The following is a 144,179-nucleotide window of genomic DNA, read 5'->3' as shown; positions in this document are numbered from 1 at the left end:
CAAGACACCTCAGATGTGTTACGAAAACTAACGGATCAGAATGGAGGATGACTGGATCCTTGTTTCTTTGGATGTCGAATCCCTATACACCAGTATCCACCATGACAACGGACTCAAAGCGGTGAAGTACTTTCTGAGCATGAGGGAAGACAGTCTATTTAATGTCTTTCTTCTGGAACTTTTGAAATTTGTACTAGGGAAGAATTATTTTACATTCAATGATGGCTATTACCTACAGACCAGAGGGACAGCGATGGGCGCGGCGTGTGCGCCCACGTATGCCAATATGTACCTGGGCTGGTGGGAGCAGGTGTATGTCTTTAATGACATGAATGATAGATTCACTGCCAATATCATCATCTGGCTCAGGTACATAGATGACATCCTCCTGATCTGGAAGGGTACAGAGGAAGAATTTTTGGAGTTTCTAACTGTATTGAATACCAATACCCTCAATTTACATCTGACATCAGAAATGAGCCGTACGGGAGTTACATTTCTTGATCTTGAAATCACAAAACAGGACAATGGAGAAATTATTACGGATCTATATCGGAAAAGCACGGCGACCAATAGCTTGTTACACAACACAAGCTCTCACTTTCCGCCCACACTTTTGAATATTCCGAAAGGAGAATTTCTCTGGTTAAGGAGAAATTGCTCAGATGAGAAGATTTTTAGAGAAAAAAGTGAAGAACTTACTAAGAGATTAAGAGATAGAGGATACAGCCACTGCTCTATTAAAAGGGCTATCAAGTATACATCACAGATTAAACGAAAGAATCTGATTTTTCCATCTAACAAAAACAGAAAGAAAGATAAGGAAGATATACGTTTTGTTGGTAACTTTAGCCAAGAGTGGCTAAATATCAAGGATATAGCTACTAAACATTGGCCGATCCTCCTCATGGATAAAGATCTTAAAGAAAAATTACCTCATAAACCACTAATAAGTTGGAGGAGATCCAAAAATATCAGAGATTCCATTGTCCGCAGTCACTTCGAGAGAAAACCAAAAAGAGTTTGGAAACAGAAAGGTTCTCATGCATGTGGCAATTGTAAGGCCTGCACATACATGAAAAGCAGAGATACAGTAAGTGACAGGTATAACAATAATAAAGAGATCAAGACATTCATTAATTGTAACACCTGTGGAGTGATATACTGCTTGGAGTGCATTTGTGGTATACGATATGTGGGGATGACTTCCAGAAAACTTAAACTAAGGATTTTGGAACACATTGGGAACATCAGGAATGTAGAGAATGATAGAAAGAAGATGAAACAGATAACGACGGTAGCCAAACATGTCTTTAAAACACAATGGACAATCGAAAGTGATTAGTGCCTTTGGCTTGGAAAAAGTCAATCTGGGCATACGTGGGGGTGACATAATGAAGGCATTGCTACGTAAAGAGAGTGAATGGATCTTTTCTTTCCAGACACTCACACCGGATGGCCTACATGAAAATATCAACTTTGGAGCTTTGCTCTGAGTACAACCTCGGCCCCGTTTTGGTAATAAACAGATATGTATGTCAAATCACTTTAGCTTATCATCTTCTTACCTCAAATTTATCCCCATAGTACAAAACCTTTGCACACGCATAAGTATGTATATATATATATATATATGCGTGTATATGTATGTATATGGAGTGTGTGTATATATTAATATGCATGTATGCTTCTAATTCTTACCATCTACACCACCTACAAGGATGATCGGATGCTGCAATGTTGATCGGGTCACAACGGCTTTAATGTGGTGATTAATAGGAATCCACAAGATCAATCTGGTTACCACACTGGCTATCTCAGCCCTGGTGTAGATATTAACTGGTATACATGTTCTACATCAATCCTGGGGATTTTGTGTTCCAATAATATTTTAGGGTATATTCTTACCTCAAACTCATCCTCATAGGACTTAATCCCAGCATTTGCATACGCATATGTATATGTGTATATGTTTATAAAAGTGCATATATATGTGTGTATATGTAGTGTGTGTATATGTGTATACATATTTGCTTCTAATACTTTCCATCTATTCCACATGCACCTCAGATCGGATCTTGTGATGTCGGTCTGATTATAACAGTTCTAATGTGGAGATTTATAAGTATCCACAAGATCAATCTAGATACCATATTGGTCACTTAAGCCCTGTTGCAGAGACTAGGCAGTATGCCTGTATTGTACCATTTTGGCTATCAAATATGACCATACATATGTATGGTGCTGAACACCATATGGTCTATTTGCTAACGGATGAATTACAAGTCTTATGTTTCAATCCTACAGTTATGACATAATAACTGAGTTTCCAATGCTTGTTCGTTTTATTTATTATCATTGTTATTTTTAATTTTCTATATTTTTATATTCAATATTATTTTCTGTTTATATACTACAATAGTATGATCTTTTGTCCCCTATGTCCCCTACATCTGTCATATACATTAATCCATACTACATATTTATTATGGTGAAGAGAGATACTATATTAGGATCCAGATAGTATTTATGTTGACAACGTCTACCGCCGCTAGTATAAGGATGTTTACTAATCTCCTTTTTCTATTGGGGGTGTCAGACTAGTGCAAGCATTAAGTCCCACATGTCGGGACAAATGATAGGCGAGTCGAGAGATCCGTCATGAGGGGACTTTGCCGCGCCCCCGATTGATGACTCATAGAGGGAACTCCCGGATGACGCGAGAGCGTCATCCATGCACAGATGACGAGCGCCACTCCTCTTACGTACTGATGCCGACTCACAGGTGATACTACTTACTCCACTAAGGAGATTCAGCTTCCGGATATAAACCGGTAGCACATGAGGACAAACACGGACCTTGATGAAGCCGCAGGGTGAAACGCGCGTTGTCCATGTGAGGAGAGTGCACTGACGGATGTTTACAGTGCATTGAATTTCACGCGAATAGAATCCCCTTCACCCGGTCTAGCACAGGCAGGGCTGTCAGCTGGTAAAGTACAATTTCTCCTTTTCCCCATTATGATCCTGAACAGATAGTGAGGTTTGTCCTCACCAAGGGAATCGCTCCCCCATATCTGTCAATAGAGGATTGTGAGTCTATGTCTCTAAGTAGGGCAGCCTCCTTACTACTTACACATTCACTGCAATATTGATTGCACATGTCTAGATGGTTTGGTAGGATTGTGCATGGAACTGAGACTTTCTTTTTTCAATTTTTCTTTTACTCCTGTTGTACTTCTGTCCGGTTATTGATGTACCAGCACAGTCTATGTCATTCTTATATACAAAATGGGGCATAATTCATGTCACTATAAGACAAATGATTAGGACATATTTGCCGTGTATTGACCTTTTTTGATAAGAGTTATAAGTGGGGACAATTCTCTCCTCCCTTTTCTCTTATTCTTTCTTTTGAATTGCATTGGATAGTCAACAGATATTGTTTCTTGCAAAATTGTTACAAACACAGGGAGAGGGGATTGCAGTGATATTTTCTTCTCCTCTATCGTGTATTAATAATCTGTATCTATTGAAGTCTGGATTATTAGATGTAAATATGCTCATAAATATTTTTCACCCATGAGTAATGGAGAATCAATATATTACTCCACAATATTGATGTTTTTTAAGTGACCAGAGAACGGAGAGTTTTTTTCATTAGAGGATTAGGTACAGATAATTACGTATACTGGAGGAATATATGCAATGTAATGTGATAGACAAAATTGCTGTCTATTTCCCTTTATCTATACTACTCTTTCTGTACTCTCATCAGCTCCGTTTCTGGGAGCCGACAGCAGATGCAGGGAATTCTGTGCATCATCTGTATTTGAAGAGGGTAACTCTCATTGACCACCTCTGCCGACGGGCAAGTGATTAAACGCAGATTATCGCTTCATGGTAATATGCAGGTGCTTTTCATCACTATACTGTCACGTTGATGGGTTTTTCCCACACAGTCTATTTTGTACTTATGAGATAAAAAACTTTTTTGAATTTCTAAATAGCAGACAGTATGGATTGTGATTGGTTTCTTATAATCTTTTACCATTTTCGGCAACAGCACAGAAGAGTACTATGATGATTCAATCTACTTATAAGACAAAGTGACTTGCATCCTCCACCTGCCTCTAATACTCCAAGTCACTATCCTACTTGATTTGGTCTTTAATCCTGATCCCAGGAGAGCTATACATATCAAGTGGGTTATTATTTGTTCATTATGTTGTATGTTTGTCTGTATTTATATGTTTATTGTGGTTAGTCCTTTTTGATCTATGATGAGATCCTAATAAAGTTTAAATTATTTTTATTAGAGTGCCCCCACAAACAGAGTTTTCTTTTCTCTTTTCCCTTTAACTAAGTATGTCCTTTCCCAGTTGTTAAACACAACTGGAACTGAACATGATTGTGGTCAGGTAACACATTCCTTTACCACACCATTCTTTAGACAGGTAGTGCACCCTGATGACAGAATCATCTTTGTTGATGGGTCACGTTTTCATCTTGATGGGTCATATGTGACAGGATATGTGGTCTTGGATGAGACCACAGGAACTCAGAGTCTGGTTAGACTCCCAGGTCACCTGTCAGCCCAACGTGCTGAATTGGAGGCAGTGAAGGAAGCACTCTTCATCCACCCCCCAGGGAGACGCACTATATATAGTGACAGCTCATATGTAGTGCGGTCTCTCACATTACATCTTGAAACTTGGCAAAAACGTGGATTCATGGACAGCCAGAATAAACCTCTGGCACACGTTTCAGTTTTAAAGGAACTTTGGGAATGGGGTAAGACCCATCCTGATGATGCAGCAATCATCAAAGTGTCTGCACACCAAAAAGGGAGCGATTCCCTAATCATGGGTAACAATGCAGCAGATGAAGCGGCAAAAATGGCAGCAGTATCTGGGATCTTTCGGGATCTGGATGCTGGAACTTTGCCCTCAATCCAGGTGGCAGCATGTAGAAAAGTCCTTGAAGAGGACTGGTGTCATTTGAAGAGGAACAGGCAAAAGATGCTGTTCTTATGACTCACAGAATTTCACCACAAGATCCCTGCTCTATAAGACAGGGTATACTGTGCCACTCACCAGGAGAAGGATTAGAACCTCTCCCTGCAGTACCCTCACATCTTCAAGTGGAACTGACGAGGCTTAATCATCAGCTCCTTGGACACCCTGGCCGGGATAAACTTTTCGCTCTTTTAAAGAGCAAATTATACTGGTCAGGAATGTTCAAAACAGTAGAAAATGTCACCCAACAGTGTTTGGTGTGTGCCCAAATCAACCCTTGGGCACCAGCACTTAAGCCAGTGTTACAGCGTGTGCCTCCTGCAGAGGGGCCCCTGTCATCCTTACAAATAGACTTCATAGGACCACTACCAGCTGGCAGCTGAAATTTTCGTTATGCCTTGGTAGTAGTTGACGTGTTCTCAAAGTGGGTAGAAGCCATTCCTACAGCGAATGACTCAGCGTCCACTACAGCACGGGTTCTATGGGAACAGATTTTGTCACGCTGGGGTATCCCTAGGATCATAGAATCTGATCGAGGGACCCATTTCACTGGCAAGGTCATGAAAGCCCTTTGTGAACTTCTGGACATAAGGCAGCGCTTCCATGTTCCTTATCATCCCCAATCAGCCAGGGTCGTGGAACGTATGAATCGGACCATCAAGGCTCGGTTAGCTAAGTCACTGTTGCAGAAGGGCTCTTCTTGGGTAACAGCCTTACCCGCAATACTCATGGGTATTAGGGCTACGGAAGCATCCACCACAGGGATCACTCCATTTGAGCTCATGACAGGTCGCAAAATGCCACTTTGTTTCCCTAATGAGCCACAATTGTCAAACCCAATGAAAGATGCTATCGCGAGAGATGTGTTCCTGCAACAGGTACAAGATAATATTAAGGGACTGTTGCCTTATGCAGCTATGCAGCTGTATAAACCCTATCTACAGGGGGAGACACCCATGCCCTCTGTAGGTGAGTTAGTAATGGTTAAAGTTTTCCGTAAAGCAGGTCCTTGGGATGCAAACTGGGAGGGACCATATCAAGTCCTTGAAACAATGGGTGATACCATGTTGAAGGTCCAAAGGCCAGTAACTACAAAGAGAGACTCTCAAAGGAGATGCAAGGTTCTCTGGGTCCATATAGACCAGGCAAAGACCACCAGGACCTCTCCAGCCCAATAAGGTGCCAGGGTACTCATAAAACAGGAGACTGGTCTTTTTGAAATTCCACATAGGGTTATACCTAAACTGCCTTAAAAAGAACTATACTCATGCCTTCTCTCTTAGCAGATCATGGAACCAGAAAGAGAAGCTGTTTCCCCAGTTCCCAAAGGACACAATTACAAATCTCATTCAGCTTTAGGAACCAAGAGGTGCAGGGTAAAATGCCCTCTAAAAAAACTAAGCTTACGGATACTGGTACTACTGGTAGGTGTGGTACTGGTAGGATCCGTTACTCCTCCTAATAACAAGAGCGAAAAGGGGGAGTCAAATAGAACATCGCAAGTAAATGATATGAGATCTGAACCTATTAATCAGTCAGGAATATTAACAGTAGAATGTAAGGAAGGTAAAATCCAGACGCCCTACCATAATTACACCTTTGTATCAGGCCAATGGTATTTATATGGATTTTGGAGAGAGGGTTTTGCTGATGGTAAAGTTCAACACTATACACCAGTAGAAAATGTGTCTGCTATTCAATATGAATTACATACATTATGCTTGAAAGAATACACCCACTTTAGAGACACTGATTCAGTGCCCGCTAAATCCATCCGATGGGTTTCAAAGGACCCACATTTACATCCACAAAACAATTAGTAATGTCACTGAAGTTGTGTGTACTAGAGATGGTGTCTTGTACCCTGAAGACACCACAGGGGGAGAATATGATGGCTGGTATATTCTTAAAGCCACCTTTATAGGATCTTATGTTCAGGAAAAGTTACGTGTTAGAACATATTTCGATAGACCCATACCCATTATAGGTACTATGAAAGCATATTGTTTGTTAAGAGATTCCAGACTGTTAATTACAAGGGAATCCAAATATGCCCAAGGACACATCTCCACAGATTACTTACAAACCAGTGTCATGATGCTGAAATTAAACTGCAGCAGCACAGGCCAAGTAATATGGAACGATCATTTTGGATCAGTAGACATGGAAGGTTTGTACAGAGCAGTCATTTTGAAAATCAGAACCGATGCCAAAAGCCCTAAATACACTCAGATAGAGGGATCACCATCCATACGATCTTTTATGATATCCATAATGAGAGATAGGTGTACAACAGAAGTTACTGGGTACTATTTTATCACCTATGCTCATTGGGAACTAGACAAACAAATGGTAATGTCTGACGTGAATCCATGGAGGTGGGATATAGTTTGCAATGGTATAGACACCCCCATAATTGATGTATGGATGGATGGTACCCCTATGATTGAGGAGTACAGGAATAGATATATGTCCTTTGAGTGGAAGGACCCCAGTGGTAGAGATATCAAAATAGATGGACCTTTCAAATGGCCATTCTGTGAAGCAGTAGATGAAGGGTGTTGGATGTTTTCACAGTGGGTTTACCTCTCCAAAATAAAACCTATAAAATTCCTTTCCTTACAACCAGGGGATAGTGACCAGTGGTACCTGTTTGAAGGGAGAGGACAGATATGTGTGACTATAATCAGAATCCCTTATGAGACAGAAAACCTACAACCAGTGAAACCACACTTAGATGCCTGTAGAATCCCTGCCCATAAAATAGCAGATGTAATTGCTCCCCAACTCTCTTCTCCATGGAAAATAATAACAGATGTTAAATTTGTATTGTATACCTGGAGGATTTCAGTAAAGGATTTCAGAGTAGATCACTGGGACTATAGATGTGAAAGGTTTGTGAGAAACCAAATAGACATGCTAAAGGGTTGGGTAGAATCTGGACAAGAAGCAAGAAGAGATGGCTTGGAACTTAGGAAAAGTAGGAACAAAAGAGATATCATTGCCACATTCTTGGGAGGAGGGGCATTAGGATTAGGGACTCTAAATACCATGGACTTAGAAGTTCTGAGGAGTAAACTTGGGAGTCTGGCACAACATATAGGAGAAGGAATAAAGACCCAATTAGATGTAGATCACATCCTTCAAAACTTACAGCATTCTCACATAGATGCCACAACTTCTCTATCTTTAGCCCTTCGAGAAAAGTTTAGGGGTTTGGTAGTGGGTTTAATTGCAGAACAAGATGGAACACACTTAGCTCTGGCATGTACACAGGTTCAGAGTGAACTCTCAGATAATCTGAAACACATAATATCTTCCCTCCATAATGGTCACTATCCATTCAACCTTAGACAGCGGATAAAACCATTTGTCCCTTCATTTGCATTGAATCACACAAATTGGTGGCTAACTCAGTGGCATGGTTGTCAGAACCTGACATGTATTGCCTCTTCCCTAGCTCCTGTTTCAGGTAAGGAAAAGCAAGGGTACACTGCAGTGAATTTGGGCATTCTCAAGTCTGGAGAGACAATTCTCCATCCACGTCTACAATCTGACATTTTAACATATGAAGGATTGAATCCGTATCTATTTGATACAGATGGTTGTTGGAGACGAGAGGATGCCATATTGTGTCAAGGAGATCATGAAAGGGTTCTCAGACGTCAGTGCTGGGACTCTGAAGGATCGTGCTTAATGGATGCTAGTCCAAAACCATCATCTAACTTAAAATACCTGGGACAAGGATACTGGTGCTGGTATCAACTGCAAAATGACTCATATACTGTATATGCTACTAACTGCATGCAAAGAGTAACTCTCCTCCGAGGAGTGTATTGTACCCTTAATCCCATTCTAGGTATCGATGTAGCAGATGAGAGGAAGAACGCCAGTGATCCCAGAGAAGCGACTAGACATTCGCCCAGACACCCAAGTGAGGCTTCAAAAGATTCCACTCGGTTTTGGTACAGAACTCAAGAACTGGCTTCTCGACTTCGGGAAAGAGGATGACATCCTGAAGGAACTAAAGAAGAATGAGAACCAAGCGACTATCAAACTGGACCATGATGCCACCAAAATAACAAATATTATACATGCATTAGAAGAAGACTCTAAAGTATCTTGGTGGGAAAGTATCTTTGGATACAGTCCAAAGGCAACATCATTCTTCAACCTTCTTATACACCCCATAATAGTTCTCATTTTTTTAGTATTGATTATGTACATTGGGTTAATAATTGTCTACCGGAAGATAAAAAAGACTGAATGCACAACTACAGGACACAGTAAAACTATACAAGGAAGACCTTTTAAAGACTAAAAGTTGACAAATGAGGAACTATTAAGGGTGAGGGGGGGTAGTGGACCACCAAGATACCAACATAATTTCCTGGACTTTTATTTATTATTTTTTTTTCTCTTCGGGGGGGTTTTTCCTGCTGTGAACAACAAGGAATACACAGAGGTTTTTTTATCTCCCCATAACTTTTGAAACTTTAAAGAATTGTTTGAAATTTTGACTGGAAGGACTTTGCGTACGTGCTGGAAGGACTTTGAGATATATATATATATATATATATATATATACACATATATATATATATGTATACACATTTTTAAGAATATGTTGATTGAAAGATTGTATCTGTTTATTGTAATTATATTGACTCCTAAATGGTTGTTTTTGTTTAATATGTACAACTACAGAAGTGAATGGGAAGGTAGGGGGAAGTAATGTGAAGTATATTCCCAATTTGTAGTGTTGGATTTCCGACAACAGGGGGACTGTGAAAGAGCTCCAATATTAACTTATCTCAGTGGCATCATGCAAGGGCCAGAAGATTTAGATTTTAAATAGCTCAAAACATAAGCAAAGAGACATGGTTGTAATAGGAGCTACAACAGGATATAACACCTTGTTACAGAGTCTCTTGTTACAGACAATGTGGATGTGCGGGGGTTTGAGCTGGTGCAATGCATGATGGAAGGAGGTATATAAATTGATGCAGCCAAAAACAGCTCCTCTCTCTCTGCCATTCCCATCCAAGACACAGACACACACCTGGCTCACTGGACCTCTGACTATTCAAGGTACTCTGTCCTCTATAATAACTTGTCTTCTATAATAACTCTATTGCCTAAACTTTCCTTTCCTGCCTATCTATAAGAGTTAACACTCACACTAGATAAGACAATGAATCTTAAATCCTCTCTCTCTCTCTCTCTCTTTGTCTCAGCTACATGCTCACAGGCTATCAGGCCTTGCCATGCGGTTTCACCCCACATACATAGCAACACAAGGACGACCTCCTGGCTACCATGCCATGAGGCTCTAACACATAGCACACTCTCTCTCTATACTCACACATGTATTTTCACATAATCACATCCATACACACATAATTGTTTTCTCTGACAGATTGCCCTCCACAATTTATCTATAGACTAGTAGTCTCGCCGGATGTGCTAGGGGGAACAATTTACCCTTAATTATAGTATTTCTTATAACACCCCTACACACACGCATGTACACTTCTCAAATACTTCCAACCATGTGATTTCTTATATCACCCCTACACACCCGCATGTACACTTCTCACATACTTCCAGCCATGTGCTTTCTTATAACACCCCTACACACACGCATGTACACTTCTCACATACTTCCAGCCATGTGCTTTCTTATAACACATTCTTATACACACGTACACAGAGGATAGCAAAATATATATAACACATGCATACAGTTTCCTTACATACACACATATATATAAACATATATACATATATTTGCATGAACACCAAGGTTATATACTAGTGAAAGATTAAATCGAATCTGCATTGAAGTTTATTTAGCAACTGCATAGGGCTAATTCATTACTGGGATTAAAGTTAGAAAATCACTTCTGAGGTTATGTACTGTACTGCATACTATATTATCCTTTGTATTATTCATATGTAAACCATCTATTATCTTGCAATTCTCATTTATGGAGTAAAATACTTTTTATATCATGTATATGCTGTATAGATAACTGAGTCTGATTTCAAGGTTTAATTAATATGCAATGATACATTATGGGTAAGATATGCAGGGGACTTGATAGATTTGTCAAGGAATATTTGGGTGGCATTGGCCCGCTAATAGCTTGCATGTTTAACTCACAATGGAGCTTTGGTTGTTATGCATAACATAACAATGGCAACTATCTGTCTGGGTGTTTTATGGTAAAGGACGGAAAAAGTAAAAAGACTGTATGGAAGATTAATAAAGTAATCTAGGGGGTCACAGATGTAGCAATATCAGACAGAGAAAATAGATTAAAGAGGAAAATATTGTGTCATATTCCTATAATTAATTATAACCATCACTATGGATGAAGAGAAGATTTTGTGTAACTATGAGACCCTCAGAGAGGAGTGGAGGTGGCGCAGACACCGGAAAAAAAACACTCTAAAAGTTTAGCAGTAATCTTTCACACTTTTTAAACTCTGACAATGTAATAGAGTCCAAGAACATGTAAATGCGTATGTTTTAGACACGAAAAACTCTCATGATTTAAACTCTCATTCAGATGTTTTCCCATTTTGAAGATAAAACTCGACCTATGTGAGAGGTTACTGCTAAACTCTCACATTTTCAAAATTCTCACCCTATTACATTTAGCCCTAAGTGTTTTTTCCTTCAGTACACCATAAACACTCCTTAATATTCATTTCAATCCCTGGTTGTCAAACTCCCCAAATAAATGTATGAGGTAAAGGAGTAAAAACAAAGATCTTGCCTAATACTTTCTAAAAAAAAAAAATATGTAATTAATACAAATGGGTGTGGTATGATTTGTCAACAGTTATGTTGACAATCATCAGGTCGACATAAGAATTGTGACATGGTTGATCTATTGATCTACATGATCTATCGACATGACGAAATGTCGACAAACCGTTCCTGGTGGCTCAGTGGTCAGTTACCTTTTTCCAGCGGCAGCAGGAGGCTCCAGCGTCAACTTCTGGGTCATGGCTGCCATGCGACAGTCACTTCTGGCGCGGATCTGTGGTGCTTCAGTGTTCTGTTATTCCTCCCCTTATCCCAAAACCTAATCCCTAACCACAACACTCCCCCTAGAGCCTAACCTTGTCCGCATACTCAGCATGTCGACATTTCACATGGCGACCGTTTCAATGTCGACATTGTGAACATGATTACATTCTAAGGATGTCTACATGTTGCCTGTCAACAGTTTGAACCATGTTGACATTCTAATGTCAACATTCTGACTGGATACCATACAAATTGCATATACATTTTAAAGTCCATAAAATGACATAACATTTTCCACATGGTAACTTGTGCACCTGGAATATGGAGAAAGAGAGTATTGTATAAAGCATAGATGGATTACCTGCTAAACAATATAGGCTGCTGCCTAAGACCCAGAGGCTCTAGAGGCCTGCCCACACCACTTGATGTATGAAAAAGAGCCTTAAGGCCTACATACATCAGCAATGGATTATCGCAATTCCCCGATCCTCAGGCACCGGGATATTGGTGAAATCCAACTTGGTGGATTTCCCTATTTTGCCGTTCCCGACCAAAATATCATCAATTTGGCGGTTTTTAACATGAAGATTCCCCTATGGATCATCGAACATCGATGGCCTCTGATTGGGGTTTCCAACCGATGGTTCCGGTTGAATCGGGGAAGTGGCCGTCTGATGTATGGGACCCTCTAAAATGCTTGTGGAGCCCAGATCTTGGAGAGGAGGATGTTTCCCATTTTTGGAACTACTAATGAAGGGCCTGGCAGTTATTTACAGCTACATATTTCCTAGGTTTGCAGTCTGTCCAATAAGAGGCGGGGAGCAGACTGTGATGTCACAGGATTGAGGAAAGTCTCTGATTTTCCCAGGCAAGAATGGATTATCAATAGGGCGGATGGAGCTGCAGTTCCAGGCCCACCCATCAAAATAGGCCCACAGCATCTGCTGTGCTGCTGTAGACAGGAAAATAAAATCCTGCTACAGCAGCCTGTCAGTATGTCCTGCCAAAGGCCTCGCCCACTGAAACCCTGGCGGCCACTAACCTCTGTGGCCGTCTGCTTGCAGTTCAAATGCCAGGCATACTGTCACACACTGTGTGTGACTCACACATGACCGGGTGAAGGCTTCACCAGCCCTACCCGTACCTCAAGCTGCGCAAGGCGCATCATGGAACTGACCGTCAACTACAGGCCACCGGGGAACATTTGTCATGGAGTGGCCCGCCTCTGCACAGGCTCCGGACGGCCAGCCCCACCTTAAACTGAAGCCCGCACTTTCTTCCAAACACTCCCGCACAGCAGCACAAATCAGCAAGCACAGCCAGTACCCAGAAGTCCAGGTGTTGGGAACGCGATCAGCACTCCGCAGACAGGAGATACTAAAAGCAGAGGGTTCTGCCCATTGAACCGGCTGACAATGAGGGAGAGTTGGCAAGTATGCATTGATCACACTGGTACCCAACCTTATCGAGCCCAAAGAGGTAAGTGGCCCTGCTTGCAAGCTTACAAAGTATTGGAAAATATGTTGCTTTTCGTAAAACATGGAACATTCATTATATTATACACTGCTTGTGTTGGAGGAGAAGGAAAAAAAAACAAAACCTGGGTGTTTAAGTGTTTATTTATGTCATACTATTTGCGAATACAGGTAAATTGTGTGTGTGAGGGGTGGGGGGGGGAAGAGAGAGTGAGCTCCCATGAACTCTGTCTGCCTGTGGTGAATGCATCATTCCCTTAAGTGCATGGGTATAGGGAAGAAAGCATAAGTGAGTAATGTAAGAAATAGAAATTGCACAGCTTTCTACCTTAGCAGTCTGGGGATATATTGGTCACAATGCTGTTAATAAAATAATTTCAAACATACATATTTTCTAGCATGTTTCTTTACCAGTCCTGAAACCACTACCTGTAATAGTCAGCAGACACCTTCAGCATATCTCCCAACTGTTTCGCATTCCAGACAGTCCTGTTTTCTGTGTCCAGTGGTGGGGGGGGGGGGGAGATTGGGGGGGGCACAAACTAAGCAGACGTAGAACAGATGCCATGTGCTCGGCATCTATTCACTAGTGTAGGGAGAGCCTGGGGGCTGCCCAGCATCTTGGAGAGTGCAGGACGTAAATGGCGGTTATTTGAGGCTGTCCGGTTTTCACAGGCTCCGCCCCATTTAAACAATGCTCAACCCCTTTTACAGAAATCCCCGCCCCATTTTCGGCCACGCGAAGTATCCTCTTTATGAAACTGTATTATACTTCTGTAAAACTATCTATAAGAGCGTGCAAACCTAATATCTATAATTACCCAACAATTCACTAAAAAGCTCAAAAAGGCTCTGGCAAGTAGTGGCTTCAGAAGTGCTTTTTTAAGCAGCAGGACTTGCAGAAACCTCAAAGCCTGAAGTGTCACAACTTACTTTTCTTCTAAACATGTACATTATTTCCTATTATCTTATTGCGAAAATATTATTTGCTGCCGCATATGACTGGGCTCATGGATTCCAATACAAACAAGACCCTATCTATGGGGGCGATTAAATTCAAGGCAAATTGAATAGCGCAGGGATCGAGCTCCCGGGGCTATTCAATTCAGTGCGCTGTGTGATCGGAGAATGACGGTTATCGCGCATTAACTGGCATTCTCTGACCAAAGTGCCGGGCGCATGGCTGTTAGCGCCGCACTAAGCAAAAATACAGCTGCACGCCTGACACTTTGGTTGGATTTCTTCTAGCATCCCCAGGGGGGTGCGAGAAGGAATCCTTAGCGAGGTGAATTGAATAGCTTCAAGAGCTCCCTCCCGTGGCTATTCAACATCACGTTGAATTGAATTCCCTCCTATGTTCAATTTGTATTCTCTCCCTTTATGTGAATTTCCTCGCGGTGATGTGGGTTTCCTGTCACACTAGAGGCATACTGATAGGCTTCTGGCAAATAGGAACTTGATATCAATGAGAAATGTGTATAGTGATCAGTGTGTACAAGGTGTGATATCAGTATGCAGTGTATAGTGATAAATGTATGACAGGTGTGTGATATCAGTGTGATATAGGTGTGACCTGTGTATAGCCAATGCACAATATGATTTAACGATCACAGCAAATAGCTTTTCACTTCATTCCTTTGATAGGTGTTTAGCTGTGTTGTAGAGCGGTGCGCTCCTGCGCTGACTCCTTCATCCCTACAGTAACTCCTGTTGGGCACCTTTACCAAGATGTTCGCCGGTGCACTACAGTACATGAGTGACCTGGCGCCAGGTGGCAGGGCTGCAAGCACAGGTAAGGACAGCAGCACAACCTGAACATCCTCAGGATGTTCTACAGGCTGTATGTCTGGAGCATCGAATGGACGCTACGGTGGCACTGCAGGGTACTTTTCCAGGCAGATGCTGAGACCATGGGGCAGTGGAGGTGCCGCCTACAGAGCCCTGTGCTGTGCAGTGGCACTGCTCACACACCCCTAGTTACTGCCCTGGCTACACCGCTGTATATTTACCGCTGTTCCCTAATTAACCTGCAAGTCTGGTTACGGATCACTGTTTGCCCTAAAACTACATTTCACAATTCCTCTGGTGTAAATTTGTAAACCTCATAGGTTCTATACTAATAGTACATAGCAACATGTATGATCGGGGGTTTGGCGGTAACGCCCCTGTCATTATCGGCGCTACTATCAACAAGATAGCAGCGCTGATAGCATGGGCCATGTATGAACGGTCAGATCGCCTGACTGTTCGGCCTGCTGTAACTGTCACTATCGACAGCTACAGCCTGGCGCTGCCCTATCCCCACAGCAGGGACAGTGCTGTGGCGGCTCCAGGCTGCACGAGGGATCTTGTGAGATCCCGCGCATGCTCAGTGGAGTCGACTGGGACTGAGACACAGCGCACTAGCACTAGGCTGATGCGCTGCGGTCTCTAGTAGGAAGCATCGGAGGGGTAAGTTATCGCTCCCCCGCTCCGGCTGATGACACGTTTATACATCTCATCGGTAGTGCTCCTTGTTTCGCCTCGGTAAAGAGGCGAAGCACGAAGTGATATAGCGGTACGTTGTGTCGCTATGATACATCTACCCCTGTTTCCTACAGCATACTTGCTGCGTGGACGTAAATGCTCTAATCCCATCTAGCATCTGCATAGGTTCCTACTCTCCAACATGACCCATTCCATTAGGTACAAAACACTCTACTTCTGGACTTCCCACCTAATGTATGATTGCAATCACCTGTGTTGAACTAGGTAATTGATGAAACAGGTGTTTCGCCACAGGTGTCTGCAATCATCAATTAAGAGGGAAGTCCAGGAGCAGAGCATTTTGTACCTAATGGAATGGGTCATGTTGGAAGGTCTGTTGGTGCTGTTCTACCAGAATGTCCACGCTGTGAATTCCCCATGCAGATACAGGCGCAGCGCCACGGAACAAGGGGCCCCGATCCCAAGCCCAACTGGCTCACTCATTCCAGTCATCCACGGAGTACGTAAGTACGGCTGCAGGAAGAAGCGCTATGTGGACAATTTGCTATCCCTGATTCCTGCTCCGCTCTCTCTCTCTCCCTCTCCCTCTCCCCCCCATGAGACGTACTAAAAGGAATGACAGTCTGGTCTGCATAAACGGAATGCCAATTGACTATAATGGGAGCAGACTAAACTTCTATGTATATTTAAAAAAATCTTAAACCTATGCACTATATCTTCTGCACACTTCTTGCTAAGATGATTTCACATATTTTACATGCAGAATGACATGGAATGACGGCCATTTACTACTGAATGACAGCTGTTTTATTCGCCATCCCCAGGCAAAAATGGCATCAAAACAATGCGTATGTCCCACATTTAGATGCCGATATTTCTATGTTCCCCTAAGCTCACATACTTTTCCCTTTCTATATGCATCCCCCTATACCTGTACCCTACTATTCATGTCACATAATGCGGAATGATGGCAGTTTTACTACGGAATGGCAGCTGTTTTATTCACCGTCCCAAGGCAAAATTGGCATTAAAACAATGCATATGTCCCATATAAATACACAGATTTTTCTATGTTCCCCTAAGCGCACATACTTTTCCCTTTCTATATGAGTCCTCCTATACCTGTACCCTACTATACATGTCACAATGCGGAATGATGGTCGTTTAATACGGAATGACAGCTGTTTTATTCGCCATCCCCAGGCAAAAATGGCATCAAAACAGTGCATATGTCCCACATTTAGATGCCGATTTTTCTATGTTCCCCTAAGCTCACATACTTTTCCCTTTCCATATGCGTCCCCCTATACCTGTACCTTACTATTCATGTCACATTATGCAGAATGATGTCAGTTTACTATGGCATGGCAGCTGTTTTATTCGCCATACCAAGGTAAAAATGCCATCAAAACAGTGCATATGTCCCATATAAATACACCGATTTTTCTATGTTCCCTTAAGCGCACATACTTTTCCCTTTCTATATGAGTCCCCCTATACCTGTACCCTACTATACATGTCACATAATGCAGAATGTATTTATTAGGGTTTGTTGGGAAATCCCGCATTGATTTTTTTTTTATTTCAAAATGTATTTATTGTCCCTTTTCCCCCTTGATGTTTCAGTAAATTTCACATATGGTAAGCATTCCGTTATGTGTTAAGGACCACTATAAATGGGGAGTGGTGCTACCTAGCTCACTAAATACAACTTAAACCAAAACAATAAGGACCAGTGTGAGACGTGGAAGGTGCACTCCAGGACCTGTTTATATATCAATTTAGGTATCCTTTTTTTATTTTTTATAAAACATAACTTTTATTATTAATTAACTAGGATCACATACTATATAATAAAAATACAGATAATAGGATTGTGTGCAAAAAAGTAAGAAAAGTGTGTTATATTTAAAATCAAGGAATTGATCTGCTGAATCACAGTGATATTAATGCTAATAGCTCTATATTTATAATTTATTTAGTTATGTTCTTTAATTGACACAGTCTGTAAATTCAGATAGTAATTGATATTCTGACATTCAAATTGGATTAGTTAGTATATAGTTAGTATGATTTTACAATATTATGATGCAGTACTGTTTCATTGGAACACAAGTCATTCATATGTTATGTAGTGAGAGAGCTATTGCAACATTGTAGGTTATTTATTGCCTCAATGTTGTAACAGTCCACAGATGATATCGATGTTACTATTATTTTCCTTTTTGTTGAAGGAAAATAGGAGTGGGGATGGGGGGGCAGAGAGTGATGATTGTGTATAATAATAATAACTTGTTAATTCTGTTTTTTTATTATGTTTTTGTTCTTTGTTGTTGATTCCCCTAATTGGCAGGATGTCATATATTGTTTTTAGTATATATGCAGAATCCCCGCTCCGTATAAAGGGCCTGATTCAGAGCCGCTCGTAAGTGGCCGCTCGTTCGCTCCGAGCGATGTTCGCACAACTGCGCATGCGTATGGGTTGTAATACGCATGCGCGAACCAGTCATTGCGGTCGGAAATCGTGTTCTCATAAAATTGCGAATGCCCGCTAATGTGAGTGACAGAATGAGGCATTTGTGGGTGGTAACAGGGGAAGGTGCTTGAAAACGGGGAGTGGAGATCCGAACGCAGGCGTGCCAAAAGGTCAAAACGGGCGTTTTAAGGGTGTGCATAATTAACAAAGCAGCGTCAACGACCACATCACTTGGTTGTTCCTTAGCCTGAACTGTTCTCATGATCGCGGTAGGAAAATCCAACCACCAACACTGCGAGCAGTTCATACGCCTTTCGATGTACTCGATTATTCAAATAAATAGCGGAGATGACGTATGATGCGAGCGGCCAGGGGGCGTTTTTTCCAAAATAGTGAGCGCATGTTTCGTTCGCTCATTCAGACATAGAGGCGTCCACAGACCGCAAAGAGCGAGCGCTTAATTTAAATGGCCAGCCCCTTTTTCAGAACGAACGGCCGCAAATAGCGTCCGGCTCTGAATCAGGCCCAGAGCTGTCACCATCTCCGTCAGCAGCAGCTCTATCTGTGTCTATGGATACAACTGCAATATGCTTTTACACCCCGCTCAGTAAGAGTTTCCCCTTCCTAACATTGCATGTTAGGGGAAGCAACAAGGTCTAATACTGCCTGCTGCTAGTCTCCCCTGTGATTGGAGATAATGCGCTGTTACTGCACATTATCTCCAATCACACGGGAGACTAGCAGCGGGCAGTGTCAGTGCACCTTCCAAGTCTCACGGGAAGGGGGGGGTTCGCTTTAGGGAGTGGGGGGGGAGGTTACGGTTAGGCACTCCAAGGGGGAGTGTTAAGGATAGACACCTGGGTCGGGAAATTAGGGTTAGGCATCCTCCCAGGAGGGTTAAGTTTAGGGTGCTGTAAGGAGGGGTTAGGCACCCCCAGGGAGAGATTAGGGTTAGGCACTATGGCGGGAGGTTAGGCTTAAGCACCACTAAGGGAGGGTTGGGGAGGAGAGGGGTAGGGATACTACCTGCCCTGCGGGGATCTTCTCCCTTCGGTGTGACGGCTATTCAGCCGCAGGCACTTCATAACCATTCCGGCCACACGTGGTTAGTGGCGGCCGCGGCACTGAAGGAGTTAACCCATGGCGCGACACCATATTTAAAATGTATAGGAGCTAGGTGCCCATTGTAAATATGTTACCGGCACTAGGCGCCAGGTGTGTTAAGTTTTTTTTAATTTGTTTAATCTGTGTTGTGTGTTAAGAAGCCGTGGAAGGCTCCATGCTGGGGTCCAGGAGCATTGCTCCCGGAGCCCCAGCTCCAGAGGGCTAGGTGCAGTGAGCCGCTGAGGGCTCCATGCTGGGGACCGGTAGCTTTTCTCCTGGCGCCCTAGCACTCAGGAAGCCATTTCAGCCGGGTCCCGGACTGCAGGGCTGAAAGGCCACACACTGGGAGACCGGGAATGCCGACTCCCGATGCATCGGCCAGAAGGGACTGTGACCTGACCGATGGGGGGCAGGAACTCAGCTCCCGGCACCTCAGTACTTCAAAGTCGACCAGCCACATGCGACATGGGGGGAGTCGGAGAGCCAGTTCTCAATACCCCTGTGCAAAGAAAGGAGGCCATGCGGAGCACAGCGCCAGGGGGGGGTGTGTGTGTGTGTGTGTGACTGTTGGGGCCTGTGAGCTTAGCTCTCGGTGCCCCAGCATTAACAGGCAGCTGGACTGAGTGCCGTACACAGGGGGACGGAGCTAGCCGGCTCCCTGTGCTGTACATGTTAAGGTTGTGGAGAGTGTGGCTGCATGCTAAGGGAAAGGAAGAGCCCGCTCCCCGGACCCCCAGCACTGTGGCCAGGTAATTAGGAGAGCCCCAGCAGTCATGGATTGCAGGGCTAATGGTTCACAGCACTGAGCACAGTGTAAAAGTAAATAAAGTGTATTTATAAATTATAAATGTATGTAAAAATAGTACTGTATGTGCAGCACTAAGCCGGGACAGCAGCTCCCGAACTGCAGTATGTGGAAGCCTGGTGTATGGCTATATATGTTAACATAATGTGTTAGTATGTTTCTTCCACAGCCACAGGGGACAATGTAAACTCAGTTTACATTAGAGAGGAGCCGGCACTTTAAGAATTGAATAAGTGTGACTGGCTCCTCCCCTTCTTCACCAGCCAAGAATTGTGCCACGGGGGAGCCGGTAACCTGGGCGTCAACATAGGCTGTTTGTGCAGTTAATTTTTTAAAATTTTATTGCAACTCATTTAGGACACAGGCAAACAGCTAACCCTGTCTGCCTACGCCTTTGGAGCCAGCCGGAGGGACCCGCCGCCGATGCCTGCAGCGTGCGTCTGGGTCCCAGGTCTTAGCACACCACAGCTGCTCGATGCAGGGTCTGGGACCACCCTGACCGCCACACAGTCCGGTGTCATGGTTGGTGAGTATGGCCAGCCTTAACGGTCACAACAAGCAGCAGGGGAAGGCTGGCGGTGCGGCTTCTCACAGCTTCATGCTGTGTGTTACGGGTGGTCATATTTGGCTAGATGTTAATCAGAATGGGGCGGAGCTTCCCCTTCACTTTGGAGACCGTTAGACAGGGAAAGAGCGCTTCTCCCTTTCTTAGTTCCCGCGTAGCACGCCAGGTCAGCGTCTCCTGCCTGCAGTCACAGCTGATTCCTGGGCACAGCAACAGCTCTGCAGATTGCCATCTTCATCCTCCAGCTTCTGGTACAGTGAGTGTGCTGTTGGGGGGAGATATGGTGGAAATGAGGAGCCATTAATTAGGGGAGGGGTTGTGTGACACTCCTCTCTTTTTATTGCTGTGCTTGGCTGTTCTATTTCTGTTTTCTCCTCACTGTCACCGTGTGCCTGTGGGTTGGTTGGTTGCTGTTAGTGGTGCAATATGACAGGCAGGGGAGCAACATCAAAAGTGTAACAAAAATTATATGCCTGTAAGAAGTGTAATGCTAAGTTCACTCAGGCTCACTCGGACGGGGCTCTGTTGTGTGATTCTAGTGATGGGGGGGACCCTGTCCATGCCAGCCTGCCAGCCCTGCCCCAGTACAGGACTTTCACCTCCTTGGGTTGTGTCACTAACAGGCGTTATGTCAGATCTCTCTGCTGATCTAGCAGAATCTCGCAGAGAAAGGGAGTTGTTTAGAATGCAGAATTGTAGTTCAGGACCCTCATCGGTCTTGCAGACAGAACCAGCCTGGGTGCAAATCCTAACTCGGACTATGGAAACTTGGGCTCAGGTAATGGAGGTTTCCTCCCAGATTAGAGGGGTTCCACTACAGCCGCAATCTAGAAAGAGAGCTATACCGGCACTTTTGCAATCAGATGAATCTGATGAGGATCTTGTTTCTCAGGTAGAAGGAGAATATTTACAGGACTCCGATGAGAATCTGCTCACGGAAGAGGATCCACATGAGTTGTAAGGCCCTCAGGGATTGGATGCTCTTATTCTTACAGTGCGGCAAGTGCTTAAGGTAATGGACGAGGAGTCTCCAACTCAGTTGTCCCTTTTTGCCATTACACAGAAAGCATCTCTTACACTGGAGCTAGATGACTAGCTAGCGGCGGCTTGGAAAAATCCGGACAAGAAGTTCCAGATCTCTAAGCGTTTTCTCTCCTCTTACCCTTTCCCCACAGACAGCACGGCTAGATGGGAGTCTCCCTTGCCAGTTGATTCATCGGTATGAAGGCCATCTAAGAAAACTACACTTCCGGTGCAGGGAGCAATTTCGCTGAAGGAGGCCTCTGATTGTAAGTTAGAGACTACTCTGAAGTCCATTTATACGGTTGCTGGGGTTCTTCTCCGTCCTGCCTTGGTGGGGTCTTGGGTCAATAAGGCCAAAGAAAAGTATGTGGAAGAGTTAGTCAGGTGCTTGCGTGCTGTGACACTAAGGTCGGATCTTGTTACCCTGGTGGAACATATTAGAGAGTCTTCCATATATTTGGGACAGGCCTCTATAGATACTGGGTGGCTTAGCTCTAAAATTTCAGCTCCAGCTATTTTTGTGTGCCGGGCTTTTTGGCTCAGTTCTTGGTAAGCGGACGCCGAGTCCAAGAAGGCGGTGGAGGCGTTACCATTTTCCAGAGATATGCTCTTTGGTCCGGAACTGGACAAATGGATTTCTCAGGCCACTGGTGGTAAGTCAACTTTTCTACCGTCTTCTTCACGTTCTACCTCGGCTCTGTGGAGGTCTTCTTCAGGAACTTCCTTTTGTTCCTTTCGAGTCCGCACTACCATCCCAGGACTGGACAACTGGGAAGCGGATTACCTCAGCTGCCAGGACTTGCACCCGGGGGAATGGGCTCTTCATCCTCAGGTTTTTCAACAGTTGGTTCAGCACTGGGGCAGACCCCAGATAGATCTCAAGGCATCCAGACTCAACCGTCAGTGGATGCACTGACAGTACCGTGGAAGTTCCAGTTTGCTCATCTGTTTCCGCCTTTTTCCCCTACTGCCTCAAGTTCTCAAACGAGCTGTTTTCTTCTCTCCTTCTCCTCTCAACTCAGTTCTTCACTGAGGATGAGGAGGGTATAGAGGGCTAGGAGCCAGTCACACTTATTCAATTCTTAAAGTGCCAGCTCCTCTCTACACCTCATCTGTACCCCACAGTACTGAGTTTCCAGTGTCCCCTGTGGCCTAAAAGAAACAGATTTATTGGTGAGTACCAAAATCTTTTTATTTTAAATGTATGTTTTTAAAAGTAAAAATGTACTTACCTTGGTTTCCTTGGAAGCTCCAGGGGATCCAGGGCTCTGTGTGGGCCGCTGAAATGTGTTACCCCTGGTGCAGGCTGCATCTAACTGCCACTGCCCCGGTCCATCTCTGGCGGCTGCGGCAAGTGCTGATGCAATGAGCCGCTGAGTGCTCCACGCTGTGGACTGGGTGCTTTGCTCCCGGCAGTCCAGCTATACAGGACTCAGTACCGCATGCAGGGTGACCGGCTAGCCGGCTCCCTGTGCAGTGGCTGCATGCAGGGAGCCGCTGCATGCAGACGTGTGCAAGCTGCTGGGGACTGGGAGCTTAGCTCCTGACACCCCAGCACAACAGCAGTGTAATAACGCTGTTAACCCCCCGGTGCATGGCACAGGGGGACAGTGCACATAGAGCCGCTGCAGCCGGGACATGGTCCCGGGCTGCGGGGCTGTGCTGACTGGTTGGAGACTGGGAGCAGAGCTTCTGGCACCCCAGCACTACAGATCTGTGAGCTTACCTGCTGGCTCTCAGTCCCGGACCCCAGCGTTGATAAAGACAGTAGGTTTAGCCCTCGGTGTGCCATGCTGCACCGAGGGAGAGCCCAAGCAGTCCCAGACTGCAGGGCTAAGGGAGATCGGCGCTGAGCACCAGGCACTGTGTGTGCTGAGGTTCGGGAGATCAGCTCCCAGTACCGCCAGCAGTAAAATGGGTAAAAGCCCAGCACTTAGCATTGGGCACCAAGTATAACAAAGATACATTGTCAAATAAAACATATAAATGTTTTCAAAATGGTATGTACAGTACTGAGCCAGGAAAGCAGGTCCTGGGCTGCAGTGTGTAAAAGCCTGATGCTGTGCGCAGGCACAAAGTTTAAATATATACATATATTTTATATATATTTAACATTATTTATTTTAAATGTATTTAAAAGTTAAAAGTGCACTTACCTTTGATTTCTCTGGAAAATCAGGGGATCCCTAGTCCTCAGTGGGCTGATGTATTCTCCAGCCCCTTCCAAATAAATAAACTGCCCTTCTATGCAGCCTCATGCTTGAATGTGGTATGAGTAGGTGTATAGGAAGCTGGAATGCAGCTAGCTAATTATTTTCAGAAAGCTAAAAAGAGCTTCCCCTCTGTGGCCATGAAACCCTGCTGGGGAACTGTGCTTGCCCACCTCTGGAGCTTAGATTCAGGCAGAGGTGGCAGGCTTGGTCCCTTAGCAGATTCTTGGAACTACATTTTGGAGGGAAACTTCCCCCCACCCTAGACGAGCCGACTCATGTGTGGTGACTAAAACACCAGGTGGGCTCAGGCACGGGGGGAGTGACCACTCCCCACAGTCCATAGGGGACAATGTTATACATGCAGGTAGACAGCACATGCACTTAAGTTGATTGGTTGAAAACCACAGGGTGGACCTAGTAATGTGTATTGGAGTGGCATAAAAGAAGGCCTGTGAGCCCGTTTTGTTTTTTTATCTTTTTGAACATCAAGAAGGAAAGAACTGCTGTAACATCTTTGTATGCTGATCCCCGTTAAGCTGAGGGGAAGAGTCTCTTTTAAGACTATTGAGCAATAAACCTCTTTGCCTTTCAACGACTGCATCTGAGTCCTGCGACAACAGAATTGCAACAAACGCTATTCTGTTCTCTGGCTGTTCTGGATTGAGCCCACTGTCTCCAAGCTCAAGCCCTGAAGCTACCGTGCAAAGACTGGTCCATTGTGAGGGATAAGTGGGTACCAGCCAACACAAATCAGGAGGTGTGGCCGCAGCTCATTAACGCATACACAGCAGTAAGTGGTTCCAGGGCCAGTGAAGGACCTGGTGGTGGCAGCAATGTTACACGCCCACTGTGCAGTGGGAGGAGTGAGTAACAGGCGGTTACTAACAGTAAGAGCAAATCCCTGATACATCAAGATCCAGTGGGTATCGAAACCCAATCTGTGATCGGACGGAAAGTGAGGTCAGCCTGTCACACTCACTATGATTGATTGAAAGTCATCCATCAAGCTAAGCTTTCGCAGGGGCATCTCATCTGCTCATGGCATTTTGCACACCTGAGGACAGGGTCTTGCACATAAGCAAAATCCCAGCAGCCAAACTTGGATTGAGACCCCATGGACAGCAGATGGACCAGTGCTGCCATCACAGGGACAGATGTTCACCAGTGGTCCCTGGGGTGGATCGCTCCTTGGACTTAATAATCGTTGTCAAGGGAGGATACCAGCAGACTCAGCTACCAGGGCTTAATGGTCGGGGGGACCAGGGTGGGTTTAACCCTGGGTCTTCAAGGAGCCCATGGAACAGGACCCGCCTTAGGATTAATGGTTGGTGGACTCCCCATATCAGGCTTAATGGTCAAGGTTGGCGGTGGATGAACTGTCATCCATTTATTACCTGCCATCCTCAGGTGGAGTGTCGTCCACTAGTAGAGTGTCTAAATATATTATTTTTTGTCTAATGATGTTTATTTATTTATTACTACCTGGAGTGCCCGGCATTGCCCGGGATTTTAAGAATGTTTGTTTACACATCATCCTCCAACCAACCACTCCTTAGACAGGCCTCACGAAAAGTGTGACAAACTTTTTTGAGAAGCATTCCATGTGTAATACTTTGGCAGCTCACAGTACAGCAGGGTCCTTGCAAAGTCATCATTTTGACACAGTTGGAAAAAATAAGTGAATATTGTTGCGTAATTTGGTATAGTCAGAGAGCTGAGAATGCTGGCAAGCCTGCTAAAGCTCTGTTCGATAATAAACATTAAGATCATGACAAAACATGACAACACAGAACGCTTGCTCCGAGGCCCTACCCCTATGCCATGAGGCCACACAATGAGCGTCCAGCAAAAATTGTTTTTTAATTAAAAATTAACAGTAATTAATTTCCACTTTTTAGTTGCCTCCGCCGTGTTTTAATACCCTCGTATGTAAAATGTCACGATCTTCGCTTGTAAACTGTGGATTTTTATAGAAAGACAGAAGGACAAATTCTCGCTTTTGCATAGTAGAGAAGATAGAAAAGAAAAAATAGTAGGTAAGCTAAATTCCGTACCTGACCTGTAGAGGACGAATGCTATGCAAAAATTGTGATTTTTCATTAATTAATAATTAACAGTAATTAATTTCGATTTCAAATTTTTTAGTTGCCTCCGCCGTGTTTTAATACGCTCGTATGTAAAATTTCATGATGGTGGCTTGTAAACTGTGGATTTGTATAGAAAGACAGGACAAATTTTCTCTTTTTTGTAGAAGTTTCGTTCCCAATAACTGCAGTGGCACCAAGCTGTTAATGGGGGGTGCCATGGTTGGAATAGGGCACGACCACCCCTGTAATTTATGGTGGCAACGAAACCCACTGAGTTGAAAGTCACAATGTTTTTTTGTTTTTTTTAGATAAGGCAAAAACAGCTGTCATTCCATAGTAAACAGTTGCCTTTCCACATTAGGGACATAGAGGTAAATTTATTAAGATTCATGTTGGTGCCGTGTCTGTCTGTCTGTTTCTTAAACATGAGTAGGAATGATCAAAATCAGGAGTTATTTTTTTAATCAAAATCGGTTATTTACCAATCTCCCGTGTTTTGTCAGGATCGTGTTTTCCGATGGTCTATGTGATTGTTCCTACCCGTGTTTAATCCCAGAGTTTCCTGCCAGTGTTTCCTTCCCAAGCAAGCAGCCTGCACATATCAGTTAAATATGTGCAGGCTGCTTGTGTGCATGTAAGTGCTGAAATGGTTAATTTTAAAAATAAATTGACGTGGGATTCCCCCTCAAAGCATAACCAGCCACGGGCTCCTGAGCCATTCCTGTTTCCTACAATATGGGGAAAAAAATTAGTAGTGTTCCCCTGTATTTAGGAACCAGCACTGGACTCCCTAAGCCAGTCTTGGTTTTAAAAATAGCGGAAAAAATGCATGGGGTTCCCTCTATTTTTAAAACCAGCACCGGACTCAATTCTAGCCAGGGTGTAATGCCACAGCCAGGGAACCCCTTCACTGGGTCACCCCGGCCAAAGCATTAACACCCTCAGCTAGTCAGTGCAAGCTGGGGATCTCAGGGGACCCCCCTCTTCCGTGCACCCCAGGCTTACGTTGAAGACCGGGGCTCTTATATATGTCAAAATCTAGGGATAGAAGAAGAAAAAAGAAATTGTACAGTGTGGCGCACAAATATGAGAGTTTATTAATTAAAACTTAACTTTTAATGTTGTTGAATAAAATATGTTCAAATGCCTTATTCAGTGAAATAGTAAAAATCTAAAGAAGATCTATCATAGAGATGGTGAAATGTAGGAAAGTGAAAATAAAAATAGCTGATACATCAGATGCCGCTCGCTCGTTATATATTGCTATGAAAATTCAAATAGCTTGTAAAAAGTTTGTGTATAATGACCTAATTTAGACAAAAAATGAGGGATCGTATAATCTGACACTGGCAAATAATTTTATTTCCAGTGCATATATGTGTATATATTCCAGTGAAGAATATCCCTGTTGTCAACTCAGATAGATTAATAATATACAAATATCTCCAATTATACTGTAAATAGAGGTAACCAATATACATCAGTAAGAGAATAATATTGACATCGCATCAAAATTGACATTCACATATATTCATAATAGATGTTTTAAGTCAGTAATGCTGCCCATCCACTAGGTGATTATACCTAGCGATGGAGCAATAACGACGGTCGTTATCGCTCCATCGCTTGGTAATCAGCCGCAAATCTGGCAGTAAAAGGTTAAAAACGACCAGCGATGTGCGCGCCCGCTGGTAATTTTCAACATCAATCATTGCCTGAACATGACGGATGACGGTCAACCTGATGACCGCCATCAGGTTGCCATGTTGGGGATGATTGATCTGCATGCACTGAATTTCTGAACGTTCAGTGTATGCAGTTCACCCCACGGGAGACGACGGCGTCGTAATTGTGCCGTCGTCCCCCGCGTCGCCTAGTGGATGGGCAACTTATGTGTTCCATATGCAGCAAATGGATCAGTTTGTAGCTAGATTGCTGTTATTATGGTAACAATCTGACTGTAATTTATTGAAACATTTGTTTCCAAATGTGGATGTCTATTGCAAGATCACAAATAAATATGTTTCAGTAAGAGAAGCGTTTACTCCACATCCTCTAATATCGATCTATGTTCTGGTGCAGACATAGGGCCTGATTCAGACCCGGTCGCAAGCGCTAAGCGCTCGCAACTGGGTCGATGTTTACCCACTGGGCATGCGCACGACGGAGTCGGCTCCGTCGTGCGCATGCGCGAGACCCGGCTAGCGACGGGTGCTTCGTCGCACCGGGTCTCGCACCAAAGGGGGCGAGCTGTCGATGGTGATTGACAGCTCGCCCCATTTGGTAGGCGTGGCCGGGGGGTGGCTTCACAAAAGGAGGCGTTCCCAAGCGAACGCCTGCCGTTTGTGGGCGGCCCCACTGACATCACCAGTGATGTCAGTGGGAGATATTTCGGCTCTATTAGAGCCAGAAGCTCTCTGGGGCTTGCGGCCACGAGACCCTACCACAAGGGTCTCATTGCAAGCCTGATGGTCGCAATGGTCTTGACCATCGCGACCATCAACCTGGCCGCTCGCAATAGCTGTGGGTGACCACCATACAATCTGAACTATGGGCCTGATTCAGACCCGCTCGCGAGCGCATAGCGCTCGCAAGCGGGTGGATGGCGGGGTACTGCGCACGTGCGGCGCGTGCCGCGTGCATGTGCAAGCCTTGGAGCGAGAGAGAAATTCTCTCGCTCCGGGACTCACTACAAAAGGGTCGGCTGTCTATGTGGATCGACCGCTTCCCCGTTTTGTAGGCGGGGAAGGAGGGTGGCTACACAAACGGAGGCATTCCCGAAGGAATGCCTGCCATTTGTGGGAGGCACCACTGACATCACCAGTGATGTCAGTGGAGAGCTTCCTGCTCTGTTAGAGCAGGAAGCTCTCTGAGGCTTGCGACGGATGAGACCCTACCACAAGGGTCTCGTCGCAAGCCCCGATGGTCACGATGGTCAAAACCATCGCGACCATCACCTAGCCGCTCGCAAAAGATGTGGGTGGTCATCCACAGCTTAGCGAGCGGCCAGGAGGCCGCACAACAACAACTAAAAAAAGCCCAGATTCAGAGCGAGCGCTCTTAAAGAGCGTCCGGCTCTGAATCAGGCCCTATGTCTGCACCAGGACACAGATCATCATTAGAGCATATGGAATAATTACTTCTCTTACTGGAGTATATTTATTTGTGCTTTTGCAATAGACATCCACATTTGGAAACAGATGTTATATTAAATTACCATCAGTTAATATATTTTGTCAATCAGATTGTTACCAAAATTACAGCAAACTGGCCAAGTCTGCTGTCAGTAGCTCCTAACTAAATAGACATTATGTATTTATTAAATTTCTCTGAAGGACACATATAATCTGAACTATGGACCTGATTCAGACCCGCTCGCAAGATGCGATCACTCGCTGGCAAAAAGGGGCCGGATATTTCAATGAAGCGCTCGCACTGCGTCGCGTAAGGACGCCCACTATGTTTTAGCAGGCTACAGCAAAGTGCGCTCGCAAATGTCTGAAGACGCCCCCTTGCCACACGCAACACACGTCATCTCCGGGAGATTAAGGATTAATCGAGACCATCGTGAGCCATCGGAGCTGCTCGCAGCCCTTGGGGTTGCCTTAGCCTGCCGCAAGCACAGCGATCAACGCTGGCTGAAATACATGCAGGTGACGTGTACAATGATGCTACTTTGCTAATTATACATTCCCTTTAAATACCGTTTTGGCGGCCAGACACGCCTGCGTTCGCACATCCACTCCCCCATTTACAAGCACCTTCCCCTGTTATTACCCACAAACGGCACTATCTGTCACTCAAGGTATCGACCTGATAGTGGTTTACGAGCTACCAAAATCAGATCGCATTGAATGGCTTGCGCACTCACACTGCAATTTATACGCATGCGCAGATGGTAGAAAATCACTCAGGTCCTATGTCTGCACCAGAACATAGATCGATATTAGAGGATGTGGAGTAAATGCTTCTCTTACTGAAGCATATTTATTTGTGCTCTTGCAACAGACATCCACATTTGGAAACAAATGTTTCACTAAATTACCACCAGTTAATATATCTTGTCAGTCAGATTGTACCCATAATCTCAGCAATCTAGCTACAAACTGATCCATTTGCTGCATATGGAACACATGGAACTTACTGACGTAAAACATCTATTATGAGTATATGTGGATGTCAATTTTGATGCGATGTTAATATTATTCTCTTACTGATGTATACTGGTTACCTCTATTTACAGTATAATTGGAGATATTTGTATATTATTAATCTATCTGAGTTGACAACAGGGATATTCTTCATTGGAATATATACTCATATATGCACTGGAAATAAAATTATTTGCCAGTGTCAGAATATACGATCCCTCGTTTTTTGTCTAAGTTAGGTCATTATACACAAACTTTTTACAAGCTATTTGAATTTTCATAGCAATATATAACGAGCGAGCGGCATCTGATGTATCAGCTATTTTTATTTTCACTTTCCTTACTTACATTTCACCATCTCTGATATATCTTCTTTAGATTTTTACTATTTCACTGAATAAGACATTTGAACATATTTTATTCAACAACATTAAAAGTTACGTTTTAATTAATAAACTTTCTCATATTTGTGCGCCACACTGTACAATTTCTTTTTTCTTCTTCTATCCCTAGATTTTGACATATATGGTTTCCCATATTGTCAGTGGCAGCACCCCCACATATTATATATGCTCTTTTGATCATCAATTTATCAATGGGATCATTTCTGTAATTTCATTTGTTAGTGCAGTGGTTTTCCTTTTTCCCTTATTCCTTGGATTGCAAGACCTGGGCTCTTCCCTGCACCCCTGGCCGCTGGGTGCAGGGGTAATAGTGGTGAAATATGATGTAAACTATTGTTTTTTTACTGTGGAACTACCGGTGCCAGTGTGCTGCCCTTTGGCACTTGTGGAACTACAAGTGCTAACAGGAGGCCGGCACCCGTACCCCCACTGTTTAAAAGATAGTCAAAAAAACAAAGTACACACACACACCATTGATTGTACAAGTTTATTACACACCTAACACTACTAATGCATACTTACCTACTGACAGATGTTCCTGTCCCCTTGTCCAGGTAGAATTCCCACGGTTTACCTGATATAAAATATCCAATACTCCCCTCCTGGTGCAGGTCGGTCCCCTTTTCCAGCAGTGTACAGGGGTCTTGCAACAAAATAAAATGACTACCCGATCCATTGGACATGTATAGATATATGCATTATCACTTATATCTATACAGCACAGAATGACAGAAGATGCGAGTCTTCTGTCATTGTCCCGGTACACCAGCCAATCAGAGGCCGCTCTATGTTTGGCAGCCGCTGATTGGCTGTGACCCTTGTGGCTGCCAGTCACAGCTGGTGGACTGGGACTCGCGTCTTCTGTCATTCCACACTGTACAGGTGTATGTTGTCATCAGACATACGTTTATACATGTCTGATGGTTTGGGTAGTCATTTTGTTTTGTTGCCAAGACCCCTGGACACTGCTAGAGAAGGGGACCGACCTGCTTCAGGAGGTAGGCGAGTATTGGATTTTTTTATCACCAGTAAACCATGGGAATTCTACCTGGACAAGGGGACGTGAACATCTGGCAGTAGGTAAGTATGTGTGTGTTAGGTGTGTAATAAACTTGTTCAATCTATGGTGTGTGTATACTGTTGTTTTTTTACTACTTTATTAACAGTGGGAGTACCGGTGCCGGCTGACAGCTGGCACTTGTAGTTCAACAAGTGCCAAAGGGCAGGCATGATGGCACCTGTATACTACAAATAGGAATTACAGCGCACTAGATCTTTAGACTAGAATCTCTCCAGCTGCTTTCACTTCAAAGAGATATCCCAATCTCCTAAAGAACATAAAATTATATATAAAATCGTGATGCGCTCAGAGATCTTCCTGATAAGCGATATGCGTATTAATGTTTTGGTAGTAAAAAATATGTGTATATAAGTCCAGAAAATCAATCTGTAGGTAGGGTGTTCTGAATAAGGAATAACTACACAGTCCAAGATGATCCTATCCCTGACCGGGAGTAATTCACTGCTTATGTCCCAAAATCCAAATATTCTTGAGGGAAAAACAAATATAGTTTTGTGTATAATCCCAAAATAATAACTTATGATGTCTGTAGGAAGGGTGTTCTGATAACAGTGCTATGCCTCTTCTTCCTCCTCTCCACCTCAAATATAATACATATGCACGGTATCAGGAACTTGGAAACACAATAATGCAGGATAGGTAAGCAAGGTGTGTACTTACCAAATCCGTGATTGATTCCTGCTGGTTCCCATGGTTCCAGTGCTGGCAAAGACAGTGGTAAGCGATGGTGCAGAGGTGATAATATGGAGGTGATGGTATGTGGCTATGCACTATACAGGACTCAGGACCCTGGTCTCATACAACACTATTTATTAGTAATTACAAATGCTGTGACTCATTAGAGTCTCACACAACCAGTTACAGATTACTGGTAATAAAAAAAGAGTGTCCACAAATGTTTAGCACAAATGTACTCATACATGGGTTCTGTACATTAAAAAAGGGGACGTGGCCCAACGCGTTTCATCCGAAATAGCGGACTTTTTCAAGGTGCCCGCCCTTCTCTGTTTCACTTCCTTATATAGGCTATTTAATTGCTGGTGTCCTCGCCGCTGTGTTCGGCGTTACCCGCACTTCCGGGTTCGTGTGCGCGTCATCTGTTCTCCTCAATCTTAGCCCATGCACTAGAGTGTGTGTTGGAGTCTCTAAACTTGCTCTGCGTATGTGTCATCCCGGCGGCCATTTTGGTGAAGGTTTTATAATGTAAAGTCCTATACGGCGGCCATTTTGTTGGTTATTCATTGTAATTAAGCTTAGAATGTAGTAGCAATATGTCTCCTGGCGGTGAGTGGCCATTTTATTGGTTATACATTCTATATAGATTTGGCTTATACCCCCACATTGGTCATATTGAATCTTCCTAACTGTCGCATATTTTGATCATTATGACTCAAATATTGAGCCATACTGTCCTCACTTCTTTGTAGGAGATCTGACTGGTAGTCAGATGGTAATGGTGATTATATATCTTCCTCTAGTGTGGTCCTTATTGCTAAATGTCAGGCATTAATGACACTGTGCGATTTTTATGTTATGTATGTATATACCCCCATCTTATGCAGCCTATTTAGGTCCTATATGTAACCTGCATGGTCAAATATCTTAACATAAGATTTTTTTAGGGTGTCATACTAATTCTCATATTCTAATTTTTCATTAAAGAAATGTTCCCGTAAACCTACGGATCTATATTCAAACCTTCTGGGATTAGCGTATGTAGATTGAATATCCACCTGCTTTCAATTCTGTCTATTTTGCTATTATGGTCTCCTCCCCTCCAATTTGATCTATTGCCAGGAACTTCAATCCCTTGGGTTTGCTCTGATGTTTATTTTTGAAATGTTCTGACACGCTGTGTTGTTCAAAACCAATTTTGATATTACGGATATGCTCTCCTATTCTTGTTTTTAAATTCCTAGTGGTACGACCTACGTATTGCAGATGGCATGGACATTCCAGCAAGTAGATCACATTCTTGCTGTCGCAGCTTAATGTGTGCCATATTTTATACTCCTGATGGGTCTGACTGCTGATAATACTCTCTGTAGGAATGGTACTTCGATAACCTAGATGTTTACATTGTTGGCATCTCCCACAATGATAGAAGCCTTGTCTCATTGTCTTCCCATCCAATGTTGTCTGCTTCCTAGCCCTATCATTCTTTAAATGATTCCTAACCAGTTTCTGTTTCAGATCTGGTGCTTTTCTATACATTATATCTGGTCTCTCTGGTAGAATTGTCATTAGTTTATTGTCCAGATGTAAAATGGACCAGTGCTTCTGCAAAATGTTCTTGACTTTCGGGGCGGATTTGGTATAGTTGGTAATAAAGTATATTTTGTTACTATCTGTGTCATCCTTCCCCTTTTCCTTGTCATGGTATGTCAACAATTGACCTCTAGGTCTCTTTTCAATCTTTTCATATACGTCTTTCACCTGTAATTCGTCATAATGTTTCTCTTTAAATTGATTCATCAATCTCTGTCCCTGAACCTCATAATCCTCAATGTCCGTACAGTTCCTGCGTATGCGTGTGAACTGACTCTGTGGAATACTGCGAATCCAACTAGGATGGCGGTTGCTTTCTGCGAGGATATAACTATTCACATCCACTTTTTTATAGTGTGTTCTAGTTTGGATCCTTGAATCTTTGATGTATATTTCCAGGTCAAGGAATACTGCCTTCTCCCTGTCGTAATTGGTAGTAAAAATTTAATTTTTATCATTGATGTTGATGTCCTGTGTGAAATTCTTTAAGGAAACCTCGTCTCCTTGCCATATAAATATTATATCATCAATGTAACGTCTCCACAGGACCAAGTTTGCACCGAGCTCTCGCCTACCCCAGATGTTCATGATCTCCCAGAGACTCATAAACAGGTTTGCATAACTCGGTGCAAACTTGGTCCCCATTGCAGTACCTCGATGTTGTAAGAAGAACTCTTCCTCAAACCACATATAATTATGTGAGTATGAAATTAATCCCTCTCAGAATGAAGTCAGCCTGTGCCTTATCAAGATCTTGATCTTGTTCCAGAAAATATCTGACACTTTCTAGACCTTGTTTATGGTCGATCACCGTGTACAGTGATGTTATATCACTAGTTGCCAACCAGTACTCATCTTTCCACTCTACTCCTTGTAAGATATTGAGAATTTGAGTGGTGTCCCTAATATACGATGTTTGTATTTTTACATACTTCTGTAGAAAGTAGTCAATATACTGTGAAAGTATGTTAGTGAATTTATCCCTGAAGTGATGGGTCTACCTGGGGGGTTATTACAGTTCTTATGAATTTTGGGCAAGTAGTAAAAAACCGGAATTACCGGTTGTTTTATGTTGATGAACTCAAATTCATGTTTGTCTAAGATACCCTCTGATTTACCTTCTTGTAATATTGTATCTAATTCTTTTTTTAAACTATTTGTGGGATCCGCCTTAAGTCTGCGATATGTGTTCACATCAGTAAGGATGTTATTTGCCTCTCTCATATAATCCTCTTTGTTTAATATCACAATACCCCCCCCCCCTTTGTCTGCAGGTTTAATCACTATTGTGGTATCCTTTTCTAATTCCTGTAATGCCGTTCTTTCCTCTCGTGTTAAGTTGTTCTGAGTGGCCATTGTATTAGTATTCAATTTACGTATATATCCTATACAACTGCTTTTTCAAAAGTCTATACGCAATCGCCCTTCAAATGGCAGGGATTGAATTTGGACGGTGGTTTTAAATTGGTATGTTGATATTTACTTGCCGGATAGTTGTTAATTATAGCTGTGTCCTTATCTAAGAAGTACTTTTTTATAGCTAGTTTTCTTGTAAATCGCTTAACATCCAAATACGTCTCAAATTTATCTAATTGGTTGTTGGGGGCAAATTTTAACCCTTTATTGAGAAGGGTGGTTTGTGCAGGTGTCAATATTTTGTTGCTAAGATTGAAAATCCCCATTGGTTGTGGGTTACTTAATGGTTTCCTCATTCTGTCCTGCTTTTTTTCTACTCCCCTACATCCCCTTCTATATCTTCTAATTTCCTTTTGTTGGGTCTCGGCATCTTTTGTTCCAGTGTGTACATTTGTCCCCAATTCTAAAAAATGATCCGCCCATTTGGTAGCTGTATTCAGGTTCTCTTGTACTGCTGTAAACAGGGTCTGTGTTGTATTCCTATTTCCTACTTCTGGAGTGTCACAAGCAACTCACTATGTCACTTTTCTGTCTATCGACTTGTCCTATATTGTCATTAATGGGAAGATCCCTCCATCCTTGTTCAAACGAACGTCTTGCTATTTTTGCATAATCGTCATTATTGTCAATTTGATCCTCTATCGTATAAATAGAAAAACTGTCTGCTTCTTCCTCACTATGAGTGGTAAGGTTTAATATATCTATGTCAAAATTCTCCTTCTCTGATTGAGCATGTATTTTGGTCATATACTGTTGATACGTTAATTTTAATTTCTTGTAAATGGGAGTATTCTTATTCCCCGTTCTAATGTTGATCTGATTAGTTTGTTTCTTAGTCAAATTGTGTTTAATTCCTGTATTTTTCTGTACAGGTTTCTTGATTCCAAACTTATCCCTCAGTATTTTGGATTTCTCTGTAGCGATAATGTCATCCTCTCTTTTCTTTACTCTGTTGGAAATAAGCGTTTCTAATGTTTTGTACTCATTGTCTGTTTTATGTGGTTCTAGTTGATGGTCTAGTTCTTTAATTTCCAAATCTAATGTATTTAGTTCTGTTGCTCTTGTGGTAATAATTAATTCTATAAGTTTATGGGAGTATTCCTCCAGTATACCTTCCCATTTCCCCATAAACTCTTTATTCTCCTGATTGTGTGTAGATGCTTTCTTTATTCTAAGCCCTTTAGGAATGATCCTTTGTTCCTGATACCATCTGAGTGTGTTCAAATCCCACCATAGCCTGGTCTCTTTAGCTAAGAGTTTCTCTAACCGTAAAAAGGATTGTCAGAATGTATCATTCTGTGGTTGTAGTTGTTCTCTGACTGCTAGTTCAGAAAACAGAGTGGTGGCTCTGTCTCTTCTATCATTCCTTGTGTCTAACAGGCCCATATGTAATCAGTAGATCCGGCTGCTGTAAATTGGGATAATAGAAACAGTATACTACAAATAGGAATTACAGCGCTCTAGATCTTTAGACTAGAATCTCTCCAGCTGCTTTCACTTCAAAGAGATATCCCAATCTCCTAAAGAACATAAATTATATATAAAATCGTGATGCGCTCAGAGATCTTCCTGATAAGTGATATGCGTATTAATGTTTTGGTAGTAAAAAATGTGTGTATATAAGTACAGAAAATCAATCTGTAGGTAGGGTGTTCTTAATAAGGAATAACTACACAGTCCAAGATTATCCTATCCCTGACCGGCACCATGATGGCACCTGTAGTTCCACTGTGGAGGGTGCAGGGAAAAGCCCCAGGCTTCAGAGTAAGCCTTGGGTGTTCAGGAGAGGGGGACCCCTTTATTGGTGGGATCCCCACCTCCCCTGAGATCCCTACTTGCGCTGACTAGCTTGGGGTGTTAATGCTTTGGCCGGGGTGACCCGGTGAAAAGGTCCCCTGGCTGTGGCATTACACCCCAGCTAGAACTGAGTCCGGGTGCTGGTTTTAAAGATAGGTGGAACCCCACACATATGTACCAGACCACCGTCTGTGGGTTTCAAGTGTAACAACAAATGTTACACTTGAAACCCACAGAGGGTGGTCAGGTACATATGACCCACTTGCCATTTTCCTTGACCAACAATGATTGTGGCATGAATAGGGCAGTAAAGCGGGCACAGGCACCACATTTTGTCATTGTGAATAAGAAGCTGTAGTTGTGCAGGGGTTAACTAGCTTCGGTCATCAAATGTTACACTTGAAACCCACAGTAGGTGGTCTGGTACATATGACCCACTTGTCATTTGCCTTGACCAACAAGGGTTTTGGCATGAATAGGGCAGTAATGCGGGCACAGGCACCAGATTATCTCATTTTGAATAAGAAGCTGTCGTTGTGCAGGGGTTACGTAGCCTTCGTCAATAAATTTGACAATTGGGGTCTTTCCCTAAATTAGTAAAAGTCCCACAGCATAATCTGGTATTGGAATACAGTAATTAAAATCGGTGTGGGGTTAAATCAGCACTAAGCTGGTTATAGGGATGAAGGGGGTAACACTATAGCAGGGAAACACACTTAGGGTCTCATTCAGACCCGCTCACAAGCGGGTCGATGTTGAGGCCCTGCACACGCGCAGCAGCCACACTGCGCGTGCGCAAGCCCTGGAGCGAGAGAGAAATTCTCTCGATCCGGGGCACACTACAAAAGGGGCAGCTGTCGATGGTGATCGACATCTCGTACCGTTTTGTAGGCGGGGTTGGGGGGTGGCTGGCCAAACGGAGGCGTTCCCGAAGGAACGCCTGCCATTTGGGGGTGACCCCACTGACATCACTCGTGATGTTAGTGGTGAGCTTCCGACTCTAATAGAGCTGACAGCTCACTGGGGCTTGCGGCAGACGAGACCCTACCACAAGGATTTCGTTGCAAGCCCCGATGGTCGCGATGGTCTTGACCATCGCAACCATCAACCGGGCCGCTCGCTAAAGCTGTGGGTGGTCACCCACAGCTTAGCGAGCGGCCAGGAGGCCGGCTCATTATAGAGAAGTGGCCGTCCTCATTCAGAGCGAGCGCTCGCATTTAGCTTGGTGTCCTCCTGCCATCACATTAACCAGCCCTATACTATTCAGCACATTTCTGGAATCTCTCAGAAAGCTGGTACACTGGCAGTGGCATAATAAGGGGGTGCATGTGGGGCACCTAGCCCTGGGCACCATCTGACAAGCCCGACAGAGGGGGGAGCTGATGGCCAGGTGATGTCTAGTGCTCAGTGGCATAACTAGGGCAGGGCCGCCGTGGCTGGCGATGTCCCCCGCACCGCCAGCCACGGTACTAGCCCGTCCTAGTTAGCCAGTTTAGTGCCGACCGCAGTGAGTGCTGTCAGCACTACACATTTACTCAGGACCGATGCTAGGCTTCCCTGCACCCAGCACTGTCCTGTGCTGCACAGCCGTGCCCCTTCTCTCCCCCTGAGTGCTTACCTAATAGCACCAGGCAAAGTGTGGGAGGCGGGCTCAAACTAGCCCATAGAGCCGCCAGTGCATTTACAGCAGCCAATGAGAGTCAGACAGACTCTCCAGCAGGACACATAAGTGTCCGGTGCTGGGACAGTATGTCTGTTTTCAGCGCCGGTCAAGGACCAGCAGCGGCTGACTAGCTGTGTGCAGTTCATGGACTGCCGGATATTGAAGAGGGGTGACAATTTGAATATGAGCCAATCACAGTGGTGACAATTTTGAAAATCTGAGCCAATCACGGCGCACACCGGCAGCCAATAGAAAGCGGCCACAGTGAGCCAATCGTTGTAAGCTGCGTCATGGCTGGATACACCCGTGGCGTCTAACATCAGATGTCTCTGGGAGGAAGAGTCAATTTGGCGGAAATGGGTGAAGAGGTCCAGCGGCCGTGGAAGAGTCCAGAAGACACCAGGCTCAAAAGAGAAGAGCTCCAGCGGCTGCAGAAGACGCCAAGCTCAATAGAGAAGAGCTCTGGCGGTGCCACTGCTGGCCAGAATGGGCCAGCGACAGAAGAATGTGACTGAGAACCGGAGAGTACTGCAGTGGTTGGGAAGTAAAAGAGTGAATGAAGCTTCTCACTGCAGACTCTCCCACCCGAGAGGTAGACCCTCTTTGAGGCCTTACCATCATTAACCCCTCCCTAGACCACCAGGTTATCAGGCAGTAGGCACGTAGGGGCCAACAGGCCTTAAGCCTGTGGCACAAATTGGTGGGCATTAGGCCCGTGCTCCTAAGGCTATAATTGACCCTGGTCAATAGGTCCAGGTCATATAAATAAGCGAGGTGCCAACTTCTCATCTTGCCCTGGGCGCCAAACACCATAGTTATGCCCCTGGACCTTGGTCACTGCTACCTGGGTGAAGACTGCTGTGACAGTGGGAGTTTGCCAGGTCAAGGTGAAGACTACATGAAGCACTGAGATGGTGGGAGTAGGCCCACCTCGGGTGAAGAACACATAGTAATTGTGGATGAACTAGGCTTAGTTCAGCTGAAGACTACTGGACTGGTAAGTCTAATTGCATTGTATTTTCATTCAATTACATGCTATTTTAATTGTCAGGCATTAGGCCCGTGGCCACTGTGGGCATTAAGCTCTGATCATCAGGGACGGACTTTGTTAGGTGGACAATAAGCCTGAGCCAGAGAGGGCACTAGTCCCACAAGGTATAAGGGGCATTAGGCCATATAGGGTTCATTTGGGATCCACATCATTAACCCATTATTAGGTGGACAATAGGCCCTACATAGTGTAATTGATCCCCTAGAAGGCAGGCACTAGGTCTGAGGCAGCAGAAGATCAATAAGCCTTGTAGTACTGTTGTTCTGATTTGATAAGAATGTATTGTGGTTTATAACCTTGTTACCTCGTCATCTCAGCTCCTGCAATCAGGCCTCCATTATAAGGTAGGCTGTAGTAAGGTACCTGTTTGTGATTATTGTAATGCTTTGTAAGCGCATTGCTCCATTGTCCTTTAACAATTATTGCATTATTGGTATAGATGCATTGTTAGGGAGCATAGGGGTAGCACGGTGATATGGAGTGCACTACATCCACCCTGTATTGCAGTTGGCAGGGTGCTAATGTATGTATGAGTAGTCAGGTTGGTGTGTGTGGTCAGAGGCGTCACCTACCTTGGTGACACCTGGTGCGGACGCCCTGAGTCCTCCTGCGCGCCATAGGCGCGCGCTCCCTGAAGGAAGCGTGGCTTTGTGGAAAGGGGCATGACCTCACCAGCGAAGCCACGCCGCTTATGTGAGCCGATCTTGGGGGCATTACCACCTCCCATTCTCGGCACGCAGTGGGCTTCTCCAGCACTCCTGCAGCAGCCCACAGTCTCTCCCTGCCTCTCTCCGCGTCCTGGCATCATTGTGACACCATCCGACGGGGTGACACCAACATAGCAGAGCAGCTCTGCTATGTTGGTGTCACCCCGTTTGGATAGTGTCATCCAGTGCGGCCTGCACCCCCCTTGTGACGCCAGTGTGTGTGGTACACACTAAAAGAAAGAAGTCAGTCTAGTGAAGCCGTGTAGGTGGCTGTTTTTTGTGTTTATGTGCAGGTACCGAGATCCGGACCATTTGTCCATTGCCCAAATTATTTATGCCAAAATCATTGTTGGTCAAGGCAAATGGCAAGTGGGTCATATGTACCTGACCACCCTCTGTGGGTTTCAAATGTAACATTTGATGACCAAAGCTAGTTAAACCCTGCACAACTATAGCTTCTTATTCAAAATGAGATAATCTGGTGCCTGTGCCCACATTACTGCCCTATTCATGCCAAACTTCTTGTTGGTCAAGGGAAATGACAAGTGGGTCATATGTACCTGACCACCCTCTGTGGGTTTCAAGTGTCACATTTGATGACCGAAGCTAGTTAACCCCTGCAAAACTACAGCTTCTTATTCAAAATGCCAAAATGTGGTGCCTGTGCCCGCTTTACTGCCCTATTCATGCCAAAATCATTGTTGGTCAAAAGAAATGGCAAGTGGGTCATATGTACCAGACCACCCTCTGTGGGTTTCAAGTGTAACATTTGATGACCAAAGCTAGTTAACCCCTGCACAACTACAGCTTCTTATTCAAAATTAGATAATCTGGTGCCTGTGCCCGCTTTACTGCCCTATTCATGCCAAAATCTATGTTGGTCAAGGCAAATGACAAGTGGGTCATATGTACCAGACCACCCTCTGTGGGTTTCAAGTGTAACATTTGATGACCGAAGCTAGTTAACCCCTGCACAACTACAGCTTCTTATTCAAAATGACAAAATGTGGTGCCTGTGCCCGCTTTAGTGCCCTTTTCATGCCCAAGTCCTTATTGTGCCAGGAAAATAATTGTAAACTGTGTGAGGGACACAATTCTTTGTTTCCATAGTGTTAGTTTAGTGATCTAACTTTATTTTAATGTTTTAATATAACATTTTCTGAATAAGAAGCTGGAGCTTTAATAAGAAATGAATAAGAAGCTGGCCGAATAAGAAGCCAACTTCAGCCTCGTCCTGGTTGGGAGCAGGGCCGGATTAACAATGGGGCAGATGGAGCTACAGCTCCAGGCCTCCCATTGAAAATAGGCCCACAGGATACAAGGATTGCAGTGCAGACAGGGAAAAAAAAGGATTTTTTTTTTCCTGTCACCACCGACAGCCCAGCTGACTCACTTATCGGCTCACTCACCTCCCAGCTCACTCACTTACTGGCCGCCCGAAGCTGAGCCCATTGTCACCCGCAACCCCTCCTCTCGCCCACTACTGACCACTGAAGCCCCGCCCCTAGGTGCCTTAAGCTCCGCCTCCTGTACGTCCTACTGCAGAGCTGTGTCCTGTGACTGTGCACCAGACCAATCGCCTAGTTCAGGAGGGAAGGCACTTCAAGCCCAGCATGTCACATTCCACAGGTCAGTGTAATGTTTGGCCCCTGTGTACAATTTATGTCTGTTTTGTATATATATTTATTTACATGGCTATATATATGTGTGCGTTAAATTAGGTGGGTACAGGAGCATATAATGTATAAATATGTATATACATATATATATATATACACAGTATGTGTATGTATATATACATACATACGTACAGTATGTGTGTATATATATATATATATATATATATACACACACACACACACACACACACACACACACACACACACACACACACACACAGTAGGTGCTTGTTCAATCCTAGGAAAGACAGAGGGGGCACTCCGGGACTTGAGTGCACAATGTATTTACTTGAAAATGACCGACGTTTCAGAGCCAACCTTGATAAAAGAGTTAGGTGGGCTCTGAAAAGTAATTTTCAAGTAAATACTTTGTGCATTCAAGTCCAGGAGTGCCCCCTCTTCTTTCCTAGGATTGAACAAGCACCTACTGTATGAATATTCCTTGGGAGGGCACCTGGGCACCCTACCTTTAGTTTGGACTGTGAGTCCCGATTGATTTTGTGTGATATACTGTATATATAATATATATATATATATATATATATATAACACACACATTAGTAAATAGAGAGGGTATAGGAGCTTGAGGCACACTTATGGGGACTAAAGTGGGTGTGGTATTATATGTCGACATTCATCATGTAGACAGTGATGGAATGCCGACATATCATCCCTGTTGACCCACTAACATGCTCCTGATGGCTGTAGCAGCTCCAGCGCGGCTTCCGGGTCCCAGCAGTCATGACCTCTGCTGCTCCTGCCTTCCGATGAGTATTACCCCCATCCCTAAACCTAATCCCTACCCCTCCCTGTAGTGCCTAACCCACTCCTCCCCCTGCAGCCTAACCCTAACCTTCCCCTAGTGCCTAACGCCCCGGCACAGCCTAACCCTAATCCCTACCTCTAACCCTCCCTATAGGGCCTAACCTTAGCCACGCCCCCCCAATCTAACTGTAACCACCCCTAATGCCTAACCCTCCGTGCAGTGTCTAAACCTATCCTCCTCCCCCGCAGCCTAGCCTTAACCTTCCCCTAGGTCAGGGATGGGGAACCTCAGGTCTGGGGGCCGTATAAGGCCCGCGGAGTCATTTGGTCTGGCCCTCTGAACTTTTCTCTGCTAGTCTCATCTGGCTACCAGGGTGCCTAGAATAGCACCCTGCAGCCAGAATCGATGCACCAGTGCCGCCAGGAGCCCTTACAGCTCCCTGGAAAATCCTTAGGATGCCCCGGGCATAGCTGTAATCGCCAGGGATTGTGGCCCCGTCTCATGTAATGTCACATGGAGGGAGCGTGGCCTGCACCTGGCCCGCGAATAATGTTATAAAATGGCCCTTGGCAGAGAAAAGGTTCCCCTGCCCTAGGGCCTAACCGGAATCGGTATGAAATACCGCCGGCCGCATGGACGGCGGTTCGATTCCCGGCAGCGCCTGGCCGACAAAAGCAGAGTTCCCGACAGCAGAAGCCCAACAGCGCTGGAAATCCCGATCGTCGCTAAGGTAAGTATAAACTAACCTAACCCTCCTTAGGCGTGCCTAACCCTAACCTCCCCCCCAAAGTGCCTAACCCTAATCCCCCCTCTAAGTGCCTAACCCTAACCCCTCCTTCCTCGCTGCCTAAACCTAAGTCCCCCGGGGGGGTGCCTAACCTTAAGTCCCCCCCGGGGGTGCCTAACCCTAACCCTCCCTCTCCCTAGCCTGACCCCTTCCCCCCCCCCCCTCCCAGTGGCTGTCCGCTCGCGGCGCCCGGCATCCCTTCGATCGGGATGCCAGGCGCCTGTCTCCCGGCGTCGGGGAAATGACAGCCGTCTAGATATAGACGCCCGGCATTTCACCCTCGCCGGGATATGACAGTCGGGAAGCCGGCTGTCGGTATTAAGGCAGCCGGTTTCCCGATTGTATCCAGGCCTAACCGCCCCCCCCACACACACAGTCATTTTTAAATTAACTTTAATGTCAACATAATGAATATTGACATTATGACTGTCGGCTTGTATAAAACACACTAGAATACATTTAAGTAATCAACGTCTCAGAACTTGTATTCATTATTTCGTCAGGATTAGCAAAATGACAAATACAAGTTCTGAAACATTGCTTACATAAACGGGTCAGTGTGTTTTATACAAGCCGTCCAGAGTGTCACACACACAATCAGCTGGCTCCAGAGTGTCTCACACAAACACACACACACAAACAGCTGGCTCCAGAGCGCCTTGTGCCGGCACTGCCCCTTAACCACATGACGTCATGCTGTCATGTAGAGGGGCCTGGGCCACCGGCACCTGGAAGTACAACATTGCCCAGAGCATCCAGAGGAGGCTGCAAAGACTGCAGGGTGTCTGTCTGGGCAGTACTGCAGCAGTGATAATGGCTGCAGGGTGCAAGCACCCTGCTAGCCAGTAACAAAGGCCATGGGGTAGCGATGGTGCTGCAGTCCTGCGGTTATGGCACTGTATGCAGTCAAAACACACCCACAACACAGGCCACACCCCTATGTAAATCACAGCTACACCACACTAGTCACAACCCCACATCACCAGTCACACTGCTGCAGCGCTGGTCACACCCCCTGCAGCGGCACACAATAGGCCCTTCATAAATTTCAGCTCCAGGCCCATGTGGACATTAATCTGGCACTGGTTGGGAGGTATGCCATTCTGTAGTAAACAGCTATCATTCCGCATGTAAAATATGTGAAATCATTTTAGCAAGAAGTGTACAGAAGATATAGTTCATAGGTTTAAGATTTTTCAAATTATACATAAAAGTTCAGTCTGCTCCCATATAGTCACTTGGCATTCCGTTTATGCAGACCAGACTGTCATTCCTTTGAGCACATCCCCTCCCCACGCCTCTTCCCTTACTGAGAGGAAACGAAACTAAGCTATTTTTAAACACAAGCAGACAGCTTACAGCCTGAGGTTGCAGTGCAGTGCTAGAGGAGCAGGCCGTGGATAGTAGTAATTGCTGTCTGCTATCCCGCGACAGACAGAACAGAAGTCGCTACTAGTCTCATCATGGCACAGACCCTGGAAGAGATGGCGGAGGAGCTGACTTGCTCCATCTGTCTGGGTCTCTTCTCGGTCCCAGTCACCATCCCGTGTGGACACAACTTCTGCCACAGTTGCCTGGATCTCACCTGGAAGGAGTCCATCGTGTCGGTGTACAGCTGCCCCCAATGCAGGTGCAGCTTCCTGGACAAGCCAGAGCTGAGGAAGAACACGCTGCTCAGCAATCTGGTCAGCCAGGTGGCAGCAGCCCGGGATGAGAAGCAGAAGGATCCAGAGATGGAAGAGAATGACGTGCAGGAGATCCCAGCGCCTGTGATGTGTGACAGCTGCAGGAAGACCGTGGCTTCCAAAACATGTCTGACCTGCATGGCTTCCTTCTGCCAGGAGCATCTGCTGCCCCACCTGGAGAGCCCGGCCTTCTTGGACCATCAGCTCAGCCAGCCCCTGGGGGACCTGCAGGAGAGAAAGTGTGGGGAGCATAACAAGTTAATAGACCATTACTGCCATACCCACAGCAAATGCATCTGCTGCTACTGTGTCCTTTCTCACAAGCAGTGCCAGACCTCTACACTACAGGAGGGCAAAAAGCAGAAGGAGGTGAGGTGCTGAGTGGTATAATATATATACAACACATAGCCCTGTAATGTATGAAACTTATCATCTATTTGCTTTTTTCTTCTGCTTTTTCCTACATTTCTGTATCAGGATAAGATCCTATACCTGTATATAATGTATACATAGCCATATAACATATGCCATACACCGCTTTATATTAAGTGGAACACACTGTAAGAACTCCTGACCCATGTAATATATAGAGATGAGATTTCCGGATTCTGTGGCATCCGCACCGCTCCGAACATGGGGGTTGCGAGTCCACCCGAACGCAAGTTTGGGTGTTTCCGCCGAATCTGATCCTCCGGCGAGTCCGAACTTTATGTGAATGACGTCGGATTCTCGTAAGACTTTTTTTTCTATATAAGGCGCCGAGTCCCGTTCGCGGCGCCTTATGTAGAAAAAACACAGAAGGAAGCACACGCCCACCGCTCTGCTGATAGGCTAAGGGGGCACGCTGCGCTATATTCTGCTGATGAATATGTACAGAGGCACTGGCAGCACACCGCTATACTCTGCTGATGGCTATGTATAGGGGCACTGACAGCAGACTGCGCTATAACCTGCTGATGGCTATGTATAGGGGCACTGACAGCATGCTGCGCTATACTCTGCTGAAGGTGGTTATGTATAGGGGCACTGACAGCACGCTGCGCTATACTCTGCTGATGGCTATGTATAGGGGCACTGACAGCACGCTGCACTATACTCTGCTGATGGCTATGTATAGGGGCACTGACAGCACGCTGCGCTATACTCTGCTGATGGCTATGTATAGGGGCACTGACAGCACGCTGCACTATACTCTGCTGATGGCTATGTATAAGGGCACTGACAGCACACCGCTATACTCTGCTGATGGCTATGTATAGGGGCACTGACAGCACACCGCTATACTCTGCTGATGGCTATGTATTTGGGCACTGACAGCACGCTCCGCTATACTCTGCTGATGGCTGTGTATAGGGGCACTGACAGCACGCTGCGCTATACTCTGATGGTGGCTATGTATAGGGGCACTGACAGCACGCTGCGCTATACTCTGCTGATGGTGGCTATGTATAGGGGCACCGACAGCACGCTGCGCTATACTCTGCTGATGGTGGCTATGTATAGAGGCACTGACAGCACACTGCGCTATACTCTGCTGATGGCTATGTATAGGGGCACTGACAGCATGCTGCGCTATACTCTGCTGATGGCTATGTATAGGGGCACTGACAGCACACCGCTATACTCTGCTGACGGCTATGTATAGGGGCACTGACAGCACGCTGCGCTATACTCTGCTGATGGTGGCTATGTATAGGGGCACTGACAGCACGCTGCACTATACTCTGCTGATGGTGGCTATGTATAGGGGCACTGATAGGACGCTGTACTACACTCTGCAGATGGCTATGTATAGGGGCACTGTGACAGCATGCTGTACTATACTCTGCTGATGGTGGCTATGTATAGAGGCACTGACAGCACGCTGCGCTACACTCTGATGGCTATGTATAAAGGCACTGACAGCACACCGCTATACTCTGCTGATGGCTATGTATAGGGGCACTGACAGCACGCTCCGCTATACTCTGCTGATGGCTGTGTATAGGGGCACTGACAGCATGCTGCACTATACTCTGCTGATGGTGGCTATGTATAGAGGCACTGACAGCACGCTGCGCTACACTCTGATGGCTATGTATAAGGGCACTGACAGCACACCGCTATACTCTGCTGATGGCTATGTATAGGGGCACTGACAGCACGCTCCGCTATACTCTGCTGATGGCTGTGTATAGGGGCACTGACAGCACGCTCCGCTATACTCTGCTGATGGCTGTGTATAGGGGCACTGACAGCATGCTGCGCTATACTCTGCTGATGGCTGTGTATAGGGGCACTGACAGCATGCTGCGCTATACTCTGCTGATGGCTATGTATAGAGGCACTGACAGCATGCTGCGCTGTACTCTGCTGATGGTGGCTATGTATAGGGGCACTGACAGCACACTGCACTATACTCTGCTGATGGTGGCTATGTATAGGGGCACTGACAGCACGCTGCACTATACTCTGCTGATGGCTATGTATAAGGGCACTGACAGCACACCGCTATACTCTGCTGATGGCTATGTATAGGGGCACTGACAGCACACCGCTATACTCTGCTGATGGCTATGTATTTGGGCACTGACAGCACGCTCCGCTATACTCTGCTGATGGCTGTGTATAGGGGCACTGACAGCACGCTGCGCTATACTCTGATGGTGGCTATGTATAGGGGCACTGACAGCACGCTGCGCTATACTCTGCTGATGGTGGCTATGTATAGGGGCACCGACAGCACGCTGCGCTATACTCTGCTGATGGTGGCTATGTATAGAGGCACTGACAGCACACTGCGCTATACTCTGCTGATGGCTATGTATAGGGGCACTGACAGCATGCTGCGCTATACTCTGCTGATGGCTATGTATAGGGGCACTGACAGCACACCGCTATACTCTGCTGACGGCTATGTATAGGGGCACTGACAGCACGCTGCGCTATACTCTGCTGATGGTGGCTATGTATAGGGGCACTGACAGCACGCTGCACTATACTCTGCTGATGGTGGCTATGTATAGGGGCACTGATAGGACGCTGTACTACACTCTGCAGATGGCTATGTATAGGGGCACTGTGACAGCATGCTGTACTATACTCTGCTGATGGTGGCTATGTATAGAGGCACTGACAGCACGCTGCGCTACACTCTGATGGCTATGTATAAAGGCACTGACAGCACACCGCTATACTCTGCTGATGGCTATGTATAGGGGCACTGACAGCACGCTCCGCTATACTCTGCTGATGGCTGTGTATAGGGGCACTGACAGCATGCTGCACTATACTCTGCTGATGGTGGCTATGTATAGAGGCACTGACAGCACGCTGCGCTACACTCTGATGGCTATGTATAAGGGCACTGACAGCACACCGCTATACTCTGCTGATGGCTATGTATAGGGGCACTGACAGCACGCTCCGCTATACTCTGCTGATGGCTGTGTATAGGGGCACTGACAGCACGCTCCGCTATACTCTGCTGATGGCTGTGTATAGGGGCACTGACAGCATGCTGCGCTATACTCTGCTGATGGCTGTGTATAGGGGCACTGACAGCATGCTGCGCTATACTCTGCTGATGGCTATGTATAGAGGCACTGACAGCATGCTGCGCTGTACTCTGCTGATGGTGGCTATGTATAGGGGCACTGACAGCACACTGCACTATACTCTGCTGATGGTGGCTATGTATAGGGGCACTGATAGGACGCTGTACTATACTCTGCAGATGGCTATGTATAGGGCACTGACAGCATGCTGCACTATACTCTACTGATGGTGGCTATGTATAGGGGCACTGACAGCACGCTGCGCTATACTCTGCTGATGGTGGCTATGTATAAGGCACTGACAGCATGCTGCGCTATACTCTGCTGATGGTGGCTATGTATAGGGGCACTGACAGCATGCTGCACTATACTCTGCTGATGGCTATGTATAGGGCCACTGACAGCACGCTGCACTATGCTCTGCTGATGGCTATGTATAGAGGCACTGACAGCACACCGCTATACTCTGCTGATGGCTATGTATAGGGGCACTGACAGCAGACTGCGCTATATCCTGCTAATGGCTATGTATAGGGCACTGACAGCACACTGCACTATTCTCTGCTGATGGCTATGTATAGGGGCACTGACAGCACGCTGCACTAAGCTCTACTGATGGTGGCTATGTATAGGGCCACTGACAGCACGCTGCACTATTCTCTGCTAATGGCTATGTATAGGGGCACTGACAGCATGCTGCACTATACGCTACTGATGGTGGCTCTGTATAGGGGCATTGACAACATGCTGCGCTATTCTCTGCTGATGGCTATGTATAGGGGCACTGACAACATGCTGCGCTATTCTCTGCTGATGGCTTTGTATAGGGGCACTGACAGCACGCTGCACTATACTCTGCTGATGGTGGCTATGTATAGGGGCACTGTGACAGCATGCTGTACTATAGTCTGCTGATGGTGGCTATGTATAGGGACACTGACAGCATGCTGCGCTATACTCTGCTGATGGCTATGTATAGGGGCACTGACAGCACACCGCTATACTCTGCTGATGGCTATGTATAGGGGCACTGACAGCACACCGCTATACTCTGCTGATGGCTATGTATAGGGGCACTGACAGCACGCTCCGCTATACTCTGCTGATGGCTGTGTATAGGGGCACTGACAGCATGCTGCGCTATACTCTGCTGATGGCTATGTATAGAGGCACTGACAGCATGCTGCGCTGTACTCTGCTGATGGTGGCTATGTATAGGGGCACTGACAGCACACTGCACTATACTCTGCTGATGGTGGCTATGTATAGGGGCACTGATAGGACGCTGTACTATACTCTGCAGATGGCTATGTATAGGGCACTGACAGCATGCTGCACTATACTCTACTGATGGTGGCTATGTATAGGGGCACTGACCACGCTGCGCTATACTCTGCTGATGGTGGCTATGTATAAGGCACTGACAGCATGCTGCGCTATACTCTGCTGATGGTGGCTATGTATAGGGGCACTGACAGCATGCTGCACTATGCTCTGCTGATGGCTATGTATAGAGGCACTGACAGCACACCGCTATACTCTGCTGATGGCTATGTATAGGGGCACTGACAGCAGACTGCACTATATCCTTCTAATGGCTATGTATAGGGCACTGACAGCACACTGCACTATTCTCTGCTGATGGCTATGTATAGGGGCACTGACAGCACGCTGCACTAAGCTCTACTGATGGTGGCTATGTATAGGGCCACTGACCGCACGCTGCACTATTCTCTGCTGATGGCTATGTATAGGGGCATTGACAGCATGCTGCACTATACGCTACTGATGGTGGCTCTGTATAGGGGCATTGACAACATGCTGCGCTATTCTCTGCTGATGGCTTTGTATAGGGGCACTGACAGCACACTGCACTATACTCTGCTGATGGTGGCTATGTATAGGGGCACTGTGACCAGCATGCTGTACTATAGTCTGCTGATGGTGGCTATGTATAGGGACACTGACAGCATGCTGCGCTATACTCTTCTGATGGCTATGTATAGGGGCACTGAAAGCATGCTGCGCTATACTCTGCTGATGGTGGCTATAAGGGCACTGACAGAATGCTGCACTATACTCTGCTGATGGCTATGTATAGGGGCACTGAAAGCATGCTGCACTATACACTGCTGATGGTGGCTATGTATAGGGGCACTGACAGCACGCTGCGGTATACTCTGCTGATGGCTATGTATAGGGGCACTGGCCACATGCTGCGCTATACTCTGCTGATGGCTTTGTATAGGGGCACTGACAGCATGCTGCACTATACTCTGCTGATGGTGGCTATGTATAGGGGCACTGTGACCAGCATGCTGTACTATAGTCTGCTGATGGTGGCTATGTATAGGGACACTGACAGCATGCTGCGCTATACTCTTCTGATGGCTATGTATAGGGGCACTGAAAGCATGCTGCGCTATACTCTGCTGATGGCTTTGTATAGGGGCACTGACAGCACACTGCACTATACTCTGCTGATGGTGGCTATGTATAGGGGCACTGTGACCAGCATGCTGTACTATAGTCTGCTGATGGTGGCTATGTATAGGGGCACTGACAGCACGCTGCGGTATACTCTGCTGATGGCTATGTATAGGGGCACTGGCCACATGCTGCGCTATACTCTGCTGATGGCTTTGTATAGGGGCACTGACAGCATGCTGCGCTATACTTTGCTGATGGTGGCTCTGTATAGGGGCACTGTGACAGCACCCTGCGCTATACTCTGATGATGGTGGCTATGTATAGGGGCACTGAGCTCGCTGATGTATGCTGCGCTATATTCTGCTGGTTAAAGTGGTTGTGTCCAAAAGCTCCAGACTTACAAGAGGTTGTATGTACAAAAAAAAGTTTAAATAAAAAGGTAAAAAATATTTTAAAAAGACCTTCAAGAAATTTAAAAGTTAAATTATTATTTTTTTGGGTGCTGTACTCCACGTGTATACAAGCACCATGACTCCTTGGGCCATATCCCACTGTGTATACAAGCACAGTGACTGCTTGGGCATAAGCCCACTGTGTGTACAAGAACCGTAACCATCTTGCACTACCTTTCACTTCTGCCACTGCTGTGTGGCAATGTTTCATAGACGTGCTTTAAAAAACTGTGGTGTCTGTACCGCTGCTCTGTAACTTAGTAACCAGCCAGCTCACTGCAGCCTTTGGCCAAGAATGGTGAAAACAATATTGTGAGGTGGTCTAAAATGACTGGAAATGAATGTTGTTAAGGTTTGTAATACTCTAGGAACAAAAAAAAGCCCAATTTATGTGATTTTTGTTTTTTTTTTTCTGTCAATTTTTGTAAAAAATCCAAATCCAACGCCAGTCACCGCAGTTTGGCAAATCCAAAGCTGGACGACAATTTAGAACCAAATCCAAATCCGGCAACAATGGTCCGGCGCACATCCCTAGTAATATTCGTTTTCCTGGCTGCATATTTAGTTTAGTATAATTGTGATGATCTCATTTAACATTACTTACTACTCCAGGGAGTTCTTGCGGTGTCCCCACCCCCCTCAGAGTCCTTTGTGTTGCTGTCTGCCCACCAGGGCCAACAAAGGGCTAATGAGCAATGCGACTGCCTTCTGCACGTGTGTATTGCGCTTTCACCTGGCAGGGACTCTGTAAAGCCTGGAATGCTTCACTGAAGCGGGAAATGCTTTAGCTGGGTCCCCACTTCCTGGCAATGGGAACCGAACCTCAAATGCCATCTATGGATGGCGTAAGCAGGGCAGTGACAAACATCAGTAAACTAAAGCGGCATATCCACTAGATGATATATTGGACGTTTTGAACGATAACTTAATCGTCTGCAATATCGTCCAGTGGATATGCCGTCAACGACCAGCGATGCGCTGGTCTTTGACATCGCTCATCACCCGAAACTGCTGTCCTACCTGACAATATCGTCAGATTGTGCAGGTTTGGGGATGACGACATTGAGCACACCACTGCCGGGGACACACTAAACGATATCGCTCATGGAGCGTTAGTGGGTACCTCCCCTAAGCTTCTGCTCTTTGGTAACTGCAGAATACAGCTCACAACCCCTTTAGCGAGAGCTAAAGGGGTTATGTCTCATTTTAAAATATATATAAATATATGCAATACACAGAGCCGCCTACAATTCAGTGTCTTATGACCAAAAAGGTGAATGCCCTGCAATGGCCTAGTCAGTGCCTTGATCTTTGTGAATATAAAAACACATAAACAAAATATACCGCCGCTGACCCCCTAGGATTCCTATATACATTAGACACCTATAAGTTTCAATACAAATTTTGTTTTCTATTTTATTATTATTTAATCAACAAATATTCTCATTATTAAATGACTGACAGCAGCCACAACAAAAAGGGAGACTACTGGATAACCCCAATACAATAAACAATATATCCACCGAGATTGAGGCACTAGTCAGTTACAAACTTTATTTGTTAAAAATACATATAATGAAAACTAAACATAATAAAAATACACATAATAGCATAATATATATATATATATATATATATATATATATATATATATATATATATATATATATTTATATATTAAATAGACGGCACTCTGGGAGACTTTATGGGCCTGATTCAGACCCACTCGCGAGCGGCTGTCCGCTCGCAAGTGGGTCGATGTTATGGACTGAGCATGCGCACGACGGAGGGAGCTCCGTCGTGCGCATGCGCCAGACGCGACGAGCGAAGGAAAGTCCTTCGCTCGTTGTGTCCGATCAAAGGGGGCGTGCTGTCAATGTTGATTGACAGCACGCCGGGGCGTGCCTCCCTGACGGGGGCGTTCCCACGGGAACGCCTCCCGTCAGAAGCCGGCCCACTGACATCACTAGTGATGTCAGTGGGAGTGATTTTGGCTCTGATAGAGCCAAAATCACTCCGGAGCTTGCGGTTGAAAACCTCAACCGCAGGCTCCGGCTCGCAAATTCGATGGTCTCGACCATCGCGACCATCACAATGCACGCTCGTATAGCCTGTGGGTGGTGACCCACAGCTATACGAGCGTCCAGGAGGACGCTCCATGAAAATGGAGCCCGGCCCTCATTCAGAGCGTGCGCTCTGCTCAGAGCGTACGGCTCTGAATGAGGGCCTATATCAGATAATAAAACCGGCAATACTATGCCTACTTGTAGTCAACGTTTCAGAGAACCACCTCCTTTATCACGACATCCACCTGGTGACCATGATCCACATAATATGTTATTTATGTGCTATATGCACAGCCACATATAACATGCAATGATGGTGCAGACTCTTATAATATATTCTGTATGATCCATAATGCACACTATATAATGAGGATCAATTAATGCCAGATTTATTCAATAATTTGTGAATACAGTGTTAAATAGATCAATGTTTACAATGTGATGAAATGGGATGGGTACTGGATGCCGGCGTTTGAGATCCCGGTGTTCAAAATCCAGACACACCGGCATCCCGACAGGGTTAGGATACAGACACCTGCCAGTCGGTATCCTAACCCTCTCCCTACTCTAAGCCTCCCTTCCTGGTGCCTAAGCCTAACCTCCCCCTCCCCGCACCCTAAACCTGACCACTAAACCTAACCCTCCCCCTAACCCGCTACTTACCTTTAAGATGCCGGCATTCTGCCCGCTGGAATCCCATGTGCAGGGACAATGAACTTTTCCCAATAAAATAATCAGCAATATATTTTACGTTCAGTTTTGAGTTATCTGTAGTGTCTGAAAATTTGTTTTAAAATGTATAAGCACACATCCACTAGAAGACATGAAAACTACTGCACGACTACGACATTGTAATCGTGCAGTCGTTTGTCAGTCTGATGTGCCTACACTGAACGAGCAGTCATTCAGTGTAGGTTCATCAATCATCTCCTAACATGCTGAACCTGACGTTATCGTTATGTTGTACAGCATGTTTGCCTGATGATAGATGCCTAAACGACCAGTGGGAGCGCGCATCGCTAATCGTTTTAGACCTTTTCTAAATGATTTGCGGACGATTACTGAACGTTAACGATCTCGTTCAAGCGCTCAATTTAATCGTCTAGTGGATATGTGCCTTAACTTTTATGTTGAAGCCTTATGATCAATCCATCATGATTTTTTTTTCTCTCTTTTTTTTTTTTTTAACGTATAAAGAGCCTTCTTATACAAAACAGCGGAGAACAGCAAACTGTGCCAATTTCCATTACCATGAGGAATTGGTTTTATTTTGTTTTTGAATTTAGAATTTAATGTAAATGACAGATTCTTGAGGCTAAGAATAAAATAGGGTAGTGTCAGCAGAAAAAGAACCAAGATAGGGCTTCACTATGAGACTTGGCTTGTACAGAATGTTTTCAGTGGAACCTTTTCATAAGATGTGTATACATCAGCAGGTAGATGACTACGAATAGTTCTTAGGGGAAGAGTCAATTAGACATTAGGCGCAGGGTTTACCCCGCCACGCTACCGATACAATTAGCTATGGGTATCCTGCACGCTAAGCCCCAGAGGGTGGATTTTTCATCAAAGACTCGAGATAACATCCGATTTAAAATGCAGGCTCTGCATTTTAACGTGCGGGGAAACCCATAGATTCCAGCGCTTTGCGTGGAATCCATGGTTTACTGCGCAGGGAAAATTTAGATTAATTGAATAGCTCTGGGCTATCCATATTTGCATTCCCTTTGTGTCAGACCAAACATGCTGTGACACATATATATTACAACTTTCCAGAATTTCTTAGTTTTGTACTTAAATGGAAATAATACTTCAGCATTCTCTGTTACCTATGCACATATATTTTGTAGCCTTGACTAACAGCTTATCAATTCACTAGGAGGTACTGCCATCACTGAGGCAAAAGGGTGGTGCTTTGACTCATGCCGCATGAAATTGTTTGTTTAGCCTTTCCCTGTTGTGAGTTTGATTTTGAGGCGACAAGACCCAATTACTGAGATTCCCTCTAGGCCAACACCTACTGTAGGATGGCATATATGAGCAAGTCATACTGTTCAATAACAAATACATTGCAAGAGAAAACTGTTGCATCTTCTGAGATTGGTATTTTTAATATTTCAATGTGAAATTTAAGAAACTCATTCTTTTTCTCTCTCTCTCTCTCTCTCTCTCTCTCTCTCTCTCCTTATTGGTGATTAAATAATTAACAAATTAAAGTTTTAAAACCAGGAGTGGCACCAGCAGTTACCTAACTTTGCCACACGCATTCTAAAGGGGCGTGGTCTTGTGTCCGAGAGGCCATACCCCTGATGTGTGCCATTTAGGGGCACAAACACTTATCTCGCCCCCATCCTTGTCACACTGGGGGCTTGGCTAGCGCTCCGGGATCTACTTGGAAGCTTCCAGCACAGTGTGGATGACAAAATACAAAAAAAAACTGAAGAAAATAGCACTTCCTAAGTGATCTGAAGTGTGAGAAGAGACTGCTGCCAAGGAGAAGAATTTGTGTATTACTTCAGAAACTAATAGGAACAAATTGGCTGCGCTCATTCAATCACACTTGGTGTGTGAATTATAAACCATACTTAAGTATGAAGTGTAAAATAATTTTAATTGGACAATCTCATACACAAATCTAAAAATATTCAGAGCCTAAGTGGAACATATATATGTTCCTACTAAAATTAAAATACATACATACATATACAAAACATATAGTCAATATCAAAAAAAGAGATTTGATAGGTGTAATCAATTTTCCTGGTTGGATTGTTACCAGGCAAAGGAAAAAATGTGTCCCTTGGATAAAGATACGCTGTATCTGTGGCAATTTTGTGGCTAGTGCAACAGTTTAATATAATGTTGCTATATTAGGCAACATGAAATGAGCTCACCCGATTTTCTGGCTGGTATGACAGCCTATGATCTACAGATCCAAAATGCCAGTATTCCATATGTATAGCTGTATGGATCCCGGTGGCTGCGGCATATACCTTCGTGTATCTGTCACTGGATAGAAAACTTTTCCCCTTTCATCGCGGGAACTCTCGATGGTAATGCTCCGCTCCGTATCAGGTAATGTATCTCTGCTGACGGAGCCGCCGGCCGGCTTGGCTGGAGACTCTCTTGTGAGCGGGTGCCTGCGGTCACAATGGAATGGCGTGACCACCAGTGGAGACTTCGTGCCGGGAAGAAGGGATTTAACCCCTTTATCCAATTTCTTTTAATTAGTATAATAATATAATAAAAGGGTTAAATCCCTTCTTCCCAGCAAGCTCCTGACGAAGGTGTGCAGACACACGGAAACGCGTTGAGCAAACACAGCTGAACTTGTGGCATCTGATTCCCAAAAGCAACACTTTTTTTTCTCTTTGAGCGGACCTAATATCCAAGATCATCACACAGCCTATCACCATCTCCAACAGGGAGATCCCGGTAACAAGCAAACCGGCACGAAGTCTCCACTGGTGGTCCCGTCATTCCATTGTGACCGCAGGCACCCGCTCACAAGCGAGTCTCCAGCCAAGCCGGCCGGCGTATCCGTCAGCAGAGATGCATTACCTGATACGGAGCGGAGCATTACCATCGAGAGTTCCCGCGATGAAAGGGGAAAAGTTTTCTATCCAGTGACAGATACACGAAGGTATATGCCGCAGCCACCGGGATCCATACAGCTATACATATGGAATACTGGCATTTTGGATCTGCAGATCCTGGGCTGTCATACCAGCCAGAAAATCGGGTGAGCTCATTTCATGTTGCCTAATGTAGCAACATTATATTAAACTGTTGCACTAGCCACAAAATTGCCACAGATACAGCGTATCTTTATCCAAGGGACACATTTTTTCCTTTGCCTGGTAACAATCCAACCAGGAAAATTGATTACACCTATCAAATCTCTTTTTTTGATATTAACTATATGTTTTGTATATGTATGTATGTATTTTAATTTTAGTAGGAACATATATATGTTCCACTTAGGCTCTGAATATTTTTATATTTGTGTATGAGATTGTCCAATTAAAATTATTTTACACTTCATACTTAAGTATGGTTTATAATACACACACCAAGTGTGATTGAATGAGCGCAGCCAATTTGTTCCTATTAACAGTGTGGATGACGCGCATGCATGCGTCATTGATCACCGCTGCAGCGCTGTTCGGTGACACCAAAATGCCAGAGCAGCTCTGCTATTTTGGTGTCATCCGGTGCGGCCCACACCCCCAGCACCCTCCTAGTGACATCGGCCCCCTTCCCAAATAATAAATAAATCCTCTATGAACCGGCCATAGAGGACCAGGTTATCTCTAAATGGACCGTTCCAAATGTATTGCTGTTTGAAGCCGCCCATATAGAGATTAGCAAAACTGGATGTCGATGTCAATTCCCTCACACTCCTGCACCCAGGTGATCTCTATTACCGTGTGATCCCAACTGCAGCTCTCCTATGACGGAAGATTATGTGTCACCACTACCCTGGGAGAACGCTGCTCAGCACAGGCTGCAGAGGCCTGACTGCTACGTCACTTGCTGGCTACCTACCAGCGCTAACAGTTTTGGAGCACAAGTTTATCAGCAGTTTTACCATCCAGACAAGAGCCATTGAACGGAACGGTATGCAATCGGGAAGCCGGCTGACGTAAGCCCGACAGCCGGCTTCCCGACTGCTTTATCCCAGTGAGGGTTAAATGACAGGCGTCTAGTTCTAGACGCCTGTCATTTTACATCCCGATCGAAGGGATTCCGGGCGCCGCTGCGGACAGCCGCGGGGAGGGGAGGGTTAGGTTGAGGGCTCCCGGGGGGGAATTAGGGTTAGGCACCCCCCCGGGAGGTTAGGATTAGGCTAGGGGGAGTGAGGGTTAGGGTTAGGCACCCCCCCGAGGGACTTAGGTGGCGGGGAAGGGGGGATTAGGGTTAGGCACTGGGGGGAAGGTTAGGGTTAGGCACCCCTAAGGAGGACCAGGTTAGGCTAGGGGGGTTAGGTTAGTTCATACCTGCGGACGATCGGGAGTTTCAGCCGTCTCGGCCTGCCGCTGTCGGGATTTGAACCGCCGGACTTGTGTCCGGCGGTAATTCGTATGCATTCATATGTATTCCAACGGAACAGAATGAGCATTTGGGAACATCTACCCTGTTTACATCCAAAAAGATGCGGTAATTATATTTCCTTTGCTGTACTATCTGTGTGTGCTTTATGCTTCCTGAAACCTGTTTTCTAACAAAGCCACTCTATACTACTCTCACACAGAAACGTAAACAATTTTCTCAAAGCTATTCTCTGTGCTTTATTAATTCCATACAGAGAATCAGTTAAACAAGTGGTTTACTTTGTAATCTACCACTGAGTGTATAAGGACTATGGGGCCTATTCATCAACACTAAAATAAAGTTTTTAAGGACATTTTCCTTAAATAACGTTATTTTAGTATTCATGAAGCCACTTAGCACAGGAGATATCACTGATATCTCCTTGCTAAGCTTCCCTGCGTTAATTTCCACACTCCCCATACATTATTATGGGGATATGGAAATTATGGTATTCATCAAATTCCGAAAATTATGTATTTTCGGAATTTGATTGAGTTACTATTCGCCACTGTGAGGTGGTGAATAGCAGAACAGACTTACCTGCTTCTAGCTGAGCAGGTCCCCCGGAGTCTTCCTCCGGCGCTCTGATGCGTCCTCTGGCTCCGTCTGCTATGCTGACATTGTGTTCTACCAGTAGAGCACAATAAAGTTTAGAAAAAAAAAATTTTTAATTTTTTTTCTAAACTGCACTGTGTGCTGCTGGGAGACCACACGACAGACCAGCAGGACGGAGCCGGAGGTGCTGCAGTGGGCAGGTAAGTGCGGGATGGCGGGAGGTGAGCGGAAGGGGGGTTGGGGGGTGCACACAAACTTACCGCAGCTGTAAGTAGTGCTGCGCATGCGCTGGGTTTACGATTGTAACAGCGCATGCGCAGCACAGATTCCAGCTGCGGTAAGTTAGAGCAGGCAGGGAAAACTATCTATTTCCCGAAAAGCTGTAATCGCAAAAATGACAGCTTTTCGGAATAGATAGTTATAGGGAGGAGGAATGATGAATTCCTCCAGTAATTAGGTAGAACTCCATGCGAGTTCTAAACCTAATTACCTCCCTCGATATTTTAGGTATGATGAATAGGCCCCTCTATCTCCATTTTAAATACAATTTTAATTTTTTTTATTCACTTTTGATACAATTGTTTTTTTTGTTTGGTTGTTTCATGTTGTGTACATTGTCAGGGCTGCCATCAGAACTTGTGGGGCCCAGTACAAATGAAAAAGGCAAGGCCACCCACCTAATCGACTGCCTCCTCCCAAAAGCCTGGTGAACTCAGGTGTGTCGTTGAGCCTTGGTACCCAGAGTGGATGCATACTGTGAGGGATGTAGCAAGCCCGTTGACAAGCAAAATGTTGGCAAGAAGTATGTGGATGCCGGAAGGCAGACACTGTGATATTGGCAAGTGTACTTAGAGCATTTTACACCCTTAGGCAGTACAACTATAAACATGAGGAATTGCCATAATTTTTACAGTTGTACCGCTGTTCCCCTTGGTCCACAACTACTTGTAGACATTTTGGTTGTCGACAAGCCGTAACTACAAATGTGTCCTTATACACCTAGCATCCCCATACACCATACGGCGCAAGACGCCTGATGTGACTCCTCTCGGCCGCTCTGAGAGGAGTAGCATACTGTTTATTTTTATTTTATTTAGCGTCTTCGCAACGCAGATGTAGCGAAACACCAAAGTATACTAGGGATTAGTGTTCACTCTAGGATCTTGTTCAGGTAGGGCGCAGATCAAGAGAGAAGGCACATCTTTGAAAAGGGGGCGTGGCTCTGTAGAGTGTCGTGGCCTTGTGTCATGTCCCCTTTTCCATCTCTCTTTGGGGCTTGCCCAGCACTCGCAGAGATGCTGGTCTGCCCTCAAGCTCTCCCCAGCATCTTTTCACACTTTGCACAGTGCTCTTGATCGGGTAGTATGCCGATCAAGAGAGGGCACATCTGTAAAAAAAAAAAAAAAGAGGGCGTGGCTCTAAAGGAGCATTACTTCGAGGCACGCCCCCTTCACATCACTCCAGGGGGCATGCCTAGCACTCACGGAGATGCTGGGCTGCTCTCAAGTTCAGGGAGAATTGAAGTAGATAATGGTTAGCGCACATCTCCGAATCCTCGCAGTGCCTGATGGCCACAGCCTGATTGAAAGGCTACCGCATTTGAGAGGTGGAGCAGGGGTGTTCCTGGGCAGTGTTCCCAGAAATAAGGGTGTGCCGCCACTGTTTAACTGAGAGGGAAGTGGCCAGGGTCTTCATTGGTGGATGCAGATTTCCTGGCCTCGCAAGCTGCCAGGACCCGGTGAGGCTGCGGTAAGCGTGAGCCACCACAGCCTGGCCAAAGGGGCAACAACCACGACTGGACACATCATGATACAGTATCTCAAACTTTAGTGGACTGCCAGACGGAGAATGGTATCTCGATCTTGCAGTAAGCAATTTTTTTCTATTATTTCCTGAGTTCCTGGCTATCCAAATCTTTTAAGGAACAGTCATACAGTAGCATTTATCCTGCTTCGCAGAAATTATTCTTTTTTTCTGGAGGTTCTATTCTAATTAGCCTGAAATAGATGGGTGTCATCTGGATAACTGTGCTAATGCTTCATGACACATCCCACAAAATCACTCGTTTAAAACCCACCTAAATATAGGTACTTTCCATTTTTGTTTTTATTCTATTTTTCACCTAATATTATTCATCTCAATATTTTCATTGAGTCCATCTGGGATTAATGTACCCAGAGCAAATATTCAATATGCCTCTTTCGGTAGTATGACAAATTTCTTGATCCCAACAGCGGAATGAAATTAAGCATATAAGCGCTTTACTTACAGCTCACTATATGGACTTTATATATTTTTCTACTTCAGGGTCCACAGGGTGACCTTGGGGTATAGGTGATCCTGAGTCATCAGGGCGCCTTACGCAGTAAATTTTTCTCCCAGGGTGCACTTGGGTCTCCCTCTATACCCCGCCCCCGGGACAGAGGCACCTTGTTTTCGTTGGGTGCCCGGCCGGAGTCGGGTCACTTATTTTAAAAGAATATTTCTTCAAGAGCGGACAGTCCAGGGGATGTCCGCGCTGCTGCTTCGTCACCCCGTTGACACCGGTACTGATCCGGGGATCTCGGCGGGCCTCAGGGGTCTCGGCTAGCAGGGACCCCGGAGAATTTTTGGACTGCGGCTGGGCGCTGCAGGGCAGATAAGCGGCGGGTCACTGCGTAAGCGGTGTCCCACTAAAATCGCTGACTTTTGCCTCCAGGGCTGGCGACTCCCTGGGGATGACGGCGGTGGAGTCAGGCACTGAGTCCTGCGATACCTTTGGATCACCAGGGACACTCGCTGGATAGTAAGGGCGCGAGACCAGTGTCCAGGGGGGTACATGCCGGCCAGGGGAGTCAGCCTTCCCTGTCTAACAGTCGGCTCCTCCACTGCGGTCTGGCTGTGCTGGGGCAGCTCCTCCGGATTCGCCTCCTCAGAGGTCTCTGGCAGCCATTTTCTCTTGACTGAGTTGCAGATCTCACAGGCAGTGCGGAGCCCAGGTCCTCCTACGTGCCTCTCCTCCCACGTCGTCCGTGTATGTAGCACTATAGCCTACCAGACACTGAGTCTGTGTAGTTGAATAGTAGTGCCATTTGTGCAGGTGTATTTATCTCTGCATTGTATGTGACTTTATGCTAGCGCTGTCTGTCTGAGTTTCTCTTTTCACTCTGTCAGCCATTTTACTTTCCCTATGCTTTTTTCTCACTGAGCCCTTACAAGTGTTGTCAGGGTACATATTTCTCCTCAGTTTATTTGTGCTGTGTGGTGGGTCACATATAGGGTACTAGATATCCTCTAAACCATGTCTGGGAGTGAGGATAATATGCCCAGCTTGGCTCCTGTCCTGTCATACAAAAAATGTGCAGCAGTGGCTATCTGCTGGGTAGCTAGAGCTATGAAACGTTGGGCGAACATCCTTGACGGGTCCTTGGCCTCGGATGCTACCAGAGAGCAGTTGAATCTAGTGGGCAACCTCCGAGATTCAGCTACATATATTAACAAGGGCACCTTGGATATCAGCTTATTGAGTGCTAGGATTTTCATTGTGGCTCGACACTCTCTGTGGCTAAGCTCTTGGCGGGCAGATGCGGACTCCAAGAAGGGCTTAGAGTATTTACCTTACAACTGTAAAGTTTTGTTTGGCCCTGATTTAGATAAAATTGTGTATATGTTGGCAGCAGCTAAGTAGGCTTGTCTGTCTTCTGCCCCTGCTCCCTCTGGGTCTCGGACTTCGTCCTTTCGGACCTATGGGGCCCCAGGTAAGGTTAAAGCTCAGTCTTTCCCTAGGCAGTCAGTTTCCAAGAAGACTGCCAAACCCAAGAAGCAAGCTTGAAGTGCGAGACGTCCGGCTGCCAAGCCTGACGACAAACCCTCAGCCTGACGGGACGGGTCTCCCCTTGGGGGATCCCAGGATGGGTGGCCGACTTCTTCAGTTCGCCCAATACTGGTATCAGACTACCACAGACACCTGAGTAAGAGAAGTGGTCTCTCACGGATATGCCCTCTCCTTCCGCAGAACACCTCCCCTTCAGGTTTTCTGCACAGGCCTCCTGTCAAACAAGGACAAGGACTTACAAAGCCAGAAAGCCGTACAATCCTTGCTTCAGGCAAGGGTCATTGTACCGGTCCCGTTGCCCCAAAGGGGAACGGGTTATTATTCCAATCTCTTTCTGGTTCAGAAACCAAACTGATCCTATCGGCCCATCCTCAATCTCAAGTCCCTGAACAAATTCCTCAGGGTACCTCGGTTTAGGATGGAAACCCTACGCTCATTTATACTGGCTATGGAACCTGGGGATTTTATAGTGTCGCTGGATATTCAGGATGCATACCTGCATATTCGGTGGACAGCAGAGGAGTCTGCCCTGCCAATCAACATGTTGGAACTTCGGGCGGTCTTCAGGGCCCTGCAACAAGCCAGACTCATACTTCACGGAAAGCCCGTGCAAATTCAGTCAGACAATGCCATGACCGTGGCATACATCAACCATCAAGGAGGAACTCAAAGTCAGGCGGCAATGACAGAGGTATCACGCATTCTGACATGGGCGGAAGGTCATCTTCCAGCCATATCGGCGGTGTTCATTCCAGGAGTTCTCAATTGGGAAGCGGACTTTCGCAGCCATCACAACATGCATCCCGGGGAATGGTCTCTTCACCAAGACATGTTTCAGCTCCTAGTGGACAGGTGAGGCCTACCGGACGTAGACCTCACCTCCCGACACAATCACAAACTGCCAGTGTACTGGTCCAGGACAAGAGATGCCATGGCTCTCTTGGTAGACGCTCTGTCAGTCAAGTGGATCTTCCAGTTTGCGTACCTGTTTCCTCCGATCCCCCTTCTTCCTCGAGTACTTCGGAAGCTCACACACAAGAAGGAGGCACTGTCCTGTTGGTGACTCAGCATGGCCCAGACATTGCTGGTACTCAGATCTTCAGAATCTCTCCGTAGACTCTCCAGTGCTGTTGCCTCAACGTCCGGACCTGTTGTCTCAAGGTCCTTGCCTTTACATGGACCTGGGTCGCCTGTCTTTGACGGCGTGGCTCTTGAGACATCCCTCCTAAGGTCCAAGGGTTTTTCTGGTTCTGTGGTTAACACCATGCTCAGAGTGCGTAAACCAGCCTCTTCTAGTATTTACCACAGAGTGTGGCACACCTACTTTCAATGGTGTTATCCCAAAGGTTACGAACTCCAGGTATTTTTGATATCCAGAGTTTTGGCTTTCCTGCAGGCGGGTTTGGATCTTGAGACAAAAAAAAGGGGAAGGGAAAAGAGAGGATAAGGGATATATCTCACCGCACTGGTATATCTACTACTGAAAAATATGTATACAGATAAAATTATTGAAATGACTATGGACCTGATTCAGAGCCGGACGCTATTTGCGAACGGTCGTTCAGAAAAAGGGGCGGCTATTTAAATTGAGCGCTCGCTCTTTGCGGTCTGTTGACGCCTCTATGTCTGAGCGAGCGAACGAAACATGCGCTCGCTAATTTGTAAAGAAGCCCCCTGGCCGTTCGCATCATACGTCATCTCCGCTATTTATTAGATTAATCGAGTACATCGCAAGGCGTCTGAACTGCTCGCAGTGCTTGTGGTAGGTTTTACTTCCTGCAATCACTGCGAGCAGTTCAGGCTAAAAGACAACCAAGTGACGTGGTCGATGACGCTGCTTTGTTAATTATGCACACCCACGCCCGTTTTGACCGTTTGGCACGCCTGCCTCACTAGTGATGTCAGTGGGAGTGATATTGGCTCTGATAGAGCCAAAATCATTCCAGGGCTTGCGGCAGCGAGACCCTACCGCAGGGTCTCGTCGCAAGCCTGATGGTCGCGATGGTCAAAACCATCGCGACCATCATCATGGACGCTCGCTATAGCTGTGGGTGGTAACCCACAGCTATGCGAGCGTCCATGAGGACGCTCCAAAAAAAGGTAGGAGGGCCCTGATTCAGAGCGAGCGCTCTGGTCAGAGCGTTCAGCTCTGAATCGGGCCCTAAGTGCGTTATTACTAGCAGCAGTTATTGCATAGTACAAAGTGCAAAATGTATAGATAGAATTTGATTAGCAGCAATGTTGTGTATAAGCTGTACTCAAATAATTACATATATCTAGCAGCAAGTATTAGAACAGTATAAAGTGCAAGGTTCAAAAGACAATTGACAGCAATTAATGCATAGTACAAAGTGCAAAAGTCATAGGTAGAATTAAATTAGTAGCAGTATTTCTTAGTGCAGATCATTTTGATAATCACAGAAAGGATTATCCTTGTCACTCAATACATAATTTTGTTCTTTATAGTATATCAATAAATCAGGGACAAGTGTCCCTGTTTTCAAGCACCTTCCCTTTGATAATCACAGAAAGGATTATCCTTGTCACTCAATACATAATTTTGGCCCTCATTCAGAGCCGTACGCTCTGAGCAGAGCGCACGCTCTGCATGAGGGCCGGGCTCCATTTTCATGGAGCGTCCTCCTGGACGCTCGTATAGCTGTGGGTCACCACCCACAGGCTATACGAGCGTGCATTTTGATGGCCGCGATTGTCGAGACCATCGCGACCATCGAAATTGCGAGCCGGAGCCTGCGGTTGAGGTTTTCAACCGCAAGCTCGGAGTGATTTTGGCTCTGTCAGAGCCAAAATCACTCCCACTGACATCACTAGTGATGTCAGTGGGCCGGCTTCTGACGGGAGGCGTTCCCGTGGGAACGCCCCCGTCAGGGAGGCACGCCCACCAAAGGGGGCGTGCTGTCAATCAACATTGACAGCACGCCCCCTTTGATCGGACACAACGAGCGAAGGAAAATCCTTCGCTCGTCGTGTCTGGCGCATGCGCACGACGGAGCTCCCTCCGTCGTGCGCATGCCCAGTGCAGACCATCGACCCACTTGCGAGCGGACAGCCGCTCGCGAGTGGGTCTGAATCAGGCCCATTGTTCTTTATAGTATATCAATAAATCAGGGACAAGTGTCCCTGTTTTCAAGCACCTTCCCTTGTTACCACCCACAAACGCCTCATTCTGTCACTCAAATTAGCAGGCCCTCGCTGTTTTGCGAGCGCATGATTTCCGACCGCAATGACTGGTTGGCGCATGCGCATTATGATCCATACGCATGCGCAGATGTGCGAACATCGCCCTCAGACCCGCTCGCAAGATGCAATCGCTTGCTGGTAAAAAGGGGCCGGGATATTTAAATTAAGCGCTCGCACTGCGTCGCGTAAGGACGCCCACTGTGTGTTAGTGAGCTACGGCAAATTGCGCTCAAAAGTGTCTGTAGACACCCCCTTGCCACTCGCAACACACGTCATCTCTGGGAAATGTATGATTAATCGGGACCATCGTGAGCCATCGGAGCTGCTTGCAGCCCTTGGGGTTGCCTTTCCCTGCTGCAAGCACTGCGATCAGTGCGGGCTGAAATACATGCAGGTGACGTGTACAATGACGCTACTTTGCTAACTATGCACGCCCTTTAAACACCATTGTGGCAGGCAGACACGCCTGCATTCGCAACACCACTCCCCCGTTCACATGCACCTTCCCCTGTTATCACCCACAAACGGCACTATCTGTCACTCAAAGCAGCGACCTGATAGTGGCTTACGAGCTACTAAAAGCAGATCGCAACGAATGGCTTGCGCACGCGCACTGCAAATTATACGCATGAGCAGATGGGCGAAAATCGCTCAGAGCGAGCGGGTCTGAATCAGGTCCCATGTCCACAGGTATTCCTTAATGCAGAAAGAATAAATAAATAAGTAGTGGAGTGTGTGAAAATATCTCATAAAAAACAATGTTACTGCTTTCATGTACAGAGGTGGAGAGACTGAATTAATTTCTCTCCAGTGATGTCCATCGCTGTAATTTATTCACAACAAAAGGCACTTATTAGATACCGTTAGAAGAAAGGAGAGAAAAAAGTCAGGGTGTGAGAAGCCTGTATTACACAGTTCTGCTGCTTCCCATCATACCTAAAGCATAGGGTGGGAAGTGAGAGACATGTGTTCCACAGTAACCCTTGGAACAACAGCCAGTTACGTTTCCCTGTTACCGCCGTTCATCTCTACTGTTCAGTGTCTTGCACCGAGGTGTATTGGACAGTGAATGAGAAGTACTACTTGGCTATAGGTGGGAAACGAAAGGAGTGTGATAGATAAATCATAACTATAAATCTTCTATTAACGGTATCACTTTATTATTTCTTAGTGCAGATATTTTTGATAATCACAGAAAGGTTTATCCTTGTCACTCAATACACAGTTGTGTTCTTTATAGTTTTTACTAAGATAGCTGCATTACAATAATAAAGTGTGCTTATGCATAGCAGCCTATATATAAACAACATAAAGTGCAGAGTTCAAAGGCAGATTTAATTAACATCAATATTGCTATTATTCATTAATACCAATTTATACTGTGGTAGCTTAACTGAAATAAGGGGGTCATTCAGACCCGCTCGTGAGCGGCAGTATGCTCGCAAGCGGGTCGATGTTCCCCCACTGCGCATGCGCACGATGGAGGGAGCTCCGTCGTGCGCATGCGCGAGACCCGGCGAGCGACGGGCTCTCCATTGCTCCGGGTCTCGCACCAAAGGGGGCATGCTGTCGATGTTGATTGACAGCACGCCCCCTTTGGTGGGCATGCCGGGGGCGTGCCTGCCAGACGGAGGCGTTTTCATGGGAACGCCTACCGTCTGAAGCTGACTCCACTGACATCACTAGTGATGTCAGTGGGAGTGATATTGGCTCTGATAGAGCCAAAATCATTCCAGGGCTTGCGGCAGCGAGACCCTACCGCAGGGTCTCGTCGCAAGCCTGATGGTCGCGATGGTCAAAACCATCGCGACCATCATCATGGACGCTCGCTATAGCTGTGGGTGGTAACCCACAGCTATGCGAGCGTCCATGAGGACGCTCCAAAAAAAGGTAGGAGGGCCCTGATTCAGAGCGAGCGCTCTGGTCAGAGCGTTCAGCTCTGAATCGGGCCCTAAGTGCGTTATTACTAGCAGCAGTTATTGCATAGTACAAAGTGCAAAATGTATAGATAGAATTTGATTAGCAGCAATGTTGTGTATAAGCTGTACTCAAATAATTACATATATCTAGCAGCAAGTATTAGAACAGTATAAAGTGCAAGGTTCAAAAGACAATTGACAGCAATTAATGCATAGTACAAAGTGCAAAAGTCATAGGTAGAATTAAATTAGTAGCAGTATTTCTTAGTGCAGATCATTTTGATAATCACAGAAAGGATTATCCTTGTCACTCAATACATAATTTTGTTCTTTATAGTATATCAATAAATCAGGGACAAGTGTCCCTGTTTTCAAGCACCTTCCCTTTGATAATCACAGAAAGGATTATCCTTGTCACTCAATACATAATTTTGGCCCTCATTCAGAGCCGTACGCTCTGAGCAGAGCGCACGCTCTGCATGAGGGCCGGGCTCCATTTTCATGGAGCGTCCTCCTGGACGCTCGTATAGCTGTGGGTCACCACCCACAGGCTATACGAGCGTGCATTTTGATGGCCGCGATTGTCGAGACCATCGCGACCATCGAAATTGCGAGCCGGAGCCTGCGGTTGAGGTTTTCAACCGCAAGCTCGGAGTGATTTTGGCTCTGTCAGAGCCAAAATCACTCCCACTGACATCACTAGTGATGTCAGTGGGCCGGCTTCTGACGGGAGGCGTTCCCGTGGGAACGCCCCCGTCAGGGAGGCACGCCCACCAAAGGGGGCGTGCTGTCAATCAACATTGACAGCACGCCCCCTTTGATCGGACACAACGAGCGAAGGAAAATCCTTCGCTCGTCGTGTCTGGCGCATGCGCACGACGGAGCTCCCTCCGTCGTGCGCATGCCCAGTGCAGACCATCGACCCACTTGCGAGCGGACAGCCGCTCGCGAGTGGGTCTGAATCAGGCCCATTGTTCTTTATAGTATATCAATAAATCAGGGACAAGTGTCCCTGTTTTCAAGCACCTTCCCTTGTTACCACCCACAAACGCCTCATTCTGTCACTCAAATTAGCAGGCCCTCGCTGTTTTGCGAGCGCATGATTTCCGACCGCAATGACTGGTTGGCGCATGCGCATTATGATCCATACGCATGCGCAGATGTGCGAACATCGCCCTCAGACCCGCTCGCAAGATGCAATCGCTTGCTGGTAAAAAGGGGCCGGGATATTTAAATTAAGCGCTCGCACTGCGTCGCGTAAGGACGCCCACTGTGTGTTAGTGAGCTACGGCAAATTGCGCTCAAAAGTGTCTGTAGACACCCCCTTGCCACTCGCAACACACGTCATCTCTGGGAAATGTATGATTAATCGGGACCATCGTGAGCCATCGGAGCTGCTTGCAGCCCTTGGGGTTGCCTTTCCCTGCTGCAAGCACTGCGATCAGTGCGGGCTGAAATACATGCAGGTGACGTGTACAATGACGCTACTTTGCTAACTATGCACGCCCTTTAAACACCATTGTGGCAGGCAGACACGCCTGCATTCGCAACACCACTCCCCCGTTCACATGCACCTTCCCCTGTTATCACCCACAAACGGCACTATCTGTCACTCAAAGCAGCGACCTGATAGTGGCTTACGAGCTACTAAAAGCAGATCGCAACGAATGGCTTGCGCACGCGCACTGCAAATTATACGCATGAGCAGATGGGCGAAAATCGCTCAGAGCGAGCGGGTCTGAATCAGGTCCCATGTCCACAGGTATTCCTTAATGCAGAAAGAATAAATAAATAAGTAGTGGAGTGTGTGAAAATATCTCATAAAAAACAATGTTACTGCTTTCATGTACAGAGGTGGAGAGACTGAATTAATTTCTCTCCAGTGATGTCCATCGCTGTAATTTATTCACAACAAAAGGCACTTATTAGATACCGTTAGAAGAAAGGAGAGAAAAAAGTCAGGGTGTGAGAAGCCTGTATTACACAGTTCTGCTGCTTCCCATCATACCTAAAGCATAGGGTGGGAAGTGAGAGACATGTGTTCCACAGTAACCCTTGGAACAACAGCCAGTTACGTTTCCCTGTTACCGCCGTTCATCTCTACTGTTCAGTGTCTTGCACCGAGGTGTATTGGACAGTGAATGAGAAGTACTACTTGGCTATAGGTGGGAAACGAAAGGAGTGTGATAGATAAATCATAACTATAAATCTTCTATTAACGGTATCACTTTATTATTTCTTAGTGCAGATATTTTTGATAATCACAGAAAGGTTTATCCTTGTCACTCAATACACAGTTGTGTTCTTTATAGTTTTTACTAAGATAGCTGCATTACAATAATAAAGTGTGCTTATGCATAGCAGCCTATATATAAACAACATAAAGTGCAGAGTTCAAAGGCAGATTTAATTAACATCAATATTGCTATTATTCATTAATACCAATTTATACTGTGGTAGCTTAACTGAAATAAGGGGGTCATTCAGACCCGCTCGTGAGCGGCAGTATGCTCGCAAGCGGGTCGATGTTCCCCCACTGCGCATGCGCACGATGGAGGGAGCTCCGTCGTGCGCATGCGCGAGACCCGGCGAGCGACGGGCTCTCCATTGCTCCGGGTCTCGCACCAAAGGGGGCATGCTGTCGATGTTGATTGACAGCACGCCCCCTTTGGTGGGCATGCCGGGGGCGTGCCTGCCAGACGGAGGCGTTTTCATGGGAACGCCTACCGTCTGAAGCTGACTCCACTGACATCACTAGTGATGTCAGTGGGAGTGATATTGGCTCTGATAGAGCCAAAATCATTCCAGGGCTTGCGGCAGCGAGACCCTACCGCAGGGTCTCGTCGCAAGCCTGATGGTCGCGATGGTCAAAACCATCGCGACCATCATCATGGACGCTCGCTATAGCTGTGGGTGGTAACCCACAGCTATGCGAGCGTCCATGAGGACGCTCCAAAAAAAGGTAGGAGGGCCCTGATTCAGAGCGAGCGCTCTGGTCAGAGCGTTCAGCTCTGAATCGGGCCCTAAGTGCGTTATTACTAGCAGCAGTTATTGCATAGTACAAAGTGCAAAATGTATAGATAGAATTTGATTAGCAGCAATGTTGTGTATAAGCTGTACTCAAATAATTACATATATCTAGCAGCAAGTATTAGAACAGTATAAAGTGCAAGGTTCAAAAGACAATTGACAGCAATTAATGCATAGTACAAAGTGCAAAAGTCATAGGTAGAATTAAATTAGTAGCAGTATTTCTTAGTGCAGATCATTTTGATAATCACAGAAAGGATTATCCTTGTCACTCAATACATAATTTTGTTCTTTATAGTTTTTACTAAGATACTATAGCTGTTTCATAATAAAGTGTGCTTGTGCATAGCAGCCCATATTTAAGCAACATAAAGTGCAGAGTTCAAAGGCAGATTTAATTAGCAGCAGTATTGCTACCATTCATTAGTAACAATTTATACTGAGGTAGCTTTAACTGAAACAAGTGCGTTATTATTAGCAGCAATTATTGCACAGTACAAAGTGCAAAATTCATATATAATTTAATTAGCAGCAGTGTTGTATATAAGCTGTTCTTAAATAATAAATGACACGTGTAGCAGCTAGTTTTACAGAATATATAGTGCAAGGTTCAAAAGACAACTAGCAGCAATTATTGCATAGTACAAAGCGCAGAATTCATAGGTAGAATTTAATTAACAGCAGTTTTGTATATATGCTGTTCTCAAATGATAAATGACATATGTTCAGCAGCAAGTCTTTGCAGAGTATCACATGCAAGGTTCATAAGATAATTAGCAGCAGTTACACACAAGTGCTCCATAAGAGAAAGTTAGATGACAACAAATATTGTGCACAGTGCACTGCAAAGCAACAAAGATATATAGTACCAACAATATTGCACACATTATATATTAGGATGGTTATCATGAAGTTGAGAGGTAATTGTCAGTGTGCAGTATTTTCATAAAGGAAAAAAGACATTTATTATTCCCTTGTCTTTTAAAGAGAAACATACATCATTCCTTTAACAATCAGAAGTTCTCTTATAGTTAGTGAATATCCAAAACTGACGGATTATATATCTTGTCTTAAGTGCACAGAAACCAAGATGTAATTAATGGAAGTTTTAAGTTTATCCTCTGTACTACCTGCCTGTTAGAAAAATGGCTGACACTTTAAACAGAGCGTATATAGAAGCATTGATGTATATCAATAAATCAGGGACAAGTGTCCACATAAAACCTGGGTGTAGGGGTGTCCCACACTCCGTAGTTGAGGCGCACTCGGGGGACCGACGTGCGTTTCGCCTACGTGGCATGCCTCACTGAAGGTGCATGTCTCTGCTCTTTCATTGTGGTTCCAGCGACTGATTGCTCCTCTTCCTGATATCCTCACTTTTCTACAGGGTGTCCTTTGCATTCATCCTTCCTTTGTACCTCCTGTGGCGCCTTGGGATTTGACTGTTGTCCTTTGGGCCCTCCATTTGAACCACTGGACTCAGTGGATCTCAAATGGCTTACAGCTAAGACTGTTTTTCTGTTGGCTATTGCTTCCACCAGAAGAGTGTCAGACTTGGGAGCTCTCTCTTGCCGTTCCCCATTTCTTTTCTTTCAACAGGACAGGGCGGTGCTTTGGACTCGCCCTGGGTTCCTTCCTAATGTGGTTTCTAGTTTCCACATAAATTAGGAAATTATTGTACTGGCCTTTAATTTTCCGGACCTCTCGGCGAGTGAGGCCTCATTGGATGTGGTACATGCCCTCAGGATTTATGTGGACCGTACCAGTTCCCTTCGGAAGCCAGATTCCTTGTTTGTCCTATACGACTTTCACTAGAAGGGATGTCCAGCCAATAAACAAACTTTGGCTAGATGGCTTTGCATGGCTATCTCTGAGGCTTACATTCATGAGGGCCTACCAGTGCCAACCTCTGTTACTGCTCGTTCTACTCAGTCTGTGGGTCCTTCGTGGGAAGCCCACCCTTGAAGGTACTGCTTTGGGACATCCCCAAGGTCACCCTGTGGACCCCTATGGACCCTGAAGTAGAAAATGAGAGATATGGTAAGAACTTACCTTTATCTCTCTTTTTACGAAGTCCATTGGGTCCACAGGACACACACCATGACGCACCTGTGCTTCAGTTGGGCTTCACTCTGGTCACCCGTTTTCTTCTCCTTCTGTGTGAGAATGTGATTCTTGAGTGTTCCAGACTTTCTTCTCTTTCTTTTATCCTCCTCCGGTATTTGGCTTGCTACGAAACTGAGGTGCCCTTGGCCCGGCGACGGGGTATAGAAGGAGACATACTGGGAGAAAAATTTACTGCTTAAGGTGCCCGGATGACCCCGCATCACCTATACCCCAAGGTCACCCTGTGGACCCTATGGACCTCGTAGAAAGCGTTAATAAAGGTAAGTTCTTATCATATCTCTCATTATTTTCATCAATTAAGAGTACCAGAGATATACAGATTTTACTTATTTATGTGTATTTTGCCCTCTATTATTAATTCTATGTTGGATTGTATATTTTATTAACTGTCTTAATTGCGCTCCCTGGGTGAATATCTCTTTACCTATCTTGTTTGTTTTTTGGTGTATTTGGCAAAACAGTATTGCCAAGCTGGAAGCTGCATCTATTTCATTCGGTGGACATACATAAATTGGTGGCTTAGGTTTGCGCTAGGGTTTATTTTGTTGAGTCTATACATATAAACCTTACTAAGCCTGAAGAAATGGTCAGTCTGGATTCATGCTGTACTCTGGATTACATGTTCCAGTTATGTCTTGTCCATCAAGAGATTATAACCTATTCATATATAAATATGACATTAGCCAAGCCACTAAATATATACAAGTTAAGGTTTTATATCAACTATCATACAAGAAAAATATTCTGTTAACTCCTGTACATCTGTAATCGAATAATATGTTGTATTTACAGATGTACTATGTCAATCTGCTGCGATCCCTGAATCAGAAATTGGAAAAAGCCACAATCACAGTGGAGGCGGCCCAATGTGAACAAAAAAAATTATTGGTGAGTTCGCTAATCATACAGAAAAGCCCCTTCTTTTTACAATTTCCCTAATCATACAGAAAAGTGTTGGTGAATATACTGATGTTTTGTACAGAAAAGTGTTGGTGGATTTACTTATAATCGATACAGAAATGACCCTCAATGATCAAACTGTTTATTGCCTACTGCAGTGATTCCCAAACTCTGTCCTCCAGGCTCCCTAACAGTCTAGGTTTTAAGGATATCCTTGCTTGAGCACAGATAGTTAAATCAAATTGACTGAAGTACTAATTAAGCCACCTGAAGCATGGATATCCTTAAAACTGGACTTAGGGTGCCTTGAGGACCTTTGGGAACCAGTTGCCTATTGAATCAATATTTTATATCCCATACAGCAATGGCACATAATGTGTCATTGATGCTTATATAACATCTCCTATTGGTTCAAGTTCAGAACATGGGGCCCCCTGGGTTAGCATAACTAAACTGCTTCAGAACATCAGTAAACTTGTTCAGAATATTAAGTCAATTAATTTAACACTTAAACTGCTACTTCTTAATAATGTAACACTTTTTTTAACACAACTTGTAATGCTTTAGTAAACTGTTACTTAGTCCCTTCAATTGTGTTGGAATGTACTCCGCTCCATGTTTGTAGGCATATTGCTCTAGGCAGTCATAGGACCGCCAGTTGTCGTATATTATTGTTGTTCCGGGACGTATATATTCCTAAATGATTGCCAAAAAAGTCTTGCTATTGCGACTTTCAACCACTTTCATAAAACACTTCTCATTCCCCTTTCAATCCCTCCAAACACACAAATGTTCTTCCACTCTTTTACCATGATTATACTTCCTTCGGCCAAAAGGACTCTCATCAATCTCAACAATCACTCCGTCACCGCCCAGCATTTCATTATTATTTTCTTTTATTTATATGGCGTCACAAGTGTTCCGCAGTGCCTAACAAAATACAAAAACAGTTGAGTAGAACAAGAGAACAGTGACTTCCAGTACAAGATATTGCAGGAATAGTACATGGCATATAAACATTGCTGCAACAGCGATCATAACACTCAAATAAGTAGCAGGGTGGCAGAAGTCAAGGGTTAGGTGCTGTTGTATGGAGTAGATAATAGTATATGTAAGGGAAGGAAAAGCACATGGGGGAAGAGGGCCCTGCTTGTTAGAGCTTACATTCTAAATGGTAGGGGCAGACAGACAGGGCTGACAGACGGAATAGACAGTGAGCAAGGAGAAGTGGGACAGAGGGTCAGGATAAGATATGGATGGCTTTGATGATGAAGTGGGTCTTGAGAGCCCGTTTTGAAGTTTTGTAAAGAGGTAGAGAGTCTGATAGGGAGAGGTAGAGAATTCCAGAGGTAGGGACAGCACATGCAAATTCTTGGAGGTAGCCGTGGGTGGAAGTAATCAGTTGGCAGGAGAAGCGGCATTCGTTTGCAGAGGGCGGACAGGAGTGTGAAGGGAGATGAGGTCAGAGATATAAATGGGAGAGGAATGGGTGAGGGCTTTGTGAGTGTGAGAAGCTTGAATTGGGTTTTGAAGGGAAAGGGGAGCCAATGTAAGGCTTGGGGGAGAGGGGAGGCAGATGTAGTATGTTTAGAGAGCAATATGAGCCAGGCAGCAACATTGAGGATAGATTGGAGTGAGAGTCTGGAGTCAGGATGGACAGATAGGAAGAGGTTACAATCAGTAGTCCAATCTAGAGATGACCAGTGAGTGGATGATTTTAGTGGAGGGTCTTAGTAGCATTCGGTATATGAGAGAGTCACTAGAAATATTTTTTAGATGGAAACGGCAGGACTGCGAAAGGCAACGTATGGTTTGAAGGAGTCAAGGATAACCAAGACAGTGCACTTGTGGCCTAGAGGAGATGGTTGTGCTGTCAATACATAATGAAATTGTGGGAAGTGAGGTTATGAAGGAGGGTGGGAAGACAGTCCGTTTAGTCTTAGACATGTTAAGTTTAAGAAAGTAATGGGGCATCCAGGAAGAGATAGCAAAGAGACAGCTGGAGATACGAGTGAGGAGAGAAGGGTAGAGGTCAGGGGAGGAAAGGTAGAACTGAGTATCATCAACATAGAGATGATATTGGAAGCCAAAAGAGCTTATCACCTAAAGAGGACATGTAGAGGGAGAATAGGAGAGGTCAAAGAACAGAGTCTTGAGGGACACCTAGTGGTAGTGGGGTCATAAGAGGATACGGAGAAAGAGCGAGCAGAGAGGTAGGAGGATCGGCAGGAGAGAGCAGTATCACGTAGACCAAGGGAGTGATTGCAGTAGAGAGGTTGAGAAGAAAGAGTAGAGAGTAATAGCCCTTGGTCTTGGCAGCAAGGAGGACATTGGTAAGTTTCGTCAGGGCAATTTCAGTGTAGTGGAGAGGAAGGAAGCCAGACTGATATGGGTCAAGCAGGGAGGTGGCGGAAAGAAAGGCAGTTATAAACACACACACACACACACCTCAACAAACTCTTCAACAAACTCTTCCAAACCACCACAGTTGCTTTCATCATACGCATCTCATCAGTTATACTGATTCACTTCTTCACCCATGTATGCATCATGCCTATGTTCTCTGTGTGTGACTGTACAAAACACTACGTTACAGTTGCTCAGAGAACATAGGCATGTTGCATATCATTTTAATTGGCAGAAGCTGCTTATGCTAACTATTCGCAACACTGTGCGAATAAGACGCATTTGAACGTAGAAAGTGGCACAAAAATACGCTTAGCACTACCGAGTCACGCAATGGCATCGCGTGACTAGAAGGGCTGTTTAGTGCGGAAGGAGGATAGATGTATGAGGACACATCTGTATATAGACCCCAATTGTTACATTGGTAAGAAGTAGCAGTTTTAAGCCGGGTACACACTAGGGCTATATCTGCACGATATGTTGTTTCCAGGCAAATTGGAACAACATGTCGTGGGGATCGTACAGAGCATACACCCAATTGCACACTCCCACAGGTCATATACGATATCTCCTGGTTTGGCCGTGCTGCACGGCCAATCGTAAGATATCGTGGACGATGTTTTGTAGTTCACAGAAGGATGGAACGAGATATAGTTCCGTCGTTCATAGGATTGCACATTGTTTACAGGTTATCTCGTTTGGGCAGGGATAAAGGAAATTAGTCCCGACTATTGTGCCGATTGACTGTTGTCCTGAAGTATACACGGCCTAAGGCCCTCATTCAGAGCCGTACGCTCTGAGCAGAGCGCACGCTCTGAATGAGGGCCGCCCTCCATGAAAATGGAGCGTCCTCCTGGACGCTCGTATAGCTGTGGGTCACCACCCACAGCCTATACGAGCGTGCATTTTGATGGCCGCGATGGTCGCGACCATCGAAACTGCGAGCCGGAGCCTGCGGTTGAGGTTTTCAACCGCAAGCTCCGGAGTGATTTTGGCTCTATCAGACCAAAATCACTCCCACTGACATCACTAGTGATGTCAGTGGGCCGGCTTCTAACGGGAGGCGTTCCCGTGGGAACGCCCCCGTCAGGGAGGCACGCCCACCAAAGGGGGCGTGCTGTCAATCAACATCGACAGCACGCCCCCTTTGATCAGACACAACGAGCGAAGGACTTTCCTTCGCTCGTCGCGTCTGGCGCATGCGCACGACGGAGCTCCCTCCGTCGTGCGCATGCTCAGTCCAGAACATCGACCCACTTGCGAGCGGACAGCCGCTCGCGAGTGGGTCTGAATCAGGCCCTAAGTTTTAAATTGGTTTACTTAATAATCTGAACACGTTTACTGATGTTCTGAAGCAGTTTAGTTATGCTAATGCTAACCCCATGTTTTGGATTTGAACCTCTCAATATATTCTTGTGTACCTCTGTAATCAATGGGTGGAGGTGCTATTATACAGTGGACATTACTTAGAATGTTGGTGCACCTACAGCATTGATACCTAATGTGTGAAAATTATGGTATGCTAAGGAGATTACCAAAGTCAATCCAAAACTTTTATCATTTATAAACCATGTGTGGAAATGCCTGTATATACAGGACATCACTAAGAAGAAGAAGGATCAGGTGGAAGAGGAGTTTGAGGAGATGAAGGCTCTAATTGATGAGGAACGTAATAAAGCTATGGAGAAAGTACAGGAGGAAGAAAATAAATTGAACCAAAAATTTAGTTACACACAAAATGTCCTGAGCAAGAAGAAACAAGAATATCAGCACCTGAAGAGTAAAGTTCAGTCTATTCTGGAAGAGCAGGATGACCTCCAGTTTCTGAAGGTGAGTTTCTATCAGTCTACTTGTACACACCTTTGCATCCCAGCATGCCTGCTATGCACCTGCCTGTTATTCTGTTTCAGCCGCCATTTGCCTGTCTGAACACTTTTAAAAGTATAAGAAGTGGACAGTCTATTTATTCTAATCCACCTGCTGCACGTCTGGCTATACATCCTGTTCTGTCTACTGTATATGGAAAGAGTAATATAGCAGCCAATCCTGGAATGCTGTACAGGTTTTCCAGCTGTAGATCCTGTGAAACCAATTGTATTGCATACATTCTTCTGTTACTTGTGGCCTCAGTACCAGCATTTGTACATCAGTTGGAGGTCAATTTTTATGTCTTGCTATGGAAATATTGCTTCCTTTCATCACATATACTTTATTGGTCTTTATTTCACAATTATTATACATTAGCAATGCCAGTTTTGTTTATTTGAACAAAAAGTGATCTGGGAAAGTAACCTGTTCTTTAAACCATCCTCTCTACAGTCTACCCAGCCATCCAGTCTCCTCTCTCTCCCTACCCGCCCATTCTGTTATTATTTATTCCTGGCAGCATCTAACCACACTCACTGATTGACCGTGGCTGACGATGGAACATTACTTAGAATGTTGGTGTACCTATAGCATTGATACTAGAGATGAGCGTTTCCGGTTCTCAGAGAACCGAACCCACCCGAATTCTGCAGATCCAAGCAGGCTTGGAGTTTCCCACCTGACTCTGATCTCGAAACCGAGGCAAAATCATAGTCGAAAATCTTGCGGTACGCAAGCTTACGTCTCTATGATCAATGTAGTATATAGTGACCATGCGGCGGACACCATTTCACTCCGGCTGTGGAGACTGAACAGGGAGGGTGGGTAGTGTAGGGCTGGGAGAGTGGCGCTGTGCTGTCTGCTGTGTCCTGGGCTGGTGCACTGCTGATCCATTCTGGGCTGGTGTTCTGCTGTCTGCTGAGTCCTGGGCTGGTGCTGCAGTGCTGATCCATTCTGGGCTGGAGTTCTGCTGTCTGCTGTGTCCATCTGGGCTGGTGCAGAATACATCTGGGCTGGTGCTGCGTCCATCTGGGCCCAAGTTCTGGACTCCCAAAAAAAAAAAATATATATATATATTGTAAAAAAAAAAAAAAAAAAGTCTTTTAGTGTAATATTTTTCTGTGCGTGTTAGGCTTAACCGCACAAGATCCAGCCAGCGACGCAAGTTGCAACCTAGTGCTACACGACTCCAGTCGTGATCAATCGCTGCTCTGGGCCCAAGTTCTGGAGCATAAAAAAAAATTAAACTCATTTGTCTTTTCTTTTTTTTTTTTATCATTTACTGTCTGTGTGTGTGCATACGTGTTAGGCTTAACCGCACAAGATCCAGCCAGCAACGCAAGTTTCAACCTAGTGCTGCCCGACAGTCATGATCAATCGGTATTCTGGGCTCAAGTTTTCTTTTTTGTCTAATATTTTTGTGTGCGTGCACTACTGTACGTGTGTGAAATTTGTAACTGCACCTTGGCTACACTATTGGTGCTTGCGACACTGCTTCAAGACCGCAGAAAATATGGAGGGCTGTCACGTGACAGGAGAGCATGGCCAAGAACCACATGTTGTAGCTCCCGCCAGCAGTGCAAGGCCGTCAACTTCCTCGTCCTCTATGAAGGTCCATGCCCCAGGGCTTAAGTTATGCCATCGATATGGTAAAGCTACTTGTACTGAAGTTAAGAAAAAAAATTGAAAGGAAATTTGCCTTTAGATAAACAAAACATTGGCAATATGCCCTTCACTACACAAAGTGGCAAGGAAAGGATAAGGCCCTGGCCTTTCTTTAGGAAGACTGCTGATTCTGATAGCCCTTCGGAAAAAACAACTGTGTGCCCTGAGAAATCGAAATCAGAAATCCCAGAGGAGAGTGCAAGTGTGTCCGCGGTTGCCATGTGTGAGCCAGACCTAAATACTAGTGTACTGGAGGATCCTCCAAGTTCCAAAATTTGTGTGCCCTCTGTAAATGTGGGGAAGGGCAGTCAACATCTTGCAGACGTAGTGAGGATGCTTCTGTGGAACTGCACATGGAGGAGGAGGATAGTTTGGTAGTTGAAGATGATGAGGATGTTGATGCCGAGGATGTCCTTTGTGTAAGTAAGGCAACAGCTGTTGCCCATGGATTGAAAAAGCCAAAGCCCATTGTTGTCATGCCGGGACAAAAGACAAAAAAATCCACTTCTCACGTGTGGAATTATTTCCACCCCAATCCGGACAACAGTTGTCAAGCCATATGTAACCATTGCAAAGCAAGAGTGAGTAGAAGGAGGGACCTAAACCACCTAGGAAACTCCTCCTTGTTAAGTCACTTGGAGTGCATTCATCAAATATCAAAGTGTATGTCGCCAAGTTCAAAAACTCAAAACGTAACAAGTCCAGTATCACCTACCTGCTCCCTCTCTGTGGGATCCAAGGGCCTTCGATCTCCAACACCAACTCCTGCATCATCATCAACATTCTCATTCGTGATCGGAGGTAATTTAAAAAAACAATTGACTATTAAACAGTCCTTTGATAGAGGAAGTAAGTATAACAGCTGTCACCCAGTTTCACAGCGGATCACTGACGCCATGACGGCTGTGCTAGTATTAGATGGTGAAATAATAAAAAATTAGGATGATAGTGTGGAGGAAGTGCAAAAGGAGGATGAGGGGGAAATTTGTATGCTATCTGACGCTAATGTGGATGTTGATGATAAGGATGTGGTTTGCGTAAATCAGCCACCAGTGGCAGCAGTTCTTGCTAATGATAAAAAGAAAGCCAGAAAAGCAACGTCTTGGGTGTGGAATTATTTGAATCTAAATTCTGACAACAGTTGTGAAGGCATCTGTTCCATTTGTAAATCAAAGTTAGCAGAGGAAGGGACGTTAACCATCTAGGCACCTCCTCCCTGTTACGTCATTTGCAGCGAGTTCATGCAATTTGTTTAACAAAATTATAATTTGTAAATTAATAACAAGCAGTCCAGTATTAGCTACCAGCAGTTTGGACCAGCACATGCAATCTCCATCACCAACACCCTCATCATCAACCTCCTCCTTAATAATTGAAGGTAGTCCTTCCAAAAAATGTTTTGTGGGGGCCCAAACAAACCAATGAGTTCAGCCACAAAAGTGTCCGTCCTAGCGGCTAAAGTGCTTGGTTTGTTAAACTGTACATGTCCTTTTTAATATCCCACATAAGAGTGGATGGGAGGGACAATTCCATCTTGCACCTGTTTCCTTTACATTTGGCACAATTTGGGGCATTGCCAACTGACATTATTATAGTTTATTAAACTGCCATCCTGTCTGCCACTGCTGTGTGGCAATGTTTCATAGATGTCCTATATTTTTTTTTAAACTGCCATGCGTTTGTGCTGCTGCTCTGTTGCTTACTTTAGCCAGCCAGCTCGCTGCGTGTGTAGGTTCAAATCCCGACAGCGGCAGCCCGGCAAGGGTGAAAATCCGTATCGTCCCTAAGGTAGGTATCGCTAACCTAATTCCCCCCCCTAACCCTCCCTTATGGGTGCCTAACCCTAACCTCCCCCCCAAGTGCCTAAACCTAACCCCCCCTTCCCCGCCACCTAAACCTAAGTCCCCCCGGGGGTGCCAAACCTAACCTCCCCCCCGGGGGTGCCTAACCCTAACCCTCCCTTCCCCTAGCCTATCCCTAACTTCCCGGGGGATGCCTAACCCTGAGTCCCCCGAGGGAGCCCTAAACCTAACACCCTCCTCCCCCCCCCTCCCCCCTGCGGCTGTCCGCGCCCGGCATCACTTTGATCGGGATGCCGGGCGTCGGCCTTCCGGCGTCTGGTTAATGACAGGCATTTAGATTTAGAACATCTGGAAGCCGGCGGTCGGGATTTAGGGCCTGATTCAGACCCACTCGCGAGCGGCTGTCCGCTCGCAAGTGGGTCGATGGTGTGCACTGCGCATGCGCACGACGGAGGGAGCTCCGTCGTGCGCATTCGCGAGTCGCGACGAGCGAAGGACTTTCCTTCGCTCGTTGTGTCTGATCAAAGGGGGCGTGCTGTCGATGTTGATTGACAGCACGCCCCCTTAGGTGGGCGTGCCGAGGGCGTGCCTCCCAGACGGAGGCGTTCCCAAGGGAACGCCTACCGTCAGAAGCCGGCCCCACTGACATCACTAGTGATGTCTGATAGAGCCAAAATCACTCCGGGCCTTGCGGTTGAGAAACTCAACCGCAGGCTTCGGCTCGCAGTGGCGATGGTCGCGATGGTCAAGACCATCGCGACCATCAACCTGCACGCTCGTATATGCTGTGGGTGGTGACCCACAGCTATACGAGCGTCCAGGAGGACGCTCCATAATTATGGAGGTGGGCCCTGATTCAGAGCGAGCGCTCTGGTCAGAGCGTCCGGCTCTGAATCAGGGCCTTAGACCGTCTGCTTCCAAACTGCATCCCCTCGCTGCAGCCTTTGGCCTGTATTGGTGAAAAATAGTGAAATCAATATTGTGAGCTGTGAGGTGGTTAAAAAGGCCTAGAAATGCCTGAAAATTATTGTTATTAAGGTTTTAGCTGTTTATATAATTTTTTGCAAAAAAATATAGAGCCAGAACCTAAAAACAAAACACCAAGGAAAAAAAATCCAAAACCAGGGGAGATCCAAAACCAAAACACGGGGGTCGGCGCACATCTCTAATTGATACCTAATGTGTGAAAATAAACGGTATGCTAAGGAGATTACCAAAGTCAACCCTGCCCCAATTTTGTTTTTCTCTCTCATCCATAGTCTATAGTCGGATACTGACGGTAGGGGTTGGTTAGGCTGCAGGGGTGGGGGGTTAGGGTTATGCTGCTGGGGGAGGGGGGGGGGGGGTTAGGCTGCGAAGAGGGGAGGTTATGGTTAGACTGCGGGAAAGGGTTAGTGGGAGGGTTAGGAGACTTACTTTTGGGAATCGGGATTCTGACAGTCGGGATGCCACTGTCTGTATTTTGGCCGCGCAGGCATCCTGTCCGCCGTGATCCCATACCCAACCCATTAAATAATAATGCACAATACAAGCCACTGTTAATTTAGAAGACTTAGGGCCTGATTCACTACTTTTCACAACTGCGATTACGCATGCAATCGGCCGATTGTTGCATTCTGCGCATGCTTATGCACCGCAGTGCGCGAACTGGCCACTGCGATCGCAATGACTATGCAGACCCAGAGTGATTGACAGGTAGTGCCATTTGTGGGAGGTGACAGGGGGTGGTCGGCGAATCGCGGGTGTGCCATTGCGTTTGAACGCCGTTGCATGGGCGTGCATAAATGATCCACTGCGATGCCTTACGCAGCTTGAATACTTATAGCGTGTGATGAAGTTAGCAATTCCTGAGTAAGGTCTGACCTTGTGCAAGTGTGCGTGAGGCTCTAATTGTACTCAATGTTACCAATGGTTTTGCAGTCTTGCTAAACATTACGGATGTGTGTAAGGTAAGGTGGGCGTCCTTATGTTGTACTGCGACAGCAAGCATATTATCGCAGTTGAACGGCTTGCGTAATTGCAGTTGCAATCATAGTGAATCAGGCCCATAGTCAGCTAATATAGAGTGTGTATAATGTATTTGCACAGAGGCATAGGATGCAACTAGTGTGTTGCTTGTGCTGCTTCACTGATTGCTGGGCATTGGTCAGTGCAGTAAGAAAGTAGACACAGGCTTCCTATGTGGAAGGAAGGATAGTATTGCATCTGCTGAGAGCTAATAGCTCCTGATGTCCTAAACATTTCAAGGCTGTGACAAATTTAAAAGTGATAGAAAAGTTAAAACAATAAAGTGCTAAGTGCATAAATACATGCGTACACACATATATACAGGGGCGCAGCCCCCCGCAGCAGGTGCGGTACTTCGGGCAGGGAGAGAGAGGACTGACTCTGTTGTTGTAGCAGCCTCTTTCCCAAGCCCAGCACACACTCGCACACACTCACTGCCCCAGCATTAAAAGCTGGTTTGGTCTGGATGCACCACCCTTGTGATAAAGTCAAATAGGGGGATTAATGAAATTGGGCAGTGAACATCAGGAAATTTAGGGTACTTCCTAGGATTTGATAGTACTATAATAATGGCATTCAACATGGAAACTGGAAACTTATCCTTATAAAGGCCGTTAAAAAAGTCCTAGGAGCTTAGGGATAAATAGTTGGGCATGTTTTTTTTATATACCTCCAAAGGAATGTCATCAAAACCCAGGGCCTTATCACCTGGGAAGGAGGATCTAGCCTTATCAATCTCCTGCAAAGTCAATGGTGCATCCAAAAACGCCTGATCATCAGGAGATAATTGTTGGAGCCCAACAGCAGCTACATATGACTCCAGCTCGTCCGTGGCACAGGACATCCTTGAACTATAGATATTTTTATAAAAGGTTAGAAAAGTGTTGGCAAAATCAGGGATAGGTGTAACAGTCAATCCGTTTACATGAGTTCAGAAACTGCTGTTGAGGGTCAGTCAGCATGAACCAAATGCGCTGAATATCTACCTGTCCTATCTGCATAAGTGTAGTGAGAGTGTGCTTGGAACAATAATCTGCGTGTAGCTCTGTCTGTGAGGTGATCCTTCCAGGCAGATTGAGCTGCCAGCCACTGATCCCGTGTCTGTTCCAATCTGTTTCCTAAATATATGGATTGTAAACTACAGCATGCGTTCTCAAGATCAGAATCCTTTGATCTATAACATTTCTTAAGCTCAGAAACTCGTCTAAGTAGAGTCTCCCGCATAAAGTCCTTTAAAGCATACCAAACAATAGCTGTCAAAGTGGACCAAGTATGATCAGTAAAATAACCCTCCCACAATGCCTCCAGTTCAGATCCTGCACCCATTTGTAGTAACCAGGATGGGTGCAGATTCCAAAACAATTGACCTCCTAGGGCTGTTCACCTCTACAGTCATTACAAGAGGAAAACCCCACTAGTTTTATATTTAATCCCATATATCAATCCCATGTATCTAGAAACAACGGCCATGAGCGAAAAGAAAAGGAGAAGCAGGAGTACTGTACCACTCCAGGGTGCTTCGCCCTCCAAGCTACAAATCTCTCAAAATTATCACACCCGTCACTGGTCCTGTATTAGGTGCCTCACACCATTTATCCAAGAGTGGGTCTAGTAAAACATTGAAGTCTCACAGGCATATCACAAGTGTGCTAAGTTAAGGGCAACAAATTCAGCCGCTTTCTTTTATACATCATATGAAAATGGTGGGGGTGGGTGTATGTAAACTGACAGAATAAACAGGGGAGTGGAGTGCAGTCTAAAGGCCCCCATACGCTGTGCAATTCAAAGTTAGTAAGATGTGTTGTACGATTGCCCTTAAAATTCTTCCCTTGAAATTTTTCATGAGATGTGGTCAAATGGTGTACGATTGATCATTACGATCAATGCATAGAAATATATCACATTGTACTCAAAAGATCGTAGATCTCTCTGCAAAACAATCTGATCTGCGATCCAACTAGAGGACGGCGGGAACGCGCATCGGGGTCGCAGAGCACATAAAAAACACCTGTTTTCCACTGGAGGTGGTTATATTGTGAGGCATGATATGCCCAATCCACCCAAGTTCATTTAAGAGAGAATTTTGCTCCTGGTTAAATGGGTTTCCATTAAGCAAGAGTCATATTGTCTAATCTATTTTAATACCAGGAAGCGTTTAACTTTGTCATTAACCCCTTGGACATTCCAGGTAAGTATATTCTGCATCAGTGAAGAATGACATATGTTCCATTACCAGAGCAAATAAAGCCCATACCAGTGCATAATCCTAACAGTGTTGTGAGAAAAGTGCGGTATAAAAATAATACAATAAGAAATCTGGCAAGGTACAGTGTTCAACCGTCTAAATTGCATAACATTATTAGGAGAAATAGAACAGCCCAATACCTTAGATAGGTTCTCTGTCCATTATTCTTTTAGGCCTGACACACATAACGATTTGCCACCAAAGTCAGCGAGGTGAAAGACACTTGTGAAGAAAACTTGCATTAAAAGAAAAAAAATCACTTTTTGGCAGAGTATAAATTAGGAGCTAGCTGTCTGTTCCCAGGAGCATGATGGTCCAGCCACGCACCCGCTTCGTGAGGTGTAGTAAAGAATTGAGACTCATTCACCATCACAAGTCGTTTGGACGGGCAGAGCTTAGCAAAAGAGAAATTAAAGTCTCGAAGTCTACGTTTAATAGGAAGGAATCTGTCCCTGTCTTTCTGGACTTTCACCGCAAAATCAGTTAACAGATATTTTAACTCCATTCCTCTTCATTGGGCCTTTAGTGTGTCTCAAGCGTAGCACTGCGTCCCGATCTTTATAGTGTAACAGTTTGGCTATGAAGGTGTAAGGCACAGAGCCTGGCGGTATGGGTCTAAGAGGAATGCGGTGTGCCCTTTCCACTGCTAATTGAGAAGCGAACGAGTGTCTTTCATAGGTATCAATCAGCCATGACTCAAAAAAAGGATTCTGGGGAGGACCCCTCTTCCCTCTCTGGGAGACTCACGAATCGAACGTTGTTGCAGCGTATCATACCCTCCATATCTGACATCTTATTTTGCATAATGGACACCTGCTGGCACAAAGTTTTTAAACTTGTTGCTTCAGTGGGCCATGAGAATCTTCTAGCCTTGATATACGGGTTTCCACTTCCCTCACTCTCTCTCTAACCCTCTGTACATCTTGCCTGAGCAGTGAGCGGTCACATTTAGCACACTCAATTTTATCTGACAAGTGCTTTTCACTTGATATCTCTGCTTCCAAAACATGTTGTAATGTGACCTCAGGAGGGACTTCAGGGTCAGAGCTTAATGAACTACCTGTGGGATCAGGCTGGGGGTGTCAGGGGCTGTGGGGTAGACGAGCGTGCATATCGCTGTAATTTTGCTGTAGCATGTCTATATTTGCCTACAGTTAGGAAGTGCCCTGCTGATGTCAACAAGCTTATAGTAAAGTATACTGTTGCAATGTAGGGAAGCAAGATGGCCACCAAGCGTGTCCAGCGGGGCCTCAGCGGTAATGGCATCCACAGGCACAGGTAGAGGGCCGGGACAGCACCTCAGCGCAGACACAAAGGTACCTGAGAATGGAGCGGCTCCTGCTGTCACGCCCACAGCAGAGCAGAAGCCGCGTCCCAGGATCCTCAGTAAGATAGGCCGCATAGGCGGACAGTGTCTCCCGGCAGCTTCAACAGCTTTTGCTACAACAGTGCTTGAACGGAATAGGGATCCTTCTTTGTGTTACACTTACCGGATAGCAGAGTGCGGCTCCGGAGGACAGGTAAGCAATAGGCACCACAGTCACCAGTGCAGTGAAGAAAGGATGGCGGGCTAGCTGGATTACTGGCTGGAGAGCTCACAGACCTCACGTCTTACTCCATTGACACTGTGGCCACGCCCCCTTGCCTCCTGTCCATTTAACAAATTCAGCATGTACCTCAGGTTGGAGACATGCACAGCAATGTAATATTTTAATCCGTTTCTTCTAGCCTGGGCTGTCGGCTTAAACTCAGAGAGACATCTGGGAGTAGAGGAGATAGTGTACTCTCTCCTCGGCAGCCTCATGGACAGAGGGAGAACATTCCGCCCTGTACTGTTACAGTTAGGCTTTTTGCTTGTTGGGGCCCCCAACATGCCTTGCACCTCCTGAGTTAATTCAAAGTCTGGAGACACCATTACAAGACCCTTCAGCTCACTAGAGTGGCTTGCCCGGAGTGCAGCTACTTCATCCATGGGCTGCTCCTGCAACCCATCACTGGATTAACCAAGATGGGGAGCCCCTACAGCACCACCTACCCTCTGGTTCCTCAGTACACTGATTGAAGCACCTGGCAGCCCTGGAGGAGCCCCATTCCTGCCACTGAACCACCAATGTAAACAAACATAAACATTTTATATACTTCCAAATACATTAGTCCTGGTGCCCACATCAGGACATAATACTCCTAGCACCAACTTTCCTGACGCTGAAGTGCTTTACAATATACCCACTTATATTTTATACATCTATTTAGCTGCACATTCACTAGTCCCGGAGCATCATGTTGCAGGGCTGAACTCTTTCAGTACTTTGTTCAGGTGCTGTGGCGCAATACTTTTATATAAATTAGGTGGGGTTAACACTCTGTGCTGTGTCAGCCATCTTGGAATTCTGGTGCCAAGCTACTACTCTCATCTCTACACTCATTCTGCTATAATCTCTGTTGCATAAATTTATCCTCATCTTCCAATCTATTTTCTGTCCTCTCCTTAACACTGCTGTGTACCCAACCCACCCATCCTCTCATTTTGTCCTCTGACTACACTCTGTAAAATCTTCTCTCATCCTCCTCTCCTCAATCCTACCCTGCAATATCCCTCACCAATTCTTCCAATCTACATTCCACTACCCTCACCATACATTCTACCTCACACATACTCTATCATTCTAGTATCCACTCTCCTGTTCATATAATCCCTTCCACACACATTGTATCATCTTCCTGTTTACTGTCTGCTTCAGTATTCTCTATTTCTCCCGTCACTACTGTATACCCTTACACCCTCCCCCAACCATCCCTTGTCCAGTATACTGTTCTTACACTCTCCCCAACCTTCCCCAACAAATCCTCTATTATTCTTCTTTTTATATTTATCTCTACTTATTCTGCCCTTCACTCTCCCAAATCAATTATTACACTGTCCTTCACCTACAGTCTCCCCTACACATCCACTATCATGCTTTTCTCCACTTTCCTTCTCCTATAAACTATACCCACAAACTGTCATTCTTTTCTTTTCTGTATTCATCCCTCACCTATTCTCTATCCTCCTCATTACCACTGTCCTGCCCTATATACTAACAGTCCAGGGATAGGCAATCTGTGGTACTCCAGCTACTACATAACTATACATCCCTATCCCTACAATAGCCTTATCACTACTCTCCAACCCTATGGCCATTACCACACCTCTGTAGTCCTCATTTCCACTATCCTCCCAATCAGCCATATCCTCACTCGCCGTCCCTATAACCATTACCACACCTCTGTAGTCCTCATTTCCACTATCCTCCCGATCAGCCATATCCCCACTCTCCGTCCCTATAACCATTACCACACCTCTGTAATCTTCATCTCTGCTATCCTCCCGATCAGCCATATCCCCACTCTCCGTCCCTATAACCATTACCACACCTCTGTAGTCCTCATCTCTGCTATCCTCCCGATCAGCCATATCCCCACTCTCCGTCCCTATAATCATTACCACACCTCTGTAATCCTCATTTCCACTATTCTTCCGATCAGCCATATCCCCACTCTCCGTCCCTATAACCATTACCACACCTTTGTAACCCTCATCTCTGCTATCCTCCCGATCAGTTTCCTCTCCACTCTCCGTCCCTATATCTCCTTTCGTACGATCACTATCATTCTACTCTCCACTTTCCTCCCCAAAATCTCCCCCATCCATCCTATAATGTTTCCTTGACAGTGCACGCGATGTTTAGCACATGCTCCTGCTACATTTATTTCTATGGTGGGGTTTACATTTATTATCTGTAATTTATTGCAGTCAGATATTCTAAAGGGGGTACATTAAATATGACTAGGGTTTGACTTAAAGGTACTGTAACATATCCTACTGTAAGGCAAATGTGTCTAATTGTGCCACGCATAGTATAATGTATACGCCTGACTTATAGATTCTTTCTGAGCAAGCCTTCTGTCATATAGTCAGTACTTTGTGGAACTAGAAAATCCCCAGTGACGACATACTGTACACCAACTACAGACATCCTTTGCAATTAGACCAAATCCACAAACTGGTAGAAGGTAAAGGGATGAGAAGAAAGGTTTGTGGGGAAGTGAAACAATGGTAGATCTTGTAAATGGAGAGCTTTGCAATCATGCTAACTAGCATGTTCTGGGAGGTAGATCATATAGCTGGAATATTTGTATATATTGATTCAATATTTACATAAAAAAATGTAGAAAAATAAAAATATATATTTAGGTAGGGTTAATGTTTGAATAAATATGCAACAAATTGACATTTATAATGCACATGCTGATTAACTGTCTTGTTTTAATTCAAACCAGCAAGCGACGAAAGTAAAAGACGCAATATCCAAAGACCCCTTTAAGCCAAACACAGTGTTTGATGAGAGATTAATGCATAACATCTACAAAGATGCTGTATCCCTCAAAGAGACCATCAAATCAAAGATCAGCCAACTGGGTAAGACGCCGTTATTTTCACCCCACCCTGTTCATGTATGTTGTTACATTTACACCAATAACCAGTAGAGGGCATTAAAGGGAAAAATCCTTTCCTTGAGGTGGCGGATTTTGTTTTGCAGTAGTAGGACATTATCCTCATTCGATGGGGCAGGTAGATTGGTATGTGGTTAGGGACTTTGCATTTGGGCAGCGTAGATGAAGAAGACACACACACGTACATCCTGTATACACCTATACAGAAATTATTAGCGACCTGCACTTCACTCGGTTGCTGCTATGTAGTGATAGAATGGAGTCCCTAGAGAACCTCTACATAGATATAACAACAAGGGTATACCTATATTAGATAGGTATCACATATACCAATACACAAGAATGCAATAAAACAAAGTTCGCCCGACAGGGTATATAAACTCTTCTATCTTCAGACCGATTTTCAGAAACAAGGATATCTTTCCAAGGTTCCAATCATAGGCAATTCAACGTATTGGACACTTCTTAATCTCTCAATGTTCCGCATCCATATAAGAGAGAAGAAAAGGGATCCAAAAATAGTGCAATACTATAAAGTTTTAATTCCGCACAATATATTCAAAATTCTCATACATATGATACATTTATGTGTGTATATAATGCAATATAATAAAAACTCCATCAATAACAACAAGGTAATCAAGGCGTACCGAAAGGAGTGGGTGCATTGAAAATACACCTATACTCGCATGACTGAAGCTCACACTTTCTGGGAACAGAAATCTGCATGACTGTATCGACAATCAACCAGGTAGGTATTTCCTCTGTCCCCAAAGCAATAGGTCACCCAGATATCCTTTTCACCAACGCGTTTCAAGTCCCATATATGAGTCTTTTTCAAGGTGTATGTGATGTCAGACGACCGCTCGGACACTTCCTGTACAGACCTCGGGAGGGGGGAGCGACATGACCCCCGGCCAGCAGGGCCCCCGCCCAGATGGCAGTGATGGTTGTTCAGTGTGTATGAACAACCATCATCTGCAGATATCTTTCAGGTGTGTACCCAGCATTAGCCAATTTCTGCCATCCAGCTACATCTACTACATTATATTATATTAATGATAGTTCTATTTAATTGTCTCAGGATTATGTTTTTTAAGAGCAACTAGACCTAGAAATATCCCTTTTATTGTGCTATGGCTGTAATAGAGAGAGAGGCTGCTGTCTCAATGTTTCAGAAAATGTCACAATTTACATACAGGATGCTGTCATATTCCTGTGACCATTTGTGATGAATCCCTAGTCTGACTTCAGTGAATAAGCATGCGTCTGTATTGTCCTCAAAGAAAGGTAAAATCATTTATTCTCTGCCTGTTTTGATATAGGGGAAACACCAGAATCAAAAACGTTAAAGGCTACACCAATAAAGAAAATGCATGGGGCAGAACCAGTGGTGGCAACAGGTAGGAAAAAGATAAAATATAGTCAAATCAATGGCTAATTTTCCACCAGATTGTAGTTGTTCCTTATACACTGGGTGCCCACAGGAGGGTTAGACAATGGCATAATCTCCATACACAATTAGACTATTACCATAGATATTAAGATGAATCCCCTTTTTCTCTCTCTCTCCGCTTTGAAGGATGACTAAAACTAACAGTTTGCTTCACAGTCATGTAAAAAATAACCTACACCTCCTTTTAAATCTGTCTTTTTACAGGGAGAAGGGAAATATGTGACAGGGGGTCCTGGGTGGATACAATTTGTTCGGATTTTGAAATGTTGAGTTTAAGAAAGTGCTGGGACATCCTGGAGGAGATGGCAAAAAGACAGATATGAGAGAGGACCGTGTGAGAGCGTGTGTTCTCATTATAGATGTGATATTGGAGGCTGAAGGAGCTAATGAGAACAAGTGAGGAGGTGTAGAGGGAGAAGATGAGGGGGCCAAGAATAGTTCCTTAGAAACACTGTCATATAAAGGGAGGGTGGGGCAGGTGATGTTAGAGGCAGATAAGGAGTTGTTAGAGAAGCTGAATGTCAACCATGAGAGGATAAGGTCCCAGAGTTTGAACGAGTGGAGTGTTTGCAGTAGGAGAGGGTTGTCCACAGTATAAAAATCAGCAGACAGGTCAAGAAGTATAAGAAGGCTTAAATGCCCCTTGGATTTTGGAGGTGAGGAGTCGTTAGTGACATTAGTGAGGGCAGATTCTGTGGAGTTGAGGGAAATGAAAGCTTGACTGGAGTGGGCTCAGAAGACCTGAAGAAAGTGGAAGGAGAGGAAAGTGGTCAGGGAGTATAGGAGACCAGAGGGATTGGGTTTGATGGGGCAGGTGGAAGAGAGGAGAGGGCAAGAGAAGGGGATAGACTTCATTTCCAGTAGCGGGGGTAAAAAGAGGACAGAATGGACAGGCAGTTGGAGACAGGTAGGGATGAGACAGGAGGAGACCAAAGGAGGAGAAATCCTGATAATTAGAATCCTTTTTGAATTTAAAATTGGTGGCAAAGGTGGAGAGGAGGCAGAGAAAGTAGCAAAACATATCAGGAATTGGAAGACTGGGAGGAAATGAGACTTGAATTAAGATTTGGTTGGAGAGAGAGTGTGGGGCTGTTTGAGGAAAGGATGATTTGGAAGTGGAGGAAGTCAGCGTGAGCGTGACTTCCTTGAGTGGCGCTCATCTCATTTTTGATCTACAGAGAGAGAGAGAGAGTGTAACAGCTGGGGAAATGGAGTCCAGTGCATAAGTAAGGGGGAGTTATATAGGAAAAAGCCTTGTAAAGAGAGCTTAAGAATAGGGCTGGGTACAGGGTGCTGAGGTTGTATTTGTTGAGCATGAGGGAAGGGAGAGTTGGTGTAGTCAGATGTCACAGCAGTGGGAGAATAATAGATCGAGAGGGTGTGACTGGAATGGGAGGGCAACAGAAGTGGTGTCGGACAGGGAGAGACAGGTTTCGGTGACATCAGGGAGGCTGAGGATGTTGGAGATGAAGTAGTCATGAATGGGGGCTAGTTTATTACATAAATTATAAGTAAATACAGTAGAAACACAGTGCTGGAAGCTAGCCTACTTCTATCACCATAACCAGACCATGCTGCTGATGGTAGAAGTTTTTCTCCAGTGTGGCTCCCTTCCCTACTCCAGTGGGACTCCCTTACTGCAATTCTTTTCTCTGTCGTTATACTGCCTCCATGCACAGTCATCAACCATTAGCCTTCATAAACCCACAATCCTTTGGCTGTATCGTAAGATTCAGGCACTGGCTCAATTCTGGTGAATGTAGCCATATTTTTAAAGTAGCAGTCATTTAAAAGGCTGGTTTTGCCTTTTAAATAATTGCCATTTTAAGAATACAGGCAGACTCGGCGTAATTGAGCCAGTGCATACATCTAGCAGGCTATTACATAAGCCCCATAGTATAGAAATACTTACATTGCAGTCTGTTAGAGCACACACAATTATTGTCAGTGCTTCATACATTTAATTGAGTTTCCTCACCATACAGATGAGTTCGGCAAGTCAAAACCTCCTCCTCTTTTGAAAACTCCTTTCGAAAAGCAACGCAAACCAAGTAAGTGGAGGTGAAACTGTATACTGTGTCTGTAGTCCTCACACTTGGGGCTCAATTAATATGCACACATTTGCAGTGAGGAGGGTGTGTATGTGTATTTTTCCAATTTGGGGAAGGGGGTGCTGAGATGGAGAGGAGTGTGTCTGGGGATTTAGGGGAATTGGGTTTAATGTTTTAAAATGTTGTCATTTAATTGGTTTGTTCAGTTTAGAACGACGTCTTACCTTTCTTTATACAGAATTGTACCTATACTGATGCTTCTGGTACAAGGAGAAGGATTAGAGAGCTTTGCTCACAATTAGGGCTATATTATCAGCTGCCATAGGTATTACTCGTAAATGCACCCTAAAGTCATAGCTCTACACCCCAAATACTCAAACAACTTTTTTATTATATTTATTATGGTTCATAAAGAGCAAGTAACAGAAAATTAAATGGCAAAATAACTTAACATAAAACTATTTATTTTGGCCTTGAAAAGGGGTTGGGTACAGGATGTCGGCGCTCTGGATCTCGGTGGTCAAAATCCTGATGCCGGCATCCCAACAGGGTTAGGATACCGACACCAGACGGTAAGTATCCTAACCCTAGCCCTCCTTCCCTGCACCCTTAAACCAACCTCCCCCCTAGTGCCTAAACCTAACCCCTCCCCCTAGTGCCTAACCCTCCCTCTAACCCCTCTGCTTTTACCGTTGGAATGCTGGTGGTCGGGGTGCCGGGATTCTGACTGGTGTCGAGATTCCAGGGCCGGCATCCCGGCAGCCGGGATTTCAACTACCTCCCTTGACGAGAGAGGCCATGATGCCAAGATGAGCAATATAATAAGGGGCTATCTTAACGACGCCTCCTAAGATTAGTCCACCATGTTAAAAGGTCCTTGTTACTCCTCCTGTGACAATGGCTACTCCCACCAAAGCACTTCATCAATGGAATCCTTGTAAGGGGTTTGTCCAAAGTGGACACACCCTTTAAGTATAACCTAAAGATTAATTTGCTTTTTGGTTCAATTGTGACATTGTATTTCAGATAAACCTAAAATGAGTACACCAACGAATGATCCAGACGTAGCCCCACCTGACGGTAAGTGCATGATTCTTGATAAAAGTTTGCCTTGCCTTTGTCCATCTTTTTGTGTGTTTTTGTCCTGCGTTATTTGGTACCAGCATAATTGTCGGAATACGCGGCATTTCTGGCTTACTCTTGCACCTGCTAATACAGACAGAAGAGAATGACCTAGTGTAAGTCAGATTGCATTTATCAATATGCCTAATAGTAATGATCCTGTCAATTTCAGTTAGACTAGTCTTAGGCATAGCACATGTGTAGGGGCCACATGCGACAATATCGGACCAATTGCCAATATCACTGGCAATGTTACAGCGTGTGGAGATCATATTTCATGATCTATCGAGATGTTATAGAGTCATGCCACAATTATTTCTACTGTCATTTTTTTTAAGTCGCCCTGTTGATTAGGTGCATAGCTCCTTAGACTACAAAGCTACAGATCACAAGTACGGTTCTATACATGCTACAAATGAATCTTCTAAAAGTAGCATGGTAATAGAACACGTATTAGTTCTAGAAAAAAAGAAAAATGGCAAATAAACATTTAATAAGGGTGTTCCAAATTGGCAGCTCCTGCTTGGGGCATATTCATTTAGTTGTGGGGTTTATCCTGTGGCTAATTGACAACCCAGACCTATTCAATTAGCTCCTGCATCCTCTCATGTAACTCTGACTTTTCCTCACATCCTCAGGAGCGGCCTCTGGGGTTTCATGCACAGGGAAACCTATAGATTCCAGAATTTTATGCAGAATCTATGGGTTACTGCGTGTTACCCCAGGGTTTACCATGCTGAGAAAATGTAGAATAATTGAATAGCTCCAGGCGTATAACCCATAGATTGTCCTTGTGCAGTAATGCCCGCACCTAACTGAATATGCCCCTTCGACCTCAGACTATGGGTGGAATGCATGACGCATCGCATTCGGGATGTGATGCATCCCGCCACCCTTTGCATGCATGTTGGCATTAGTTACACTGGTATGCATGAAGAAGATAACAAAGGACAGCTCTCTCAGTAAGAGCTGTCGTTTGCAAATGAGGGATTTCAGGTTCTATGACCCAGAAGCCCCTTGGGGCGTCCTTCTGCGCATGCGCTGTGGGGGGGAGCAGGGAGGGATCCCTTTAACAGTACTCTCCCAATAGAAGCCCATAGGTTTCTATAGGGTAACGCCATCGCGAGATGGCATTACCCACCGCAACCAAGCCCTGGAGTGCTTCGCATTCCGGGGCATGGTAAATATGAGAAATGCAGTCAAACTTGCATTTTGGCGGTTTGACCGCATCTCTCCCTTTGCTGTATCCCACTCTAAAACCTCAATTTAGCAAAAACAAGTGCATACTGAAAAGTTGAGGTAAAATACTGAGTGCTAGACAGACATGTATATACAGGTGATCTCCCCAGGAGATAGGAAATCAAAGTCCCAATCAAAAAATTGTCAAATGTCATTCTTGTTCACTTCAAGCAAATGTGAAAGCCTGCAAAGGCTTATAGATCTGGTATAGCTTGGAATGATACGGTCTTTTGTAATGGAGCATATTAAAATTCAGGGGATTATAGGTGCTTACACACTGGGCGATGTGCTCACGATCCAACATCGTGTATGATTTCCCTTGAACTCTCCCCTGGCAGTCCTGCACATGATTTGGTGTAAAGTATCCAATGTGACAAACGATCTATCGTGCACCCTTAACTTTTTCCAGTGCATCATGTCCCAGATTGGCAAATCTGCCCTACAGCACGGCAGATCTGAAGATGCGATATACGACCTGCGGGGACGCGCATCAGCATCGTGATCGTGAGTGGACACTCACGATTTGGGCATATTTTACACGACTTGTCCTCACGATGCGTCGGAATCGGGCAAATTGTGTAGAATATCGCTAAGTATGTAGGGTACCATAACAGATCTTGGCAAATGAGGCAGTGAGGTAATTATGCACCAATATTGATAATAAAAAAAAAATGACAACTGAAGTAATAGCTGGCCTTGGTTATCTTTTATATTTGTAAATCTACAACAATTTACACAGTGCTGTACTTGGTTGAAACATGACTGAAAAAAAAACAACATTAATCATGCGAAACAGAAGGCGAAGATAGTCCTGTCCAAACCAGTTTATAATCTAAAAGGTGTGGGCATCACTTGATACATAAGGTAGCAGAATATTTTTAGGGATACATGCTCGGGAGTAGCGGCAATATGCTAGTTCCTGGCCTGCAGGCAGGCCATTATCATAGGTACAACGCTAGTTCCTGGCTCTGGACCATTGAAGCATTGTGGGTACCGTCTGGCTCTGGGAAGCTTACAATTACAGGCTTTGTGCTATTTTCTGGCTCAAGGTAGTTGGTGATAACAGGCACTTCCTTTAAATCCTCTTACTTTACCTAAAAGAATTGAGAATGGGGCACAGCACTAGCTAGAAAGTATTAGGCAAGATCTTTGTTTTTACTCCTTTACCTCATACATTTATTTGGGGAGTTTGACAACCAGGGATTGAAATGAATATTAAGGAGTGTTTATGGTGTACTGAAGGAAAAAACACTTAGGGCTAAATGTAATAGGGTGAGAATTTTGAAAATGTGAGAGTTTAGCAGTCAACTCTCACATAGTTTGAGTTTTATCTTCAAAATGGGAAAACATCTGACTGAGAGTTTAAAGGGTCTATTTACTAAGCAGTGTTAGGAGACAGAGTGAAAAGTGATAAGGTGCCAGCCAATCAGCTCCTAACTGCCATCTCACAGGCTGTGTTTGAAAAATGACAGTTGGGAGCTGATTGGCTGGCACCTTATCACGTTTCTCTCTGTCTCCTAACACTGCTTAGTAAATAGACCCCTTAAGGAGAAAAATCTACTCCAAATCTCATATAGGGGCCCATTTATCAAAGTTAATTTGAGGTAAATTCCCCGAAAACACTTGTTTTCGGGGGCTTACCTCAAATATTAAGTATCCACCGGATGTATGAAAGAGGTACCGCAATCCTTCCATTACCGCCCGCAGCCAATATCCCCCATAGGTTTCTATGGGGGATGCGATGCTGCCAAATGTATCAATATCGGGAATGCGAAGCATTCCCGATATTGGCCCCAGCAGCTAACGCTATCTGAAGATAACGTTAGCCGCTGTAGCCTATGGGGACTTACCGCATTTCAGCCGGCGGAGGGATCTCCCAGATCCCTCCGCCGTCAGTGGGCGCCGCTCATGTGCAGTCCGCGGGATTGCGCATGCGCAGCAGTCCCGCATGCACTCCGGCCACATCGCAGGGACAGGCTCTTTTCGGAGACCGTCTCCCTGCATGTGCCGGTACATACATTCAGCCGATAGGATCGCATTTTGCAATGCAATCATGGGCGGTACTGGATGCCCTGATCGCATTGCAAAATGCGATCATTAATAAATGGGCCCCTTAACTACTTGAGATTGATGTCATCAGGCATCTCCTACCTCTTGCCTATTTTTAAAGGGACCTTCTGCATTTTTACCTTTGCTAGGTTATTGTGTTTGACACTTCCTTACTGTGACTCTTGACCTACTGTGTACCAACTCTGCTATCTGTGCTAATTATGTTTTGGATTAACCTTTTGATTCCCTGATTACCATATTTGATTGCATGTGTACCGACCATCTGATGACTTTTGACAATGACACCAGATTAATCTTTTGGCACCTTGTCTACTACTGGCATTTGCATGTGCACCGAACCACTGCTTGACTCTGACTAAAGCTCTGTATTTCTACTTCAGGGTCCATAGGGGGTCCACAGGGTTGACCTTGGGGTATAGGTTGGGAACCAAATCCGGGCACCACGCAGTTAAAGCTTTTAGCTCCCAGGATGCACTGGGTCCACTCTCCCTATAACCCCACCCCCAAGCCAGAGGCACCTCAGTTTAAGTTGGTGCCCGGCCGGAGTCGGGTCACCGTTAGCGCAGGGGGAGCTGATTAGCAGCCCCTAAGCTTATTTTATTTTTTTAGGGACAAAGTTTTTTCCATGGACTTTGGACTCTTCAGAGCGGCAGCGTCGGACTGTCCATAGGACGTCTAAGCTGCCGCTCCGTCACCCCGCTGGCGCTGAGACGCCAGTACAGATCTGGGGATCTCAGCGGGACCCCAGAGTCTGTACTAGCCGGACTCTGTGGGCGCCCAGGACTGCTGCCGGATCCACGGGGAGCAGGTAAGGTCGCGGATCACCGCTTGCGGTGATCCGCGCATTTCAAATGCAGTCCTGTGCCTCCGGTCTCAGGGGACAGACCGGAGGCGCCGGCAGTGGCGGCGGGCCCCCCATACCCCGTGTGTCCACTAGACCACCAGGGACTTAACGATCGGTGCAGGGAGCCGGCGTCCCGGGGGTTAATAGCCGGCCAGGGGAGGCAGCCTTCCCTGTTACAGCGGCTCCTCCCCTCAGCTCAGCGCGCCTTTCAGTATCCATAGTCTGGCGTCGCTGAGCTGCTTCCTCCGCGGGCCACGCTTCTTCTGAGGTCTCCAGCGGCCATTTTATCTCTGTGGTGCAGCAGAAATCTCTCAGGATGGCAGTGAGTCCAGTCCCCCTGCGTACCTCACCATCAGGTCAGTGTACACAGCACTGTAGCCTTCCCAGACACTGAATCTGGGCAGTTGAATGCAGTGTAATAGTGCAGTATATTATATGACATGTTTATGTATATATGTATATATCTGCATTGTATGTGACTTATGCTAGTGCTGACTGTACTTTATTCTCTCACCTGTCAGTGTATATCTATCCCTTTTCTTTATCTGCCCTAATACAGCTGTACTTAGGGTGGTTCTGAGACCTCACATTTATATACTTGTTAATATTTGTGTGGTTTGTCACATACTGTTGCGTGCTGCACGTTGCCATATTTTAGATGGAACTGTGTGTTGCATACGCTGAAAATGGGTCCCTGCAGCTAATTTTTGGCATCAGTCAGGACCAGTATAGCGCTGCTTAATATTTCCGCCAAGATTGGTCAGATATGTCTGACCAGGAGATAGAGCGTTATACTGCACCCATTTTTACTATCCTGCAAGTCATGTGCTGCAGGTGTTAGTGCGGAGGATTTGACTCATAAAGGGTTCTGTATGTGGCGTCATCTGGTGCTGGCCTCTTTCACGACCCCCTTGGGCGGTTTGTTTTCTCGGGATCCTCTCAATTGCGGATCGCCGGGCGGGCCCCATTGTTGTACCTCACTTGGGGTTACTTCACCATACTGCCCTTTTCCTCTCAGGGTATCTCGCAGCTTCTTGCACTCTTCCCCTGTGACACAGACTACCGCTCCCTGCAGGGGTTTTTCGCAGTATATGAATTCCCCCTGGTGCCACAATAGTCTGTCATTCCCCTTGCAGGGATTACCACAACAGCCACCCTGGGTGGATGTCGTTTTCTACGAAACGCTAATTGGCGTGGTTGACGCCCTGTGGTTACTTCCCAGTTGGCTCTGCCGTGAACTGGGTACTGTTCGGGGCTCTTTCCCTCTTACACGGGGGGAAGCCTATTTCAGGTATTATTATCCCTGCTTTAGGGCTGGTAGCAGGTCCATTCTGGTTAGAGTGAATGTTGACCTGCACCTGTATCATACACCCTCAGTATTGCGTGCCTTCGGGTTCCCTGTTGCTGACTAGCGGGTGGATCGCATAGCGGGACTCTGGCTGTTGCCAGATAGGAGGTGTTACAACAGTGTTTGGCCTCCTGTCCCAAATTCCCTGAGGGTCATCACGAGCCCCTCCTGGGGGGGATGGGCGTGTTACTCGTCTGATTACAGACGTTACTACGCCTCCCATTCCTGCGTGGTCGGATTCTTCGGATCCGTAGGTGGTAACTCTGCCTGAAATCAGTATACTTGCTTTCAGGAGTTGTTACCCATCCTACCATGGCTATAGCATGGTTGGTTAATACTATTGCATATTGGGTTGATGCATTTGTAACGTTTTTTCCCCTCCAACACGTCGGGGGTTCACATGTATTTGGTCGCTCACGTAATATATGCTGTTGTCATAGGTGGAAATGCCTATATTGGATACCAGTCTCCTAACTTTCAGAGTTCCGGCTGCGACTGTATCCTCCGTAATACCCTATGGCTGCGCTCTGGGAATGCAGAGGTGCAGATACCATCTTTAGGGTTGATATTGTTTGGTCCTGACCTTGACAAGATTGTAGTAACATTGGCAGTATTACTAACGACAAGTTTACCGCTTTCAGCTATGCCCACTACAAGGCCTCAGACTAAGTCTGTTAAGTCTTTTTTGTCCTCTGGGTCAGCCTAAAGGTCTGTTTCTTCGTAGACTGTCGGCATCTACAAGGGCCGACATATCCAGTACCGAGCAGGCCTGGACTGCCAGCCGATCCTGCTTCTGAACCTACGGATATCTCTTCAGCCTGACGGGACAGGCCTACAACTGGGAGATACCGATTTTCTCAGTTCGCCCGGTATTAGTGTCAAGTTGCCGCGGCTACGTGGGTAGGAGGGTACGCCCTCTTTACAAGGGCCTTACAGATCCAGAAAGCTATGCAGTTGTTGCGGTAAGCGGAGCTAATTAGGCCATCCCCACTATCTCAGTGAGGGACTGGTTGTTCTGCTTTCTTTCTGGTGCGGTGGCTGAATGGTCCTCTTTGGCCTATTCTCTGTCTCAATTCCCTGAACCAGTTCCTAAAGCTACCTGGGCTCAGGAGGAAATCCCTATGCTCCATCATACGATGTTTGGAACCTGGGGACTTTATGGTATCACTGGATATACAGGACGCGTGCCTACGGGTACTTACAGAGACCTTTCCTCAGCATGGGCTGAGGTTTGCTGTATCACAGCAACACTTACAATTTTTCGGGCTCTGCCTGTTGGGACTGTCCTCAGCCCCACAGGGGTTTACCAGCGTTTTGGATTTTCTGACAGTTCTTCTGTTCAGTATATCCCAATGCTCCTGTACCTGGACGGCCTCCTGCTCTTAGCGGGATCACCGGGGTACTTTACGGCCAGGTCAGGATGACTGTGGCTTCTTCAGGGTGCAGACGTTTAATCAACGGGGAAAAAGTCCTCCCTGCATCCCTCTCTGGGTATTCTTCATCTAGGATCCCTGCTGGATTCTCAGAATCTGAGAATTCTTCTGGCGTAAGACGGAATCTCCTCTCTTCCATTAGGAGTACATGGTTGTCTGCGCAGTCGACAGATGTCTTTACACTCTGGGATGCATGGTGGAATGGGCTCAGTTCCATTCCAGGCCTTTCCATAATTGGCTCATCTCCAGATGGAATGAGTTTTTTCTGTCGGATAACTGTTCAAACGATGATGCTCTCTCCGGAGGCAAGTCGGTCCCTGTCCGGGTGGCTATGGCCATCTCGTCCAGGGTTTTCTTTGCTATGGACAGTGTCTGGATCGAATCCTTTTCAGTGCAGTTGGACGTCTGTCGATTCCACCCTGTCAATTAACTTACTCTGGCATAACTCTTGTTTCCCGGTGAACCTGAAAAGGTTCAGTCCGACAGGGTCAGGACAGTGGCTTCCTTTTTAGCAACACTGTTCGTTGGGTGGCAATGACAGGTATGTCACATATTCGGACATAGTCCGAGGGTCTCCTCCCGACCATCTCGGCAGCGTTCATTTCAGGAGCTCTCCATTGGGAAGCGGGAGTCCTCAGCCGTCACGACGTGCATCCCGGGGACTAGTCTCTTCCCCAAGAGAGGTTTCATCTCCTGGTGAGCAGGGGGGGCCCCCCCTGAGGTGACCCTCATGGCCTTCTGACTTTATCACACTATGGTGTTACAGTTCAGCTTTGGGGATTCTGAAGCAACCTTCAGCGACTCTTTGTCGGTGAAGTGGTCCTTCCACTTTGTGTACCTGTGTTCTCCGGTCTCCCTTCTTCCTCAAGGTCTTTGGAAGTGTTTTCAATCGAGACGGAGATGCTTTCCTGCTGGTGGCTCCTGATTGCCCCAGATGTCAGGGGTACTTGGATCTTCGGAGTCTCTACATCGATACTCCATCCCTGATGCTTCACTGCCCGGACCTGTTGTCTCAGGGTCTTTGGTTTTGCCTTGGACCTGGGTCGTTTGTCTTTGACTGTGTCCTTACAGTGGTCTTACGGCTTCCCTGGCTTTGTCATCGTTGGAATGATTAGAGCACATGGATCAGCTTTTGCTGGGACCTACCACAAACTGTGGCAGCCATAAATCTTATGGTATTGTACCTGTCGATACAATCCTCCGGTGTCCAGGATTTCCAGATATTCTGGCATTCCTTCCGGCTGGCTTGGGTTTCACACTTGGCCTGGTCTTCCTGACAGTGCGGATCTCTACACTGTCAGTATGGTTAAGATATGGAATTGCTCCACTCTGGTATCCAGTTCATCCTTTGGAGTGTTTTCTTGATTATGCCTCCATTTGTCCTCCCTAGGGACTCCTGGGGAGTAAGTAGTGGTTCTTCGTTACCTCCGGGGACAGTCAATGGAACCGCTGGTTGTGATAGCCATTACATGGTCTATTGCTTAGGCTCTCTCTTTCTCTCAGGGTGTTTATATCAACCAGGAGAGTGTCTGAATTGGGAGCGTTCTCATGTGGCTCCCTCTTCTGGAGGGCATCATGTCAGGGTGGGAGTTGCTCTCGCCCTGTGTTGCTTCTTAGTGGTTTTCAGGTTCCATATTATTCTGGAACTTATGGTACGGCCATTCTGTCCCCAGTCCTCTCGGCTGGTGTGGCCTCATTGACTGTGGTCTGGCCTCTTTGGATTTTTGTGATCCGTTCAGGTTCCTTACGGAAATCGGACTCCTTATTGGTGGTCTGAGATTTCTGGTTTTCACAGGAAAGGATGGCCGGCCTATAACCAAATGTTGGCTGGATGGCCTCGTAGGTCTTCCTCAGGGGCCTACCCATGGGTAGGCCTTCCTGTTGTTGATGCTTGTTTTTTCTCGGGCCATGTGTGCGGCTCGCTGTGGCGCCTCGGCTGTTTTACCTTACTAGGTGGCCACGTGGTCTTCTGTCCACACCTTTTTAAGGTTCTAGGCATTGGTTTCCTTTGCCTCTCAGGATGCTTCCTTTTTGGCGACGGATTCTCCTCTCAGCACAGGAGCGTCCCCACCCTTGGTTGAACTGCTTTGGGACATCCCCAAGGTCAACCCTGTGGACCCCCTATGGACCCTGAAGTAGAAAACAAGAGATATGGTAAGAACTTACCTTTGTTATCTCTGTTTCTACGAAGTCCATAGGGTCCACAGGGCGCCCGCCCTGACGCACCTGGCTTCATATGGGCTGTGTGGCTGGTCACCGGTTTTCCGTCTCCCATTTCGGTGAGTATGGTTATTGAGTGTTCCAGTTTTCTCTCTCTTTTTCTCTCCTCCTCCGGCCTTTGGCTACTTACAAACTGAGGTGCCTCTGGCTTGGGGGTGGGGTTATAGGGAGAGTGGACCCAGTGCATCCTGGGAGCTAAAAGCTTTAACTGCGTGGTGCCCGGATTTGGTTCCCAACCTATACCCCAAGGTCAACCCTGTGGACCCTATGGACTTCGTAGAAACAGAGATAACAAAGGTAAGTTCTTACCATATCTCTTGTTTTACCCTGACTTTTTACTACCATGTCTCACTTCCCAGGATATAATACTGATCTGTTCTCGGAGCAAATCTCTGGATTACACCTGTCTCCCGGTCAGCAACAACCACCCATATGTGGTCGCAACTACGGCCAGCCCCCCAGTTCCCATCACACTGGTCTCCAGCCACATTTTACTAACTTACAAGCAATAGGTAACTTAATTGTTGTTGACGTTTCGGTCTACAGAGAAACCTTTCTCAAGACATCCAGCCACCATCAATTGCACAAAGGCAGGGGCAGAAGTATGGGAGACAACGGAGGCGCCTGCTGCTGAGCTCCAGCTTTCAAGGGGCACCTCCTCCATTGTCCACAACATATTCACCCCACCTAGGGCTGTAACTATGTACCCGGAGTTTACCGTCACAGCCGCACAATACATGGCACCCCTTCCCGCCACCTGAGAAGCCACCATACACTAGTTGAGAGCTCCATGTCAGGCCATCAGCTGCCACCTTCGTCTATATATAGCCTGTCTGCAAACAAATTGCTACATTACAGTGTCGGCGGCTGTGACAGGGGGGCACCAAATTATAACTTGACTCTGGGCGCCTGGGATGAATTTACGCCACTGCACAAAGGAAAGTGTGTGTGTGTACATTAGTATATACATACACTCAAGTGCCAAAAGTCATGGGATACTGTAGGTGCCTAGTATCGTGTAGGACCCCCTCCAGTCCGGCGAAGTGCAGCTACTCATAGAACATAGAATTTGACGGCAGATAAGAGCCACTTGGCTCATCTAGTCTGCTGGACATGGCATTGATTCCACAAGTGGACAGAAGACCTCTGAAGAGATGTTGACCCATGCTGTCTGGATAGCTTCCCACAGCTCCCTTATATTTGTAGGTGCAAGATCTTGGGGGTGAATGGACCTCTCCACCATGTCCAATAAATGCTCAGTTGGGTTCATGTCGGGCGAACGTGGCCATTTGTTGGAACTCTCCAGAATGCTCCTCATACCAACTCTGGACAAGTTGGGACTAATGAAATGGTGCATTATCCTGCTGGAATATTCCATCGTTGTGAAGTCCACGAAGGGCTGCAAATGGTCATCAAGCAAAGCAACCTACTGGTTTTTTGGTCAATGACATGTTCAGACGGAACAGTGCACCCAACTGTGCCACCATTATGGAACCACCACCAGCCTGCACAATGCCTTGTGAGATTGCAACTGATGCAGGTCTGGGCATTTCCAAGACATCACAGTACAGTGGCATCACCTACCTCTACCTTTACATACTGCTATCCCATGACTATTGGCACTTCAGTGTACAGTGGCATGCAAAAATATTCAACCCCTGAAAAGTTATCAGATTTATCTACATTACAAAAGACACACAGATTGTTTCAGACAGTATTTCTTAAGGGGCCTATCCATTTGCCGACTTTCTGCACGATGCGACCAAAACCAAGGAGGTTTTGGTCGGAACGTGCAGAAAGTCTGCAAGTGGATAGCCGGCAAGGACCAGCGATGCGAGTGCACGCTGGGTCCTTGCCGACCCCGACTATCGTACATGCCGGTCAACCTGACGACGGTCGTCAGGTTCGGCATGTTAATAGATAGGGAGGTTGGGCTCCTGCACTGAAGATGTTCAGTGAAGACACTGGACGTTCAGACTTTCATGTCGTTAACTGGATAGGCCCCTTTATATTAACCCCATTGCTGCTGAGGGTTTTCTCACCCTTGTGCTGAGATTTTTTATTTTTTAAATCTATTTTATTTTAGTATATAAAAGAGCAAACATTTACAACAATCAACATTCGCTTTCGCCTCTTTCCAGTATGAATTATTTTTTCTTCTTCAGAGTCCATAGTCTCCACAAGGAGAACTTGGGGTGTAGTTGTTGGATCTGGAATCCGGGCACCATGCAGTTAAAGCTTTCAGCTCCCAGGATGCATCGGGACCACCCTATACACCGCCCCCGAGCCAGAGGTACCTCCGTTTCGTTGGTGCCCGGCCGGAGTCGGGTCACCATTACGCGGGGGGCTGCTTAGGCAGGACAGGTAAGGCGCGTTGGCAGTCATACCTCTGGTCTCAGGGGACAGACCGGAGGTGCTGAGTGTAGACGCAGGCTCCAGCCACCGCAATCCACTAGACCACCAGGGTACACATGGTGCGTGAACCAGCGTCCCAGTGGGTAAATAATCGGCAATTGGAGGTCAGCTTCCCCGTTAAAGTGGCCCCTCCCCTCAGGGTGCCATTCCACTGAGGTCTCGCTCCCCTGAGCTGCTCTCCTCTTCCGACCACGCTCCCTCTGAGGTCTGCGGCGGCCATTTTCTCTAAGGTACAGCCACAGCTCTCAGGGATATACAGGGTCCAGTCCCCCTACATACCTCTCCCTGGATTCTGCGTATGTAGCACTATAGTCTACCAGGCACTGAGGGTCTCATTTAGACCTGCGCGCGAGCGCAGGACGCTTGCAAGTGGGTCGATGGTACCCAGATTTGCATGCGCACGACGGAGGCTGCTCCGTCGTGCGCATGCCAGAGACCCGGCGAGCGACGGGGAAGCCGTCGCTCGGGGTCTCGCACCAAAGGGGGCGTGCTGTCGATGGTGATTGACAGCACGCCCCCTTTGGTGGGCGTGCCGGGGGCGTGGCTGTCCAGATAGAGGCGTTCCCATGGGAACGCCTACCGTCTGGGTCCGGCCCCACTGACATCTCTAGTGATATCAGTGGGAGTGATTTTGGCTCTGATAGAGCCAAAATCACTCCAGGGCTTGCAGCAACGAGACCCTACCACAAGGGTCTCGTCGCAAGCCCGTTGGTTGCGATGGTCTTGACCATCGCGACCATCATCATTGACGCTCGCATAAGCTGTGGATGGTCACCCACAGTTATGCGAACGGCCAGGAGGCCGCACCAATTTTTGGTAGGCCGGCCCTGATTCAGAGCGAGCGCTCTGGTCAGAGCGTCCGGCTCTGAATCAGGCCCTGAGTCTGTGTAGTTGATTGTTTTGCCAGTTTGCAGTTATGTTATTTCTGCATTATATGTGACTGATGCTAGCGCTGCCTGTCTGTTTTCTATTCTACTGTCAGCATATATCTTTACCCTTTTTTTTTTTTTTACTTTACCCTAACATACAGGTGTATTCAGGGGTTTTCCTGTACCTCAAATATATAGAACTAAGTATTTGTGAGGTTTGTCACATACAGTTGGTCGCTGCACTGTGCCATATTTGGGCTGCATGCTTCTGCAGCTTACCCAAGCATAAGAAAGGACCAGTATATTGCATTCCTACTAGTATCCTACATTACACGGTGGTTGCATTATACCCAGTGCCATATTGTGTGCCATATTACTCTGCAGCTATGTCTAGCAAAGGCAAGAGTAACATACAGGCAGTGGCGTAACTAGGGTATTTGGAGCCCAGGGCAAATTTGAAAAGGGAGCCCCCCCAACATCCCGATATGTGCGCGCCAGGAGGCCGCTCCAAAAAGGAGCAGGGACGGCCCTGATTCAGAGCGAGCGCTCTGTCAGAGCGTCCGTCTCTGAATCAGGGCCAAAGTTCCCTATTCCTGTGGTTACTTCCTTGAAGGATCCTATGGATAGGAAGGTGAAAGCTTGCCTGAAATCGATATACTGTCTTTCAGGGAATGTTGCCCCTCCAACCATGTCTATTGCATGGGTGGCTAAAACTATAAAGATGTGGGTTGACGCACTTGAAGACTTTTTTCCCTCAGATGCTTCTAGGGATGAGATGTCTTTTGTTGCTCACATTAAAGACGCAGCTTCATATATTGGAGAAGCGACAGTGGATGCCAGTCTCCTAACCTCCAGAGTCTCGGCCACGGCTGTGTCTGCCCACCGTACCCTGTGGCTACGCTCATGGAAGGCAGATGCGGATTCCAAGAAAGGCCTAGAAGGGTTACCCTACAATGGGGAGATCTTGTTTGGCTCAGACCCTGACAAGTTTGTAACCATGTGGGCAGCATCAGAAACTACATTTTTGCCTTCAGCAACTACTTCTATTAGGCCTCGGACTTGCATCATTTTCATCCACGGGGAAAGCCTAAAGGTTAGTTCTTTCCTAGGCAGTCTGGCTTCCACTAGGGCCGCCAAACCCAGGACCAAGCAGACCGGAAACACCAGACGCCCTGCTTCAAACCCCGAGGATAAACCCTCAGCCTGACGGGACAGGCCTCCCTCTGAAATATCCCAGAGTGGGAGGCCAACTTCTTCAGTTTGCCCAATGCAAGTGTCAAACCACCACGGATGCTTGGGTAAGAGAAGTGGTCTCATGGGTATGCTCTCTCATTTCTCAGACGACCTCCCCACCAGTATTTCTACAGACCCTCCTTCAGACCTGAACAAGGCCTTACAATACAGTCCTTGCTGCAAGCAGGGGGCGCCCTCACATCAGCGATATCTCCAGTTTGCTATACAGCAACACTTACATATATTTCACCAGGACAGGGCTGTGCTTCGCAGTCGCTCTGAGTTTCTTCCTAAGGTGGTTTCTCATTTCCATATAAACAGGAAATTATAGTACCGGCCTTTCAGTCACCAGACCTCTCGGCTGGTGAGGCCTCATTGGATGTGGTCCACGCCCTCAGGATTTATGTGGATCGTACCAGTTCCCTTCGGACTTGTTTGTGATCTATGGATTTCACAAAAAGGGATGACCAGCCAATAAACAAACATTGGCCAGATGGCTTCGTATGACTCTCTCAGAGGCTTACATACAGGCAGGCCTGCCTGTTCCGGCTTCTGTTACTGCTCATTCTACTAGGTCTGTGGGCCCCTCGTGAGCAGCTGGCCGTGGCACCTCGGCTGTTCAGCCTTATAAGGCGGCCACGTGGTCTTCCATTCAGATCTTTCTAAGGCTCTATGCATTCGATACCTTTGGGCGCCGGATTCTCCTCTCAGCACAGGAGCGTCCCCACCCTTAAAAGGACTGCTTTGGGACATCCCCAAGGTCTCCCTGTGGAGCCTATGGACCCTGAAGAAGAAAATGAGGGTTATGGTAAGAAATTACCTTTGTTAACTCTCTTACTTCGAAGTCCATAGGGTCCACAGGCACCTGCCCTGAAGCACCTGGCTTCAGATGGGTTTTTGTTTTTGGTCACCGTTTTCCGTCTCCTTCTCTGTGAGAGTGTGATTCTTGTGTGTACCAGTCTTCCTTCTCTCTATCCTCCTCCGGTCTTTGGCTTGTCATGAACCGAGGTGCCTCTGGCTTGGGGGTGGGGTATAGGGAGAGTGGCCCGGTGCATCTTGGGAGCTGAAAGCTTTAACTGCATGGTGCCCGGATTCCAGATCCACCACCTACACCCCAAGGTATTCCTGTGGACCCTATGGATTTCGAAGAAAGAGAGTTAACAAAGGTAAGTTCTTACCATAATTCTCTTTTTTTATGCAGTACCCACACAAATATAAAAAAAAAATTTCTCATAAGACTTTGTATTTTCAGAAACTACCATTCGTCTTTTTTGATATGTTACATTGAGTAATAAAATGTAACCCAAAAGGCCATAAAGTGTGTTTTATTGAAATTTTAAGAAAAGGAACCAAAAGCAAATGTGGTTCTCGTTTCGCCAGTAATCTAACTTTTCAAATAGTAAAAAGCAGGAGTCTATATGTAGGTTTTGACCAAAAAAAAATGCACTTGTGATGAAAATGCATTTTTTTTTTTTTCGCTTTCTCTTTCTACTTCAGGGTCCATAGGGGGTCCACAGGGTTGACCTTGGGTATAGCTGGATCTGGATCCACGGGCACCACGCAGTTAAAGCTTTAGCTGCTCCCAGGATGCACTTGGGTCCGTCCTCCTCTATACCCCGCCCCCGAGCCACAGGCACCTCAGTTTGAGTTGGTGCCCGGCCGGAGTCGGGTCACCTGCGCAGCCCCCAAAAGCTTTTTATTTTTAGAAAAAAAAAAAAAGAGCCTGTTTAGATTTTTTAAACATAGGCTCTCTAGTGTGGCAGCGACGGGCTGTCTATGCAGACGCCCACGCTGCCGCTCTCCTTCCCCGCTGGCGCCGCGATGCCAGTACTGCACTGGGGATCGCGGCGGGAGGCCAGAGTCCGTACTAGCCGGACTCTGGGTACCTCCCTGGACTGCTGCCGGAGTCGCCGGGGAAAAGGTAAGCTGCGAGTCGCCGATTAGCTGCGGCTCGCGGGTATTGCCTGCAAATGCAGTCCTTCGCCCCCGGTCCTAGGGGACAGACCGGGGGCTGCTAGCGGTGGCGGCGGGCTCCCCCTCTGAGGAGGAATACCCCGTGGGACCACTAGACCACCAGGGATATATTGGCAAGCGCCAAGCTGGCAAGCCCTGGGGTTAATAGGCTAGCCAGGGGAGGAAGCCTTCCCTGTCTTGCGGCTCCTCCCCTCAGCGCGCCTTTCAGCACGCAGTCTGGCGTCGCTGAGCTGCAGACTCTTCGGCCACTCCTCCTCTGAGGTCTCTGGTGCCCATTTTCTCTGTGGCAACGCAGATCTCAGGAAGCACGCGGACCGGTCCCCCTGTGTACCTCTCCCCCGATTTAAGGACAGCGTACACAGCACTATAGCCCTCCCAGACACTGAATCTGGGTAGGTTGATTGTAGTGGAAAGGTGCAGTGAGTATATCTTCTCTGCATGGTATGTGACTTTTGCTAGTGCTGCCTGTCTGTGCTTATTTTCCGCTTACTGTCAGCTTATACCTGTCCCTTTACTTCTCCTACAAGCCCTGCAGGTGTGTGGGGGAGGGGCGTTTCTACAGACCTCACCTATATAAATCACGTATTTGTGAGGTTCGTCACATACAGTTGTGTGCTACACAGTGCCATATTATGGGCTGTTGTTCAGCACACCGGTGAGTGCGTTTACTTCTGCCCTGTTGTCAGATATATTTTTGTGTATATAATATATTCTGTCATGTCAGACGAGGAGATTGAGCGCTCAGTGGCTCCGGTGTTGGTCTCCTGCGGACGCTGTTCTGCAGGAGTGGATAGGGAGGATTTGTCACAGGATGGCCTGTGTACTCGGTGCCAGGTGGCTCCTGGCCCATCAAAACCTTCTCTGACGCAGGAACCACCGTGGGCAATGTTTTCTCAAGTGCTGGTGTCTATTGCGGACCGTCTGTCGGTCCCGACTGCTCTCCCTACTAGGGCGTTACCCCAGCCGACCATTCCCCATGTGTCCCGCAGTTATTGCGGAGTCCTCCCGGGTCTCAGTCTGTGGGTCCATATACGGGGTTGCCTATGTATATACAGGCTTCCCCTGTGCCGCAGCAGCCTGTGGTACCTTTTCAGGCCCCTATGGCGACTCCTCCACCCTGGGTGGATGTGCTCTCCAACTCGGTGCAAAATTTGGCGGCCGCATCCTCGGCTTTTCAGTCAATGTTGCAGACTGACATGCCTTCTAGGGTTTCAAAACGCCCACTCATGGCGCGGGTGGCTCAGGTATCGGACTCAGAGGGATCCTCAAATGATGGGGAGGTCCCTGATGACACTGACTCGGACGCCTCAGTCCAGGAAATGGATACCAAGTCGTCCATTAATGTGCGAGCACTGGTTAGGGCTGTGCGAGCCATTCTTCTTATAGAGGATGAGGCACCGGCTCCTAAGTCGAAGTATCCTAGTTTAAAAAAAACTAAGGTGGCTTCTGTGGTGTTTCCCCTGTCGGATCAGTTGACGGATCATATGGCGGTAGCTTGGCAGGCGCCCAGTAAGAGATTCCTTCCTCAGAAGCGGTTGGCTTCTAATTATCCCTTCCCTGAGGCACATTGTAAAAAATGGGAAACTCCACCGGCGGTGGATTCCCATGTCACCCGTTTAACTCGGGGCGCTACCTTACCATTACCGTCTATATCCTCGCTGAAGGATCCCACGGACAGGAAAGTTGAGACTTGCTTAAAGTCTATTTACTCCCTCTCCGGGGCGGTGTCCCGACCGTCCATGGCCATCTCCTGGGTGGCCAAGGCCACTGAGGGGTGGGCCAATGCATTGGAGGATACCTTCCCGGATGACGCTCCGGATGTCCAGAGGGCGTTGCTGGGACAGATGAGGGACGCTGCTTCTTACATTGGGGAAGCCTCTTTAGATGCTAGTATGCTGACTTTGCGGGTATCGGCTGCAGCGGTGTCTGCCCGCTGATCCTTATGGTTGCGGTCCTGGAGAGCGGACTCTGATTCAAAGAAAGGCCTGGAGGCCTTACCTTTCAATGGGGAATTACTATTTGGTCCGGACTTGGACAAAATAGTGGATACCCTGGCTAAATCCAAGGCTGCTTTCCTCAATTCAGCGGCACTGCCTGCTAAGGTTCGGAGTTCGGCTTTTCGTTCCTTTCGGGTTCAGGGTAAGGCAAAATGTCAGTCCTTCCCGAGATAGTCGGCGAGTAAGACTGCCTCTAAACCCAAGAAGCAAGCCTGGAGTGCTCGGCGCCCTTCTTCCAAGCAGGAAGATAAACCTGCGGCCTGATGGGACGGGCCTCCCTCTGGGGGACCTCAGAGTGGGAGGCCGACTTCTTCTATTTGCCCAGTGCTGGCACAATACCACCACGGATGCCTGGGTTCGAGAAGTGGTCTCCCAGGGGTACGCCCTGTCTTTTCGGCACAGACCAACCCACCAGTTTTTCTGCACGAGTCCTTCTTGGGACAAGACCAAGGCGTTACAGATTCAGGAGGCTATAGAGTCCTTGCTGAAAGCAGGGGTCATTGTTCCCGTTCCTCAATCACAACGAGGGACGGGGTACTATTCGTCTCTGTTTCTGGTGCAGAAACCCAATGGTTCTCATCGCCCTATCCTCAACTTGAAGTCTCTGAACAAATTCCTCAGAGTTCCCAAGTTCAGGATGGAAACGTTACGTTCCATCATTCTGGCGATGGAACCTGGGGATTACATGGTGTCCCTGGATATCCAGGATGCCTACCTCCATGTTCCGATAGCACCTTCGCACCAGCGGTTTCTGAGGTTCGCTGTCCTTCAGCAGCATTATCAGTTCAGGGCGCTACCCTTTGGCCTCTCCACAGCACCAAGGGTATTCACGAAGATTATGGCTGTCATGGCCCCACATCTTCGGAACCAGAAGGTACGGCTGCTGCCGTATCTGGACGACCTCCTGTTGCTGGCGAGCTCCCCGGAGGTACTGCTTCAACATCTCCACCTGACGATCGCTTGCCTGCAAGCACGCGGGTGGTTGATAAATTGGAAAAAGTCCTCCCTGATTTCATCACAGCGGATGGTTCATTTGGGAGCCCTGCTGGATTCGCGTCAGCAAACGATCTTCCTGACTCCGGAAAAGGTCGCCTCCCTACAGCTGCGGATACACAGTTGCCTGAGCAGTTGCCACCTGTCGGTCCATTCGGCTATGAGGGTTCTGGGGTCCATGGTGTCGACATTCAGCATGGTGGAATTTGCCCAGTTCCATTCCCGGCCGCTGCAGAGGCTGATTCTATCGGCAGTTACCGGCTCATTGTCTCTCCAGGGTCGTTGGTCTGCGGAAGAAGCACTTCTCCCCATCAACATCCTGGAACTGCAGGCAGTATACTGGGCCCTGCAGTCGTCCGGTCCCGCTCTTCACAGAAGGGCGGTACAGGTGCAGTCCGACAACGCCACCACGGTGGCGAATATCAACCATCAAGGAGGAACTCGCAGTCGGGCAGCGATGTCGGAGGTGTCTCACATCCTGACTTGGGCGGAGTGTCACATTCCAGCGATCTCGGCGGTTTTCATCCCCGGAGTCCTCAATTGGGAAGCGGACTTCCTCAGCCGTCACGACGTGCATCCCGGGGAATGGTCGCTTCACCCAGAGGTGTTTCAGCTACTCGTGTACAGGTGGGGACTGCCGGAGCTGGACTTGATGGCCTCCCGTCACAATCACAAGTTGCCCGTTTACGGGTCAAGGACAAGAGACGCAGGCGCAACTCTGGTGGACGCGCTGTCGGTGAAATGGACGTTTCACCTGGCGTATCTGTTTCCTCCGATATCCCTACTTCCTCGGGTTCTGCGGAAATTCAAGCAGGACGGCGGCACGCTCGTGCTGGTGGCTCCGGCGTGGCCCAGACGTCCTTGGTACTCCGATCTCAGGAGCCTCTCCATCGACGCTCCGTACCTTCTTCCTCAGCGTCGGGACCTGTTGTCTCAAGGGCCCTGCCTTTACCTGGATCTGGGTCGGCTGTCTTTGACGGCGTGGCTCTTGAGACAGCCGTCTTGAGGTCTCGGGGCTTCTCCAGTTCGGTTATTGGTACCATGCTCAGGGCACGCAAGCCTGCTTCAGCACGGATTTATCACAGGGTGTGGCACACTTACTGTCAGTGGTGTGAGTCCAGACATTATGATCCTCAGGTGTTCCGAGTTTCTAGGATCTTGGAATTTCTTCTATCAGGATTGGACATCGGCTTACGCCTTGCATCTCTGAAGGTTCATGTGTCCGCCTTGTTCGTGTGGTTTCAACGGCGGATTGCAATACCTCCGGATGTTCACACCTTTTTCCAAGGTGTTCTCAGGATCCAGCCTCCCTTTGTGGCTCCTTGGGACTTGGCGGTGGTTCTACGGGTCCTGCAGGGTCCTCCGTTTGAGCCTCTTGAGTTGGTGGAGCTCAAGTGGCTGACGTTTAAGACTGTTTTTCTCCTGGCAATTGCTTCGGCCAGGAGGGTGTGTGAATTGGGGGCGCTTTCCTGTCGCCCTCCTTTCCTGATTTTTCACCAGGACAGAGCGGTGCTCCGCACTCGTCCTGAGTTTTTGCCCAAAGTGGTCTCGAAGTTCCACATTAATCAGGAACTTGTTGTGCCAGCTTTTCAGTCCCCTGATCTTTCAGCTGGTGAGACTTCCTTAGATGTGGTCCGGGCGCTTAGAATCTATGTGGTCCGGACTGCTTCAGTTGTTTATCCTCTTTTGTTTGTTGGCAGGCCAACCCCTCTTGTGAAAACCAAAGTTAGCCCGTTGGCTTCGTTCCGTTATTTGTGAGGCTTATGCACAGGAGGGTTTAACTGTGCCAGCCTCTGTTAAGGCTCATTCCACTCGTTCTGTGGGTCCCTCTTGGGCTGCTAGACGTGGCGCCTCTGCTGTTCAGCTGTGTAAGACGGCCACTTGGTATTCAATTCAAACGTTTTTGAGGTTCTATGCGTTTGACACCTTCGCCTTTCAGGATGCATCCTTTGGGCGCCGGGTGCTCCTTTCAGCACAGGAGCGTCCCCGCCCTTAGTTGAACTGCTTTGGGACATCCCCAAGGTCAACCCTGTGGACGCCCTATGGACCCTGAAGTAGAAAACAAGAGATATGGTAAGAACTTACCTTTGTTATCTCTGTTTCTACGAAGTCCTTAGGGTCCACAGGGCGCCCGCCCTGACGCACCTGGCTTCAAATGGGCTGTGTGGCTGGTCACTGGTTTTCCATCTCCCATTTCTGTGAGTATGGTTTCTTGTGTGATCCAGTCTTCCTTCTCTCTGTTTAGTCTCCTCCTCCGGCCTGGGCTGCTTACCAACTGAGGTGCCTGTGGCTCGGGGGCGGAGTATAGAGGAGGACGGACCCAAGTGCATCCTGGGAACAGCTAAAGCTTTAACTGCGTGGTGCCCGTGGATCCAGATCCAGCTATACCCAAGGTCAACCCTGTGGACCCTATGGACTTCGTAGAAACAGAGATAACAAAGGTAAGTTCTTACCATATCTCTTGTTATTTAAATGCTTTCTATGTGTACAAAGAACATGGTGACCTAACAAGGCTAAACTAGACAACCGACCGCATTAAAATGAGGATACATCACTTTTTTTAATTTCACAAGATAGGGAAAATTTTATTTTTTGTGTACGGTTTCTGACATTGTCTGGTTATCAACCAGACCATAACTACTAAGGAGACACATTGTTTGCAAGAGACGAGTCCCCCTCTTTCAAAATAGGTTTCCCTCATTTGTGTGCGAGCCAGTGTGGGGAGATAGGACACAACGTGCCCTTCCCTCATCTAAAGAAAACTATTTATTTGAGTAGTTAATGGCGATATTGTCTCATGATCACTGGACAGTAGCTGCTAAGGGGGGGGGGGTCACAAAATTTAAAAGTGGGGACTTCTCTCTTTCATATGTGAGTGTCTCCGTCTTACAGGTGTAATTACGGGCGTGATTGTGTCCCATCTACCCCACCACCACTGATGTATGGAAAACATCTACTTTCTGTAGCGCAGGGTAATATTGTATGGTGATCTCTAGACAATAGCTACAAGTGGGCCACATAATTTGAAGTGGGGAATCTCTGCTTTGAAATATGGGTGCCCACTCGGTTGCAGCTGTCATTATGGGGGTGATAGCGAATGTAGTGCCCTCTCGCCATATACAGAAATTAACATTGACTAGTGATTACAATAATTTGTAAGCAGATTTCCCCCCATGCCTGGACCACATTATTTTTCTGTAGTGCAGGGGGTTAATATCTGGTGATCAGTGTGAAACAAAACAGGGACTCCCCTCTGTCAAATGAGGTTGCCCCCATCCTTCTAGGGGGTGAGGTTGGGGAAACCCCAGCATTTTTCATTCTTTTTATTTTTTCCCCCTTTACAAAAATGAGTTTTGTGCCAGTTGGTAGGACTGGCAGGGGATAGGTGAAAACTTTTTTTTCTTCTTCTTTCTTTAGCCCCTCACTGCGGAGGACAAATGGTGCTCGATCTCCGCAGTTGCTGAGGGACCCCACAGGAGTTAAACCAGTAGGCTTTTAAAGTGAATTTTTAAACTCCTAATTTATTTGTCTGCAAATTTAAATAAAAATAAAATACAAATTTAAAAATGCTGCTTGCATAAGTATTCAACCCCTTGTACTGTGAAACTTTACAGAAATTAAATATTGCTCTAACAATTTACTTTCAATTAGATTCTACCTGTGAATCATTAAAGGTCAACTTTTATGGATAAAATACCTCCTTAATTCAAGTAATATTGTTCATACTGTGACTCTAAAGAAGCCAACTATCACTTTTAAGAAGATACAGAGTTCAGTGGTAAAGACTGGAGTGAAGGTGCGACAGTCAGCCAGATCAGCTGGCCTGTATGGGAGGGTGGATAGAAGGAATCAATTATTGACGAAAAAAATATTAAAGCAAGTCTGGAGTTTGCCAAATAACATCATAGTAACCCAGCTAAAATGTGGGTCAAGGTTTTATGGTCAGATGAGACAAAAATGGAGCTCTTTGGCCAATGGTCCCAATCCAAAATGCTATGTGTGGTGCAGATCTAACCTTGTCCATTCCTCATTACCCCAACAGTGAAGAATGGAGATGTAAGCATCATGATGTGGGGATTCTTTTTCTTAGCTGGGAATGGACAGAAGGACTGATCAGTAGTGCAAAATACAGAGAGATGCGGCAAGACAACCTGCTTCAATCAGCTAGAAAACTGAAACTTGGGTGAAAGTTCACCTTTCAGCAGGATCATGATCCCAAGGACAAAGCAAAACTGGTGTGGTTGAACAACAAAAAGGTGAATGTTCTAAAATGGTCAAAGTCCAGATCTCAATCCAACTGAGAATCTGTGGCACTACTTACATTACATTCCAATTAAAATTACATTCCACAAGCGTCATCCAACCAACCTGAACAACCTGGAGTATATCTGCAAAGAGTGGACAAAGATCACTCATAAACAGTGCAAACCTGGAAGAAAGTTACCCCAAAAGCTGTTATTATCACAAAAGATCGTCCTACCAAGTAAGTACTAGTTTTCAGGGGTTAAATACTTATGCAAGCATCATTGCTCAGTTTGTCTTTCTTTCAAAATTTGCAGACAAATAATGAATTATGATTTTGAACATTTACTTAAAGAGCCTACTGCTTTGCAATAAAAATACTCCCTGAAACAATCTATGTAAGTGTCATTTGTAATACAGACAAATCCGTTGACTTATCAGGTGGTTGAATTATTTTGCAAGCCACTGTGTACATGCATAGGTATAGATGTGTAAGATATAGATATATATATATGGTAAAAGCAACCAAGCGGTTGCTAGACACTTTGCACAGGCTAAGCATAATATGGCTATGTTACGTTACAGGATGATTTATCAGGTGCCATTTAGAAAGAGATGAGGTGACAGATTCAAACAGTTGTTACAAATAGAGGCCAAGTGGATCTATACACTTGATACAGTCAGTCCTAAAGGATTAAATGAAGCTCTGAGCTTAAGCTGTTTTTTGTAATTTTTTCTTGGATGCATCATCATTGCGCCTTATTCTATGATGCTTCTTACACAGCCATGCTGTCATTTGTGCCATTTGTTTATGTCTTTATATCACAGATATTTGTAACTCATGCTACTCTGATGTGATAAGTACACATGGCTAGTATTGTTAGAGCTGGCTCATGGATGTTTATATATTTTCATATTATATATAAGATATTCATTTTTTTATTACAATTTAGTATGTGTGTATATGTACTTTAAATTATGTTTCTTATGTAGTTTTTCAGAATGATTATTGGTTTTAGATCTTCTGATTAGGTTATATTCACTATTTAATATAGGGTTGCACTGATTTATATATGTGTGTATTTAGTATCATAACTATATGTTATATGTTGGTAGTGATATTTGTTTGAGATTAAGCAGCACAATAAGTTCACATAATGGTCACGCTTATATGTTGGTTATGATTCACTTGTTTGTACTTGTTATGGTCACAATTTATCTACTGTTGCCCTTGACTACTGTTGTGTGGCTCTTAATCTCAGCTCAGATGCAGTCCCTGGTTCATATGCTTTGCACTCAGCTCTTTTTAGTTATCACTGCTCATTACAGCTGAGGGACAGCACCTGACCTATTTAATATAGTGTTGCACTGATTTATATTTGTATATTTATTATCATATATTTCTACTTCAGGTTCCATAGGGGATCCACAGGGTTGACCTTGGGGTATAGCTGGATCTGGATCCATGGGCACCACGCAGTTAAAGCTTTATCTGTTCCCAAGATGCACTGGGTCCATCCTCCTATATACCCTGCTCCAGCCACAGGCACCTCAGTTTTAATTGGTGCCCGGCCGGAGTCGGGTCACCCTAGCGCAGGGGGCTGCTGAGCAGCCCCTAAGCTTGAACTTAGTTTAATTTTTTTTTTTTCAACACTTTTCTGAGTGGCAGCTTCAGACTGTCCATTGGATGTCTAAGCTGCCGCTCCTCCACCCCCGCTGGCGCCGCGACCCCAGTACTGATCTGAGGATCACGGCGGGACCCCAGAGCATGCACTAGCACAGGCTATGGGCTCTCCTTGGACTGCTGCTGGACGCGCCGGGGATGAGGTAAGCCGCGGGTCGCTGCTTGCGGGGACCCGCGGGTATGTAGCCTTCAATGCAGTCCTTTGCCTCCGGTCTCTGGGGATAGACCGGAGGCGCTAGTAAGTGGCGGCGCTCCCCCTTTCAGGCATACTCCGTATGAATACCCCTAAATTGCTAGAGAGAAATAATTGCTATCCAGACACTAATTGTGGTTCCAAAGCACAATAATTCTTATTGCATTCAAAAAGAAAGGTACATGCTTTGATCTAGCACAATTAGCGCAAAGACAATTAAATACAGAAAATAAGAGACAGCCCAATACATACGCGTGCGCACTGGTCCCAGCATACAGTCATCAGTCCAGAAGCCTGTGGTCATCCAAGGAGAATGGCTGTATGTTGGGATCAGCAAGCAGGCTATATACTTTACAGATCACAGATAATAACAATGTAGACAGACAAACATAATTCCATTGTTTCTTGCTCTCGGTCTTTGTAGTACGCTGTAGTTCATAGGACAGTTCATATGTTGTCACTAGGGGTATGTCCCAATTTCCAACAATGTCTTCAGATTACATTGTCTTTCTTTAACTGGTTTAAGACACTACATACAGAGTACACATTAATTTCTAACCAATAATTTCCTATGATCCATAACCATCGAACGCAAGATGCGACTCCCTCGCTGATAGATTTGAATATCTGGAAATAAACAGGGTGTTAGTATAGTACCAAACATGCCATGTCTACCATGTTGTATACCTTAAATATCATATATGCACACTTTATACCATAATGATTGTCTAACAAAACCTTTTCTTAATGCTAGGAAACCTTTTCTATATGTGCTTGCATAAGTAATAGTGAGATATTTACAGGAATTCAGCAGTGTGTGTTGTGCGTCTGAACGCAGTGCAAACGCTGCGCTGCGTGCACGTGTCGTGTATCATGCAAACGTGCTGTATGTAGTTTATTCATTACTGTGTGTCTGAACATGTGTCATGGATTAAAATATATATATATATATATATATATATATATATATATATATATATATATATATATATATATACACACTCAGTCAGGTCCATAAATATTGGGACATTGACAGAATTTTCATATTTTGGCCTCTATTCACCACCACAATGGCTTTGAAATGAAACAAACAAGATGTGCTTTAACTGCAGACTTTCAGATTTAATTTGAGGGTAATTACATCCAAATCAGGTGAACGGTGTAGGAATTACAATGGTTTCTATGTGTGCCTCCCACTTTTTAAGGGGCCAAAAATAATGAGACAAACTAAACAATCCTAAATCTAACTTTCACTTTTTAATACTTTGTTGCAAATCCTTTGCAGGCAATTACAGCCTGAAGTCTGGAGCGCATAGACATCACTAGACGCTGGGTTTCATCCCTGGTGATGCTCTGCCAGGCCTCTACTGCAAATGTCTTCAGTTCCTGCTTGTTCTTGGGGCATTTTCCCTTCAGTTTTGTCTTCATCAAGTGAAATGCATGCTCAATCGGATTCAGGTCAGGGGATTGGCTTGGCCATTGCATAACATTCCACTTTTTAGCCTTAAAAAACTCTTTGGTTGCTTTTGCAGTATGCTTCGGGTCATTGTCCATCTGCACTGAGAAGCGCTGTCCAATGAGTTCTGAAGCATTTGACTGAACATGAGCATATAATATTGCGTGAAACACTTCAGAATTCATTCTGCTGCTTTTGTCAGCAGTCACATCAACAATAAATACAAGGGAACCAGTTCCATTGGCCGCCATACATGCCCACGCCATGACACTACCACCACCATGCTTCACTGATGAGGTGGTATGTTTTGGATCTAGAGCAGTTCCTTTCCTTCTCTTCCCATCACTCTGGTTCAAGTTGATCTTTGTCTCATCTGTCCATAGGATGTTGTTCCAGAACTGTAATGGCTTTTTTAGATGTTGTTTGGCAAACTCTAATCTGGTCTACCTGTTTTTGTGGCTCACCAATGGTTTGCATCTTGTGGTGAACCCTCTATATTCACTCTTGTGAAGTCTTCTCTTGATTGTTGACTTTGACACATATACATCTACCTCCTGGAGAGTGTTCTTGCTTTGGCCAACTGTTGTGAAGGGGTTTTTCTTCACCAGGGAAATAATTCTTCTGTCATCCACCACAGTTGTTTTCCGTGGTCTTCCGGGTCTTTTGGTGTTGCTGAGCTCTCTGGTGCGTTCTTTCTTTTTAAGAATGTTCCAAACAGTTGATTTGGCCACACCTAATGTTTTTGCTATCTCTCTGATGGGTTTGTTTTGATTTTTCAGCCTAATGATGGTTTGCTTCACTGATAGTGACAGCTCTTTGGATCTCATATTGAGAGTTGACAGCAACTGATTCCAAATGCAAATGTCACACCTAGAATCAACTCCAGACCTTTTACCTGCTTAGTTGATAATGAAATAACGAGGGAATAGCCCACACCTGCCCATGAAATAGCTTTTGAGTTGATAGTCCCATTACTTCTGGCCCCTTAAAAAGTGGGAGGCACATATTGAAACTGTTGTAATTCCTACACCGTTCACCCAATTTGGATGTAATTACCCTCAAATTAAATCTGAAAGTCTGCAGTTTAAGCACATCTTGTTTGTTTCATTTCAAAGCCATTGTGGTGGTGAATAGAGGCCAAAATCTGAAAATTCTGTCAATGTCCCAATATTTATGGACCTGACTCTGTGTATATGTATGTATGTATGTATATGTATATATGTGTGTGTATATATATATATATATATATATATATATATATATATATATGCTCACTCACTCAGGTGCATAAATATTGGGACATTGACAGAATTTTAATATTTTGGCCTTTTCGCCGGGACGCGTTTTCGCATCCTTTGGAGTTGAATACGGGGATAAGCGGGGACAGGCGATACTTTTTCCCATGCAAAACCAGCGTTGTCAGCGAAAAGTCTGGCATGCGAAAAGTACAGGACTTTTCGCTTCTAAATGAATACGGCTCTAAGTCACATTGTAGTTCCCACCCAATACATATTATGCCACATTGTAGGGCCCCAAAACAATATTACATCCTAAGGTCCACGATAAACATCATGCCACATTGTAATGCCCACCAATAAACATTATGCCAGATTGTAATATCCCCAATACACAGTATGCCACATTGTGGTGACCCCACAAAACACATTATGCCATATTGCAATGTCGCCAATACACAATGTCAATTGACACAATGAAAAGCAGAACCCACTTTATCTGGAGGCTTTCCATATCAATCCAAGTTAGAATCCCCACCCACTCACAGCAGTTGTGGAAATAACTGAATGTTACAACTGTTCTGCAGGGCATCAGCTGGAATGCCAGCTTGTGGCACACATCTCAACCACTGACAGCAGTGAGTGTGGGGAAAAAGGGTGGTTAAGGAAACAAGTTTAAAAGTTTGCCCAAGTATGTGTCCCTGAGGGTACCAAACTACTTGTACTTACTTTAAGTCCACAGCAGAATGGAGCCACCCCCCTGGTCCTTGAAGCTGCTTTTATACTGCGGTGGGCCAGCTGATTCTTTGTGGGGTTCACCCTGCCAGCACAGCACCATACTCTGTGCTCAAAGACCTGCCAATGCTTGTGCCAAAGCAAATCAACTCATCTGCAATTGGCTGGAGAGTAACACAGCAAGATCTGGGGCAGCACAGACGGTGTAATGGTTAGCATTACTGCCACACAGCACTGAGGTCGTGGGTTCCATTCTCACCATGGCCCTAACTGTGTGGAGTTTGTATATTCTCCCTGTGCTTGCGTGGGTTTCCTCCGGGTACTCCGGTTTCCTCCCACACTCCAAAAATATACTGATAGGTTAATTGGCTCCCAACACAAAAAATTACCCCTAGTGTGTATGTGTGTGAGCATGTATTAGGGAATATAGAGTGTAAGCTCCACTGGGGCAGGGACTGATGTGAATGGGCAAATATTCTCCCCACAGCGCTGCGGAATATGAGTGCGCTGTATAAATGACTGGTAATAAATAAATAAATAATCTTATTGACTGACGTTTTCAACGGAACCCACTCATGTTGAAAAAGTCTCTACCCCCCTATATTGCGTAAAAGATGTGCTATAGCATATAATAGCAAACCTACAAACACGCATATTTATAAATTATATATATATATATATATGTATATATGTGTGCTCTCTATACACAGTATATATTTATTTATAAACATATAGATTTTATTTAATATATATATACCGTAGATATGCATACATATTTGCAGAAAGATATACAGATGTGTACTGTGTATATATGTGTGCATATATATATATATATATATATATTTCTACTTCAGGGTCCATAGGGTATCCACAGGATACCTTGGGGTATAGGTGTGACGTCAGTCGCAGGGCACCAAAGAGTTAAGCTTTCAGCCTCCCAGGATGCACTAGGTCCCCCTCCTATACCCCGCCCCCAGGCCAAGGCACCTCAGTTTAGTTTGGTGCCCGGCCGGAGTCGGGTGCACCTGTTGGAGTGGGGGCTAGAAGAGCCCCTGAAGCTTATTCTTCATGCAGCTGTGGCTGCACAACTGGATGAACAGCATGGACAGTCAGTCCTGACGTCCATGCTGTCTTCCCTACACCCCGCCGGTACCAGAACGCCGGTACTGATCCGGGGATGCTGGTGGGCGTCTGGGGTCACAGCTAGCGGTGACCCCAGATGCTCCGGACCATGGCCGGATTCAAGGGGGACAGAGGTAAGCAGCGGGGTCCCGCGGTGGGTCCCCGCTGATCACATGGTCCTAAGTCCCCAGGCAGGGGGCTCCCTGGGGACTGGCTGCAGCGTGGAGCCAGGCGACCAACCTGCGCTTCCACTACCCCCTGGGACAGCGGACCGCAGCAGAGCGGTAGCGCTGCGGCGTCCCAGGGGTTAAATGCATGCCAGGGGAGCGCGCCTTCCCTGTCTCACAGCCGGCGCCTCCCCCGCTGCACACAGCCCTCTCTGCACTGTGCTGACTGGTCCTGTGTCAGCGCTCCTCCCCCAGGCCAGCTTCTCTCTGCTCCTCGGCGGCCATCTTCTCTGCAACGCATGGTGAACGCTGCTGGAAGTCTGGAAGGAAGCATCGTGGTCTGGGTCCCCCCGCATACCTCTCCTCCGCTGTGGCTCAGGTCTGTGTATGCAGCGCTGTGTCCTACCAGGCCCTGTGTCTGTGTAGTTGAGTGATCAGCGCTGTTAGTGCAGGAATTGTTATTTCTCTGCATTGTATGTGACTGTGCTAGCGCTGCCTGTAACTATTCTTCACTAAACTGTCAGCTTTATTACTGTCCCTGTTCTTTCTGCTAAAGCCCTTGCGGTGCGGTGCTGCAGGGTGGTCTCTCGCCTATTTAATACTTAATTGGTGAGAGAGGTCACATACGTGGTGCCATCATGTCTGAAAGTGATTTTCCCCTCCGGCTACAGTGTACCACGTGCAAAGTACCGTTAGCGGAGGGGGAGGGTAGCGCGGAGGGCCTTTGCCGGCAGTGTTGTCCATGGCGCGGCCTATTACGGTTACAGCACCGGTACAGGAGCCGCCCTGGGCTTGTTTCGCTCAGGCGTTAACAGCTTTAGTGGGCCAGTTAGCTCCGCAGCCCGCGTTTACTCCGATGGGTTTGTCCCAGCAGTCTGTGGTGTCGTCACCCATGCAGGGGTTCCCACGACAATTGGTGGTACCCCACAGTCTCCCTATTTCCCCGCTCCCGGGTTCTCAGGAGCCAGCGTGGGTTAACTCCCTGACGAGTTCTTTACAGCACTTGTCGGATGTATTGCAAGGGGAGTCTGTGATGCGGCCTCATAAAAGGCCGGTGGCGTCTCTGTCCGCTCCTTATGAGGATGACGAAGGGACGTCTGATGATGGGGAGATTCTGGATCCTTACGATCAGGAACCTTTCCATACTAAGGACGCTGATGCTAAGTCCAAAGTATATATTCCTGGACTTATTCGGGCGGTCCGCACAGCCTTGGTGATTGAGGACGAAGTTCCCCCAGCGGCTAAATCTAAGTATGCCTTTTTCAAAGATGTGAAGGGCGATGCCACAGTCTTTCCTCTTTCGGGTCAGTTGGTGGACCATTTAGAGGAGGCGTGGAAACAACCTGGCAAAAGATACCAGCCGCAGAGACGCCTGGCGGTGGCTTATCCGTTCGCGGATAATTATTTTGCTAAGTGTGAATCCCCTCCACAGGTGGATTCTCACGTGACCCGTCTTGTCCGTAGTGCCACATTGCCGATGCCATCCATGTCCTCCCTTAAGGATGCTACGGACCGCAAGGTAGAAATCTGCCTGAAGTCCGCTTATTCCCTTGCAGGGGGGGCAGCACGGCCGGCTATGGCCATTTGCTGGGTTGCCAGAGCGATGGAGCGCTGGGCGGCTTCATTAGAGGCTTCTTTTGAATCCGACTGTCCGGCCGAACAAGCGGAGTTGATTGGCAATCTCCGTGATTCGGCCACCTACATCAACGAGGCGGCTCTAGACATTAGTACTCTGGTGTCTAGAATTTCTTCAGCAGCGGTAGCTGCTCGTCGCACCTTGTGGCTGCGATCCTGGAAGGCGGACGCAGATCCAAGAAAGGTCTGGAAGCGTTGCCGTTTACCGGAGAAGTTCTCTTCGGTCCGGATCTGGATAAGATTGTGGCCACGCTGGCGGCAGCCAAATCTGCTTGTCTCCCGTCGGCCGCTGCTCCTTCTGGTTCTGGACCATCGTCCTTTCGGTCATCTAGGGCCCAGGGCAGGCCCAAACCACAGTCGTTTCCTCGACAGGCTGGCCCTAAGAAATCGGGCAAGCCCCGGAAACAGGCATGGAGTACCAGACGTCCGGCCCCCAAGCCAGATGACAAGCCTGCGGCCTGACGGTCCGGGTCTCCCCTTGGGGGATCCCAGGGTGGGAGGCCGCCTGCTGCAGTTCTCCTGGTGTTGGTCGTTCACTACGACAGACACTTGGGTTCTGGAGGTGGTCTCTCACGGGTACGCCCTCTCCTTCCGGCACAGACCCCCGGCTCGATTCTTCACCACGGGTCTACCATCAGACCGGAACAAGGCTACGGAGCTGCGGAAGGTATTGCACACTATGCTCCAGGCTGGAGTTATAGTGCCTGTTCCATTCTCCCAGAGGGGCCAGGGTTTCTATTCAAATCTATTTTTGGTACAGAAACCCAATGGGTCATATCGTCCGATTCTCAACCTCAAAGCACTCAACAAGTCTTTGCGGGTCCCGAAGTTTCGGATGGAGACCCTACGGTCCATCATTCTGGCGCTGGAACCTGGGGACTACATGGTGTCATTGGACATACAGGACGCTATGGCGGTCATGGCGGCTTCTCTGCGGCTGCAAGGAGTCCGCATGTTGCCGTACTTGGACGACCTGTTATTGGTGGCAGGATCTCCAGAGCTCCTGTTACACCACTTGGACCTGACCATTGCACTGCTGCAACGGCACGGCTGGCTAATTAACTGGCAGAAGTCCACTCTAATCCCGTCTCGGAGGATTCTGCATCTTGGAGCCTTATTGGACTCGGGACAGCAAAGGATCTTCGTGACGGAGGACAAGATCTCTGCTTTACAGTCAAGGGTGCGCAGTTGTCTGCACAGCCGCCGGGTGTCCTTACACTCGGCGATGAGGTTACTGGGCTCCATGGTGTCGGTGTTCGACATGGTGGAATACGCCCAGTTTCACTCTAGACCTCTGCAGCACCTGATCCTGTCCAAGTGGAACGGGCTGCCTCAGTCTCTGAAGTTCCAGACGATTGTGCTCACCCCGGAGGTTCGCCTGTCCCTTGCGTGGTGGTTAAAGATGACCCACCTCAACAAGGGACGTCCGTTCTGGGTTCCAAATTGGGTCCTGTTGACAACGGACGCCAGTCTTCGAGGCTGGGGAGCAGTTTCGGGTCCACACTTGTTCCAGGGCAGGTGGACACCGACAGAAGCGGAGCTTCCAATAAATATCTTGGAACTCCGTGCGGTCTTCAATGCTCTCCTGCAGGCACAGCGGTTTCTCCAGGGTCACCCGGTGCAGGTCCAGTCGGACAATGCTACCACCGTGGCCTACATAAACAGGCAAGGAGGAACTCGCAGTCGGGCGGCTCTCGTAGAGGTCTCTCGGATCCTGGTTTGGGCGGAGCGCAATCTTCCGGCCATATCAGCGGTCTTCATCCCGGGAGTGCTAAATTGGGAGGCGGACTTTCTAAGTCGCCAGGACGTTCATCCAGGGGAATGGTCCCTGCACCCGGACGTTTTTCAACTACTGGTGGACAGGTGGGGTCTTCCAGAAATCGACCTCATGGCGTCCCGGCACAACAACAAGTTGCCGGTGTACGGGTCTCGCACAAGAGACGAAGGGGCGTCTCTGGTGGATGCTCTGTCCGTCCGGTGGACGTTCAGGTTCGCATACCTGTTCCCTCCGGTCTCCCTTCTTCCACGGGTAATCCGGAAATTCAAACAGGAAGGAGGGACGCTCCTGTTGATAGCTCCCGCGTGGCCCAGACGGCACTGGTTCTCAGACCTTCAGGGTCTGTCCGTGGACAGTCCTCTGCGGTTGCCGCTACGACCGGACCTTCTGTCTCAGGGTCCTTGTCTTCACCCGGACCTGACTCGGCTGTCTTTGGCGGCGTGGCTGTTGAGACGGCCATGCTGAGGTCCTGGGGGTTTGCCAGCTCTATGCTGTGTACCATGTTACGAGCTCGGAAACCGTCTTCCGCGAGGATATACCATCGCGTGTGGCATACGTTCTTCCAGTGGTGTCGACCGAGAGGTTATGCACCGCGGGAGTTTCGTCTGTCTCGGATTCTCGCCTTCCTGCAAGCGGGACTAGATCATGGGCTTCGCCTTGCTTCTTTGAAGGTACAGGTTTCGGCCCTATCTGTCTGGTTTCACCGTAGGATTGCTACAATCCCGGATGTGCGCACCTTTATGCAAGGTGTTCTCCGTATTCAGCCGCCCTTTGTTCCACCTGTGGCGCCTTGGGATTTGGCTGTGGTCCTGAGGACTCTCCAAGGACCGCCGTTTGAACCACTGGGCTCAGTGGATATTAAATGGCTAACAGCTAAGACTGTTTTCCTTCTGGCCGTTGCTTCAGCCAGACGTGTTTCTGAGTTAGGGGCTCTTTCTTGTAGACCCCCTTTCTTGTTTTTTTTTTCATGGGAACAGGGCAGTGCTCCGCACTCGGCCCGAGTTTCTCCCCAAAGTTGTTTCCCAGTTTCAGGTTAACGAGGAAATAGTTGTTCCGGCCTTTAACTCACCGGGTCTTTCCGTGGGTGAGGCCTCTTTGGATGTTGTGCGGGCCTTAAGGACTTATGTGGACCGCACTTCTTTGTTTAGGAAGTCGGACGCTTTGTTGTCCTCTATGGCTTCTGTAAAAAGGGTTGGCCTGCTTCAAAGCAAACTTTGGCAGCCTGGATCCGTATGGCTATTTCTGAAGCTTATCTTCATGAAGGCCTACCGGTCCCTCCTTCTCTGAAGGCTCATTCCACTAGGTCTGTGGGTCCTTCGTGGGCAGCTTGACGTGGTGCCTCGGCAGTTCAGATCTGCAAGGCTGCTACGTGGTCTTCTGTCCATACCTTCGTGAGGTATTACAGGTTTGACACCTTCGCCTCTCAGGATGCTTCCTTCGGGCGGCGGATTCTCCTTTCTGCACAGGAGCGTCCCCACCCTTAAAGGATACTGCTTTGGGACATCCCCAAGGTATCCTGTGGATACCCTATGGACCCTGAAGTAGAAAATATGAGATATGGTAAGAACTTACCCTTGTTATCTCTATTTCTACGAAGTCCATAGGGTTCCACAGGACTCCCGCCCTGTCGCACCTGTGCTGCAGATGGGCTTTGCTCTGGTCACCGGTTTTCCGTCTCCCTCTGGTGAGAATGTGATTCTTGTATGTGTCCAGATCTTTGTTCTCTCTCTTCCTTCTCCTCCTCCGGCCTATGGCTTGGTAACTAACTGAGGTGCCTTGGCCTGGGGGCGGGGTATAGGAGGGGGACCTAGTGCATCCTGGGAGGCTGAAAGCTTAACTCTTTGGTGCCCTGCGACTGACGTCACACCTATACCCCAAGGTATCCTGTGGAACCCTATGGACTTCGTAGAAATAGTGATAACAAGGGTAAGTTCTTACCATATCTCATATTATATATATATATATATATATATATATATATACACACACACATACACACACACACACACATACACACACACACACACACACACAGAGATAGAGATATATATATTAGTGTTCCCGCTAGGCTGTTTGAGTGGGGTGTCGCGCCCTCCCCAATTTCTGAAGGGCAGAATGCGCCCTGCCCTCCATCGCGGCGGCCCGCTGAGACTGCCTGCAGGTTCTGCCTCCACCTGCGTGTTGCTGTGCCCCGCGGGTGGTCAAAACAGCGGCGCAGTGGTCACAGCCGGTGAATGGATGCCGGGCGCATGTGCCTGGCATCCATTCACAATGACCGCAGCGCTTGGGAGCTGCCTGGCATGTCAGTAAGTGCCGGGCACGCCCCCAGGAGTGGCGAAAAGTGGACGCTTCATAAAGACACGCCCCCTTTTCTTTGACCACGCCCCCTTTTCAGCCGCTGCGCAAAAGTGCCTTAACTCTAGGTTTGGCGCCCTGCCTGCTGCTGGACCTAGAGTGAACACTATATATATATATGTGTGTGTGTGTATATATATATATAGATATATAGATATATAGATATATAGATATATAGATATATATATAGATGGATAGATATAGATACACACGCACACACATATATAGATAGTGATATATATACACAGTATGAGTATATATATATATATATATATATATATATTAATATATATATACACACACATACACAGTGTGTACATACATAAGATATATTATAAATATTAGGAGTATATTATTAAACTTTCATAAGTAGCTAATGCAAAGCCTGTTGCCTGCCCTGTATTATGAATAAAATTTGACTACTATACGGCAGCAGCCAGGCAGCCTGGCCACGATCAGTCATTCAATGTAGGCACATCAATCATCCCCTAACATGCTCAACCTGACGTTATCGTCAGGTTGACCAGCATGTTTGGGTGATGATTGATGTCGGAAACGACCAGCGGGAGCACGCATTGTTGGTCGTTTCCGACATTTACATCCCCGTTGTGTGCCTGATTACTGAACGATTGCACGATTATGATGTTGTAATCATGCAATCGCTCTATGTAATCGGGTAGTGGATACCCGGTATTAATCTATTTTGCTGGGTCATTAATTATCCCAAAATATGGCAGCTGCTGAAATCAATCTGGCAGTACTCCTTCAGGTGCATGAAAGGGAGGGGTCATACCAAGTAGAAATAAAGGGGGGGTTTAACCACCTATTGTTCCTCAGCACACTGAATTGCACCTGCAACAATACATGAAGACTATATGGTGATAGAAATTCAGAGATATTAGTTGCATGCATTTGCAAATCCATGGGAAGCTGCTAGGCCACGTCACGGCTTCTCTGTTACTAGCAGTCCCTAACACTAAGGGGTTCACATCCGGGGCGCAGTGCACCCCAAAAAATGTCCAACCCAGGGCATCACACGAAAAAAAGGAAGAACGGTGACAGTGAAGTGTAAAGTATAGATGTGTAAGACTGATTATAAGTGTTGAAAAAGAGTTAAAATATATGTGAAAAGATTACATGAATAAAAAACAAACATAAAAGGTGATATGAAAAGTGACTATGTGTATTAAGTGGTGATGCCCTGAGGAGGCCCAGCCAGAGTAGCCCCGGGGGCCCTACTTCCAAACGCTCACCCCCCTCTTTACCATGAGGCCTTACAATTGATAAAATATATATGTGCCTTTATCATGAGGCCTTAGAATTGGAAAATATATTACCTTTGGGGTGAGTGTTACCTCTTCAGGCCCCATCTAAATCTAACAGCTATGGTAATGTTGTACCGACAAATAATTTTTGAAAGGTATGGTGTACCAGTCCATACCACCATACTTGCACCATCAATTCCTGGTGCTCCACAAAGCCAAATAACGTAAATAAAAAATGACCATATACTCAGGGGCGTTTCTAGAGAGGAGGGGGCCCGTGTGCAGTCTCCGACATGGGCCCCCTCCTCTCTGCCCGGCGGCTGGCAGCGCACTGAGCCGTGCGCGGCCAAGGCCGGAGTTATAGACTCTGCGCACTAGAGTGTGCCCAGAGTCTATAGTGTATGCACAAGTCACCGGGAAAATGGCCGCTGCGGCCATTTTTCAGCCGTTTTACAGCGATTGACGCCCCCGCCGACGTGGGACTCCGGAGAGGTAAGTAATATTATGGGTGCAGGGTGTGCGGTGTGGAGACCCCCTGGACCCAGGGGCCCGTGTTCCCCGTACACCCTGCACCCATTATAGATACGCCCCTGCATATACTGTACGCGCTCAAAACTGGACACAGAATGGTGGTGAGACTCGGCAATAGCAATGTTTATTCTTTACCAGCATTCTGTGTCTTGTCAGTGGTGATACAGAGGCTGCAGAGAAACGTGTGGTGGTATAGAGGATTGTCCTAATTGGTTTAAATGCAATTTTTTTATACATTATCATAGCACTTTCTTTATACTTGACAGTACAGTATGACATAGATGCCATTCACCAGGCCACCTGTGTATTTTTATCTTTCAGTTAAGCCACGTAAACCTCCACAAACTCCACAAGCAGCTCCACCTGTTCCAGAGTCTAGAGATCAGTTGCTGAAGTGTAAGTTCTACAGAAAGTCACTGACTTCTAGGTGTAGGATGATTGTATTTAAAGGAGAAACATGTATTAGCGGTATGTAGGATATTATTTAGAGGCGAAATGTGTATTATCAGTATCATTGGCGTCCCTCCCCGCATTGACACTTGGTGCGCGAGGGATAGAGTGCACAAAAATGGTGCGTTGCCTCGCGGCCGAACCCCCGTTTGGCGTTATCACTCGGGGGTGGTGGTGGGTGCCGGAGGTGTGGACAGCCCTGTGTGCAGTGTCAGCTCCCTCACTGTGGCAGGAGCCAAATGTCAATGAAAGCCGGGGAAGTCTGCACCTTGGTGTCAACCCTCTGTGGGTGACAGCCGGGTGCAGCCCACACCCCCCTTGTGATGCCACTGAGCAGTATGTAGGATGGTTGTATTTAAAGGGGAGACTTGTGGTAACATTAAATAAAAAAAATTAGTGGATTAACTTGTGAAATGTGTATTTACAGCATGTAGTAATATGAATGTATTTAGAGGAGAAACCTGTATTAAGAATAAAAAAGGATGACTAGAGGGGGAGAATAACCATCCTGCTGTTTAGAAGGTGAAAATTTAGACTTCCTGTGATAGCTAGTGATGTTTTTTTTTTTTAAAACGTAAACTACATGTGGTTTAGGGCAAAATGCATTTAGTAATGTTAAAAAGAATAACCCTATCTTCCATTCTGTTACAGGCCATGCTACTCAGCATCGCCAAATATTCCCCCCCCCTTCCTCTCCCCACACACACACTTAGAGAATCCCCTTCCCCCTGACTGGGCCTGGGTTCCATGCTAAGTAACACGTCCTGTTGTTTTTACTATAATGAGGCAGCTCAAACGGTGTGATTTTTTTCGGTGCTTTGGCAAAGTCATGCGTTGATAAATTTAGTGCTTTTAATTCTTGCAATATGAAAAATCGGGAAGGTGATGTTTAATGTGCCACTTTGTAAAACTGCTATTTTTGATAATTTAGCTTGTTAGCAAATCAGTTGGTTTGAAACACTTTTAGTACATTTTAAAAATATTATTTAGGGGAAAATCCTGTATTATCAGTAAAAGAGGATGATTGTGTACAGAGGAGAAACATGTAGTAACTCTATAGAAGGATGATTATATTCAGAGGAAAAACATGTATTGGCAGAGACACAAATTGACAGTTCCGATATTTATGTCCTTGTACATTGTTCTTCCCCAGATGCTGCAAAACTGTTTGTGAATCCCAACACCGCACACAAGAAGATTGGTATGAGTGACGGTTTCACCAAGCTGTTTGTCAGTGAATCATTTCTTAACTACCAGGATAGTCCCTTTAGGTTTGGCAGCTGCTCTCAGGTCCTCTGTTCAACTGGTTTCTCAGGGGGTACTCACTACTGGGAAGTCAATAAAGAAGGTGGAAACTTCAGTGGAATCGGTATAGCCTACCAAAGCATTCCTCGTTCAGGAACAGCGAGCCGCCTTGGCCGGAATAAAGTGTCCTGGTGTATTGAGTGGTGTAATGGCAAGCTACAGGCCTGGCATAATGATAAGGAGACTGACCTCACGGCTCCCAATGCAACCAAATTTGGGGTGCTTCTCAGTTATGACGAAGGTTATGTCTCATTTTTTTGCATTGGAAAAAAATTTAGCCAAATCTATAGATTTCGTGCCCAGTTTACAGAACCAGTGCACCCTGCTTTCTGGCTTTTTTCTAGTCCAACTGTCCTGACTCTTACCCCAGCCTTCTAAGTAGAGCAGTGAGGCTTTCTAATTGCTGGAAGAGGAGAGCAGTGACAATTAAAATAATTTGGTGAGTGCAGGTAGACTTCTAATGATTAAAAGGGGATTCTAGTAATTGTGAGGCTGTAATACAGTACTGTTGTAAAATCATTGGAGGATAGTGACATAGTTTATATTCTGTATAGAAGTCCTCTTGTACCATATTAGAGTATGATAGTGTAGTAGGGCCGGAGGATTATTGATACATCTAAAACAGTAGAAAGCATGTAGACCTAAACACCAAAGCATGTTTTCGACTGCCCAAGGATTCTACTATCACTTGGGTAAGCCACTATTGCTAGGAAATATTGATTGCTACAAGGACAGTAGCAGGTAAGAGGTCCAATCTTATTATATCACAGAGCTAATTCAGAGGGTTCACATTACATAGATAGATAAAAAAGATGTGCTCCATCCAGGTGAGCGGCATTGTTTGAAATACAGTGTATGAAAACAAGAGATGTAATATGTTTATTAAGTTAACGCAAATGTAGTAAAATTATGTCTGCATCAATCGCTTTCTTGCCTGTACAATTTTACAAGGGGATTCTTGTTTTGCTTTCTTTTAAGAATTCAAAGATGGACAGCCATATGCTGATCCCGTCATTCAACTTACTGCTGCTCTACATGGCCACAAACCTGGGCAAAACTGGCAGAGAGATTACTGCCTGAGAGGGTACCTTTTAAAATATAGTGGGCTGAAATTGTTTTAAGGCACATTAGATCACCGCTATCATTCTGCTCTCAATGAAATGATCACCCAGACACTAAGCATTAAATAACAGGTAAAACTAATATAATATTTTTTAAATGTTTTCCACAAAAAGATCCCCCACATTTGGCTCTATCTAAATGGCTACTGACCTTCTGCATACAGATACATCCATAGGAATCTCTACAACACCATAATTCAGAATACCAACATACATATCTTGTAGTGCAGTGACGTTGAGTGAATGATGCCGGAAGAAAAATCCCAGTATCGAACAACATGACCAGATTGGTGCATCGACAGAGGCCCTTGGTCATCTTGCTTACAGTCCACGTTCCTACATACACCAATACTGAAGTCCATCCATAGAGAAGGGAGGTCCACATTAATGTCCACAGTCTTTTACAGGAACATCCAGGAAGGAATCTCCCACACATTCTGCACAATTCCAACCAATTGAGCACATTATTATTATTTCTCTTTTTATTATTATTATTATTATCAGATTGCACTTAATGCTCAAACAACAAAATAGTATCTTATAAAATACAATAACAAAAACGTTTGAGCTAATGGTGCATACACACAGTTAGATTTTTCTTCAGATCTGAACGATAACAATTTGAAAAATAGTTCATATCTGAAGGAAAATCTGACATATCTGACATGAACGATGCGCGTTCCTGCTTGTCAGATAACGATATCTGACATCTGATGTGTTTGCAGTCAGATTTGGACGATTCCATTAATTTTAATGCAGTCAAACATCGTTCATAGTTCAAATCGTTGGTCAAATCGTTCAGATCATTCAAATTGTTCATCTGACAAATCTGACCGTGTGTATGCACCTTATGGCACCATGGCCCAATACCAACAGACAGAGTCGCAACCCTGAGGACGTTATTGTATTGCATGGGAAGTAATCACGCTGACATATACATACACATGTATGCTAGGTCTCCGGAAGATCTATGTCTTATTCCATTCATGCCTTGGAGACATGTTGATCATGACCGCAAAGTATCAACTCAAGGGGATGTATCCTTGTTTTACTTTTCCACTCCCAGTTTAGAGTAATAGTGGGGTTCTGTTATCTGTGCTGTGATCCCAAATTTGCTATACTGCCAGTGTCCTGTAAGATGATGTAATTGTGCTACGTGGTAATAATACAGTACAGCATTTCCCAGGGATCTTGGGAAGTGTGGCTCCTAGGGCACCCTAATGTTCTGCCAGTGGAGGAGAGAGCTAGACAATGGTCAGGTCAATTTACATGATGAATGATGAAGCAATGCATGGCCATGCCAATGTGTGCTTACAGATCAGTAGGATTCACGGTGAAGTATTTTGTTTCTACTGGTTATTGAAACATCTGGTATTGGAGCAAAAGGCATCACCCTTATCCCCCCACCCCCAATGGATTTTAATAATTTTGCTTGTTTATACATGCCTTGGGGTAGATTCATGATCAGGTCTTGTTCACATGAGTGTTTTCAGAGATCTGCAGGGAACAAGATGTGCAAAAAGAAAGGGAAAATAAAATACATCTAGATCATGCATGTCTCCCAGCATGAGTTTCCTGAGATCTAATCTGGGGTACACTGTGGGCCGACAGATTGGCTTTTTCGAATGACCGATCAAACGATTGGTGAGGTCTATCTTGTGCAACTCTAGTTGAATATGCCTGTCCACTTGTGATGTCATATTCGATGGATTCTGTGCCCGATATATTGGTTGGTCGTGTGTATACACCGGCGGATGTGAACGATATATATCTGCAAGATATGACATCTGCTGCGTTGCACAGCCAATACGATATATCTGTGAACAACGTTGTGTGTACACACTGACTGATGGTTGGGACGATATATCGTTTGTCGGCTGTATGAACGATATATTGGTTGGTCGTGTGTACACACTGGCGGATGTGAACTATGTATATCTGCAAGATATGACATCTGCCGCGCTGCACGGCCAATACGATATATCTGTGAACAACGTTGTGTGTACACATTGACCGATGGTTGGGACGATATATCGTTTGTCGGCTGTATGAACAATATATTGGCCAGTGTGTGCCCAATTTAAGTTTAGCACAGAAATTTGTATAGAAGGACATTGTGGTACATGGTTGGGAGATAAATTGATTTACTTAGAAATATAAATAGTCTATGTAAATTTGATTTGTCAACGTTATGCAACATTATGGAAAGTATACTGTGCTGATCCTATATTGCTACCAGGATCATTTCTTTGTTTATTTTATGGATTTATTGAAGAGAGACTTGTCACTGCTCATTATACAGCAGGACAGGCTGCTCAGATACACTTCATGTGGAAACTTTCTCTTATAGGATTTCACATTTGGAACTGTTGGAATATAAGTGACATTGAAGTGAAACCTGTCCTGTCTTTAGTCCCAGGACACATGTATAGTTCAATATCTGTTTCAGGGACCCTCCACCTCAGGACACTGGATTCATACTGTGTTCTCATGAGATGAGATGGGATATGTGCATCTGCAGTACAGAGACACCTTCCAGTCTCTGTTACTTATCCCTTTCCTATTGTCAATGGCGGTGATCTGTCCTTGTGCCCTTTCAGTCCATTGTGACATGAGAGGTACCAGGGACATCCCAAACCCTTTTATCTTTCTCTCATCAAAATGTTCAGTAGCATAGCAGATATCGGTCCTGTCAGATCACTGTCATGTGACAAACAGCGGGGTATATTAACCCCGTCATATCACTAACCTTGTTGTGACAGGCAATGCAGAATAGTCACTTAACATAATTTAACACTCAAATAATTGTCATGTGACAGGTAGAGGCTATTAACCCTGTCATATCATTGTCATTTAACAGATAGCATGGATTAATCCATGCTATCATTGCCATATGACAGGCAGTGAGGAATGATTGTCATTAAAGTCCATGTAAAGAGACCTTGTCATATCACTGGCATGACAGGCAGCATGGATTAACAATATAATTTCACTGTCCTGTTACAGAATTGCCATGTTGTAATGGCAATTACTGTATGTTGCATAAACAATCACACAACATATTTGCCTTTACAGACAGTAACTTTCAGCCTCCCACTTTTAGAAAACAAACAACCAAAAAAAAAGTTGATTATTATTGTTATGTAACAGGCAGCAAGTATTCAATCAAACAATACTGGTTTAATTACAGTCAGTATGAATTAATGATGTTATATCACTGTAATAAAAGACAAGAGGGGCTTAACCCTGTCATATCATTGTTTTATGACAGTAGGAATAGTCACATGATGGTCATGCTCAGAGTGGGAATTAACCTGTCATATCATTGTTTTATGACAGTAGGAATAGTCACATGATGGTCATGCTCAGAGTGGGAATTAACCTGTCATATCAGTGTCACGTGACAGGCAGCAGGGAATAATCACACAATATCAATGTCTCTACAGACTAATAACCCTGTCCAACCACTTTCATGACAGGCTGAGGGGATTAGCCTGGTCATAATTGTTATATGACAGCAGGGACTAACCCTATCATGTATTTGTCATGTGACAGTACGGATTAACCCTGTCATATCATTGTCATGTGACAGACTGCAGGGATTAACCCTGACATATTATTTTCATGTGACATACTGTACTGTGAGGATGTGAACATTGTCACATGATAGGCAGCAGGGATCAGTCATACAATATTTGTTGCAATTTGAATTTCCAATCTCATGAAAGGCACAGGGGATTAACCCTGTTATATGACAGCAGGGACTAATCCTTTGATATCTTTGCCATGTGAGAGACAGCAGGGATTAATCCTGTCATATCTTTGTTATGTGAGAGAAAGCAGAGATTTTAACCGTCGTATCTCTGCCTCCTGACAGATAGCAGGGATTAACTCTGTCGTAATGTTTTTCATATGACAGGCAGCAGGGACTCTGACAGACGGTGATGATTAACCCTGTTATGTCATTGCCATGTGACAGCGGGAATTAACCCTGTCATATCTTTGACATGTGCCAAAGCAGATGGACCCTGTCATGTCTTTTTCAGATTAATACTGTCATATCATTGTCGGGTGACAGACAGCAGAGATGAACCTTGACATGTCATTGTCAGGTGACACACCGGTGATTAACCCTGTCATATTATTGTCAAGTGACAGGCAGCAGTGAATAATCATGCAACATCATTGTTGCTACAGCCAGTATGAATTAACTATATCCTACCACTGTAATGAAATGCAGTGGGGATTGCCTTGTTATTTCATTGTCATATGACAGGTGGCAGAAATCAACCCCAACATACTGTCATGTGACAGACAGTGGGCATGAAACATGTCATATCATTGTCATGTGCATACTGCTGGGAATAAATATACAATAATCACGCAGTCATTAAAGCCATTATGAATGAACACTGTTTTACCACTGTTGTAGCAGGAAACATGATTGACCCTGCATCCAGCAGGTGTCCTGAACCTTCTTGAGTTCTTGAGAACATCACCTATTATAATCTCAGAGTAGTGATAATTCAACAGGTGATGGTTGGCAGAATTGAATACAGTGTAAATGCACCACATCTATTAGCTGTAGGTTGTAGTACCTGTGTTTGGCCAGATGCAGGTTGCAGTACCTATGTTTGCATTGTGTAGAAGTAACTTGTGATTTACACAGCAGGTGCAGTTAGGCAAACCAGCTGATATGGAAAAAGGATCAACCAAACAATACCATTTTTCATTATAGTCAATATGAATAATGCTGTAAGTAAGGTAATGTCCAGCGATGTGGAAGTAAATTGTTTGGTCAGATATACTTCAGCATGGTGGTAGACACTGTAGATGGTAGGCAGCAGTCTGTGATAAGAGTGTGCAGTATAATATAGTGCACAAATGGGTAACTGCAGTCTCTGACAGCTGTGCACTATCATCCACTAAAGGGTAGATGGTTCAAATCGTACTAACACAAAGTTGAGGTCACAGGTATAAGTCAGTCCAAGTAGCAAATAACATAATCCATGTAACAGGCTATTGGACTGACTCAATTAACCAAGGAAGCCACTGGATTGGCTTACACCAGCTTCATGCCTTGCCTTATCTCACAAAAGGCTGATTCTACCTATGAAGTTGTGAGCAGAATCAACCTTCCATAACTAGCCATTATAAGCGCAGTGCGTACTGACAACGGCCCTATAAGTTGGTCCCAGCGACAATAAGTGAAGTAGTGGCCAGAGGCAAAGTTTTGGTCCAGACACCAATTAGCAGTTTAGGGATCACAAGTACAGATAAACACTAAGACAGGAGTTCTGAAACGCTAGTGTGTGACTGCTATAACGGGCAAGAGGCAGCTGACGCTAATGAGCACCAGAATGACCTCACATACAGTATAGCAGTTACCTATAACTGTTACATGAAGAATAGAGACATGTCCTATCTGTGACTTGTCACATAGGATGCTCCACAGACCTCAAAACCTAGTCGTCATCTAGGTAATATGGTCCATACATTGAGGAAGATGATGGTGAAGGGTTTTCCTACTCTCCCATGCAATATTTCTTTCCACCCGTTAAAAGACCTATTTTTCTGCCACCGCCTTGTGTTTTGGTAACATGAGAGCAAGCCCACAGAGAGACAATACATACAGTGAGGTAAAACTATTGTATCCTCTCCTCATTATGTACACAGGCCTCTAATAAGCCTGTTGAAAAGAAGAAAACAAAATGCAGCACTGATCAGACTGAGTTGCTATCTTTAAACCACTACAGCACAAAAGTTCCCCCCCAAAATGCAGACCTATATTTACACTAATCTCAAGAAAAATATGTACTTGCACACAGGTAACTTTTTATAAGATACTTCTTCAAAAGAAAGCCGCTTTATGCACACACTTGGATGTATGTGTGTTATTGGGCACATGATCTCTGACTGCACAATGCAGCCGCCACAATACAGAATAACCAGATTATCATCGCGGGGTGTGGAGGGGGATAGGTGTAGGACATAGCTCCTTCACTGCTCCAGTAACCAGAACGTATTTGTACCAAAGACACAGGGCGAGTGAAAAGTCGGATCCTCAGGCATCATGGCAAAAATTTACATTTTTATATTGACATACAAGCAGATATAAAAACATTTGCATTATAAAAAAGATCTATTGTAGATAACCACTCACTAATACAGTAGACTGCTATCTGTCACCTGGATGACTAACCTTACAAATCAAAAACCAAGCACGTTTTATGTGGTTCTCTGAGGCTTGAGTCCCTGGATCCCAGGACAGAGAAATTAATTGACCCTATCTCTTAAATACTCTTGTAATTAGAGCCCAAGATGAGAAAATCCTGATGTGGATGGTAATAATTGTCTACTTATGCCAAATACACTTTCTGCCCACACTTCCCTCTTAGCTGCCTAATGTGGTATTGGAGTGGAGAACATTTGTAATGAGAACAAACTGAAAAAACGTAATTGTAATTGTGCACATATGATTGTTTCAGTTTTTAGCACAATTATTTCTAAATCACTCAGTTTAGTGGGAACAGCGCCTCCATGCCCAGCTTATCCAACAGACGTGTTGTAGCATTTACAGGAAAAAGTACTTGCATGTTCGTGTAGTAGGAAATATCACTAAACATTGGATCCTCGTTGAGTAATTTTGTTGGGATTGTTTGAAATATGTATTTTTTTTGTAATTATATAGGTATCAATACGGCAATAAAGTACATTATTGATGTTATTGCTGTTGTGTGTTTAATAAATTAAAAACTGTCAATATAATGTTTGTGCAGTTGATTTTCTCTTCAAAATGATTCCTTATCAATTGTGTTTGTTTGAAATAAATGATTAAAAACATGGGCACAAATGGGACTCATGAGTGTGACACATGCCTGGGGTAAATCAAGTGCATATGCTAATGTTACTGATTGCCATACATATTAAGTTATTTGCCAATTTGCATATAGATGCAAATGCTAATTTTTAATGAATTCAAGGCCTGATTCAGAGCCGCTCGTAAGAGGCCGCTCGTTCGCTCCGAGCGATGTTCGCACATCTGCGCATGCGTATGGGTTGTAATGCGCATGCACCAACCAGTCAGTGCGGTCAGAAATCGTGTGCTCGCAAAATAGCGAATGCCTGCTAATTTCAGTGACAGGATGAGGTGTTTGTGGGTGGTAACAGGGGAAGGTGCTTGAAAACGGGGAGTGGAGATCCGAACGCAGGCGTGCCAAACGGTCAAAATGGGCGTTTTAAGGGTGTGCATAATTAACAAAGCAGCGTCATTGACCACGTCAGTTGGTTGTCTTTTAGCCTGAACTGCTCGCATGATTGCGGTAGGAAAATGCTACCACAAGCACTGCGAGCAGTTCATACGCCTTTCGATGTACTCGATTAATCTAATAAATAGCGGAGATGACGTATGATGCGAGCGGCCAAGGGGCGTCTTTACAAAATAGCGAGCGCATGTTTCGGACGCTCGCTCAGACATAGAGGCGTCAACAGACCGCAAAGAGCGAGCGCTCAATTTAAATAGCCAGCCCCTTTTTCTGAACGAGCATCCGCAAATAGCGTCCGGCTCTGAATCAAGCCCTCTGTTTGCACCTCCGATTTATTGTGCAATAGAAGCTAAAACTACATTATTGTTATTATTATCTTTACGTTATAAGGAGTCACTACAGATCCGCAGCTCTGTAGAAATGGAATAGATATAAAAACAAGTTACATAAGTACAAACTGATACAAACAATTTTATGCCTTTACATAAATGCATAACTACAGTGTCCAGTGGCATAATAATGTAGAGAAGACAAAGGGAAGAGGTCCATGTTTGTAAGAGCAGACTATATAGAGGGGATATGGATGGATACAATAGGGAGAAGAGAGCAGTGTAAAACTGGGTACACACTGGCTGATATATTGGCCGATCAATTGATCGGCCAATATATCGTGCCCACGTCGGACAGGGCGTACAGGCGATATCTCTATGAACAACGTCGTTCACAGACATATCACATTTGGCTGTGCTGCACAGCCAATGAACAGATGTCTGCAGACATATCTGTCCATCGGCAAGTGTGTACGGGTAATCAGCCGATTGCCGATACACGGGAGCAGAGGGGGGGGGGGGAGCCGCGAGCGGATACTACTTACCCGGGTCCGGCACCGCTCCCCATCCACAGCAGCCCAGTACACGCTGCTATGTGCTGGGCTGCACTGAGAGACTGTCCGAGGCAGCTAAAGCAGTAGCCCGAGCAGTCTCCTATGCCTGTGGGGGGGAGCGATCATGTTGATCGT

At 45.9% G+C, this 144,179-nt stretch overlaps 2 protein-coding genes across 2 annotated transcripts in view; both read left to right on the top strand.

Moving 5' to 3' along the window:
* LOC148542399 (uncharacterized) overlaps nucleotides 1–11,005 on the top strand; it is a 19,229-nt gene extending 8,224 nt beyond the window's left edge. Inside the window, exon 2 of the mRNA XM_088468549.1 lies at nucleotides 6,305–11,005. Coding sequence (XP_088324675.1) covers nucleotides 7,011–9,029 — 2,019 coding nt within the window. The 5' untranslated portion in view covers nucleotides 6,305–7,010 and the 3' untranslated portion in view covers nucleotides 9,030–11,005. The remainder of the gene's footprint in view (nucleotides 1–6,304) is intronic.
* A 34,410-nt stretch (nucleotides 11,006–45,415) lies between these two features.
* Nucleotides 45,416–142,664, top strand: TRIM25 (tripartite motif containing 25). The gene is made up of 9 exons (XM_088468550.1): nucleotides 45,416–46,119; nucleotides 74,767–74,862; nucleotides 78,877–79,110; nucleotides 91,186–91,324; nucleotides 92,685–92,762; nucleotides 94,801–94,866; nucleotides 95,893–95,946; nucleotides 133,342–133,416; nucleotides 134,624–142,664. Exons 1-9 carry the CDS (start codon nucleotides 45,529–45,531, stop codon nucleotides 135,151–135,153), a joined length of 1,863 nt encoding a protein of 620 aa, XP_088324676.1. The 5' UTR covers nucleotides 45,416–45,528; the 3' UTR covers nucleotides 135,154–142,664.
* The last annotated feature ends 1,515 nt before the right edge of the window (nucleotides 142,665–144,179 follow it).

This window comes from Taudactylus pleione, unplaced genomic scaffold (genome assembly GCF_031769625.1).
Source record: "Taudactylus pleione unplaced genomic scaffold, aTauple2 ptg000012l, whole genome shotgun sequence".
NCBI classification, from domain to species: Eukaryota; Metazoa; Chordata; class Amphibia; order Anura; family Myobatrachidae; genus Taudactylus; species Taudactylus pleione.
Note: the sequence above shows the minus strand (reverse complement) of the source record. Positions and strands in the feature narration are given on the sequence as shown.

Bases quoted from the DNA above. Each gene is read 5' to 3' on its own strand.
- TRIM25 (XM_088468550.1), top strand. From the start codon at position 45,529: ATGGCACAGACCCTGGAAGAGATGGCGGAGGAGCTGACTTGCTCCATC. The intron at 91,325-92,684 runs GTAAGACGCCGT...GTTTTGATATAG, and splicing joins ATCAAAGATCAGCCAACTGG to GGGAAACACCAGAATCAAAA. The intron at 92,763-94,800 runs GTAGGAAAAAGA...CTCACCATACAG, and splicing joins AGAACCAGTGGTGGCAACAG to ATGAGTTCGGCAAGTCAAAA.